General features: G+C 40.2%; 1 protein-coding gene across 2 annotated transcripts; it reads left to right on the top strand.

Annotated features, from left to right (window-relative positions):
• Nucleotides 1–8,329: 8,329 nt before the first annotated feature.
• On the top strand, nt 8,330–65,962 carry PPP4R2 (protein phosphatase 4 regulatory subunit 2). 2 transcript variants are annotated; one of them, XM_045530766.1, is made up of 9 exons: nt 8,330–8,606; nt 9,574–9,655; nt 47,086–47,256; nt 57,068–57,161; nt 58,799–58,836; nt 59,862–59,936; nt 60,185–60,328; nt 61,536–61,825; nt 62,080–65,962. In XM_045530766.1, exons 1-9 carry the CDS (start codon nt 8,573–8,575, stop codon nt 62,403–62,405), a joined length of 1,254 nt encoding a protein of 417 aa, XP_045386722.1. In that variant the 5' UTR covers nt 8,330–8,572; the 3' UTR covers nt 62,406–65,962. The 2 variants fall into 2 exon arrangements, with proteins under 2 accessions (XP_045386722.1, XP_045386723.1); XM_045530767.1 differs by lacking the exons at nt 8,330–8,606; nt 9,574–9,655 and adding an exon at nt 39,172–39,336.
• Nucleotides 65,963–118,271: the final 52,309 nt, after the last annotated feature.

Genomic DNA, 118,271 nt, shown 5'->3' with positions numbered 1-118,271 from the left:
TTCATAATATAGAAAAATTGGATAGTTCTTTGTCATGCATTGAGGACTAGTTAAATAATAATATGTCACCTATATTCCAAACTGTTAAGCAAAATAAGATTAAAATTAGTATCTATAAAATAAGATGGCACGTTGGGCATAGTGGCATGTACATAGTCTCAGCTACCCAGGAGGCTGAGGTGGGAGAATTGCTTAAATCCAGGAGTTTGAGGTTGTAGTGTACTACGATCGTGCCTGTGCATAGCCGCTGTACTCCAGCCTGGGCAACGTAGTGGGACCCCGTCACAAAATAAAAAAAAAAAAGGAAATATCCCAAGATATATTGTTAAAAAAAAACTCAAAATGCAGAAGATTACATTACCATTTATATAAAGAAGAAGAAAGAGAAATTTAAGCCAAGAATAACCACTTTAATATATATTTATGTGACAAATAATTATTTATTGAGCACCTATGGTGTATAGACACTGTTCAAAGCACTTGGAAAAAAACTCAGTGAACAAAACATAGTTTCCTTTCCTCGAGGTGCTTAAGTTCTAGTAATGCAGGACATACCATAAACATAGTTTAAAAAGTAAACTACCTAAAATGCTAGGAGATGAAAAGGGCTATGAGCAAAAGCCATGGAGCAGGGCGAGGGGTCAAGAAGTCCAGGTGAGGGTGGCCAGAGTAGGCCACCCTAAGACCATGTGCTGCAGAAGGTGAGGAGTCACGTGGCTGTGCAGTGGCAGGAGATGACATTGGGGAGAGGGAAGTGGCAGATTACGCCCACGGGGCCCCGCATGGACCACTGTAAGGACTGTGGCTTCTACCCTGAGTCAAACAGGGAGCAAGTGCAGAGTTGTGAGCAGAGGCCTGATGTGATCTCTCTTGGTAAAGGGACCCTGGCTGCTGTGTTGAGAATAAAAGGTTGGAAAGCAAGGATAGGAGGCATGCGCGCTGTTGGAGGCCATTGCAATAATGCAGGCGACACATGTAAACACCTAATAAATGGCTGGAAAGACTCACAGCAAGCTCCTTGTACTCCATCCAGCTGTGGTGGGTACTGGGTCAGGGAGACAGTCAGAGTTTTGCTTGCCCTATGTTGTTTGAGTTGCTTTATGAAACATTATTCATCAGTTATTTGAGCAATTAAAAATTACCTTTCTTATTGTTATCATATAAATACTAATAATTTTAACCCTCCTTTCCAGAAGAATTCAGTCTTTTTTAAAAAATTGTCTTTATTTGGAGATTACCAGAAGAATTCAGTCTTAAACCAGTCAGGTGTGGCCAAGAAAAGTAGGAATCTACAAGGAGGTGAGGGAAGGTAGCCTGGTGCAGGGTGTCAGAGCCCAAGAGAGGTGAAAAGGGCAACTGTTAAGGGACCTTGAGGTAGTGACAGGAGATACAATAAATAAATATATCGAGGATAGTGGCAGCCAGAGTCTTTCCTATTGGAGAAGAGAGTTACATGTATGGAAAGGGGGAAAACTAGAATGAATCTTCCATTGTTGGATTAGAATTAGAATCTGTGAACTCATAGTTTTCAATACTGTGTATATAGATAGATACAGAAATAAATGTATGTGTATGCACGAGTATATATCACTTCATGTATATATCTTCCAACTCTGTCTGCTGACAGGACCCAACTGCAGTGAACATCTTAGCACCCTCATCTTGATTCCCAGAAAGCATTCTCCACTAAAAAGAATCAGAACTTCTTAGAGAAATGACTGATTCCTGGAACAGCTTTTTATAAAATTAATTTTTTACATTGACATAAAAATTATATATATAGTATTTATGGTTACAACAGGATGTTTTGAAATATGTACATATTGTGGAATGTCTAAATCAAGCTAAATAACATATGTATTACTCCACATATGTATTTATGGTGAGAGATCTTAAAACCTACTGTCTTAGGCTGGGCATCGTGGCTCACGCCTGTAATCCTGGCACTTTCAGAGGTTGAGGCAGGAAGATCACTTGAGGCCAGGAGTTTGAGATCAGCCTGAGCAAGAGCGAGACCCCTGTCTCTACTAAAAATAGAAAAACTAGCCGGGCATTGTCATGGTGCATGCCTATAGTCCCAGCTGCTCAGGAGACTGAGTCAGGAGGGTCACTTGAGTCCAGGAGTTTGAGGTTGCTGTGAGCTAGACTGGTGAGACTCTGTCTCAAATAAATAAATGAGACTCTGTCTCAAATACAGCGAAAGCCAGACTCTGTCTCAAATACATAAATGAGGTTGAGCATGGTGACACATGCCTGTAGTCCCAGCTACGTGGGAGGCTGAGGTGGGAGGATGGCTTGAGTCTAGAACTTTGAGGTTGTACTGTGCTACGATCATGCCTGTGAATAGCCATTGTACTCCAGCCTGCACAACATAATGAGACCCCCCCCCCAAAAAAAAAGAGTGAGGCTGAGGAATATTTGAGAGGCAATGTGACAAGAGAGGCACAGACTGGAGTGATGTGGCCACAAATCAAAGAATTCCAACAGCCACCAGAAGCTGGAGATGGCAAAGCACGGATTCTCCCCTAGAGCGCTCAGAAGGACTGTGGCCCTATTAGCACCTTGACCTCAGACTTCTGGCCTCCACAACTGTGAGAGAACAAATTCCTGCTGTTTTAAACCTCCCAGTTGGTAGTAATTTGTTACTACAGCAACCACAGGAAACGAGTACAATTACAAAGGGGAACAGAAAGCAATTTTATAGTGGAGAAATCTAGTTAATCTAGAAATCTAAGTACTACTTCAACCACGTGATGGTTGACATCCCTTAGTCATGGGACAAATTGAAATGGTGTGCCATCCAATAGGACGGAATAAGAAGAACACGACATCCTTTTATGACATTCCTGCCAAAGATGCATAGCCTGAATCTAATCATGAGGAAACATACACAGATCCAAACTCAGGAACAGCCTACAATTGTCATCTTCAACAGGATCAAGGCAATGAAAGTCAAGGAAGGACTGAGGAAGTCTCTCAGCTTGAGGGAGACTAAAAAGATACACCAAGTGCATGTGACTGGATCTTTTTCCTGTAAAGAACAGTATTAAGTCAATTGGTGCAACTTAAATGGGGTCCGAGGATCAGACGGAGGTAAACATCAATGCTAATTTCCTGGTCTTGATGACCGTATCATGGTTATGCAGGAGGACATCTTTGTTGTAGGAATTACCTCCTAAAGTTTTCAGGGGTTTGGAGGTATCTGTTCAGCAATTTACTTTCAAATAGTTCAGGGAAAAATTTTCTTTGTACCGTGCCTGGAACCTTCTTGTGAGTTTGAAATTATTTCAAAAGAGAAAGAAGGCCAGGTGTGGTGCTTACACCTGTAATCCCGGCACTTTGGGAGGCTGAGGCAGGAGGATTGCTTAAGCCCAGGAGTCCAAGGCAGCAGTGAGCTACGATCATACCATGCAATCACACTCTAGCCTGGGCAACAGAGTGAGACCCCATTTCTAAGAAAAAAAAATGAGGGAAAGAAAACAAAACTACAAAGATTATTTTTATGATTCTTAACCCGAGTAAATAAGAACAATACCTAACATTGATTAAATCATGTCACTGGCTTAATTCTCTCAGCAAACCAATGAGTGAAGAGGAGGGAAAGAAAAAAAACCCCACTATTAACTCCAATTTACAAATAAGAAAAGTGAAGCATTTTGATATTAATCTTTTACCTGAGTTCATACAGGTAGGAACTGAGAAGCCAGGAATCAAACCAGATCAGTCTGATTTTAGACCTTTTTCTCTTAACCAGTACAAAAATCCAATTTTGTCATACTCAATTATTGAATATTGTGTGTGTGTGTGTGTATGTCTGTATGTACAGTCATGTGCTGCATAACAACGGTTCAGTTAACAACGGACCGCACATACAACGGTGGTCCCATAAGATTGTAATGCTGTATTTTGACTGTACCTTTTCCAAGTTTAGATATATTTTGACACACAAATACCACTGTGTTCCAACTGCCTGCAGTATTTCCGACAGTCACATGTTGTATAGGTTTGCAGCCTAGGAGCAATAGGCTACGCCATACAGACAAGGTGTGGGGTACCATTTGGCTTGTGTCAGTACACTCCATGATGTTCACACAGCGACAAAGTTGCCTAATAACACATGACTTAGAACTTATCCCTGTCCTTAAGCAATACATGACTATATACGTATTAGTTTACTCAGGGTTCTCCAGAGAAACAGAACCAATAGAATGGTGTGTGTGTGTGTGTGTGTGTGTGTGTGTGTGTGTAGAGAGAGAGAGAGAGAGAGACAGAGAGAGAGAGAGGTGTGCAGAGCTGAAAAAGAAGATGGCTGTTGAGTTTGGCGACAGTCCTGGATCCCATGGAATACCCTACTCTCCTCATAAATTCCCATTTTCTGTCACACAACTTGAACCTAACTTCTATTACTGCAGTCAGACAAGCAAGACGCCCACCTAGGCAGCCCCACTCTGCCAGTCCCCTCCTCTTACATCACTCTTCCTGTTTTTTTCTCTGAGACAAGGTCTCACTGTGTCGCCCAGGCTGGAGTGCAGTGGCATCATCAGAGCCCACTGCAACCTTGAACTCCTGGGTTCAGGGAATCCTCCCACCTCAGCTTCCCAAGGTACTGGGATTACAGGTGTGAGCCACCATGCCCAGCCCAGCCTTCTGACACTGCTGTTTAACCTAACATGGCCACTGGCAGCTATATGCCTGTTGTGGCACCAGACAAAACAATTCAGGGTCTTCTTTGCACAGACCCTTTGTTACTCTTATTTCCACTAAAAAAGAGTTAGCATTCCAAAGTCCCTGGAAAAAAGTGAACCCTGATGGTTTATGAAACTACCCTCATACTTGTTTAGAAAATTATATTCAGTTTAATTTGTCCATCTACTTCAGCTTCATTTGGTACCCATTATGATACACAAATAAGGACTTAAAGGCATGAATAAAAGGCCACGAGAGTGAAAGAACTTTTGAGGCTTTATATAGTGGCATTTTAACCGGGATGGTTCCCTGTTTTCAAGCTCATGTAGACTGGGTGTTGGTTTTTCTAAATTTTTCCTCAATATCCTCTTCTTGTTCCTTCCCACAGACCCATCTCAGAAAGGTCACCAAACTCAAGTAATTCTCCCTGGGGTTAAACAAAGATCCCTTATATTTTCTCTGACATGGTCCTGGCCAATTTCTCTTTCCCACTTCTCTTTCTGTCTCCATCTTCCACCACCTGCTCTGCGTCTTCTCCAAGTTCAGGCCCTTTCCCTTTTGTACACACCAGAGCAATGGGCCTTCACCTTGCCAGGCTTCCTTCATGGTCATGTTTATTTAAGGTCTGTCTTCTCCACTAGACCATGAGCTCCATGGAGGAAAGAGAGACTATGCACTATTTTCTCCCCAGCACCTAGGAGGCTCTCACAGACTGTTTACCTTGTTAATACCGTTGCCTTTGCCTGGGGGGCTCTTCTCTGTCAGTGCAAATCTTTTCCAGTTTTTAAGTGAAGCCCCTTCTAAAAAGCAACTTTCATCTCTGCCTGGAACGGACTGCGCAGGGCTCTGAACACCTGAGTTATGTCCTGGCCTTGTACCCTGCCTGAGGGTCTATGCTTACTCTTCCCTCTCCTGGTATTTTGCAACCTTCTTGAGGACAAGAAAGCGTTTGGGGTTCTGAAACCAGTTTGGGTTTGAATCATGGGACAGCCACCTGTCTGTGTAGTTACGTGATTTTGTGCAAGTTATTTCACCTCTTTATATTTCAGTTTTCTCTCTTGTTCAGTGGAGATAATAATATTACCTATATCATAGGATTTTTGTGAGGATTAAATTAGATATTTTTATAAAGCGCTTAGAAGAATGCTAGACACATAGAAAGTACTTAGTAAAGATTAGCTGTTACTATTAAATTTCTTATTTGTTGCATTAGTTATCTATTGCTGTGTAATAAATTATCCTGAAATTTAGAGGTTTAGAACAATTATAAATATTTGTCATCTGTCATAGTTTCTGTGGATCAAGGGTTGGGGAGTGGCTTAGGTGGGCTGTTGTACCCTGGGATCTACCCTAAGGTTGTGATCCAGATGTCAGTTGGGGCTACAGTCATCTGAAGGAATGCCTGAGGCTGGAGAATCCACTTCCATAGCCTCCAGTTGGGGTTACAGTCATCTGAAGGAATGCCTGAGGCTGGAGAATCCACTTCCTTAGCCTCAGTTCTTCTCTCTGTAGGCCTGTTCACAAGACTGTCTAATGTTCTCATGAGATGGCAACTGGCTTCTCCATTTGAGGCCCCACTGATCAATGCAAGAGTCCAAGGCAGAAGCCCCAGTGCCTTCACACAGACAGCTCTGATCCAGTGTGGGAGGAGATTGAATCTCAGTGTGTGAGGGTCATTAGAAGCAGTTGTGGAGGCCGGTTGCCACGTTTGTATTCTGCTTTCTTCCAAGGCAATTAGCATGAGTAGGAGGCTCTAGTGATAGCAGACACTGGGATACACACTGGCTAGGGAAGAATTCCAAGGAAGAAGAAAGAAATGAATGAAAGGAAGTAATTCTTCAGCCTCATCTCTTGTCTCTTCTCCCCTTGCAGTCTCAACTTCCAAACAGTGGATAACATCTGTGATAAGAGACCAAGTGCACACAGCAAACACAGCCTAAGGGAATCGTGGAAAGTATCCCAGAGGAAGTGATGTTTAAGCTGAGGCCTGAGTTAGGAGAGGAAGGTAGCCACGTGAATTGGCGCGGAGATTTCAAACAGAAAAACCACAGGTGCACAAGCCTTGACATAAAACCCAGGTGTGAAGGCCATAAGAAATTCAGTCTGACAAGCTGAGAGTGATCAAAGAGACAAAGCAAAGTGTTAGAAATTAGGGTTGTGTGTTCTCTAATAGAAAGTTCCAACAGAACTTATTGGGCCGAAGGAATTTTCTTTATCTGTGTTGTACAATACAGAAGCCACTAGCCACATGTGGCTATTGAGCACTTGGAAATGTGGCTGGTGTGACTGAAGAACTGGATTTTATTAAAGAAGTCAGGAACTGAATTTTAAATTTTATTTAATTTTTTCTTTCTTTTTTTTTTTTCTTTCTTGAGACAGAGTCTTGCTCTGTTGCCTGGGCTAGAGTGCCATGGCGTCAGCCTAGCTCACAGCAACCTCAAACTCCTGGGCTCAAGTGATCCTCCTGCCTCAGCCTCCAGAGCAGCTGGGACTACAGGTGCTCACCACCAGGCCCCACTACTTTTTTGTTTCTATTTTTAGTTGCCTGGTTAATTTTTTCTATTTTTAGTAGAGATGAGGTCTGTCTCTTGCTCAGTCTGGTCTAGAACTCCTGATCTCAAGCGATCCTCCAGCCTCGGCCGCTCAGATTGCTAGGATTACAGTAAATTTTATTTAATTTTAGTTAATTTAAATTTCAGTATCTACACATGGTGAGTGGGAACTGTATTGTACAGCACAGCTCTTACAGAAAGAGATTTTTCTTTTAAAAGCTCACAGACAAGTGTTTAAAAATGTCCACATACTGACTGGGGGCCAGATGGGGTTCTGGTGTTGTCTTGCCAGACTTGCTTTCTATGCCCCAGCTTTCTCATTTGCAAAATGTCAGGGCTGAAGATGACTTTTGAGATTCCCGCCCTTTCCTACTTCCTGGGCGCTTATGTAATTATGATCACGATGGTAATAAAAACAGCAGCCACTTTAATTGAGTGTTTATGAGTTCCAGGCACTGTGCTGAACGGTTCACATTTCGCCATTTCACTCAGTCCTCCTGGCTGTTTTACAATCCCCATTTTATAAATAAGAAAACTGAGGTTCCGTGAGTTTAGGTGACTAGTCCAGGGTCACACAGGGAGTAAGTAGTTGAGTTGGGATTCGAATCCTACTGATTCCCCAAATCGAGCTCTTTACTACTTTGCCATATGCATTGCTTCTCTTCCTGGGTGGGCCAATGACCAATGCTGGGTTCAGGCGTGGCCGTATTTATTCTCTTTGCGATTACACTGATTTATGCATACTCCGAACGCGATGTGTACACAGTCAATTCTCACAACTATATTGGTACTAGTGCCCTCACTGTACACACGGGTAAAATGAGGCTCAGAGAGGCGAAGTAAATAGCTCAAGGTCACACAGCGAGCAAATGGCAGAGATCCAGAGCCAAGCAGTCTGACAGCAGCCCTCCGCCTCGGCCATTCTGTCTTCCGCTCCGCGAAGGTGGGTGTGGGGGCCGCGTCCGAGAGAGGCGCCGAGGCGGCCGCCCACGCCCCCGTCGCTCCGGGCCCGGCCGCACGCCTCCGCCGCGCACGCGCTCTCGGGCTCCGGGCCGGGGCGCGCGGCGGGCGCGAGGACGGCGGCGGGGAGCGTGCGCGCGGTGACGTGCCGGGCGCCATGTTGGAGGGCTGGTGGTAGCGGCTCGGGGAGGTGCTCGCTCTCTCGGTCTCGCTCTCTCGCTCGCTTCCCCCGGCTCCCTTCGTTCCCCCCCCGTCGCCTGCGTGCCGGAGTGTGTGCGAGGGAGGGGGAGGGCGTCGGGGGGGTGGGGGGAGGCGTTCCGGTCCCCGGGAGACCCGCGGAGGGAGGCGGAGGCTGCGAGGGACTCCGGGAAGCCATGGACGTCGAGAGGCTGCAGGAGGCGCTGAAAGGTGGGGGTGGCTGCCCCCTCTCCCTTCCTCCTCGCCTTCCGCGGCCCTCTCTCCCCACCTCGCAGGGCTGGTGGTCCCGAGAGCCGGGGCCGAGCGGCGGGGGGGCGCTTCCCCGGCTCCCATCCCCCTCTCGCCTCCCCAGGGGCGGGGAGCCCTGTGGGCAGCTCCCTCCCGCCCCGCTCCGGGCTTTGTGTCGGCCGCGGCGTTGGGCTGGGGGAGGGGAGCCGGGGAGGCTCTCGCGGGGGCCCCGACTCTCTCCCCCCCTTCGGGCGCAAGTCTTGGGCCCGCAGCCCCCTCCCTCCCAGGCGGGCTCGGTTCTTCTGCAGGCCCCCCGCACGCTAGGCGTCGGGGTGAGAAAAAAAGTAAAAGGGTGGAGGGGTGTGGCAGAGCAACTTTTGAGTTGTCTTAGGAAGCCCTCTAAGTCATTCTGCACGCGCCCCAGTTCTAAGGTGGTTCCCTTCACGGTTCTTGATTGCTTTCCTTCCAAGCAACAGGCTTGAGAACAGTGGCTCTCAAACTTAGAATAGCGTGATTTCAGTGTTCTGAGAATTATTCTTTTGACAGAGTCATTTGGGGGACGGCTGCTTGGGTTAGCTGGTGTTTCTTAAAAAGACAGATTCATGGACTTCTCTTAGATGAACAATTTGTGGGAGTCAGGGCCGGGGGATTTTTATTTTTACTGGATTCCCAGATGAATCTGTTGCTAGCGTTCCCATCGACCACACTTTGAGAAGCACTGCGTTAAGGATGGTTTGTGGAGAAGTTGAGTGCCCCCTTTAGGAGGATTCTTGTTATCTGTAACGAGGGTGACATGTTGGAAGTAGAACTTGGAGGGTCTAGGTGGGTATTTGGTTGAGAGGCTGATTTTTAAAAATTGTTTTTTAATACGGGGAAGGACTGGGAGGAAAGTTTGTTTTTAGAGGGCATTTGAGAAATACTGATAACGTTTCTTTCTTCCTTTATCTAGATTTTGAGAAGAGGGGGAAAAAGGAAGTTTGTCCTGTCCTGGATCAGTTTCTTTGTCATGTAGCCAAGACTGGAGAAACGATGTGAGTTGAAAACATGCATTTAGTGTTATTAGGAAAGGGAAAAAAGTCTGTTTTGGGAGAATTAAATAATGCATCTGCCTAATTGTAGAAGTCCTGGTCATTTAAAGAATGTACTAAGAGTATATACTTTCTTGTATACTCTATGCATGCTCTGTAATTAATTAAACTTGTTTATGTTAAAGTTTCCTTTATATCTGTGCTTTGACACACTTAGAGAACTTACTAGTCTTAAAGAGCCAGGGAAAGGAAGGATGACCCTTTTTGGCCATAACAAATTGGCTTATTCCCAGAATTTTGTGGCTTTGATTCTGTTTCAGAGTCTTGGTGGTGGTATTTTCTCATATTGTCCTGTATCCAGCCTTTTGTTGTCATATTTTTATATGTGGGTATTTGAAGTGTCACTTCTGTTTATTGTCTTGAGGACCCAGGGTGATCATCTGACAAATTCCAGATGCTACAGTTTTGACTGTCCTGTAAACTTTCTAGGATAGCTAACTTGTTTCATATGCCCAGCATTTTATTAGGCTTGTTTCCAAATGTTCTGAATATGAAATTTATGCTGTAAGGTTAGTGTAAGTTTTTTTAAGGGAACATTCCAGTTCATTGTTGTTTTGAATTTTAGGAGTTGTTTTCACACTCTTAATTTGTAGAGGATGGTGCATCTCTGATTACTTTGTAGTGTTTTCTTTGGGTGGGGATTGGGGAGCAGGAAGAGGAAAGGTTTCTTTGTGTGCAATGTTAATAAATGGGTTCTCTGCCTAGTAGAAGAGTGTAACCTTCTCTAAATGATGTATAATTTCTTGGACTTTCTTAGCAAGTGTTCATTTCTGTTAAGATTTGCTTATGGTTGTAGTCTAACAACTAGCCTGATTTTAGAAAGAAAAGGACGGCTGCTGCCCCAATGCTTGAGTTAATGGTCACCTAGACAAGCTGAACCTCCTTAGTGTCAACTTACCATGACTGTGATGTGTTCAATCTTATATTTCTATTTATTACATTTGAAAAATGGACCTCTCAAGGGGGGAAGTCATTTTTACTTCTGAATTATAGTCTCTTATACAACATCTTGATTTAAAAAGTTGATGCAGAACAGTTAATTTGTATTTATATAGACAAGCCTAAAAATGACTAGATGCCTTCTTTCAAAAATAAATTAGTCCGTAAAACATAAATGCTTAGATTGCCACTGTTCCTCTTGAATTGATTGTTGGTCCAAATGTATCCCTCTCTACAACGAAAAGCATTTTACTTTTCAGAAGTTTTTTGATATACAAGATTATATCAAACTATTTGGAGATAAATACTTAAAACCTCTTATTCGGTTTATCAGGTCTGTACACACTGGCTTCCTTTTTTGATAAAATACATTGCCTGTAAATGTATAAATAGTTGGAAAGTTTTTAAAAGATAGCTCTTTAATATCCTGTCTTACTGGAACACCAGGTGGCTGGGGAAATTATCTGATTTTTTTTGGACAGGTTTTTGTCCTGATAGAGGATTTAAAGTCCCCCACCTCCACTCTGTATTAGGTGTTTGTGTATTTACTAAGAGTATTTTGTATTGAAGTGATTGGTGTTCTCAGATTCTTTATTCTTATGTTTAAAGGAGTTATGAAAAATTTTTTTTATTTTATTTAAACAGTTGGTGTTTATACATTTAGCTTTAGCCTTTGATTTCTTTTTATCAACATAGACATACTTGAACTTTTTTTTTTTGGGGGGGGGGGGCGGCGGGAAGCGTCCTGCTTTGTTGCCCTGGCTAGAGTTCCAGGGCATCAGCCTAGCTCACAGCAACCTCAAACTCTTGGGCTCAAGTGATCCTCCTGCCTCAGCCTCCTGAGTAGCTGGGACTACAGGCGTGAGCCACCACGCCCGGCTAATTTTTTCTATTTTTAGTTGCCTTGCTAATTTTTCTATTTTTAGTAGAAACCAGTTCTCGCTCTTGCTGAAGCTGGTCTCAAACTCTGGACCTTCAGTGATCCTCTGGCCTCCCAGAGTGTTAGGATTACAGGCATGAGCCACCACGCCTGGCCTACATGCCTTAATTTTTGATACTGACATTTGTAGTTTGTGTTATCCGTTTATGGCTAAACCTAGTTTTGTCTAGTTTGTAAGATTGTAACAGGAGAATGAAAATGTAAAGAATAGCAATTCAGATCTCTGATGTTTTAGGGTGGATGGGTTGCTTAAAATAAAAATTACATAGTTTCGACCATTTTTGTTTTCACTGATACGTCCTAGCAAGAAAGCATTAACAAAAGAAGTGTGTGAAACTTCATGGATGAAAATAGTGATAGTTGAGGCTATTTATTTTTCTTGTCAGAAAACAATTGATTTGACACTTGCGTTTTTAGCTTTAGAGAAGTTTTAGAATTTTAAGTGTAGACTTTTACTGAAGAGAGGGTGTAGGAAAATGAAAGAGCTTTGGAATGGTTTTCCTTCCTAGTCTGTTAAAATTACCTGTAAACATCTGACGTAGGAAGTTAGGAAAGATGCCAAGACATGGTGTATTAAATGGTTAGGAAGAGGGATACTGTGTATGTATATAACTAATCTTTGAATTGTTTCTAGCCACTTCAGTAAATTGTTTTTAATCTTTAAACGATTACTTTCACCTTAAAATGGGACATTTTCTAGAGCAATACTTTTCTGAAGTTCCTAACATAATGCTAAATATATAGTGTGGGTTGAATAAACAGGAACAGGTGATGGGTTTCAGTCATGAATTTAAACGTTTGATGGGTTTTAGTCATGGATTTAAGCATGTCTGATGGGTTCGAGTTGCATTTATTATCCTTTTGATGGTCAGATTGTCTCTCATTTGGGCAGTGCCTTTTGACAGGACTCTAGGAGTCTTTTTTTTTTTTTTTTTTGAGACAGTTTCACTCTGTTGCCCAGGGTAGAGTGCAGTGGCTTCATGATAGCTCACTGCAACCTCAGATTCCTGGGCTGAAGCTATTCTTCTGCCTCAGCCTCCCAAGTAGCTGGGACTATAGGCCCGTGCCACCACACCCATCTAATTTTTCTGTTTTTTGTAGAGACAAGGTCTGGCTCTTGCTCAGACTGGTCTTGAACTCCTGGCCTCAAGTGCTAGGATTGCATGCGTAAGCCACCACACCCAGCCAACCCTAGGAGTCTTTGATAGCATCCTTGTTCTCTGGTATGAATATGGTAAGCTGATTTCCTGCCCCGGACTTGGAATCGGCCATTTCTCAAGAAGACCTGCCGCCTTTTAGTAGGAAATGGTGTTTATAGTCTACAATCCAGGTTCTAGAGATGCTTATTATTAATGAGCTAGATAAAATACTTGCAATTCAGAATCAGGACTATAGGTTTTTTTTTTTTTAACATTTTATTTTGTGTTCTCTCCAATTTGCCCTAAACCTGAGTTCTTCATAACAAAGGAGATCCTGCAAGCAAAAATCCTACTAAGCTTCCCTCAGTGGATTTATGCAACCTGGCTTTCCATTGTCTTAATCCTGAGTCACAAAAACCTAAGAACCAGAGGGTAAAAATTCTTCTTAGAAGTGGAAGAGAGAGAGGAAACTAAACTTGAAAGGACAAAATTCTCTCTAGAGAACTGGTTAGAGGAGGGGGAAGGAAAGAACATGCACATATTAATAAATCTTGTTGTGTCTGCAACAACCTCCAAGAGTGTTGTAAAGATTAAGTGAATTGAAGTATAGTACAGATATATAAAAGAACTTCCACATATGTATGGTCCTTTTCCCTGATTCTTACTCCCAGTCATTCATTGACCAAACATTTATTGAAAGCCTATTTTGGATGCTACAGGAGATATAAAGTGAATAAAGGATAATCCTTTAAGCGAAAAGTTAGAAATCAAGCCTGGAGACAGAAAGGCCAGTTTAAAGACAGCAAGTGTTCAAACAGACTTGGAAAGGACCTCAGGGCTATAGGGTTTTTATTAACTTCTTTCACACCAAAAATTCTGGTTCTCAAGGACACAGGATGATAGAGTTAGAATATTCCATAATTAGTTGCTGACCATATGTAACGTTGCACATCAATCAGAAAGTTGAAGAATGATAATACTAGTATCACTGCCACCAGTATAATTACTAAGAATATTAATTTTTTGTACAGATACTCTCCCAGTCTCTAGCCCCCATTTAATAAAAGTTGTATCTACATTATTTGAGCATATTGCTATTATATAATTGTCCCTTTTAACGGTAGTTTAGTTTTAGTTTTATAGTAGCTATATATCTAATGCTTACCACCAGTTCTCATGTCATTGTTTCTAGTCTGTTAGGTTGTCTGAAGCTCATTGTCTAGATTATTGAGGCAGAGCTCCTGGGACCAGTATTTACTGAGTTCTTACATGTATGTCTTGTATGTTGTCTGTGTCCTTTACTCTTGAAGGTCAGTTTGACTGGAAATAAAATCTTTGGTTCACATTTTCTATCCTTATGTATCTTAAGTATGTTAATCCTATTGTTTACTCCCAATTAAAGTGTTAACTGTTAAAATCTGATAATTTTTTTTAACCTTATAAACCACCCACTCTTTTTGCCTAGCTTCTTAAAAGATTTTTTTCTTTTAAGTGCAGTGACTTTTGTAAACTATGCCCCTCCTTTTTTTAATCATAAGTAGTGGAATCAAGGATTTGTGATTATTTCTTCTTTTTTTTTTTTTGATGGAGGCTTGCTCTGTTACCCAGGCTGGAGTGCAGTGGCATGATCATAGCTAACTGTAACCTTGAACTCCTGGGCCCAAGTGATCCTCCTGCCTCAGCTTCCGGAGAGCTGGGACTATGGGCATGTAACACCATGCTCATTTTTTTATTTTTTGTGGAAATGAGGTCTTGCTATGTTCCCCTGACTGATCTTGAACTCCTGGCCTCTCGTGATCCCCCTGTTGTCGCCTCCCAAAGTGCTGGGATTACAAGCGTGAGCCATCTTGCCTGGCAACTTTTCTAGATTTTAAAAATCAATATTGGGCATTTGGGGTCAGTATACTCAGGTATATGGTGTGTTCTTTCAGTAAGTATTTTCAAATTTTTCAAAAAATTTAAGAAAATTTGTAGGAAATTGATTCTTCAATTCTCTTGGTTTCCTTTTTTTAGGGACTCCTTGTATTTTTATATTATATCTTCTTTGCATATCTTCAACACTTGTCATTTTATCTGAAATTCTTTTTTTATTACTTTTTTTAAAGCAGCATTGTTGAGGTATAATTGACATGAAATATACCACATTTATTACAAATGTACAGTTTGCTAAGTTTTGATGTTTTGACACCTACACTGATGAAACCATCACCACAATCAAGATTGTGAACTTATTCATTATTCCCAGAAGTTACCTCATGCCCTTTTGTGATCTTCCCTTCTATGTGTGCTCCCCTCCCTCCAAACAACTTTTTGTCACTATAGGTTAGTTTGCGTGTTCTGGGATTTTATATAAATGGAATTATACATTATTCTTTGGGGTTTTTTTTCAACATGATTATTTTGAGATTGACACATGTTGTGGATATCAGCAATTCATTCCTTTTTATTTCTGAGTAGTATTCATTGTATGGCTATGCCACAATTTTTTATACATTTTCCTTTTGATGGGCATTTGGGTTATTTCCAGTTTTTATATTATAAATGTAAAGCTGCTAGCTGCTGTGAACATTTGTGTACAAGTCTTTGTTATGGACATAACATTTTTTTCTCCTTGGGTGAATACCTAGGAGTAGAATGGCTGGATCCTATGGTAGGTGTATGTTGAACTTTTTATATATTCTGGATACAAGTCCTTTATCTGACACGATTTGCAAATACTTGCTACCAGTTTGTGGCTTGTACTTTCATTCTCTTAACTGTGTCTTTCAAAGAGAAAATTTTAATTTAATTCCATTTAAGTTTTTTAAAAATTTCCTTCCTTGAAAGACACTTCTTGCATTATCTGTTGTGTTCATTTGTTCTTGTATACTTTCTAGTTTGGTTTTTATTTTGGAAGTAGGTTTTTATTTTTTATTTCTCATTTTTTCCTGAATTCTATCACTTCATTTTCTGAGTTTCTCTAATTTTGACTTATGTTGTCTTCTATCATTTTTCTTAATGCCTTTTAGCTCATTTTTAAACAGCATGATGTAGTTTTGGTATGTTTTTGAATGGGTCTTTCTGGCTCATTTTTGTTGTCTGTAGGGATGTTATTCTGATCCTTATTTTCTTTTTCTTGTAATAACTTTGTGTTGAATTTGACTGTAATATTTTGCTGTTTGTCGTTTTTATGTGAAATTAGTTTTCTCCAACTTTCAGGAGGAGGCATGGTTCAGAGTAGCTTTTCTTTGCTTCTCCCCTCCCCTCCCCTCCCCTCCGCTCCCCTGTCCTGTCCTTCTCTTTGAGATAGGCTCTCACTTTGTCACCCAGACTGGAGTGCAGTGGCATGCTGATAGCTCCCTGCAACCTTGAACTCCTGGGCCCAAGCAGTCCTCCCACCTTGGCCTCCCAAAGTGCTGGGCCTGGCCCAGAGTAGCTTTTCTAACTACACAGAATTCTCTCATTGTTTCTGTGAAGTGTTTAAGAACATGGCAGCCTGTGTTCTGAAATTCCAGGTTCTATTTTCCACTCCTTTTATGTGGATTTTGTCTTTCCTTCATCTCTATTGTCTATTTCTCCTTCTCGTGCAGTGGATAAAACCCATCTCAGTTTCAGCTGCTGGTCTGAAATTGGTCTGCCATGATTTCCAGTGAATACCTTTTGGCTATTTTGTGATTCTCCTATTCCTAGGCCCTTGAGGTGCACCTGACTTCTGTTTTCTCTTGCACAGGTCCCAGGTATGTACAGGTTATGTGATTGTCAGTTTTTCCTCACCCACTTTTTGGGGTTTGTGGGACTACCTTGTCATCTAGTTTTGTTGTAAATGATGTCCATCGGTTTTTGGTTTTCCTCTCTAGTTGTTCTGTCTGACATAGGGTTTTAGAGACATGAAAAACTATAGCACTGCTGCCATCCTGTCAGAATTCCACTTTTTAGGAAAGCGTTTAATCCCTGTTAAGTCAGTTCCCTCATTTATAAAATGGCGTAATAATAGTACCTCAAAGTGTAGGCAGGTGATACATAGAAAACTCAGCACAGTGCTTGGTGCACAGAGTGTTCAATAAATAATAGTTACTATGTTGTTAGTAATGCATATTTTGATTCTGCTTTTTTCTCCCTGCATTTTCAAGTTCCTTATGTTCAGATATTTTGACATATCAGTAAGAAAATAAAAGGTTACTTAAAAGTAGTTATCAACAGCTAAGACTTGCATTATTATAAACAAAATCTCCTTAAGCCCATGAGGCTGACAGATACTTCTGTGGGTTTCCTAATTACCACTATGTTGACTTTTCCCCCTTAATCTTGTGAGAAATAAGATGTGAAATCATTGGTTTGATGTATTAGCAATATTTTTCTAAGTCACTTTACAATCTGTGAATACTAAAATATGTAATGTTAATTATCTGTGTGCCACCTAAGTTCCTCTCATGTACTGTCATCGCAGTGGTACACTGCTACACAGTGGTACACAAGATTTTCAGGAAATATTAAATGGATGCCCTTTTGTTTCTAAATATTCCAATAAGTGCAATGATTAAGCTGTGAACATGAAGAAAATTATATTAATAGTTACACTTTTTTTCACCACATCATACTATAAATGGTGATGGGTTATGTACACTACATAAAATCTACTGAATGAGATTTTAGGCACACCAATTTTGTTTTCTGACTGGAGTTAAGTTTTCTAATCTTCATTCTCTTGGGTGCCCAAGTGAGTTCATGTTTTCCATGTTCAGTCCAGATTTTTACTAGTTGTTGGCTAGTTCCCTAATTTCTTGTGAGTTAGTATGCGGTGAAGATGTAATGTCATATATTGGAAGGACCATAGCTTGAGTTCTGAATTTTCTTGGCCACTTTTATGTGTGACTTTGGGCAAATTATTTGTGAGCTTATTTCCTCACTTGAAAATGGGGTTTATACCTTACAGTTGCTTCAACTGTTGTGAGGACTTGCATACATGAAGTATATAGCTATAGCTATTAAAATTTGAGGGAGAGTAAAAATTAGAATTATCTGTATGCTGGGGATAAATAGAATGAATTTGGCTCGAGAAATAAGTCTGAGGTACTTAATCTTGTGGAAAGAGCTCTGGGGTTGGCAGTCAGGAGAGCACTAAACAGACCTGGGTTTGAATTCCCATCTCCACCTCCCAGTTAGTATGTGACAAAGGCTCAGTTCTCTGTGCCTTAATTTCCTGGTGTGGAAAAGAGGGGAAATAAAGTAAATCTACTTCAAGGGATGTTGTAGGGATTAAATGAGTTTATACATATGAAGTCCTTATAGTGACTGGCACATAGTCAGCGGTCCCCAAATGGGAGCTACTATAACTAATTATTCTACTTTCAGTTTTTTAAGTTGCTTAAGTTACTGTCAGCTATGGTTTCCTTAGATACTAAAAGAGGGGCTTATAATATGTGATTTCCAAGGTTCCTTCCAGCTTGAAAAGCTTACAGGAATCTCTTGTGTTGCAGCATGAATTGTCTGGGGGTTGGGGGGTGGTATTGTAGCAGTAGTGACTAGGGATAGAGAGTGGGACATGGTGATAATGGTGATTAGTGTTGATAATGAGAGATTTTTAACTGTTGAATATGTTACATAGGTGAATGGTTTGGAGACAGTAAAATTGAGAATCAGTTGTCTATACAAGATGTGAAAGAACAGTCAGAGTTACCATTAAGCTCCTTAGGGTCACAAAGAGTTTCCCAAAATGCCCATCTTAAATGTTACCTATATTTATAGGTGGTTTTTATCTGTAGCTCGAGATCTGATTTGTGCCCAGCAACGAACATATGGGTTCATAATGCTTATGGACCATTACCGGAAGCCAAAAGCTTTATGTTGCTTCAGAACATGCCATTAGTAAAAACATGAGGAATTTATAGTCCACAAATTACTGTACTTTCCCTCTGTTTTGTGGCCTTACAGATCTTTTACCTTTCTGATGTGGAAGTTTATTATTGGAGTGAGGGATCGTGTGTGTGCACACCATCATGCCTACCTATCTACCTAAATTAAGTTTCAGGATCAATAATTTTATTTTATTTTTTTATTTAGGATCAAGAATTTTAATTAATGACTAAAATATGAGCATAGACAATTGAAGAGGAGAATGTTAGCTGTTACATATGTCTGAAAAATATCATACTTGAGAAATGTATTTTAGATCTTCATTTTGCTAGGCCCTCAGATGTATTAATTGCTTGTCTTTTTCTGTTTCCACTGACAGCAGTCCTGTTCATATAATCAGGCTGCTTGGGTTTGACATTGCTTATAACTAATTATTCTGCTTTCAATTTTTAAGTTACTTAAGTTGCTTATATTATGTATGTATGGAGTCTAGTAACCAACTCTGCACACTTCATCCCTGTCAGATACCTTGGGTATCCTGCTACCTGAATATGAAATATTTTTGGGAACTCACACCATCGACTATAAAGTGAATAATAGGTAATTTAGGTCTCAAATTAGTAATGATGCAATAGTAATAGTGCCCTTAATAGTTTAAAAATGTGGCATATGTGTGGTAATGCAAGTACAGCTTTTTTGGTATCACTATCACTTTCAGTTTGTGAAAAATAAAAAGTTTTATTGAGAGGCTCTGGTAGCGTGAAGAACCATTTGGAGCTGTACGTGTCTGTGTATCTCTCTTGCCTCTGTGCTTATAATCTGTTTGATCCTAGCTTAGAAGGCAGTGCTGGTTAAAACTCTACTTTGATTGTGATCTACTGGAGTGACTGTAATGGAGCAAATAATCTATGTCCTCTTTTCCTCAGCTCCCCAGCTTAAAATGTGGGTGACAGCACTTACTGCTTGAGGTTTTTGTGAAGTATAGGCATTGAACATATCTTACATTCCTTAATTTGTTTATACATTGTGATAAACAAATTAGTAGTAGTGAAAACATTTATTTAATAACCAGTTTTGGTACCTAAGAGTTTCACAGCTTACTGAAATGAAATCTTAAGAATGAAAACATGTTGACTGGTCACAGTGATTTCTGTTCAGGTCTTATACTTTTCTATGTCTCATCAGACTTCTTTATACTCATGACCGACTGAGCTAGCCATTCGTTTTGTTTGCCAAAACTTTGCTTCAGCTACTTTTTTTTTCTTTCCTATAACCAGATCTGACTTAGGCTCTGTTGGACATGCAGTGCATTGCACTTCTCTTCCCATCTCCTTATGATTTGTCTAGGCTCCCTGCAGGAGCTGTGACCTTTCAAGTATTTTTCACCCTTTTATTATTTTATTTCTTACATATTATATTATTTCTTGTTTTATGTCGTTCTTTTCAGTATTCCTACCTAAGTAGAGCTGTTGATTTTAAAATGGTGAACCCGAAATGGTGATTTGTCTTTAATGGATTAGGGTTTTCACACAGGAACTTCTGCTTTGGGTGGTTATTCCTTTTTCTTCCTAAAAGGCAACCATTTGGCCAGGAATGGTGGCTCACACCTGTAATCCTAGCATTCTGAGAGGTCGAGGCAGAAGGATGGCTTGAGCTCAAGAGCTTGAGACCAGCCTGAGCAAGAGTGAGACGTTGTCTCTACTAAAAATAGAAAAAAATTATCTGGGCAACTAAAAATGGTGGTGTGCGCCTATAGTCCTAGCTACTCAGGAGGCTGAGACAGGAGGTTGCTGTGAGCTAGGCTGACGCTATGGCACTCTAGCCCAGGCAGCAGAGCCAGAATCTGTCTCAACAACAATAACAAAATCTACCCCTGCCTCCCCAAGACAACTAGTTAATGAACATTTATTTTGTGCCACACATCATCAAATGTTTCATATGCAAACCCTAATTTAGAATTTGCAGTAGGTATCTCTGAAGTAGGTATCTCTCCTTTTTAAAAATGAGGCTACCATGGTTTACAAAGCTTAAATAATTTGTCCAAGGTTTGCAGCTGATGAGTGGTGGAATTTGGATTTATCCTCAGGCATTCTGATTTCAAATCCTCTCATAATGTGTATTTTATGTACTGTTTGTCCCTTGTCTAGTTGTCTTGTCACATTTTCCTTTACTGTAGTAGTCTGAGAATCCTTTCAAAACCACCACTAGAATTTGAAGCTGTTCTTTGGGTAGGAGCCTATTATCACTGCTATTTCTGTAATTTCTGAGATTTTCCAGTTGCTTACCTAAGCCTGACCTCATGTACCTGTCCAGCCTTCCTTCCTTTGTGGTGCACCATAATATGACCTAAGCACTGATGCCATATAGTTTGGGGGAGGGGGTGTGACAATTATGGAGAGGTTGGGTGTGGTGATTTGTGACTTAAGGAAAACTATATTAGGCGATATTTATCGGAAGGTCAATAAGATAGGTGACTGATGTACCCATAACATTTTAATTTTGACTGTTTTCCAGTGACCTCAAAGGCTAAAAAATTTTAGTAATTATAATTTTGTAGAGGCATATATTTGAAGCATACAGGTGTTGAGACTGATGCATATATTTTAGTTTGAAGTGTGTCAGTGCTTTTCTCTTTAATATATGTATTTTGGATTTGGTATTCTTAGTAAAAAGTCTTATCCTTACAGCAATACTGGGAGGTAGGTGGTAATATTCCCATTTAAAGGTGATGAAACTGAAGAAAGTATTTGAAGTTTGAGGGATATAAGAGGTCTTACAAGTGCTGCCATTGCAGTTTTTGTACTATTGTGTATCTCTGGGAGGGAGAGTAAGGTAGCTTTTTGTCAAGTAACAGCAGAGTACAGTCATCCCTTGGTATCGTGGAGGATTGGTTTCAGGACTTACCTTGAATATCAAAATCTGTGGACGTTCAAGTCCCTGATATAAAATGACATCATCTTTGCATATAACCTATGCACATCTTCCTGTATACTTGAAATCATCTCTAGATTACCTGTAATAACTAATACAATGTAAATGCTGTGTAAATTGTTGTTATACTATATCATTTTGGGAATAATGACAAGAACAAGTCTATACATCTTTAGTACAGATGCTTTTTTGTTTTCCCAAATGTTTTCAATCAGATTAGTTGGATCCATGATGTGGAACCTACAGAGACAGAGGGCTGACTGTATTTCTGTTCAAAATTGTACACACCTTAGGTTGAAGTCATATACTATAAAAAAAATTAAAAATTAAATAATCAAAATTGTGCACACTGAAGGGAATTTAATAGTTTTGGAGATTGTTTTATTCTGGTTTTACATTAGGAATATTGTCCATGATGACTTTATGGGTGACTTGAGGTGGTAACCATTTTTGCTTCAAAGTAGTTCTTTAACTAGTGACTGGCCCACCTTTTCTAGGGCCTTTTCACACTGGAGTGTTTCTGCACGGAGCAGTCTTAAACGCAGGTAGATTGTGAGCTTGTTTTTTCTTTTCCCCGCTGAATACTGTTGGTGAATTTGGGATTTTCCTGTTCATGGGGTCATTGCAAGACAAGTAGTATCTATCTCTCTTCCTCCTGTATAGATATTGATACTTCTCTAGTCTTGCCCCACTTGTTCATGATACCTTGTTACCTTGTCATCCAGTTTTCTAGTAAATATTGTCTGTGGTCTTTGGTTTTGCTATTCTGGTTGCCCTAGGGTATGGCTGAAATCAATGCCACAGACCGGATGTGGCTACTTTAAAAAATTATTTTCTGACAAAATAGATGGACACGTGGTAAATTTTCAGAATTAGTTTTAAAACTTCTGTTGTTTCATAGTTTTAAGGATCTTTACTATGGAGAAAATCATATGCATGCTTTTTCTATTTACATGTCCATTTTGATTGAGGAGTTTGGTGAGGATAACTGCATTTTGAGTGTAATGGATCTCATGAATTAGGTAGTTATTGTGCCCATAATGTGAAAAAACTCATGTAAAAAGATTACTGAAATTAATACTACTTTAAATCTCGTTTAAAATTTTATTAATATCAAAATGCTCACAAGCAAAAAGAGAAATCAAACTATATTGCTACCTGATTCTTGTATATTCTTAACAGAATTTTTCTTTGCATGTGTGTATATGTTAATCCTTTTAAAAACACATGACATCGTATTTCTATAGTTAGCTTTTTGTTACTTGATGTATTTAGATATATTTTCTTATCAAAACAGAAGAATTTATCTCTTTTTATGGGCTGTATAGTATTCCATTGTTTAGGGTGCTCCTTAATTTAACCTGTCCTCTTTTGATGGTCCTTTGGGCTGTTTACAGTACTAACAATTCAGACAGTGCTTAAGCTAGCATACTTACTTATTTTGGGACAGATGCAGGAATGGGATTTATGGGTTGATGATGATGTACATTACTATGTTTGACAGATATTGCCAGCTGGGCTTCCAAAGAAAACTTTCTCAGTGTATGCTTCTACCAGCAGTATATGAAAGTTTCCTCTATAACCTTGGTGTCAGCACCAAGCATTATCGGGCTTTTAAGTCTGAAACTTGTGACAGGTGAAAAATGCCTTTTCAAAAAAGTTTTTTTTTCTTTGCACTCTCCACTCCCCACCCAGCCCCTGTGTGATGAAAAGTGCTTTATTTAAGTTGCTTTATTTTATTTTGTGCCAGCATCTTTCCATTTTTATTGCCATTTGTAATTTTCTATCTTCCTCGTTTATTAAACTATGTTCCTTTTTCAGATTTTGTTGCTAGATTTTTTTTTCATTGCCTACATCCTTCATTTCATTGAGGTTTGAAAATGGTAATTCTTAAAAGAAGAACTTTCATCAGCTTTTTGGTTATTATGAAGTTCAATTTGAACAGTGTTTTAATCAGTTCACTAAATTCTACTTAGGCATATTCTTCCCCTGTTTTCTCTTTTTTTTGTCAGCTTAGTTTATTTTTTTAAATTGACAAATGTATACATCGTAGAATGTCTAAATTGAGTTAATTAACGTGTATTACCTCACATTTTTTTTTTTTATGATGAGAATACTTTAAAGTTCCTCAGCAGTTTTCAGAAATGTAATACATTGTTACTAACTATAGTCATCACGTTGTACAATAGATCTGTTTAACTTATTTCTCCTAAATTTTGTATCTTTTGACCAACATTTCCCCAACCCTTAGATTTTTACTGGTAGAAATAATAAAAGCCTGAAAAAGTTACTTCTAAATGAATTATTCTTTTGTTGTGTTAGGAGTAATTTGAGTTTAAGATAGTTTCGAGCAACAAGTTACTTCAAAAGAATGGTCATGACTATATGACAAAGGATAGTATTTGTAATGATTGGTGGATTGAAACATTTCTGGCATATATCTGTTTTTTCCAGTCATATTCCAAAGACAAATAGTCATATTTGTCAGTAAAATAGCTTTTACATACAAAATATGAGCAGTGTATGTAATTGTTTTTATGACTATTTGAAATTACGTACTTGTAAGTTTTTTTCCTCAAAATACTGTCCTGGCCTGTTTGTTTGTAAATAGGCCAGAGTAAGACAGGATGGAGGGAGAAAATCTGAATTCTGCACTTAGGTTGACTAAATACTGAGAGCACTCTGAGATCTCAGAAATGTCATAAAATCCTACTCTCAGACAGAAGGTATGAACTGAAAACATTGCCTACAAAAACTGACACATTTTAAAATTGCTCTCTATAATTGACTTAAAATAAGCTTGCTCTCTACAATGTTAAAATTAGTTTTAAATAAATACTCTAAATGTAAGTAAAATATTCGATCTATGGTGTCTATTTAAACTAATAAAATTTGACAATGAATTAGAAATAAAATTAATTGAAGATGTGAAATTATTGAGATGTGGAATTTTTTTTTTCAAACTTTCATTTAATTCTATAATGTTCACTTTTCAGTACTTTATAGCAGTGGTTCTCAGCTGGGGTGACAGTATCTGGAGACTTTTTGTGTGTGTTCAGGTATGTTTAGGTAAACAAATACTTGTCATTATGTTAATTGCCTGCAGTATGCAGTATAGTAACATGCTGTACAGGTTTGTAGCCTAGGAGCAATAGGCTATACCATCTAGTCTAGGTGTATAGTAGGCTGTACCATCTGGATTTGTGTTAGTAAGTGTGATGATCAGTGATGAAATTGCCTAATGATGCATTTCTCAGAAGGTAGCCCTGTCCTTAAGCGACACATGACTACAGAAGAAAAACAATTTAAAACCTTGTCTTCATCTACCAAGAGGCTATTCTTTCTAACTTTATTTCTTTTTAATTTTTAATTTTTTTTATTTCAGCATATTACATGGGTCCATGTTTAAGTCACGTATATGCCCATGCCCTACGTGAGTCAGAGCTTCAAGCATGTCCATCCCCCAGACGGTGCGCACTGCACCCATTAGCTGTGTATATATCCATCCCCTCCTTCCCCCTCCCATCTGCTCGATAGCCAATGAATGTTTACTATATGTGCACTTAAGTGTTGATCAGTTAAAACCAATATGATGGTGAGTACATGTGGTGCTTGTTTTTCCATTCTTGGGATACTTCACTTAGTAGAATGGATTCCAGCTCTATCCAGGATAATACAAGAGGTGCTATCTCATCATTGTTTTTTGTGGCTGAGTTTTCAGTCCTACCAGCAGTGTACAAGTGTTCTTATCTCTCCACATCCACGCCAACATTTTTTGTTTTGGGACTTTTTGATAAAGGCCATTCTCACTGGAGATAAGTGATATCTCATTGTGGTTTTGATTTGCATTTCCCTGATGATTAGAAATGTTGAACATTTTTTCATATGTCTGTTAGCCATTAGCCAACTTCTTTTGAAAAGTTTCCGTTCATGTCCTTTGCCCACTTTTTGATAGGGTGGTTTGATTTTTTTCTTGCTGATTTTCTTGAGTTTTATATAGATTCCAGTTATCAGTCCTTTATCGGATGTGTAACAAGCAAATATTTTCTCCCATTCCGTAGGGAGAATGTCTATTTGCTCTGGCGATAGTTTTCCTTGGCTGTGCAGAGATTTTTAATTTGATCAGGTCCCCTTTATTTTTGTTGTTGCTATGATTGTCTTTGGGCTCTTCTTCATAAATTCTTTGCCTAGGCCAGTGTCTGTAAGAGTCTTTCCTACATTCTCTTCTAGAATTCTTTGGTTTCACACCTTAGGTTTAAGTTTGTTATCCATCATGAGTTGATTTTTGTGAGAGGTGAAAGGAGTGAATCTTGTTTCACTCTTCTACATGTGGATATCCAGTTTTCCCAGTACCATTTATTGAATAAGGATTCTTTTCCCCAGTGTATGTTTTTGTCTGCTTTGTCAAAGATTAGATGGCTCTATGAGGATGGTTTTATATCTGGGTTCTCAGTTCTGTTCCATTGGTCTGTGTTTGTGTTATGGTTCCAGTACCATTCTGTTTTACTTACTATAGCCTTGTAGTATAGCTTGAAGTCTGGTAAATTGATTTGTTCTTTTTGCTTAAGATTGCTTTTGCTATACGGGGTCTTCTCTGGTTCCACACAAAGTGTAGAATTATTTTTTCTAGATCTGTGAAAAATGATGTTGGTATTTTAATACGGATTGCATTGAATCTGTAGATCACTTTGGATAGTATAGACATTTCAACAGTGTTGATTCTGCAAGCCCATAAGCATGGTATGGTTTTCCCATCTGTTTATGTCCTCTGCTGTTTCCTTCCTCAGTGTTTCGTAGTTCTCCCTTTGGAGGTCTTTTACCTCCTCAGTTAAATACAGTCCTAGGTATTTTATTTTCTTTGTTGCTATTGTGAAGGGTATTGAGTCTTTGATTTGGTTCTCAGTTTGACTGTTGTTGGCATGTAGGAATGCTACTGATTTCTGTACATTGATTTTGTAACCTGAGACTTTGCTGAATTTGTTTATCAATTCCAGTAGTCTCATGGCAGAATCTTTGGGGTTTTCTAGATACAAGATCATGTCATCAGCACAGAGAGATAGTTTGACCTCTTCTGCTCCCATTTGAATGCTCTTGATTTCCTTCTCTTGTCTGATTGCTCTGGCTAGGACTTCCAGCACTATGTTGAATAGAAGCAGTGATAGAGGGCAACCTTGTCTGGTTCCAGTTCTAAGTGGGAATGCTTTCAAGTTTTCCCCATTCAGTATGATGTTGGCTGTGGGTTTGTCATATATAGCTTGTGTCATTTTTAGGTAAGTCTCATCTGTGCCTATTTTGTTAAGCATTCTTATCATAAAAGGGTGTTGAATTTTGTTGAATGCTATTGAGAGGATCATCTCTAACTTTAGAAAATAATAGAAAATATGATTGACATCTGACTCTTTAATCAATTAGTTAATTGTTTTTTTTTGAGATGGGCTCTCCTGTCAACCAGGCTGGAGTACAGTGGCTTGATCATAGCTCATTGCAGCCTTGAACTTCTGGGCTCTGGCAATGATGCTCTTGCCTCAGCCTCCTGAGTAGCTGGAACTATAGGCTCATACCACCACGCCCAGCTAATTTTCTGTTTTTAGTAGAGAAGGGGTCTCAAACTCCTGAGCTCAAGCGATCCTCCTGTGTTGGCCTCCCAGAGTGCTAGGATTACAGGTGTGAGCCACTGTGCCAGGCTGTAATTTCATTATCTTGAAGCAGTTAACCTTTTTAATACTTTTAAAAGGTAAAAAGTTTACATTAAAAACAAAAAAAATCTTTGTAAGTATAATTGGCTGAAATGAACAACATTTTTCAGACTAGAAACTTAAATTTTCATAGGAAAATCAACTTTTAGGTCTGATTCAGGAACATTTGTATTTTTTGAAGACACTTATTTTGGAAAAAGATAAAATTCACCAAATTATAACCAAGGGATAAAGTTCTAATAAAGAAGGAAAATAGCAGTAAAGTTACTTTATTGGTAGTGATCTGTCTTAGGGAGATAGTCCATGTGTATAACACCATAGAGGACTTTTTACATTCTGGAGGGTTACATGCAAAAAACTAAAACCTAAATTCTCTGAATACCTTGGCTGGACCTTTAAGTGTTGGGTAGACTGGATATTTAAATAGTTCGTTTGGGAACATCCACTCAGACTTGATTTAATTTACTTAATGTAATAGCATTTTAAATATTAAAATATAAGAAATAAACTTTTATGATTTCAAAGTCCAAAAGATTTTTTTTTTTTCCTATGGCTCAGATTTCTGCTTGAAGTTAGAGTATTCAAGATTTCAACCCAAAAGAATATTTGGCTTTCTGAAAACATCAGATTTTAAACTTTTTTTTTTTTTTTGCTCAAAAGCACCACGGCTGATTTTGATTCACTTAAGCCCAAAAGAAAATGAGAAAAGAAGGGAAAGTAAGATTTATTGGAAGGATAATGATGTAGCACTTCAGAATCAAGGATTGAGATAAACCACTAAGCCAAGGATATTAGGATGGGGCACCTCAGATGCCTCAGCAGCAGTAGAAGTTGTTAGACTCATCCTTTAGGTTCTTGCAAAGGGCTGAGTTCCAGTCTGGTTTGCTGTACATTTCATATTTCTCGGGGAGAATCTGATTGGCCTACTCCAGCATTAATCTACTTTTTTCAGGTAGGCAGGTAGCATGGGGAGAGAAACAGGTAGTAGCCATGAGGCCATTTTTTGTATATTAGGTCCCTTTCTAGGAAAGTGGGAACCATGAGCTGGGGAGCTAACTCAGTGGTTTATGCTGTAACCAGCATGTATGCATATATGTAATAGTATCCCCAATTCATTATACAGGTAAAATGTATTAAAATTGTTGTCTTAAAACTATTGTGAAGATCATAACCGCCACTGAAGTGTCAGGGAGAAATTGCCTCCTGACCATTAAAGATCCAGATAAATTTAGCACTAAACCCCTATTCTTTTATGAGACATTCATTTCCTTACCAAGATCTTCAAATTGCTGAATGCTTATATTTCTTGAGGCTGTAGCTTCTGCCAAAATAAGATCAAAGTGTTTTTGTGACACAAATGGTTCCCTCCCCAAGAAAGTTCCTGTGCATGATCATTAGCATCATAGAACCTGATCTTCTAAGGAAAAAAGACAACTTATCAGTATGGTCTGGGGCAAAATATAATAGAGTTGCTTTAAAGAACTTATAAACAAAGTGCTTTAGGAGTAGTAAAGTGAGCGGTTGATTTCTGTCAAGGTAGGTGTATTAGCGATGGCTTCATAGTTCTAGGAGGTATTTCAGCTTAGTCTAGGCAGAGGGAACAGTGAGCAGAGGAATTGAGGGAAAAGTGCAGGGCTATGGAGGTAGATTTAGGATAGATGAGAGTGTCTTGCTAATACATAGGATTTTGGATTTAGAAAGACGTTAGAAGTTAATGAAGGCTTTTGAGCAGGGGAAAGATAAATCGGAGCTTTGCCCTGGGGAAATTAAGTCTAATTCAGAGAAGTTAGGGAAATCACTCAGGAAGTTATTAAGGTATTTAAAGCTAGAGGAAATGAGAATTTGCAATAGGGCAGTGTTAGTAGGAGTGGCTGTGAAGACTCACAGACAACAGTGGGTCATGGTTCCATAGACATTATCAAGTCTTCATCCCCCGCCCCCCCCCCCCCACGTGGTTCACTCATCCGAAATTCTTTATTCTTAGTTCTCATCCTGCTTGAGTTTTTCTGTATACATTTCTTAAATGGTTTCCCTAACTGCAGTTTTGCTTGCCCTTTCTTGTCTAATCTTTGCTATTAACAGTAGCCATGCTGCAAATGTAAATATCATGTTATTCCCATGATTAAAATCTTTATGTACCCTCTCCATTGCTCAGGTTAAAACTTAAGGTCCTTATGAAATGTAAAGAGTATATATAATTGTAGCTTTACATAATTTGCTATTGCTTCCTTTGCTCCCTGTGTTTTTCTGCTCTGCTATTCAATCCTCTGGTAGATGACGCTGCCTCACTTAGCTCAGTGACTTTGTTATGTATTGTAACCTTTCCCTGGAACAAAAACCTTCCTTTTCCTTTGTGCTCATTTTTAAAGATCTATGCTAAGGGTCATCTCTTATGAAAAACTTTCCTTGACCCTGAGTTAGGTGTGACTTAGCTCACTTCTATCATCATATATAAATTTTGCTGTGCTATTTTTTGTTTAGGTTGTGAGCTCCCTGAAGGCAGCTAGACTCTTTTTCATATCTTTTCTTACCACAAAGTAGGAGATGTGTATTTGGATTAACTTTGTTTTTGGGTCCTAATTAGGTGTTACAATGCAGTTAAGAGTATGGATTCTGGGCAGGACACAGTGGTCCACACCTGTAATCCTAGCACTCTGGGGAGGCCAAGGCAGGAGGATTGCTTGAGCTCAGGAGTTTGAGACCAGCCTGAGGAAGAGTGAGATCTGTCTCTACCAAAAATAAAAAAAATTAGCTGGGCGTGGTGGTGTGCACCTGTAGGTGGTCCCAGCTACTTGGGAGGCTGAGGCAGGAGGATCACTTGAGCCTGGGAGTTTGAGATTGCGGTGAGCTATGATGACACCACTGTACTCAACCTGGGTCGATAGTGAGACCCTGTCTCAAAAAAAAAAGGATTCTGAAAGCCAAAATGCCTGTGTTGAAATCCTAGCTCTCCCACTTACTAGCTGTGCAATTATGAGCAAGTTATTTAGCTTGTTTCTGAGTTGCCTTATTGATAACAAGATGGGGGTAGAATAGTACTGCCTAACTTAGGGCAGGATCGTGAGGAGTGGATTAATATATCCAAAGTGCTTAGAACAGTGCCTGACATTTGTGGTTATGTATTTGCTCTTATTATGCATTGTATTTCAAATATGAATTTATTCCATTAATTGATAAAAGTTACGCAATTCCCAAATTTCTTGGAAAGTGGCATTTTTCTACCTGATTTCTTTTTTCTTCTACTCTAAGTGGATTGTGAATATTATTCCCACAAAGTAGGCTTCAGGATATTCATTTATTCAGCACCAAGTAATTAAACATCTGTTATTTGCCAGGCACTATTCTTAGTACTTGTGATAAATAAATTAGTGAACAAATTTGTGGGCAGACAGTAAATTAATAAATTCTCTATTGTCTTACTAGATTATAAGGGCAGTGCACAACTAAGAAAAAGAGTAAGGAGAACAAGAGTTATGGGTAGAAAGGTAGTTACAATTTTAAATAAGGTGGTCAGGGGAAATCTTGGAAGGTAAAATTTGGTTAAGACTCAGGAAGTAAAAGGAGTTAGCCATGCAGCATATAGAAGAGCATTCAGGTAGAGGAATCTTGCAGTGCAAAAACCCTTTTAAGTAGGAGTGTGTCCAGCCTTTTAACAGCTGACAAGGAGGCCAGCCTGGCTGGAGTGGACTGACCCTTTGCGGGAATGAGGGACATAGCAATGTGGACTACTGTAAGGACTTTGGCTTTTGCTTTGTGTGAAATCTGGAGCCATTGCAATTTTGAGCAGAGAAGGGACATCAGACTGAAGTGTTAAAAGAATTGTTCAGTGAATGGCTGTGCTGAAAATACGTTTTTGGTAAAGTAAGCTAGAAGCAGGGGTTATTAAAATCAGGTTAAGAGATGATCGTGGTTTGAATTAAGTGGTAACAGGAGATGGTTAAGACTTAGTCACATTCTTTTTTTTTTTTTTTTTTTTTTGAGACAGAGTGTCACTTTGTTGCCCGGGCTAGAGTGAGTGCCGTGGCATCAGCCTAGCTCACAGCAACCTCAGACTCCTGGGCTTAAGCGATCCTACTGCCTCAGCCTCCCTAGTAGCTGGGACTACAGGCATGAGCCACCATGCCCGGCTAATTTTTTTGTATATATATTTTTTAGTTGGCCAGATAATTTCTTTCTATTTTTAGTAGAGACGGGGTCTCACTCTTGCTCAGGCTGGTCTCGAACTCCTGACCTCGAGCGATCCACCCGCCTCGGCCTCCCAGAGCTAGGATTACAGGCGTGAGCCACCGCGCCCGGCCACACATTTCTTTATATATATTTTGAAGGTACAACTGACAGGATTTCCTGATAGGATGTCATGTGGGAGAGAAAGGAGTCAGCAACTCAAGAGTTGCATAAGCAACTGGAAGGGTGGGATTTCATCATACCCGAGAGGGGGAAAGGCTGCGGGAGGAGCAAGTTGTGGGAAAGATCAGGACTTCAGTTTTGACATGCTGATTATTAATTATCCAAGTGATTCGATGGATGAGTCTGGGGATCAGGAGAGAGATAACTGGCTTATATGGAGTATTAAAAACGTCCAGACTGGATGAGATCACTAAGAGTAGATAGAGAAGAGATAGGCTGAACTGCTGAGTGTTCCAGTATTAAGCAGTTTGGAAAACCAGAAAAGGAAAATGAACAGGAAACACCAGTGAGAGAAAGGAAAACCCAGTAATTAAGGAGAAGGGATCAGCTGTGTGAAATACTCTTGATAGACCAGTTAAGATGAGGTGTGAGAATTGACCATTGGATTTAGCAACATGGAGGTCATTGGTGATCTTGATGAGAGCACATTAGGTTTAGTGGTGGCACTGAAAGCTTGACTGAAGTGGCTTTGAGAGATCACAGGAGGGAGACAACTCTTTCAAGGAATTCTATTGCAAAGGACAGCAAATAAATGATGTGGGAAGTGGAGGGTAAGTGGAGTAAAGAAAAGTTTTCCGAGATGGGAGAAATATCAGCATATTTGTATTTGTATGCTGGTGGGAATGATCTATTAGCAAATATATAGTTAATGTAGGTGTAATTGATAAGAGAAAAGGAAGAGTTTTTCAAGTGTTGCTCTTGAGTAGGTGATTGAATGGAGAATGTGGTATGTAAATAGATGAGAGCATGGATAGTTCATCTGTAATAGCAGATGGAAATTCAGTGTGTGTACATAGACATGATAGTAGGTAACTGTGATGGAACTCAATTAATTCTCTCCCTATTCAGTTTTATAAGTGAAACAGGAAATGAGTATGTAAGAGAGAGGAAGAAATGAAGGGTCAAGGAGAGAGAGAGATAGTAAGAAATAGTTACCTGGAAGAGTCTGAGTGTTGACTAGACTATGGAAGTGTAATATTGTCAACATTACAGCAGCTGTAATAGTGTATTGGTTGTGTATTTTTCTCTAATCTTATTTTCATTTTCATGCGTATAGGTACAGATTTGGTGGGGATTGCATTTAACCAGTGAAGCTGATTTTTTTTTTTTTTTTTAAGTACAGTTGAGACAGAGAGGGGCTAGAGAATCAACTATATGCTAGGGAGTGATTATAATTATTATTACAATTTAAACCAGATAATGAAGGGAGAGAGGGGTATGTATCAAAGGCATAAGGGACAGTAAAAAGGTGGGTAGAATCAATGGATTGGAAATGGAGTGGAGTCAGAGAATTTTTGGAATAAGCATAATATATTAATAAGTAAATGTCTTCTAGCTCTTCAAGAACTGTAAAGGTATAACTAGCTAAGGTTTGACAACACTAAGTAATATATAGGCTTTTTTCCTATTCTCTAATACTTTCCTGTTGAAATATTTCCCTTTTTAATTTTAATTTTTAAAGGAAATAGGCAATTTTAGGAATGGGTGGAGAAGCAATATTGGGTAGAGAATTTTCTCCTCTGTCTAATAAAAAGGAATAAAGTGCCTCTAGAGATATTTCTAGGACAGAGAGACTGCCTCAGGTTGTTATCTGTCATGTGACAGTACAGTATAAGCCCTAGCATCTTGTTGTGGTCTAACAGAAGTCTCTCTCTCTTCTAGTCCTTACTAATGCCATGTCAGGGCACTGCTGTCATCCCCAAAGCTCTCTGCATATTTCCACTATGTTACTCAAGATATTCCCCCCGTCTTGAGTTTGAGAAAAAATAACCATTGAGTGCTTACTAGATGTCAGCCACTTTGCTAAGCATTCTGCTTACACTGGTATTAATCTTCATAGCAATAGAAGTATGCTGTTATCCCCAGTTCACAGATGGGAGAAACAGAGAGGCTAGAATTATCTGCTTTAGGCTATACAAATCAAAAAGTGGCTAAACTAAGATTTGAACCGCCCCCCCCCAGCCATGCTTTTAAACTCCAGAATACCACTTGACTCTTTTCAAGTAGATTTCTTATCATTTCATTTTTATTTTTATCAAAATTACACGCACATGGTTTAGTGCATTAATCATTAATACAGCAAAGGTCACAAAAAGTCTCCTGCTGTGTGCTTTTCTTTATTTCCTACTACTACAACCACTTTAAAATCATTTAGTTCCTTTTGAGGTTTACCTTCCTGTTTGTAAGGTAAGTCTTATAATGTTGTTACTTTTTCCCCTTGTTTTTCTTTGGAATTTCTGATTTCTTACTAATGAAAGTGAAGATTTAGTTTATCTGCTCCTTCTCCATACATACATACGTACATACTTCCTGCTTCCATGCCCATTTTCTGCAGTTATATTTCAGTTATATTGACATTTTGGTCAGATTGGCATTCGATTTATACACTGCCTCTGTGAGTGCTATTTTTTCATTTAATTTTCTTTTTTGTTTTTACTTTTATTTTTTGTAGAGACGGGGTCCCGGCTATATTGACCAGGCTGGTCTCCAACTCCTCGCCTCAAGTGATCCTCCTATCTTGGCCTCCCAGAGTGCTGAGATTACAGGCATGAGGCACTGCACTCGGCCTTCTTTTAACTTTCTACATACTTATGACTAATTCAACCCCAAATTTTAGTTGTTTAACATCAGTTTCATGTTTTAAAAAATCTCTTGTGGAGCCTTCTTAGTTGCTCCCCTCTGGTTGCTCTCTAGACCTACCTTAATCCTAACATTTTATGATGAAGATGGAAATCCTACCATGTTATGATGAAGGGTCTCCCTTCATCATATTCTGAAATTCACTTTTTTGTGTTGGATCCTCAGCTTTCTAAATACCGTGTCATGCTCTTTGTGGTTTAAGTCATTGTTGTGGTGAAATGAGAGAAGGCACAATAGCAATTACTTTTTTTTGTAATTTCAGTGTTTGAAATGTGTTTATTCTACCCACTTAGTTAATAGATAGTTTGGGTGTATATAGGTCGAAAATAATAGTCTTTTAGAAATTTGGCTGGGCATGCTGGCTCACGCCTGTAATCCTAGCACTCTGGGAGGCCAAATCCAGAGGATGACTTGAGCTCAGGAGTTTGAGGTTGCAGTGAGCTTTGATGACGTGACTGCGCTCTAGCTGGTGTGACAGAGTGAGACCCCACCTCAAAAAAAAAAAAGAAATTTGAAGGAATTTTTCCATTGCTTTCTTATGACAGTTGTTAAGGCTTTGTGACCTGTTTAATATCCCTGCAATTTTGTAGAATCTTCTCTTTGATTCCAGAATTACGCAGTTTTGCTGCTACAGGTGCTTTGCTGTGGGTCTATTTGTTAACCCTTGTGTTGGCCACTCTCAACAATTCTTGCAAGCTTTCTCAATTTGAAAACTAGTATCCTTTAATTTTGGGAATTATTTATTTGTTGGTTGATTGGTTGAGACAAAATATGCATAACATATTTACTTCCCCCCTTATTTTCCGCCTCATAAATTGTGCACTTTTTTAAAAAGAGTGTTAAATGGTGCCATCATTGAATGAGTTTTTTTGTGCGGAATTTTCCAGATGTTGAGAAAACTCCCTGATTGTAATTACTCATGATTCTTCTCAATTAATTGGGCATATTTTCTCCAATTTCTTCATCTTCAAAAATCCTAGCTTTGTTTGATAACTGAGTATTTCTTTTTGAATAACTTTTTGGAGAGATGGAACTGCAGCAAGCTATAGTTTGTTTTTAAAAACATTTCCAACACTGCTGGGCATTGGTCTGGGCAAAGATTTTTTGGTAAGACCTCAAAAGCACAGGCAACAGAAGCAAAAATAGATAAATGGGGTTACATCAACCTAAAAAGCTTCTGCACAGCAGTCAATCAACAGAGTGAAGAGACAGCCTACAGAAGGAGGAAAATATTTACAAACTATTTATCCAAGAAGGGTTTAATAACCAGAGTATATGAGACTTAATTCAATAGCAAAAAAAAAAAAAGGGAAATCTGATTAAATAACAAGCAAGTGATCTGAACAGGTTTTTCTCAAGACATACAAATAGCCAGCAGGCATATGAAAAGATGCTTAGCATTATCAGGGAAATGCAAATCAAAACCACAATGCAGTATCATCTCACCGCAGTTAAATGACTATTATCAAAAAGACAAGAAATAGCAAGTGATGGCAAGGATGCAGGAAAAGGGGAACACTAATATAATGCTGGTGGGAATATAAATTAGTACAGCCACTATGGAAAACAATATACAGGTTCCTTATAAAACTATAACTGTATCTACCATATGAACCAGCATTCACTGCTGGGCATATATGCAAAAGAAAGGAAATCGGTACAAGCATTGCCCAGATTATAGACAACCCGATTTACAGCATTCCATATTTACGAATGAATGGGCTTCCAAGCCTTCCTATAAGGATAATTCATAATTAAATAATTAAATTAATAATTTGGGAACTAGTTTCTTCCACACATGTAAACAAACCCGCATGGCGTAAGCGGTTCATTGGGGCAGGTTCTTTATGCAAGCAGCTAGTCTCATAGATGGATAGAGAAATGGCCGATAGAAACTGAAGAACATAAAGAATCAGAGGATCCAGAGCCAAGAAAGTCTGTGACAAAAGAATTAGCTGAAGCCTTTGGTCTCATTGAAGCAGGGTTTGCTAAACTTGAGGAGCAAGATCCTAACATTGAGCGGTTTGCAAAGGTTTACGGTGGAGTTATTGAGATCATCAGCTGCTACAAGGCCATTAATGATGAAAAAAAGAGAAAGCCTGTGCAAACAACCCTAGATAGCTTTTTCAAGAAACCGACTTCAGTGGTAAACTTCACTCCTCCAGCAACAGAATCAAATCCTGATTCTCCAGCGCCCGCTCTCCTCTCCCCATCTCCATCATCATCTTCCGATTAATGATAGCCTACCTTCTTGCCTCAAAAATGCCCCTTCTAGTAAGCAAGACATTGATGCAACATTAGGTGAGTGTAGACCTTTAATATTGATTTTTTTTTTTTTTTTGAGACAGAGTCTCGCTTTGTTGCCCTGGCTAGAGTGAGTGCCGTGGCGTCAGCCTGACTCACAGCAACCTCAGACTCCTGGGCTTAAACGATCCTCCTGCCTCAGCCTCCCGAGTAGCTGGGACTACAGGCATGCGCCACTGTGCCCAGCTAATTTTTTCTATATATGTTTTTAGTTGGCCAGAGAATTTCTTTCTATTTTTAGTATAGACGGGGTCTTGCTCGTGCTTAGGCTGGTCTTGAACTCCTGACCTTGAGCGATCCACCCGCCTCGGCTGAGTGCTAGGATTAGAGGTGTGAGCCACCGTGCTCGGCCCTTAATATTGATTTTTGAAATTTCTCCTATCTCCTATTATCTAAACTTTTTGTATGACTCTATTTTTGTTCTGTTTGTTTGAGTTAAACGAAAGCACAGTTTCTGTAACTTACTATTACAGTACAAGGTATTATTATTACAGTATTGTACTGTATGTTATCACGTGAGCCATTATGTAATTATGATAGTTATTATTATTACCGTATATGCGCTGTTCATCAGAGATCCAGATTACATACAAATTGGACCTAAAGACATTCTCAGGAACATAATCTCGTCTATAACCTGTTGATACCTGCACTCCCGTGTTTACTGCAACACTATTCACAATAGCCAAGGTATGGAATCAACTTAAGTGTCCACCAGTGGATGAATGAAAAAAATGTATATATACACAGTAGATTACTATTCAGACATCAAAAGATTGATAATGTGCTTTGCAGTAACGTGGATGGAACTGGAGATCATTGTGTTAAATAAGCCAGGCACAGAAAGACAAACATCACATGTTCTCACCCATATGTGGGAGCTTAAAAAAAAAAGTTGATCTTATTTAGGTAGAGAGTAGAATGATGCTTATCAGAGTCTGGGAAGGGTTGGAGGATCAGGGATGGAGAGAGATTGGTTAATGGGTACAAAAATAGAAGGAGTGAGTTCTAGTATTCAATAGCATAGCAGGGTGACTGCGGTTAATAATTTATTGTATATTTCAAAATAACTAGAAAAGATTTGAAATGTTTCCAAGACAAAGAAATGGTAACTGAGGGATAGATATCCTAAATACCCTGATTTGATCATTACACACTGTATGCATGTATCAAAATATCACATGTACCTCATAAATATGTATAATTACTAAGTATCAATAAAAAAATTTCCAGTGTATCTTTTTAGTTTTGTCATACGTAGATGGAGATTCCCAGGAATGATTATCCATGTAATAATGTTGATGTGTTCCTTTTCCATGTATTAAGACAATCCTTGAACCAAAGTACAAATTGTTCTTGCAGTAGGTACTTTGCTTTTAATGATTATTTTTTCTTCTCTTGGGAGTATGTGATATAGAAAAATGCTTTCCAAATAATTATATATACCTATTTGATTGGTAATTTTAGAGTAGCACATAACTCTGGGGTATATTTCAAAATACAATTTAAAAAGTCAGTATGTAAAACTACACAAAATAGATAACAGAATATTAAAAGCCAGTGTTGTAGACACTGTTAATACTTTGGGTCTCACCTTCAAACTCACGATTCTGTACGATAAAACCTTTGTATTAAAGTGTATGGTGTTCTCTCACCACTTGTGGCTGTGTGCCAACTCATTTTTATATTTCAGTAACAGAAATTTCAAGCCTTAATCAAGCCTCCCTTCTCTTCCCTTCCTGACAGGGTCTAGCTTTGTCATCTGGGCTAGAGTGCAGTGTTGTGACCATAGCTTTCTACAACCTTAAACTCCTGGGCTCAAGTGATCCTCCTGCTTCAGCCTCCTAAGTAGCTAAGACTACAGAAATGCACCATCATGCCCAGCTAATTTTTCTATCTTTAGTAAAGATAGGATTTTGCTCTTGCCCAGGCTGGTCTCAAACTCCTGGCCTCAGGCAGTCCTCCTGCCTCAGCCTCCTAAAGTGTTAGGATTATAGGCATGAGCCACCTCTCCTGGCCCCTCCATCTTTCTTTTTTTTTTTTTTTTGAGACAGAGTCTCGCTCTGTTGCCCAGGCTAGAGTGAGTGCCGTGGCGTCAGCCTAGCTCACAGCAACCTCAAACTCCTGGGTTTAAGCGATCCTACTGCCTCAGCCTCCCGAGTAGCTGGGACTACAGGCATGCGCCACCATGCCCGGCTAATTTTTTTCTATATATATTTTTAGTTGGCCAGATAATTCCTATTTTTTTTAGTAGAAACGGGGTCTCACTATTGCTCAGGCTAGTCTCAAACTCCTGACCTCGAGCGATCCACCCGCCTCAGCCTCCCAGAGTGCTAGGATTACAGGCGTGAGCCACCACGCCCGGCCTCATCTTTGTTAATGCATAGAACACCACATCCAAGAAAAAAATTTTGGTTAGATCTCCACAGCACATTATCCTGTACTACTGGAAGAGATTCATGAAATAGATTTTAATGCCAATGAGTATTTATTTATTTTTTAATTGAATAATCTACATTTTAGAATTTTTCTTCCCCCCCCCTTTTTTTTAAATCTATCCACCTGCTATTTTATCCCTCAAATTTGTGTGACTTTGATCTTGCAATTCTGATTTTCCCAACTCTGTTATTTTTCAGGAACCAGTGTACTTCTCAACAAAAGGGATTGTGTATTGCAGTGATTCTCAAGCAGGGGCAATTCGTCCCTCCCCCCCAGTTCATTTGGCAAAATCTGGAGACATTTTTGGTTGTTACCAATTGGAGTGGTGGGGTGCTTCTGGCACCAAGTCCAGAGAGGGTAAGGATGTTGCACATATCCTACAGTACACAGAACAGGTCATCGAAACTCAGAACTCTCTGACCCAAAATATTAATAGTGCTGAGTTTGAGAAACTCATTTATTGTTGATATTAAGCTCCTTCTCTTTGTTCTACTTAAGTCCAATACCTTTACACTTCCTTTTTTTATTCTGACCCTGTTATGGTCCAGCATAAAGTTCGAACTTTGTCCTGAGGCCTTTCCTTGATGGGCTCTAAACCTACATTGTGATCTTTTTCAAGGTTCTATCATACCATCACTTAAATCCCTGCAATTAATAGTTTATGATGTCTTATTTTCTACTTGTTTAAAATCTGTATATCTTGTTTTCCAAACTTAATTCTGTTAGTCAAGGATAGTCTTATATTTCTTTAGGACCTTTCAACTGCTGTTGACCTTGATGTTATGGGCTGATTCGGTAGAATGAAATAAAGGGTTTAAGGGCCTACCTAGGCTCTGGCAAATGTGGTATTGAAGGGATAGACTGTCCTTGTTGATATCAAAGTAGAACTGATATCAACTTGATTGTGGAGTAAGTGGTAACAGCAGTGGCAAAAGTGGTGAGAGAAGAGTGACTTCCCAGTAGCAGGGAAGAAAGTAGATCTGTTAGGCTAGTGCTAGCTAAAAAGCGCAGTCCTTTGTGTTGGCTGTCTTCAGCCTGGGCCGCACTGTTAGAGGAGATGAATCTTTGGTTCAGCTGCGTATGTGGAAGGGAAGGGTCTATGTTGGTATAGTAATAGATTTTTTTGGTATATTAATAGATTTTAGAAATCTAGAAGTAATGACTCAAAGGCTCAGAATTAAGTCAGATTAATCAGAACACACTCACAGTTTGTTGGACTTTTTGTTTTAACTGGTAGGGAGAGGTGGGGTGAGTGGATAGAAATTTGAATCTCTAGGCATGTTACAATCCTTATCATGAATATATAAGTTGCCAAGAAAGAAACCCAAGTTTATGCTGAACTATTATCTGAAAGTTTGTGTTACCTTCTGAAGCTTCCTTTCCATCCGATTGGATCTTTTTATGTGTACAACCATCATTAGATAGCACTCTAAGTTCAGTGGCAAATACTTTCTTTTTAGGATTTGTGTCAGAATTTTACTGTTGTGGAGCAGGTACCATGCCAGCTTCAGATGAGCCTCTGAGCAAGAAAGCATGTAACACTTCAGAGATAATTTCAAAATAGGAAAAATTAGAAATATCTTAGTGTCACTTCAACATTTATGTCAACAATACTTACTAACTTTGAAGCAGTCAGTACAAAATGAGAATCCAAAAGTTTATATTAATACTTGTGTCACATAGTAATTTATTTTTTCCATGATAACGTAAGAGAGCAAAGACAAATAATTTTAAAAGGGTGGGGATGGGATGTAGGCAGTGGTTCTTAACTGGGGACAATTTTTGTCTCCCAGGGAACATTTATCAATGTTTCGAGACATTTATCGTTGTCACAACTGGGAGTGGATGGGTGTGCTACTGGTTTCTAGTGGGTTGAAGCCAGGGATGCTGCTTAACATCCTATGATATACAGGACATGCCTCCCATGACAAAGAATTATCTGGCTTAAAATGTCAGTAGTGCTGAAGTTGAGAAACCCCAGGATGAAGGATTGTAAAGGAGCTATTAACACAGGGAAGAAATGCCTTGTGGCCAGTAAACATAGGTTAAATAGTCAGTTTTACTAGCAATGAAGGAAATGCAAATTACTTCTATCAAATTGACAGAATTTTTGAAAGATTATAGTACTCGAATGAAATAGGTATTTTTGTATACTACTGATGACACTATAAATAAAGTAAGTGGTATTTTGTGTCTGGGGAGTTACTGAAGGTCTAATCCAAAGTTTTGATAGGTATGCTTCATACTTTCGACTGAGTGTTTTTAATTGTAATGAGCTAGAAGTGACCTAAATTTTTAAAAAATGGTGGTTATTAAATTATGTCATAAATGTGTGATGCAGTTAAAAATCTTGGTTTCAGAGACTATCGCATGAAAATATCTGCAGTGAATTAAGGTAAGGTGGGGGATAAAGGGACAGTAAACTAGGATGTCAAATAAGTGGAATAGAATATAGATTGGTGAAAAATATACTTTAGTGATGATTGCTGACTGCAGATCATGGCTAATTTTCATGTTTTAATTATATATATGCATTTTTTCAGTTTCACCTGGTTCTTAGCATGTGTATAATTTTTTGTATTCTCATTTTTCACGACTATTGATATCAGAAAAGGAAAAAATGTTATTTCTTATGTTTCACCTCGTTCTTAATGTGTGTATAATTTTCTGTATTCTCACTTTTCATAATGACTGTACTGTTGATATAATCAGAAAAGGAAAAAACCATGTTATTTCTTCTATTTTTAAACTCTAGTAAAATTTTGGAGTAGTCCTAATATTTCTGAGACTATTTACTGACTAGTGAATAGTCTGTCTTTTACCAGATACCAGTTTTCACGTATGTGTGGGTCTGCTTCTGGGCTCTCTTTTATGTTCCACTGATGTATATTAATGTTCCATTAATCAATAAAATATAGTATGATATGGTATGCTAATGCAAAAAGAACCCTCACTTGTTTGGGGTCCCACTTATAGAGGTTTTCTGAGCTAGTAATTAGTATTTTATAATTCTTAAAAATGTCATGATTTTTGTAAGCAATACACATGTTCTTATTTTTGTTATTTTTTACTTATTTAATTTAATATCCAGATTAAATTTACCTGTTTTGTTTGCCTTAGTCTTTTAATTAAGTCTTCCGATTCAAATATCTGCTTTTTGAAGACTGTTATGTAAACCTGTCACCTTTTATGAGTGATCAGCTCCATTTTTATTCGTTCTTCTCATATTCCCCTTTGATGTTTACAAATGGTGCATGCAGTATTTGATGTACCGTTGGAGTAGGTGGTGGTGGTGGTGGTGGTGGTTGTGGTGGCAGTAGTAATAGTAGTAGTAGTAGTCGTAGTCGTAGTAGTAGTAGCAGGGCTCTCCTGTGCTTTCTTATGTTAGCTTCCCCACAATTTTGTGTGGAATGCCATTAGGCTGAATAGAGTGATCTTAATAGAATTTGGAGTGGTAAGAGGCAACAAGTTACGGTAGTGGTCACTGGCCATTAAATTGTTGTAACACCAGTTGGGAAAAGAAAAGATGAATTTTCTGTCCTTTAGCCTCTGAAAAGTACCTTTAGCCTTTAGAGAATTGTGAGGGAAACATGTTTTAATATTGACTTAAGAATTCCTATGGTGAGAAAAGAATAGGTCAGTGTGGAGTTTAGTAGGAGGGTACGTTTATTAGAGATATGAGCTGTAATGACTTCCCAAAGGAGAAAACTGCAAAAAGGGAAAAAGGAAAGCGAAGAAATGGAAGTAAAGAGAGATGAGCCTACTTAAAAAAATTAATGGGTAATGGAATTTCAGCAAATTCTTGAGTTAATTTCAGCAAATATTTAAATTCTGAATATGCATTTTATTTCAAGAAGTTGATTCTGAAGGTGAAAATGTGTTTCGTGAGCATGTTTAGAATTTCATTTTGATTTTGAAAACTAAGGGTTTTTTAAAAATTGTTCTTTTGTAGTTGCTCTTCATCCAATGAATGCATTCCTAAGGATATTATTTTTGTTGCCAAATTTTTAGTTGATTTGCTCATGGCCTGTTTTTGTGCCTGTATTATATAACTTTTGTTTTCTGTTTTTGTTTTCATCAGATAGTTGTATTCCAACAAAAAGCTGTATCTTTCACATTTTATGGAGGTTTTTTTTTCCCATCTGTATATGGTATAGTTTCACTTGAATTGCATCTCTTGGATCTAATTTAAAATAACTCTGTTTGATACATCTGAAAGTTAAAATACCATGTGTGGGCAATTCATGTTCAGTTTATAGGACTTAATTCCTGTTTCATGAATAAGTGTTATAGAGTCTTTGAAGCACTCCATAATTTCCCTTACCTGGAGTCCTTCACTTCATTTCTGACTATTCCCATTAATGCCCTTTTTTGGGATCTCATGGATGTCATGTCAAGTGGTTAATGGAAAGATGGGGTTAAAAAAAATAAAAAACCTGTGCATATGGAAATCTGAACTCATAAAACATTCTGAATAGTGGGTGATTATTAAAACTACAAATAAAGAAATGAAAAATATAAGACTTATTTCAGTATAACCTTCCCTGGTGTGCTTAAATATTAATTAAGTGTATGTAGGGAGTCTCATAAAATTGAAAGCTAAATTTTAGGAACTATAGGCAATTGTATATTAATCATAAATTAATATTGGCATATCAAAAATTATAATGTGTGCTGCTTTTGTTTGTTAAACCTCAAATTGCCCTCTCCAAAATAGACTAGGGAAAGTAGGGAAAAATTAAACATGCAGATAGCTTTTAGTAATCATCTTCACCAGTTTTAAAAATAATAGTGATAAATTTATACACCATCTACTTCACTCATGTAATAGAATGGAATTGTTGGGTCACATGTCAATTCTACATTTAACTTTCTGAAGAACTGCCCAAGTGTTTTCCAAAGCATCTATACCATTTTACCTTCCCACAAGCAGTGTATGAGATTTCCAGTATCCCCACATCTTGGTTTTTAATCCATCTTTTTTTTTTTTTTTTTTTTTTTTTTAGACAGAGTCTCGCTCTGTTGCCTGGGCTAGAGTGCCATGGCGTTAGCCTAGCTCACAGCAGCCTCAAACTCCTGGGCTCAAACAGTCCAACTGCCTCAGCCTGCCGAGTAGCTGGGACTACAGGCATGTGCCACCATGCCCAGTTAATTTTTCTATATATATTTTTAGCTGTCCGTATAATTTCTTTCTATTTTTAGTAGAGACGGGGTCTCGCTCTTGCTCAGGCTGGTCTTGAACTCCTGAGCTCAAACGATCCTCCCGCCTCGGCCTCCCAGAGTTCTAGGATTACAGGTATGAGCCGCCTCCCCGGCCCTGTCTTTTTGATTATAGCCACCCTGGTAGGTGTGAAATTGGTATCTCATTAAATTTTTTATTTGTATTTCCCTAATAGATAATAATGCGGAACAGCATCTTTTCATGTATTTATTGGTCATTTGTATAACTTCTTTGGAGATATGCCTATTTAAATTTTGTGCCCATTTTTAAAAAAACATTTTGTTGTAAAATACAAATAACATAAACTTTACCATTTTAAGTGTACAATTCATTGGCATTAAGTACATTCACAGTGTTGTACAACCATTAGTACCATCCCTCCTCAAAACTTTTTGTTACCCAAACTGAAACTGTACATATTAAACAATAACTCCCATACCTCCATCTCCTCACCCCCTGACAGCTACCATTCTTCTGTCTCTGAACTTGACTATTCTAGATACTTCATATAAGTGGAATCATACAATATTTATTCTTTTGTGTCTGGCTTATTACAGTTTGCACACTGTCTTCAAGGTTAATCCATGTGGTAGCATGTCAGAATTTCCATCCTTTTAAGGGCTGAATAATATTCCATTTTATGTAATATATCACATTTTATTCCTCAATCTGTTGATGGACAGTTGGGGTTATTGTTACCATTTGGCTATTGTGAATAATATTGCTATGAACATTGGTGTTCAAGTGTCTGATTGAGTTCCTCCTTTGAATTCTTTTGGGGATCTATCCAGAAATGGGATTGCTGGATCATATCGTAATTTTAGTGGTTTTTTTGTTTTTTTGTTTGATTTTGAGGAACGATGCTGTTTTCAACAGTGGCAAGAGTCCCACCAGCAGTGCACAAGGTTTCAGTTTCTCTACTTACTTGCCAGCCCCAATACTTGTTATTATTTTGGTTTTTGGATAACAACCAACTTTTATCTCATTGTGGTTTTGATTTCCATTTTCCTAAGATTAGTGATATGAGTATCTTCTCATGTGCTTGTTGGACATTTGTGTATTTTCTTTGGAGAAATGTGTCTTCAAGTACTTTGCCCATCTTTTATTTGGGTTGTCTTTTTTGGTTGAGTTGTAAGAGTTCTTTATATATTTTGAATATTAACCCCTTATCAGACATAAGAATTTCCAAGTATTTTCTCCCATTTCGTGGGTTGCCTTTTCACTCTGTTGATAGTGTTGTTTGATGCACAAAATTTTCAAGTTTTGTGTAGTCCAGTTTATGTCTTTTGTTGCTTGTGTTTTTGGTGTCACACAGTATCTCAACACTGATTGCTTTCAAAATGTCTTGGGAATGAATGTATCGGGAGCCTTCCAAGCTCAGGATGAAGAATAAAAATTTTCCAACTTTTAGTTTTTTGCTTGGAAGTTCACATTTCATCATTGGTAACAAATATTTTCATCAGTTTCTCTTAAAATGATAGGCTCACTTTATTCATTTTCAGGAAAATGTCTACCACATTCTCCCAGTCTGTTAGCATTCTTTGTGTGGCAGTCCTTTCACGTAAAAATGGTGTTCCATGAAAAGTGGCAGCTAGTTTAGCTGGCAGCAATATTCAAGTGTTCCTTGAGATTCCCATACCACTTTGATATGCAGTATAAGTTCTTATGTGTGTATTTCTCATTTTGCTACAGACTATTAAAAGATGTGTATTCAAGGATTGGGATTTAATGAAATATATAATTTTTCTTTATTACATTTTAAGTGAAACCTTTTTTTTTTTTTTTTTTTTTTTTACTGTGAGAAGGTGGTGGTGAAGAAGGCGATGACCACTACTGCTAGCAGTACAGTTTGGTGCTGTTGCCTTGATTCTTGCTTGGTAAATTGCCATCAGTTTTACCCACCATTGCTTTTGTACCTTTCAATGCAAACGTCAACACAATGAAAATTCAGTTTATTCTATGACAATAGCTTTGACCTATTAAACCACAATTTGAAAACTGCTGGCCTAATTTAGGGTTGCTGGATGGGATGGAAGGGTAATTACAGATTAGCATTCCCTTTATTTTGTGTAATTTTAAGTAGTCCACCTGTGTAAGAGATTGATCTGCTGGTACTGTCTACCTGAGGAAACGGTTGGCTTTTCTGATTCTTGCATCTCCTGGAGGAGTTTAGGCCATTCAGGCAGATAAAATTATAAAATTTCCTCTTATATTAGTGGTAAAATGTGAGGGAAGCGGGATAGAAAGGTGTTTATATTAATTTAATAAATGAAGAGATATGAAAATTACATAAGGAAATCATGTATTTTCACTGTGCAAGTACTGGTTGGGTAGAACCTACGATGTGTACCTCTTAAATGACAAAAGAACCTGAAAATACTCACTAAAAGAGAAAGAAAAGGGAGAAATTAAAGTTTATTCTGTTATTTAGCAGATGAAAGACAAGAAACTTTATTAGTCCATGTAAGCATTATAGTTTGGATGTTAAGAGGTTAAGGTGTGGATTCATTCTGATTTGTCTTAAATGGAACACTAACAAACACCTCCTTGGTTAGGTTTGTTATAAGGGTGAAAAAGAAATACTATTTTAAACATGCTAAGAATGGGACCTAGCACATCATAGGCTTTCAGCCAGCGGTGGTTCATTTTAAAGGTTTTAATCAGAGATTTGGGTTTTGTTTAGGTCGGGGAAGTTGGATGGAATCAGCTTGGAGCTTGTGAGACTGATCAGGCATGATGATGCATGCTCCTGAACAAAGACCTTCTCACTACTGATTATTCACATCTTAATTTTGTGTCGTGGTATATTCTGTATTTGTGCTCTGTGTTCAAGAATTGTAAAGCTACATGGCATTATATATATTTTTTTAATTTTTTGTTTATAGGATTCAGTGGTCCCAATTTAAAGGCTATTTTATTTTCAAACTGGAGAAAGTGATGGATGATTTCAGAACTTCAGCTCCTGAACCAAGAGGTCCTCCCAACCCTAATGTTGAATATATTCCCTTTGATGAAATGAAGGAAAGAATACTGAAAATTGTCACTGGATTTAATGGGTATGCATTTAATACTATTTTAAAGATTTAATTTGTAGCAAAACTTTATAGATTTTCTTAAGTTTTAATGTGTCTGGTTTGAGAATTGATTATACATTAAAATAAGTTCTGTGTTTCTTGTGACATATAATACTTAATGATTTTTAGCTTACAAAGATTTAAAATATTTACAGGCCCGCCCCCAAGAAACTAGAACTACCTTTATGGCTCTCAGCGACATTCAGATTTTAACTGGGCATAACAGTGGAAACATTCATTTATCAGGAAATATTTAAACTTTTTTTCTTGTTTTATATTTGGTATATCTTTATACTTTGTATAGAACCTGTGTATCATTAAGAGAAGTTACATTTCTTTTAAAATGAAAAATAGCAATTTATAAAAGTATTCTTATTAGTAAGCTCTTATTTAGAAATTGTTTTGGAGTCCCCACTCCTCCACCCACCCAACAAGTAACCATTTTTTAGCCTTTTGTAAAACATTAAAAACATCAGAAGGGCTCTCTGTACTAAGATAAAACTGATCTTTAAAAAGAAGTTGCTGTGTCTCATATTCTGTCATTTAAAATTATTTCTTTTTAGGATTTTGTATTTTTAGGGTTTCTTTTAAATTGAAGGGAAGAAGTGTTTGTGAAGTTGACTTGTTCAGTATTTAGTTGGCATTAACAGTTTGGAGTGTGGAATGACAATACCAAATATAATGAATTGTGGATATGCTAACCAATGAATTCATATTTACAGGTAGATTTTATTTGAGGGGCTTTCAGTTGTATTTTTAGGTAGCATAAATGATCTGATTTTTACCTTCAGGTATTTCATTACATGAGACTTAAAACAAGATAGTGTAATCCAGTTAAACCCTTTGTTATTAATATATTCTGTTTTTAAGTTTAGGAATTCTGCTTAAAATATCAAACCCTTATGCTTTTTGGCTTTGATACTGAAATGCTTTTTGTGGGGGAGAAACTATAGCTTTTTGTCTTTGAGGATCCGTTAATTATAGTTACTTCTGGAGATCTGGAGTGGAAAGAAGAGTTATTTTCTTTGTACTGTTGAAGTTTATTTAACTACATGCATATATTTCCTTATTAACTAAAATAATTTTTTAAAAAGCACTTATGCAGACAAAGACACATGCTGTGTTTTAGAAGTATGTTCTATAAGATTTACTATTGAATTGAATGAATGTGTTCAAGATAAGACTAGTACTTTTGGGGATATTTATAAATAGTACATATATAAATAGTACTTAAGACATTATAGTGACTCATCTTTTATTTCAATAAATTTATGGCTACTATTCAAAAATAAAAGTTAAGGTGAAACAGGTCAAATTATACCACTGTGATTTTAAGCTAATTTACTTGTGATTTTGAATTAGTAATAAAGAATACCATTTTCAATTCTTTCAAATTAAGTTGGGCTAGATACAGATATAGGTAATCTATATTAATAGGTTATTAAATCTAAATGGTTATAATTTCTTAATCTATAAAACAGTTCACCTATTTCAGAAAATGATTTGAACAGTGATCAGATGCCTAAGTATACTTCAGTATAATTGTTTTTAAAACACTTTCCATTTTTGAACTGTATGGGTTTTTTTGTTTGTTTTGAGACAGAGTCTCACTCTGTCACCCTGGGGTAATGGCATCATCATAGCTCACTGCAACCTCAAAGTCCTGGGCTCAAGGGATCCTCTTGCCTCAGACTCCTGAGTACCTGGGACTTACACAGGGGCATGCCACTACTCCTGGCTAATTTTTCTATTTTTAGTATAAGGGGAGAGGGTCTCGCTCTTGCTCAGGATGGTGTTGAACTCCTGGCCTCAAGGGATCCTCTCACCTTGTCCTCCCAAAGTGTTAAGATTACAGGCGTGAGTCACCATGCATAGCTTGCATTTTGAACTTACATTTTTAAAATTTTGATTTTTCAGAATGGCAGTTTTTGATTTTTCAGAATGGTGTTTTCTCTCTAATCAGGCAGAATCTAAGTCTTAATCAGATACTTTAAGATTTTTCAGTTTTTAATTTATCCTTTTTTGTCTGATTTATAATATATTGGTATGTTGAAACATGTCTATAACCTTTTTCAATTTTATTTTTGTGTTTTGAATATGTGTAAATTAGTTTTAAAAATATTTACTAAGAAATAGCATTTTGTTCACTGTCAACTAATTTGAGAGTTTGTCCTTTATAATATACTCTTCCTCCCATTTATAATAGGTCATCTTTAAATTTTACAAAAGTGATATATATTCATGCTTTTAAAAAGGTCCCCAAATGTCATAGAAGTACACAAAGAAAAGAATGAAAGTAGAATCATGTATGCTAGTTGTATTTCTCTTTTTAGAAGGGCTTTAACATCTTCTCTATGTCAGTACATTTAAAGCTACATCTTTTGTGTATGTATTTGAAATGGCTGCATTGTTTTCTGTTATGTGAACAGGCTGTAATTGCCCCTGTCTTCATTGGTGGTGGGCATTTATCTTTTCGCTATTATGAGCAATGCTTGTAGTGAGCATCCTTGTACATATCTTCTTTTGTTGATGAATGTCAAGTATTAAATGTATGTATAGATTGTTGCTTTTTTAAAATATAGAAATGTACTAGGAAAAAACATAGGCACACTTAAAATTTTTCTAGTTATCAGTACTGCAAAATTGACCGCACAGAATGTGTTCATTTATTTTTATTCTTCCTTGTGTATTAAGTGCACATACTGTAATTCTTCAATATTTGTGTGTATGTATGTATTTATGTTTCTTTGACTGCAAGTGAAATGGCACTTTTTTTTTTTTTTTTTTTTTTTTTTTGAGACAGTCTCGCTCTGTTGCTGGGGCTAGCGTTCTGTGGCATCAGCCTAGCTCACAGCAACCCCAAACCCCTGGGCTCAAGTGAACCTCCCTCCTCAGCCTTATTGAGGGTTACGATTATAGGCATGAGCCACCACACCTGGCCAGGAACATCTTTTTATGTGCTTATACCCTTTATGTGAATTGCCCTTTCATATCTTTTTGTTTGTTTGTTTTCTTATCTTTTGGTGGTTTTCTTATTGGGAAGTTTTTGGGGTTTTTTTTGCCTTTAATTTGTAAAGGCTCTATATTAGATGCTTCTTAGTATTTTGCCATAAAAGATTATCCATTTTCTAAAATTATTTTAGTATATTGTCAAAATACAAGTTTTCCCTCCTTGAAGTGAAAATTGTTCATTCACTTGTTTGCTTGATTTCCTGAACTCTGTAAGCTTCTGGAGAGCCTGGGGATGTCTTTTCCAAACAAGGCCTAGAAGAGTAAGTGCTGTAACACCATAGATTCTCAAACATGTATGGTGTAAATGGGTGGATGGATGAATTAATTAAAGGAATAAAAGCACATTTAGATCTGTATTTAATGGGTCATGGAAGAATTACATAGTTGAATGCTTAAGTTCTTTTAAATTTTTTTAGTCGTTTTCTTGTCCTTTTAAAATTACTTTTGAACTTTAAAATTTTATAGGAGAAGATGGATTTTAGCTGCTCTCCAGAACTGAAGTTACAGTTTCTTAGGTGAGAAACACCAAAAATTAAATTAACGGAAACTAAAAATTTGAATAAAATGGCCGATTAAAAGATATTTGTTGCCATCTTATGCCCTCTGCTTGGGATTAAAATGGAAAAGAGTATATGGGCATACTCAGACCAGAGCCATTTATGGAAATCCTCTTCCTGTCATAGACACCATGAATATAATTTAGAAATTGTTAAGTAGGTTCATTACTATGATGATATACAAAGAAGAATTTTGAGAGGTAGAGAGGATGTAAGTTACATTCCTGGTAGTTTAAGAAGATACCATTTTGTGTCCTCTCAATTATTTATAGTGGAAAAAGAATCAATATAAAAGTGAATTAATCACATAAGTCTTGCCCCTCCCTTGTCAATGCTGTTAGTGATCTAAGACCTCTCTAAAACATCTTTAAAACAGGCAGTAAGTCTCACTCACTGTGAGTAGTAAACTAAATAGCATTGCTATGTATTTATGAGAGGGTTGGGAAAAAGTGGACAGCCGTTTGATACCTAAGAATCTTTACATCGTGTGTAAGGCAGATACAGTCAGTCACAGTGAAGTACTGCTTATCATCTTCTGGCATGGTAGTTTTTCTGTCTTTTGAATTTCTTCTCTGGTGTTATGGTGTTATTTTAATGTACATGATCAACCAGATTTTGCTTGGTTTTGAAAAGTTTCATCTGATTGTCTTACCTGTGTGCACACATGCATCTCTTACAAATTTCTACACCCGAGAGGGTGCCACTTTATACTTTTTTTAAAAGTTATATATGAGACTTTTATACTCTAAAATCTGGATTGGAGATACAAAACATATCCCTTTTTCGGGTTGTATTGTTTACTTTACAGTTGGTTGTAGGTTATTCAGGGACTGAGGGAATGAATGGGTCCTTAGCCTTTTGTTGCTTTGTTCTCTGACTTCCTTAACCCATTTTTTATTGCTTGCAGGATTTTCTGCTCCTCAGGTGGCTGTGAAAAATGGGTTTTTGTTTTTGTTAATTATTCATGTCAATATTTGTTGAGCATATTGAATCTATTAGTTAATGTACGTGCTTTCATTTTCTTTTACTTTCTTTCTCTTAGAATATTTAGTTGAGAGTTGGCATTATTTAATAGCCATCCCTCTTTATTTCCCCACCTTGCCTTGTGGCAAGTGTTAGTGTGGTTTGATGTGATGCTCTCTCTAATAAAATTCTTAAAATTGAAAAATGGGAACTAAAAGGAAGCTAATTTTTTCTTGGTAGTTATATTTGATGCAAGTGAAATGATACTGCAGACTACTATAGGCATGCTAAGAGATGATCTAAAAGCTTTAACAATTGCTGTAGATTAATTTTGAGTTGGGGAATAAACACAGACATTTGTTTATTACTGTGTTGTACATTAGGTACAATATTGGGTTTCTTTACTGTTGAAAGGCTAATTCTTCATTTTCTTTATTTTTTATACTTCACATTTTACAAATTTTTAATAAGAATTTCTGGCATTTGGGATATAAAATATATGAATATGTATGTGTATATTTATATAAATGTTAAAGCCTTAGTACAGAAAGAGCATATTGCTACAAGTAAAGATACCACAGGATTCCAGTGGTATTTCTGACTTGGTAAAACTTTTAAGAGTAAACAAAATTATGAACTTACTTGTTAGCCTTTGATAGCTAAGAGATTTAAGTTACTTCTACTTAAATAGTTCAAATCAGACTAAGTATTTCTGTTAACTAAGGTACAGCCAATGTGACCATTTATAGTCAGAAAAGACATGGTAAAATCCATATCTTCGTGCATAAAACAAAAGCAAATGGCTATTTTGACATTTTTCTTAACAGAATGTCCAATTTTATGTCATCTCTTCAGCTTTTATTCTAATAGCCTCTGTGTTATATATTATGTTCCTTTCTTTTTCATGAGGAAAATTGCTTATTTAATACCAAGGTAAGGTAGTTAATTCTAAGATAAAGTCTGAATGAAATGTGCATTTTTTTGAGTGCCTTCTTTCCAACTGATATATATTCAGATTATTTTGTGTCTTAATGATCAAACATTTAATCAAATTAAGATACATTTAAGACAAACTACAATCAGAGCTTCAAATATAGGAAATTGTTTCTTTAGGGTTTAGCCTTACTGCTTAAAATTTCTTTTTTTAAAAAAAGCATTGAATTGCTACTTTATGCTTAGATGTCTTTCTCTGATGTTCAGCAGCTTTCCTGGTATTTGAATTTACATAGCTTTTAGGTATACAAGTCTTGGGCTTTTTTTTTTTTTTTGAATAGTAAATGGGAATACATCATTTTCAAATTAAGAAATAACAATGTGAAATGTGTGATCCTCTTTAATTAGAGTCAGTTCTTTTCTTGGAATTAAAAGGAATATTTTAAAAGACAGAGTTACACTTTTAGTTTTGTTGGTCTTTGGACCATTCGTGCCTTTGTACATTCTCTATTAGATAGTAGATGGAATCAGGATAATGATGGGAACTAAGGTTTATTGAACACTTTCTAAAATACATAAGGCACCATTAGGTAATTTAATGTATATTATACATTATGTTATATTTAGTCCTCATGATAATCATGTAAGAAGTGCATTGATTTTCCAGGCAAGAGCATGGAGACTTAGATAATTCAACATGGGCAAAGTCTCCTAGTGGGCTAGCAAGTTTAAAACAAACAAACAAAAAACTATTCTACTTTATAATTTGTCCAATAAAAGGTCAACAGCTTTCTGTAGCATTTCTGAGTAATACCATCTGATAGTATCTGTTACTTTTGGATCGTGTGTGTGTGTGTGTGTGTGTGTGTGTGTGTGTGTGTGTGTGTAAAAGTTTTATTGTATTTGGTAGACATAATTAAAAATTTGAAATGCTAGCTAGTTGTGTCATATTTTTTCAGTTCCTTACATAATTCTAGTTTTATATTTTACAGTGTGAGCAAATAAGATATCATTGCTGAGTAAACTGAGTACATTTTATTCTAAGTAATCCAAAGTATTTTTCTACAAAGTTATCTAAAGTTTACAGTATACTTTTGCCAGTGAACATCTCCCCATTCTCCTCCAAATTTAAGGATTCTGGTTCAGACTTTTCATTGAGAACAAGTGACATTCATGCTTAACACTCCTCCCTCTGTTTTTACTTTTCTTCTTAGCATGTTTGTCTTAAGAAAAGCCTTAATATTTTGGGGAGTTAGAATAAACTGTTTTGTGTGCTATATATCTAATGGAAAAGTATCAACAAACTTTTCATATGGCCGCACTAATGCATTCATTTTAGATTGGATTATTCTTATGCCTGCTTTAGAGACTTCACTTGTGTTCTCAGGTTTGTGCTTACTTGCTTGGCATACAGTTTATTCTATCTTCATAGCACTATGTACACAATTTTATTAGCATTTATAATTATAATAATGTGTCTGTCTGCTGTGTTGTTGAGCAAGCATGGTATTTATTTATGGAATAGATTAACAGTCCAAAAGTTCAAACTGTATGTAAAAAGACCTGTTGTTAAAGTTACATTCATATTTCCAGTGGATGCTTTTATTTATAAGAAATGTTTGGTTGTATTTTAGCCTATTCACACGAGGAAGGGGTGTTGTGTGACATTTTAGTGCCATCTGTCGGATACTTGGTAAAATGACTATAAAAGCTTTGAAAGTGTCTAAGAATGTAAACTCATTTTATCATAGGCTGTTATTGTTGGCATTGCTATATAAGCACATACACCCGTCTCCACCCCGTAGCAGTATTACTGTTCACCAACACATACAATATTAATAATTGGCTACAGTTTTACTTACATTTCTACAGAAAATTAGCCACATTTCTAAAGAAAATTAGCCAAAACATTTAGTGTAAATGTTAAACAGGAAGTTTAAAAATATTTGTTAAAACTAATTTTAATTTATGAGAAAATATTAGGTTTTGGTGTGGGAAAGAATTTTAGTTTGAAGGGAAGGCATAACTAGACAATATCTAATTATTTTTCAGTTAAGTACTATTTGAATACCCAAATGTGCTATTTTGTATATTTTCAATAACATATATAAACTCTTTAATTGCAGTATCACTGTGAGATAATTAATGAAGAAATAGCTTAGTTGTGATGTGTGTTTAAGGTTTGAAGAGCCATGAACTAGAAGAGGAGCTAAGGTGCAGGTATACCACTAATATTCTGAGATCCATGATGACACTGGATTTCAAATATGTATGTATGCAAATTATATAATGAGTATAGTATATGTGAAGAACTCCTGCCTTTAAGAAGCTTTCAGTCAAGGATGAGAAAAGACAATCAAGAAACATATTGTTTGTTATATATGCAGCTTGGGAAAATGCGTAAAAACTTTTTTTTTTTTTGGAGACAGTCTCTACTGCCCTGAGTAGAGTGACATGGCGTCAGCCAAGCTCACAGCAATCTCATACTCCTGAGCTCAAGCAATTCTCCTGCCACAGTCTCCCGAGTAGCTGGAACTACAGGCACACCATGACACCTGGCTGATTTTTCTATTTTTAGTAGAGACAGGGTCTCTTTCTTGCTCAGGCTGGTCTCGAACTTCTGAGCTCAAGCAATCTTCCCACCTCAGCCTTCCAGGGTTGCTAGGATTATGGACGTGAGCCACCGCGCCCGGCCTTAAACATTTTTTTACATGGAGTTAGAGTTTTATATATTAGCTATAGATTTCCAATTATGTGTTATCTTTATGGGAATGAACTAAAAGATGGTGTGAGCTTACTGTTTCATGATTAGTAATGCTGTTGGTATGCTCTGTACTTCTCTTTTCCATTTAAAATGATTCTTAGTTTTGACAGTGTGCTTTGATCTGAGTAGATTTTCAAAAGCAAGAATGAGTATTCTTTCTCAGGAACCCAAAGGAATTTCCTGTAGCAGTCATGATGAACATCAAAGAAGTTCTGTATTTCCAGTTGCTTCTGAATATTTGTGGTAGCAGGCAAACATTTCATCTTTTATTTTGTTCCCTGTCTTTTGGCAAAACAAAGTTTTCTCACTTTTAGGTTTGAATGCTAATTGAGAAAAGATTAATGCTTGGACTTTCAAATATCTAAAGTATTTGTTTTCATATGAATAACATTTACTTTTAGTGTTTCCAAAATGCGTTGTAAATCTTACGCTGACTTTTATAAGAACATAAGTAAGAATAGTGTTGATGGTAAGAATATGAGAACCAAGTGTAGTTTATCCAATTAGAAGATAAACAACTATGATTTTGTAAAGTATATGTGGTATAGCGGACAGGACATGGGATTTGAAGTTAGAGAAACTGGGTTTGAGTCCTGGCACTATTACTCACTAGCTGCTTTACCTGGTGGGGTGGGGGAGAATATTGTGTTGAATTGCCTTTAAAAAATAAATGTTGTGAATGTTAATTATTAATTTGAGGCTTTGTAATTCTCATTAAGGAGAATAAATAGATTTGTATGGCAAACATTGAAGTCAGAAGATTTATGTTTGTACTTTTTAGCTGCATTTGTCATACATATGTTGCTCATTAACTTTGCTGTTCAGTTTGTAATTCTGCTGAATGCTAATAGTTATGTGAACTGAAAACTTTTTCTGTATTTATAAAATGATTTTAGTTCCATCTTATGTCAGTTTTGTATTTGCTTTGATCAAGTGAAAATTGAAGTATGGTGAGAGTACTTGTAAAAGTTAGCCATAGGTTCTTATAAAAATATTGAGTATTTTTGTGTATATTTTAAGTTTGATTGAACACATTGGTTGTATATAAAATTTTAATAATGGAGCAGAACCTTATTTAAGATACTTTTTCATTGGAATCATTTATCTTGGTCTATCTCATAACAAAATTATTTGTAGTTTGAACACTTTAAAAGAAATTTTTGTGTACAGGGGAATGTTTGAGGAAAAGTTTCTATATTTAAATAAACTCTAACTTGATTATCATTTGTGTTGCCTGTCAGGTAAGCTTAAAATTGAATTATCAGGATTTAGAAGATTAATTTTTGTCTCAATCAGTTTTGAAATTTTCTTTTAATTTTGGGTGTTCTTTTTTTATTGCTTTTTCAAGCAAGAAAGAGAGAGGTTTTTTGTTAAGTAAAAAGACAAGTATACTTATTGTCCTGTCTGTTTTTAAATGACTCGTCCATTCATTTCCCTATTACAGCATTTTTTTTGTAGCTTAACACGTGGGTAACTAGATAAAACTTTAACTAGCAAAGAAATAATGTTCCTAATTCTCTTGATAATTAATGACCTCAAACTATAAAATTATATTCTTTTGCAGTATCCCTTTTACTATTCAGCGACTATGTGAATTGCTAACAGATCCAAGGAGAAACTATACAGGAACAGACAAATTTCTCAGAGGAGTAGAAAAGGTATTTTTATTACTGGAATTATATTAAAAGTAGTACAATGGATTTCATAAAAGAACATTAAATAAGATCTGTTTCAGGCACCTTTTCTTGAAATAGATTTTCCAGCCTACTTTGAGTTTTTCCTGAGTTGTTTTCCAAGCTCTATGTTTCAGAGAGAGATTTAATAGAAGGTGGCAGAGGAGGGCTTGTGTGGTGAAGGTTTAAACTTGGGGAAACCAGTTTATTACTTCTTGGGAAATTCATTGTGTACATGAACATATTAAAGGCTCTAAGAAGTTTTACAGTTGACATTTTAACTTTCTGATAGAATGTTTTGCAAACTTATTTACCCATGGAATTCATTTTCTTAATTCTGGAGTGCAGAGGTAGACACCTTTGGAAATTTACTAGTGCAAACCTTTTAAATTAGGTATTGAGTAGAAAAATTCAGTACAGATTTAGGGATAAACATTGGGGGGGTTGTTTTGTGTTTTTTGTGGGGGGTGGATGAGGAGTGTCAGTAATAAGGGAGAAGAAGGGCATCATTCTGGACAAAGAAAACAACATGATGAATCAAGGTGTTGAAGGGAATGAAAAGTAAGAAATTGACTTGTCTTTCTGGAGTGAAAAGCAAGTGAATGAGCCACAGGAGAACCAAGTCTTAATAATTCTCAGTTGGTGATTGATCCTAAAACATACATTTTAAGGTTCTCATTCTAATTAAAAGCTTTACCTTGGGAACAGGGATTCAAAACCATTACTTAGTCATTTAGTTCTTAGAGCCTTATGGGATTGATATGTTTTGTTGATCCTTGGTGCCCTCAGTTGAATAAGATTGCCAAAGGCCAGGAAGCTGAGATGATTCATCAGTATTTATTTTTCAGCTCCGAGGCTTTTAATAGTTACATTTTGGAGCTCTTTGGATACGGAGGCAATATGTCACAGTAGTCATACCAAGAGCCCTGCCTTCAGATCAGGGCTTCAGTGCTTCCTAGTTATGTGACTGTGGGCCAGTTACTTAACGTAAGCCTAAGTTTCCTCCTTTCTAAAATGTGGAAAATAATAGGACTGTGAGTGGAATTAAATGCAAAGCACTCATACTGGCTTATAGTAAACTTTCAGTGAATATTGCCTATTTTTGAAGTAATTATTGCCAGGATGATTATAAGTATATTGCAAAAAAGGTTTGAGTCTCTTTCCTTGGGATATATGATGCAACACAGGCAGCTCTGGATTGGGTATTGCTTTATAAGGAAAATCATTACACTTGGCCCAAATACTTCAATCTCTAAACATCTTTGGGTGATTCCATCTAAAATAAGAGAGCATGGTTCCATTCTATTACATATAGTATGTGATGTCAGGGCTCTAGAGTAACTAGATTAGGATAAAAAAACAAAGACTAGTAAAAGAAAAATTGGTAGGGTATTTTATTTTGGCCCTTTGTTGTTATTGTTTTAGTTTTTGTTTTACCAGTTGTCGTTTTTAACTATTTTCCTTTATTAGCAAAAGTAAATGGAAACAACACACTAGGGGAATTCTGAGAAATTAAAAACAAATGATTAGATTTTATCTCATAGTACTTTTTTAAAAACAAGACAAAACTTTCCTTTGTATTACTTTTCCTTATAGTTAATCACCAATATTTGTTGTTGCAGAATGTGATGGTTGTTAGCTGTGTTTATCCTTCTTCAGAGTAAGTATAGAGATTTTTTCTTTTTCTAGTATATTATTATTGTATTCTATTTGCTATGTTACTTAAACATTATTCTTAAATAGATTGCATTTATTTTACATGTAATTGTGATTACATTTATAAATGCGTGTGAACTTGCCATCCAGTCCCCAAAGTGGAATATTACTAATAACATTACCTATGTTTTTCCAGAAGAGAGATTTGGATTAAAGAGATTGGTACTATGCTGTAATTCTAATATTGTTGGATTTATGTACTGCCATGGCACTCAGAGCCAGGAGATGCCATCCTAGATGCCTTTCTGGGGCATATGTCCTATGTTTGGAGTAGCTGCTTGATGGCATTCCTCTTCATGATGGAAAAGTATCTCCAGTTGTTAAGATTCATATATGGCAAAGTTAAGAACTCAGTTTAGGGCATTGTTTCTCAGTCTTGGCACTATTGACATTTTGGACCAGATAATTCTTTCTTCTGGGTAGATGTCCTGCGAAATTATATGAGGTTCAGTAGTGTCCCTGGCCTCTACTCACTGATGCCAGTAGTGTTACACTCCTCCAAATACCTGTAGACATTGCCAAATGTCCCCTAAGGGTGCGAAGGGCAGGGAGAGAGGGTTGCCCTCTGTTGAGAACCGTTGGTTTAAGGTTAAGCTGCCTCTGCTTTCCTAAGAAGGTAACAACAGTGAATTTGTTTCTAGAACTTTCTCAAGATATATCTGTATTGGTAAATGAGACACTGAAATAATCCCAAAATATGTTTCTTGACATATTATGTTGTAGAGAAACTATTTTTAAAAAGAATTACTTCCCTTTGTGAACTATTTGTTTTGCTAATGAATGTGAGGTATTTTGGAAGAAATTGTAAAACAGTACAAAGTTAAGTAATGTTGACTGAAGATTTTTTTTATAATTATAGTGTATGTTTATGTTAATTCTAATAGTCTTTGTTTGAATCTTTTAGACCCATGATTCTTAAACAGAATTAAAGAACTAAACCACCCACAAATGTATTTTCTTTTCTTATAGGAAAAATAATTCCAATAGTTTAAATCGAATGAATGGTGTTATGTTTCCTGGAAATTCACCAAGCTATACTGAGAGGTGAGGTTATTGATTCTTAATATCCAAAGAGTTTGCATTTTCCTGATTTTGAGTAGCAGACTCAGTGTGCTTTTGGAAAATTGGGCATTTTATGGATGATATAGTGTATACCACACAAAATTAGTTAATGTAAAAGGCATCTGAAAACAAATACAGCAAATACTTATGTGACATGTTCATATAAATATACTATGGGAGGGGTAACTTGTTACAAAAATGGAAAATGATGTTCGTTTATCTTATTATAGGTCTAATATAAATGGGCCTGGAACACCCAGGCCACTTAATCGACCAAAGGTTTCTTTGTCAGCCCCCATGACAACAAATGGTTTGCCTGAGAGCACAGACAACAAAGAGTCAAACTTACAGCCAAATGAAGAGAAAAATCACAGGTTTGTATATGTTTTACATTCAAAAACAAAAAAGTTTTTATTGAAAGTTAACATTAATGGTTTTCAACATTCATTACTTAGTGTTTATAATATACTATTCTGAGGGATAGAACAAGGTTTTAATTTGGTTTGTAGGAGCTGTGGCTTCTGTTTGCAGCTTTAGCTGAAGATGAACATAGAACAGACTTTAAAACTGCTAATTCAGGAAGATTGTTTAAAAATAGGGTCTAAAGAAAGTAACGTAGTTATGGCATTTTTTAATTTTGAAAGTTACTTAGAGAAGATCTTTATAAATAAGTTGAAGTTGTGTGACTAGTTTCTCATTGTAGATCCAAAAAGGAAACCTTTTATTTATATCTTATTCCAAATTTTCTCTTAAAAAATTTTTTTTTACGTTGCCTTTTATTTTCTTTGCTATCAGAATGTACTCATAGAAATATGAGTTTACCATCTGGTTTTGGTTTGCTTAAAAGCATAATTTGCCAATAGACTTCAGTTGGTACCTTCATAGACCTTGAGTTTTACATAGAACAAGCCAGGGTACTGATGTCTTATCTGGGTACATGCAGAGAGAATGACGTTTACACCAAGATAAGTGTCAGGCAGGTTAATTTGCCTCCAAACCTGGATCAGTTGCTGGAGATGGAGTCAGAAATCCTCCCTGTCTTTACTCCTCAAGGATGGTTAACTAAGTAGAAAATGACTTTGTAAAAAGTCATTGACAGCCTCAGAGAGAAATTCCTTAATTCTTGTCTGGTTTGGTTTATTCCACAAGTTCTGTATTCTAAATGTTCATTTAATTTTGTACCATGACTTTGCTTTTGGTTTTGCTTTTTTTGGTTTTTAATTATACAAATAATGTATAAAATGTTAAAATAATACTAAGGTATATTCCACCTTCTTTCAAGTCTTTCTCCCTTTCCCCATCTTATTCCAAATTGTTTTAAAAGAGTGTATTTATATGAAAGACTTACAGTTTTATTATGGGAGGATATTTAAGTTAACTGGAGAATAGCACAGAAAGATCATGTAATTTGCTGACTAGGTCCTAATGAGAAGCAGTTTAGTTTGTCTTAAAATTATTCTCTTGTATTTTTCTTTGATCAGATGTTATAATTTAACTTTGACACTAAGTGTTAGATCTTAAAAATGAAAATGTAGAAGATGAGGAAATGTTATTAATGACACTTTAAAAAAACATTTGCAGTGACTCTCCGATGTCTGAATCAGAAGTTTCCTCAGTGAGCCCTACAAAAAATAAACATCCAGATGAAGACGCTGTGGAAGCTGAGGGGCATGAGGTAAAAAGACTCAGGTTTGACAAAGAAGGTGAAGTCAGAGAAACGGCCAGTCAAACAACTGCCAGTGAAATTTCTTCAGTTATGGTAGAAGAAACAGAAGCATCATCTTCATCTCAGGATAAAGACAGAGAAAGTAGTTGTACCAGGCAGCACTGTACAGAAGACGATGAAGAAGAGGATGAAGAGGAAGAAGAAGGTATTTAGAGACCATCAGTAAAAGGGTGGAGTAAGGAGATCCTCAAATTCTTGTACTTCATTTTTTTCATGAAAGAATTTAACATAATGGAACTCCTTATAATGCTGATGTTGGGCTTTTCTCCCACCTGTGTGTAGTTGCTGCAGAATTTCAGGGGATATAATTTGAACTATAGAATATCAGAATTCATGAAACTTAACTGTGGAAGTATTTTGAAAATAAAATTTAACTACAACACATTTGCTTATTTTTAGAGTCTTTTATGACATCAAGAGAAATGATCCCAGAAAGAAAAAGTCAAGAAAAAGAATCTGATGATGCCTTAACTGTGAATGAAGAGACTTCTGAGGAAAATAATCAAATGGAGGAATGTGATGTGTCTCAAGCTGAGAAAGATTTACAACATTCTGAAGGTAGTGAAAACACAGGCCCTGTAAGTAGTAGTTCTTCTGACTGCCAGGAAGCAGAAGAATTAATAGGATCCAATTCCAGTAAAACTGGAGAGATTCTCTCAGAATCATCCATCGAAAATGATGATGAAGCCACAGAAGTCACAGATGAACCAATGGAACAAGACTAACTATTTAGAAACATTTAGATGCAGTATTTTACATACAGTTCTGGTTTTAACACTGTATAAAACTTTTATGTAAAAGTGGACCTTTAGTTTTACAAGAGAAGCAGGTTGTAAAATAAAGAGTTGTACATGTAAGAACTGTGAATATCAGCTCCTCTGGGTCCTGCTTACCGCTGACATTTTTTTTGGTTTGGTCAAATCAGTGGTTTGTGTATAGATTTTTTTTTTTTTTTAGAATTAAAGTTTTTAAACTGGAAAGTAATAATTATAATTTTGAAAATTTTTTGAGATTATCACATTTAGTTTATACATATGCAAGAAAGCTTTTTGTCTTGTCTCTTTCTGACAGCTCTAGCAGTTTTCATATTTTGGTCATAGTTTCAACATTTTAACATGTGAATTATAGGGTTTCATGCTGGTTTCCAGATTTTATTGTTTGACTATGTACAATGGAACTTTAAGTCATATATACATATATATAATATTCTAAGGGGGGAAATGTTATATTTTTCTGTTTCTATAAGAGAAGAATACAGTGGATACTTTTTCTATTGGTAATGATTGAGTTCACCTCTTTCAGAAGACATTTTCTTTCTCTTCTGAGTAATTCGAATAAAATCTGGCCCTTATGAAACCCTGGAAATCTTAAGTCTGTTGAAATACCAGGTTAAACACATTCCAAGAGATCTGTTCAAACTGAAATTCTTTTGTATACTTCTGAGGTGCCTGAGAAAAAAAGACTTCATTATTTATGAGAAAATGTGCTTTATCTTGGAAATTGTGTTCAAACATTAGCTTACTGTTTTGTAGAATGAATACTTACGAAGCTGACATGAGACCATCTCAGAAGAACCAGGCAGGTTCCTTGACCTTTTGCTTGCTTTTCTGAACATTGTGAATATTACACATTTCTTTCTAAATTATTCTAGAGTATGCAAATGTCAATGGTATGAAACACCACTGTACTGGAAGAATTAATATATTACTTTAGTCATGTACCTGAGCTAAATGACTGAAGCTTTAGGGGTGCATAGAAACCACCATAATTTGTATAACATTTTGAAGTGAATTAAATATTTTTGAACATGCTTCTTCGACAGCCAGTGTTATATTTTTCAGATCAACACAAAGCACAATGATTACTCTAAACTCAATATTTTCAAATTCACATATTTAAAGTCATGCAAGCTGCAACTTCCCTGTCAAAATTACTGGCTGCCAAATTTATACCTGTTTCTTCAGCTGTACCTTTTGATATTTAGAATTTTTAAATTTCTGTAAAGTAGATTTTGTAGAATGTAATGTGTTCGCTGCCTTTGTGAAGCGGTATATAATTGTATAATTTCTGTGTGTAAACTGAATGCTTGGGCTTTCAATACAGTATTCATATAAAGCAATAAATATTAATGTTATGAAATATTCGAGTACATTTTTATCAAAATATAAAAGAATCCCTTTTTTAGTTTCAGATACCTGGAGTCCACAGATGAACTTATAAAACTGATGCGAACAATTTCTGACACTGTATCATACGTTTTTGGGTGATTTGGGGGGCAACCATAAGTTTTGCATTTTGACTACTTAAATTGCAAAGGCTAAAAACACCTAAATGATTCGGCTCCTTTTATGTTTGTAGGGTAATGTACTACTGACTGACTGACTGTCAGGTTAACAGCAGCTAGGTGATATATTTATGAATGAATATGTCTAATAGTTGGAATAAAAACTAAATATTGGTTTACTATACCCAAGAGGGGAGAAAAATCACACATTGTAAATTAAAAAATTTTTTTTTGCAACAAAAATGTTAAAATGAAGCAGATTTTAAATGTGACGTTCATTTATAGTGTCCTATTACTTTATTTTGTTGAGGAATATTTTGACAATGAGAACAGATTTTAAACATTTTAAGTTTAGAAATTCTGAAATTTTCTTTAGAATATTTATGAAATTACTGTCAATAAACCTATTCTTTAAGATCCTGTGACCTTTTGATATTTTTTATTTTAATTGTGCCATAGACCATTTGTAAACAACTCAATTTTTGTTGGTTATAAGTTGACGATTTAGCATCATGACTTTTAAGGTCTGTGGTTTTATTTGTAAGCTTGCAATTGCTATTTTTGCAAGGGCAAATGTATTTCTTTATTAAATAAAGTACAATAATGGTGAATGTACCAAAATGACATCACTTAACTCTATGAGAGATCTACATTTTAATCTATAGTTTAATAGTTTTAATATTTATTAGATATTCATGTTGATCATAGATCAAACTTGTTGCTGTTTATACAGATAATTGTAGAATGCTCATGGAATATCTTCTTTAGCATAGGTGGAATACTTCTGTAGTTAAATTGGGAAACCTTGTTCAGCTGGCTTTAGATATTAATGGCCATTTGGAAGTAAATTTCCACAAATAATACATAGGTGCACTTAACAAGGACTTTGCTTAAATAAAAATGTCTGTTCTAATAGTAACTGATTTATCTGTGAACTTTTAAAAGGCTAATTAATGTTAGGCATATTTTCTTAACACATATCAAGCAAAGTCCTATTAAAAGATCTTCTTTTAAGAATCAAGACCTCAGTGATTAAAGATATTTTGTTTTTGACCTTGAGCAGATCGTTTACCTGTTACTCTAGACTGTGAGCCAACATGTAGAAAGAATTGGAAGATGCTGATGAGGAAATTGAGAATACATATGTAATATTTTTTTAGCACTTTTCCCTTTTAAAAAATGAAAACATTATCGCAAATTTTTGAAAAATATATATCTTTTCAGTCTGAAAATGTAGCAGACCAGAAATAAGTAGTGAAAATGTCACGTTTTAAATGTTGATTATTAGATCAATTTATTCTGCTTAGGGTTTATTGTAACTACACCTTTCAAAAGTGTTTCCGGAGCAGTGGAATTGCTGGTCAGTGAGCCGTAACCCTCTGGCTTGGAAAGGTGTCTCAGAAGTCCTGGGCCAGAAGGTGTGGCCTGTTAAAAGCATAGAGGTTTAGAGTATTGTGTTTTGCTGGTGTAGATAGGCATGTATGTATGCATTTTTGCATTTGTAAAATCAGCAATTTTTCAAATAATGTAAATGTAATATACTAGTTTACTTATAAAGGTACTTGGGCAGAATCTAAAGCTGCTACAATGTTTGATTATGAAAAATGTAACTTGTGGTAAGGATGAAAATGCAACTTGTAGAACCAAAGGAAATAAAAATTTGGGTTAGTGTTTCAAATTGTCTTCTGAACAGGACTTTCTTAAATACATTGGTTTTGATAAAATGAAGGTCAGTTCTCTTGAGATTTGTGCTAATCATAAAATGGATGAATGCAAAAACACCTTGTAATTTCATATGGAATTATTAAAATTAGGTTTACTGGGTTATTGGCCTAATAAGAATGCTAGTATGTATTGGTTAGAATACATCTACTATTTCACAATTAAAAAATAATCAGTACACTTTCTTCAGAATTTTCTTTTATTTCCACTTGGAGCCTAGATTACTTTGCCAAATAAATGTATTATTTTCATAATGCAATAAAATACAAATTAGAAGATCTTCATGTGTGGAATTACTTTATTTACCATAATAGTTCACCCTGGCCCCTCCCTGCCTACCTCAGATAGTTGAGGCTCCACAGGCGTCTCATGATCTACGGGAAGGAAGCAGTGCATGGCTTTGTTACAGCTGTTTCGTAAGTGGCAATGCGGAGTGACGACAGGGAGGCTGCATCTAAGTTGAGTGGACAGTTGTGGTTGTTTGGCAGGCACTTCAAGAGTGATCTCTGACAGAAATCTGAAGTCTGGACTTAAGTAAAAATTTCTCCATTGGCATAATTTGGCACTAGTCTACATGCACAGATCTACAATGCTGGTGTTGGAATCATTTTAGAAATCCCACTTTCAGACAACTGCGTGGTAAGAAGTATAGAATTACCCAAAGTGGAGAGGAGGATTGTGTTTTCAAATCTGGATTCTCATTTCTTTATGCACATTGTTGTACAGTAGGTATAGCAGAGAGTAACGTCTGTGGCTCTGAACTCGGAGGAGATGGAGTACTTACTAGTCAGCATGTTTCTAAACTTAGTTGAATAGTTTGACTTTCAGCTTCTCATTCATGTTTGAGCTCTGTGACTTTTCCCCACTAAATTTGATTTACTAAATTGTATAGCTGATGGAGAGTTTGGGGATAATAATAGGAAGACTGATTCTCCCACTGACTGGGAATAAGATGCATGATCTCTGGCTACTTCTCTATCTAAAATGAAGAGTATACTACTTTCTAGCAGCTTGGGGACAGTGTTTTTAGTTTAAAATTTAGCCATGGAGTTTGTGGTCTTTGGGTTTACTTGTAAAGTTTCAGGGTTTTTCTTCCCGAAGGTAATCTTTTAAACTAAAAGTAATGAATATACAAAAATGCTGGCAATTCCCTGTATACTACGAGTCTGTAAACTCCACTGTTTTGATCATCTTTATAACCTCGCAGGCTAGCCTCATGCCTGGTAAGTGGTAACAAAATTGAAAGCAAGTGGGCTGGGTGGATAGTGACTACACAATCCACTTTGGATTGCTAAGTTTGCCCTCTTCGAGGGTGCAGAGTTCAACCTTGAAGCTTTTGTTTGCTGCTAGGTTTATGGAGTTGGAAGTAGTACATGCTGTTGGATGTCCTTGACTGGCAATCAGGCAGTTGGACTGTGTATCACCAGGAAATGAGCAGATTCTTTATTGGGATGAGACCAGCTACCTCTGACCTACACAGAAAGCACAACATACCCTCACCTGATAGAAGATAGGTGCTTCCACAAGTGGGAAGTCGTGTCATTAAACCACTGAAGTCCTGCTTCAGACATAATATAATGGGACTTGATATTAGGTCAATGATGACTTGCATCAAGAAATTTTTTGCAGTTGAGTAGGCTTGTGGGGCTTTTAATAGTGCTTATTATGTTGTGAATTTGGAGATAAATATGGGTTTAGTATTTTGTCTTCATTTTGTATATTTTTTTCTTTGCATTGCGTGCAGTGCTATAGAATGGAAGGGTAAGCTTAATGGTGACCAACAATTCCCACGTGCATTTAGGAATGCATGCACTTTCCCACTTTAAACCTGGGTGGGTAGCTAAAACTAAGTCACTTGTTTGGAATTCAGAATACAGTTTCTCTTATTAATTATTTAAAATGTGGCTGTCAGGCCACATCTTATTCAAGAAGTTGTTTAGTCCCTAAAGTAAGTGTAGTATAGTCTAAGTTAAGTGTAGCAGTTGTAACGTTTCTATTGGAAAAATGGGGACCAGTTTGTGGGTTTGTCAAAAAAATGCCTCTTCGAGTTCTGGCAGTGCAAGTGAGGACGGCAGGTGGAGGTGTGTCAGGGAGGATACAATAGCTTGCCAGATAAGTCAGTTATTTTAAAAGTCAGTGATTTAACATAAACTACTAAATATGGCTCAATATTTGGTGATGAGGAATGCAGTAGAATTTGCAGTCTTGTCATTATGTTTTGTTTTTGTATTGAATATTAGAAGTGTATTAAGGTATAGGAGGTGGGGATAAATTTTCAGTATATTTTATAAGTTTCATCTAAAAAATAATAGAACACAGGAAAAATTCCAGGTGTTTGAATATTTAGTTTTAATTTCGCGATAATGCATTTATGGTTATGCAATTTCATTTATGCCAACAAATGGAGGTATGAAGAGGTACACACAACATACAGATGCAGAAAAGTATCTGTCTCGTGTTAGGTGGCAACTTTGATGAGTTGCTGTCTAGTGGGGGGGGCTAAAAGAGCAGACTCAGTCCGATTTTAATCTTTGAGGAATTCAGTCATCTTTGAAGAACAATAAGCAATGCAAGATTTTAAAGGTGGCATGTGACTTGAAGAGATGCACAGGAGAGCCATGTTAGTGCAGTTGTGGCTCTCTGGGAAGGCTTCTCGGGTGAGGCAGGGCTCAGCTTGGCCTTAGGAGAGCAGGACAGGGAGGTAGCCTGGTGTAAGGGGCAGAGAAGAGAGGCAGGGGAGTTGTAATGAGATGGGTTAAGTCACAGCTTCACCATCCCCAGCTGAGGCATCTGTGCTAAGTTACAGTATTCTTTGAGCTTTAGTTTTTCCATTTATAAAAATATGTATAATATCTACCTGGTAGGATTGTTGGGAGCATTAAGTAACTATGGATATAAAGCTAGATCTAGTCCAGAGTCTGATGTTTTAAGGGAGGAAGGCAAAATGCCCCTTGTCCCTGGGCAAGAAAACAGGTTTTATTGGAATCAAAGTCCAGGTTTCAATCTTGCTCAGTACGTACCAGGATAATAACAGGAAGCACTAATTGGACACTTCCTTTATCCTTAGCACATGCCTTGTGTTACCTGGTTTAAGCTTTCTATCAACTCTGTGAGGTGCTTAATATTATGCCCATTTTATGGATATTTGAGGTAAAGAAAGGCAACTTGCCCTGGCCCCTTCAAAAGTGGAAGGTCATCATGAGAGTCCTGGGCTCTGACTCCTGAGTCCGTCATGCTTAGGTGCTGGCTAGTCTGGGAAGGCTTGCAGAATTAGGGTGTGGTGGCACCGAGGAGGTGGACAGCAGAGACAAAGCCATCCCAGGTATCAAGATTCTCAGCACCACATCGACTTGCCCATGTTCAGAACATCCAAATGCTCCTCGCCATGCACGGCACAGCACCCCAGCTCTTGGTTTCACACTCCACGTGCTTCAGCATCTGGCTTCACCTGATCTTTCTAAATGGTTTACCCAGGTTTTTCCAGCTAGACGTTTTGGATAATCTTTTTAAATTAGGTAATTTACACCTGGTGAAGATTCAAATAGAACAAAATGGCATATACCAGACTGTTTCGGTCCCACTACCCTTGCTCCCGGCTCCCAGGGTTATACCCCTCTCCCTCACCCAACAGGCAAGCGCTCTTACCAGCGGGCAGAATGCTCAAGAGCAAGGATCTTGGAGCCAGATTCCCTGGGTTTGAATCCCAGCTCTGCCGTTTGCTGGCTGTGTGATCTCCGTACATCTGTAAGATAGGAGGGTGAGGTGCCTGTCTCATAGGGCTGTTAGGATTAGCCGTTAGAAAAGTGTCAGCTAGTAAGCCCTACATACAGAGGGGTTCAAAAAACAGCATTTTACAGAAATGTCGTGTGTCTTTCCAGAGAAAATGGTATATACCCTTGCAAGCACGATGTGGTCGTCACTCCCTCTCTACGATTCCCCTTTCCATAGTGAACGCACTCTGCACATGTTAGGTCTATCTTGCTGTTCCCCGGTCCTCGGTTCCCAGCGTCAACAGTGAGTACTAGTATAGAGTTGAGCCAATGACAGAGTGATCACAAATACAAAGCAATCCCGCACAAACAGTTTATTACAGAAAACTAAGGAACTATACAAAGTGAAAGTAAAGAAAGAAGCTACTCAAAGTGAAAATATGTTCCAGAGAGAGAAACGGGTCAGTCTCTACAAGTGGAGAAAAACATTGAGGACTCCCATGTGGTTTCCTTTTATTGGCCTGGTCTGGGCCAGGGCCTACAGGAGGTGCAGGATGTTACCAACAATTATCAGGAGTTCTGCATTTTCCTGCAGTCCCTTCGCCTGATTGGTTCCCGGCTTCTCCAAACCTAAGAACCACCCTCTTGCCCAACACCCACCACCTGCAGATTTGGTCCCTGCCTAATACACCCATTGAGATGCGCTTGGTCTTTTTTTCCTTCCCTATTTAATATATTACTGCGATACTTCCAGATGAGTACCTAGAAAGCTACTCCAGTCATTTTAATATCTGCGACGTCTTTCAGTGTATAGATGAACCATCATTTATTTAACCAGTCCCCCTTTAAGTGACCTCATGGTATTTTGTCTTGCCATTATTTGCTCGGTTCAAGCAGTTTGAGACTGAGACTTAAAATCAGTTCCCTCCCAGGGGAAAGAACAAGCCATTAAACTAGTCTTTAAAGAATTATTGTATTAAGTAATGTGTGAAATAGGCCTCCTTGCCCCTAGGGATGGACGGTGGCGGGGAGGATGGGGCATTATCTGGTAGGCAAACCACATGCTGTATTCCAGGTCATCTAAGATGGTCAGGTACACTATATTTTATGTAAAGTAAGAAAATAAGCCACCCACTGGCACAGGACATGTGTCTTAGTGTTATTCCTGCACAATGCATGCACCAGTCACAACCATCTCTCCTGACGTGACATTTTTTATTTCTTCTCAGGAATTTTGCAATTTCTCCATTGTTTGCATTGCTTTGGCTTGTGATGGGTGATCCTGCAATAAAACAAAATATAGCTTCATGTATTTATGAGTATTTTCCTTTCTTAGGCTCTGCAAAACTCTTAGTTGTTTAGCAACAAAATATGGAATTTCAGTCATTTCCACAATGACAAATACCAATGTCAAATTTACTCCTTGCTGCTCTGTTTCCTTGACTTTTGGAAGGACAGGATAACTTTCTGTCTCAGTGTGAAATCCTTCTAAAGCTGCAGTCCCCATCCCTGGGCCATGGCCCGGTACCCGTTTGTGGCTTGTTAGGAACTGGGCCACGAATCACCGCCTGAGCTCTGCCTCCCCACCCCCATCTATGGAAAAATGGTTTTCCATGACACCAGTCTCTCCTGCCAAAAAGGCTGGGGACCGCTGTTCTAAAGACCTTTTCAGTGGCGATTAATTTCAACATGTGTGGTACCTCAGCAAGGCACATCCTTCAACTGGAGTGACAACAGTGCGAATGCGCAGCAAGGACCAGCTTTGCACGTGCTGCTGCAATGGCAACGGCCACAGGGACTGAGAGATGCATCCAGATTTCCAAGATGATAAAACCGGCGTCCTGGAGTCAAACATCTCGGAAAGAGCCATCAACCAGTCCAGGCAGTGATCTGTTCATTTGTTCATCCATAAATATTTATTAAGGAATTGCTTATGAGTCTGGCCCTGCGGATAGAGCAGTTAATAAAGACAAACAAGTAACAATATATGTAAGATGGTGATAAGGGCTTTGAACCTAAATAAAATAGGAGAGAAGGAAGGAGCATGGAGGAGGATAGCTCAATTTCAAATTGAGTGTCTCTGAAATGACATTTTATGTTGAGTGTGGTGGCTGTCCCCTGCAGAGGGCTCAGTTCCCTCCAAGGCAGCAACCGTCAGTCTCTGAGAACGCACTTGCATCTTGAATGGAGTCTCTCTGATTCTTTCATCTCTCTTTCTCATACTCACGCACTTTCTTTTTCTTTTTTGTTTAGAGATGGGGGCTCACTCTGTCACCGAGGCTAGAGTGAAGTGTCATCGTAGCTCACTGCAACCTTGAACTGCTGGCCTCAGGTGATCCTCCCACCCCCTCCTCCCAAAATGCTGGGATTACAGGTGTGAGCCGCTGCGCCCAGCCTCATGCACTTTCAATTAATAACTAGATTTGGCTTCTTAATAATGCAAACTTAATTGTTTTCCATTTCACCAAAGCAGATATTCAGAGATACATTTTTTTAAATATGTAGAAATACACACATTTATGAGCATGCCGTCACGTTCTCTACTTACCCCCAACCCTCACGCCCACCCAGGTGTTCATATGAGCCTGGAGCATTGCTCAGTGTTTGCTAAATGAACAAGTGAAATCATTCTTTCTTTTAAGAAAAAAATGAGACTGCTTTAAATGGTTAAAATGTCAAGATGGCATAAAGCTCTCCTTACCAGCCTTGTTCCTTCCCCCCAAACCCTCTATAAGTAACCATTTTTATTTGTGTCTTGCTTTTTCTTTCATTGTTTCCTGTTGTAATTACAAGCAAATTGAAATATATAGTCTTAGAGCTTGGCAAGTGCCTGTAGTCCCAGCTACTCTGGAAGCTGAGGCAGGAGGATTGCTTGAGCCCAGGAATTCCAGACTGTAGTGTGCAGTGGTCGTGCCTGTGAATAACCACTGCACTCCAGCCAGGGCAACTTCTTAAAAAAAAAAACAACAATAAAAAATGAAGTTTTATTTCCCTTTCTTACACAAAAGTAGCAGTAGCAAGCTAAATGCACTGTTGGACACCTTGCTTTGTTCACTTAATGTATCCTGCTGCTTACTTCACACTCACGTAGAGATCGTGCTCATCTTTCTTTTCTGAATTCCATAGAGTGGACGTATACTCACTTGTTTTCAATCTTTGGCGTCTACAGTAATGCTTCAGTGAGTAACCTTGTAAATATGTCATTTGATGTGTGCACAGCAGTGTCTGCAGGATGGATTCCCAAAAGTGAGGTCCTGTCCAAAGGTAACTGCTTCAGTCATTCGGGTAGTTCCCGTCAAATTCCCCGTCATAGGGTTATGCCATTCCATCCTCTGCCGGCGGTGTGCAGGCGTGTCTGCTTCCTGCAGGCTCACCAACAATGTGGTCCTTTCACAGGTGTAAGCAATACTGGTATTTTTGTGTGACCCCTCAGTTCATGTCCTTTGCCCATTTTCCAACTGGGTTGTTGGTCTTTTTCTTTAGAAATTCTAGAAAAAATTAGAATTTTCTTTTTCTTTTTAGAAGAGGGGCTCCCTTTGTTGCCCAGGCTAGAGTGCAGTGGCATCATCATATCTCACAGCAACCTCAAACTGCTGGGCTCAAGTGATCCTCCTGCCTCAGCTTCCCGAGTAGCTGGGACTATAGGCACACACCTGGCTAATTTTTTTACTTTTTGTACAGATGGGGTCTTGCTAGGTTTCTCAGTCTGATCTCGAACTTCTGGCCTCAAGGGATCTTCCTGCCTCAGTCTCCCAAAGTTCTGAGATTATAGGCGTGAGCCACTGAAACCTGCCTAGAATTTTCTTTAGAAATTTCTTTTATATATTATGGAAATTAACCTTTATGCTGTGATATGATTTACAATCATGCTTTTCTTCTAGTTGGTCTTTTTCTTTTGGTCTCTGCATGACAAAAAATCATAAGCAAAAAATTGTTTTTATATATTTGAATTCATGAGTTTTTTCTTTCAATGGTTTTGGATGTTAGATTATTTTTAGAATGGCTTTCCCCATTTTAAGTTATATGATTTCATTGCTTACATTTAATATTCGGTCTACTTAGAGTGCTTTTTATTCTGCTGTGTGGTATGAGGTTTGGATCCAAGTTTGTCTTTAGGGCCCAACACAGTTTATTAAAAACCTCATCTTTATCACACTAATTTGATATGCTGCCTTCATCACACAGTAAAGTCCTGGGTGCATTAGATGTATTTCTGGACTTTCTAAAACAGTCTTGGAGGGCTGCCACCAATAATCGAAACACCTAGAATTTCTCCAGTGGAGAATAACCTACAATGCCACCGACAAGAGATTTAAAGTCTGTTTTCTCTTGGAGGTTACATTTGTGTTCTTTCTTTAAATGGGATGATTTCTTGTGAGAGGTGCAGAATCTTTTTTCAGGAAGGGAGGGAAAGACTCAAACTTCCTGGCCGTGTGATCTACTCCCATGTGTCCTTCCTGAGACGTCTCCCTCCCCACCCCTGCACCCCCTGCTTCTCATGCAGGAGTGGGGCTGTCAGGTCCAGCCTGGTTCTGTTGATTCATCCTGATCTGGAACAGAAACAGTGGGGTTAGTTCGATCTTGTAATGTACATCTTCATTTATGACAGTTCATAAAAGTATGTGACAAGATTTAATACCACTAACATGTGTCCCATGGTTATTTGTATGAACAAATCTGGAAAAAAAAAAAAAAAAACCAAAAAAAAAAAAAACCAAAAAAAAAACTTTTCCACGCTGTGTCTCCAAAGGCCACAGGCTCTGTCGTGCTGTGGTTGACATGTCCCAGCGTAAACCCAGCATCATTCCTCATTCCCACCACTGCTGTGGGGCCAACCTATGCTGAAGTTTTCACTGAAAACTTCGAGAAACTAAGAACGATGTGGGGAATTTTTCACATCACTGAACTGATGCGATGTCTAGGCCAGATCATTGTTCCAAGATTGCCTGTGCTCCTCTGCCAGTATTAAAATCCCCTTTCTCTTAAGAAATGATGGGGGCAGGAGATGGGAGTTGGTCGTGGTGTGTTAGTGTCTTTAACTGGTAAAATAAAACGTTGAAAAGGGCCCCTGGATAAACGATTGATTGATACCCCAAAGCCACGGTTAGTCACTTTCTCCTTGCCCACCTTTACCATAAAGGCTCGTAGGGGCAGCGGTGTGACAGAGCTCTGGCTGGGGAAGCAAAGGCAGAAGTCCCCAGGGTGCGTTTTTCTTGCTGGGAGGAAATTCTGTGTTCTCTGCCTCTTTGCCCTTTGCCCTTTCCTCCCCTGTCCTGACCTCTTCTTTCCCCATGAGACTGAGACCCAGGCAGGTCTTGAAGTAAAGATATTGATGTCAACAAAGTCTAACATCTCAATCCCTCTGGTAGCAATGTCTGAAGCAAATGGTGATGATCGAGGTGTATTGATTGTTTTCATAAGTTTATTTGAATTAAAAGCTATTGAAAGCTTTCCTGGCATCTCTTGAGGAATTTCAAAAGCGCTCTACTTCATAATCCTTAGCAATAGACATTTCTTTTAAAATTGACACTAAAGACTGGCATTTCTTAAGTCGTATAGCCTGTACAGCCTGAGTATGTGAAATAAATGGTCATTAATGTAGCCTTTATGGTATTTATCATGCATCAGGTCATTTAGATTTAGTTTCCTAATCCTCACACCCCCAGAAGTAGGTACTGTTATCTCCACTGTAGAGATAAAAAAGATGGTGGCTCAGAGAGGTAGATTAATCTCTCCAATGACACACAGCTAGTTAATTGTTAAACAGGATTCTCTGATGTCAAAGTCTCCATTTCCCCCTTTGCCTCAACCCTATGTAAGGGTAACTTTTAACGTTTATGTGCACATTTAAAGCCTTTTCCTATTCCCCTCTCCCACTTCTTCCAAATCCATTAAACTATCCCATTTACAGTATCACTGAAGGCTAACAGTTCCCTTTGAGGGCGTCACTGTCTAAGACATTGATGGAGATCAGTGCCTCTCTTTATTATAAGAGAGCCTAAGTCCTCTTCACCCCCTTCTATGACATTATTAGTCTTATTTGGAGGCTCTATTATAGAATAAATTTTTCTGAAGGCTGTCATTACAGGAGTTTCAGATTTCTTCACTTTTTGCTTATAGCTGTCGATCTATACACTTTTATTCAACTCTGATAAAATAACCTAGAACAAACTATATCTGAGTAAATGCACTTTTGTAAAGTTCCTACTAACTGGAAGAAGTTCTACAGCTTATTATTATTATTAATTATTAATGTTGTACCAGTATTTCGTTTTCCCAGCCTGCTCCCCGAAGGGTGTCTTGCCACTGAGAGGTAGATTTCGGAATGAAGAAAGAGATTACTGATAAAATCGAAGTTTTGCACCGTCCCCACCGTCTGCCTTCCTTGGGAGCAGAAACACGGCCTCGGGGTGCCCTCTTGTGGTCATCTGTTTAGTTGCAAGACAATGGTGGAGTTTTTCTTTAAAAGGAAAAAAAAAAAAAAAAAAGAGAGGGAAGGAAAAAAGGTCCTGCATATGTTTTTAGTCAGCAACACGTTTTGAGATGTGACAGTCCTGTCAAAACAATATAATTCAACAAACTTCAAAGTAACCACAACAGAAGATATGTAGACACATTTTGGAGCGCTGTCACAGAGCCTTACGATGCAACGTGCCAAAAACATTTTGAAGGACAAACAGTAAGACCTGGAAGGGAAGCAGGGTAAGTCCCACTCAGGTGTGTGAGAATTAAAGCAGGCGCCCAGGAGAAAGCCAGCTGAGAAGCAGAGGCAGAACGGAATCTCAATCCCGTGGGGCTGGAAGCTGAGATTGCTGCCTGTGTGAAGAATGCAAGTTCTGCGAGGCTTTCATTTATTCAGCTACATAGGCGTGAGCAGGACAGCGTCCCTGTCTTCGTGGAGCTTCCATTTTAGAGGGGGGAAACAGAAGTAAACACATAAAGAATTGAATAAACAAGATACTTTCAGCAAGCAAAAAGTACTATGGGGAAATCGAAAGACAGAAATTGGGAGCAGTGGGAGAGGGAGAGAAAAAGTCTCAATGAATGCAGTGCTTAAATTCCGCATACGTTTTAAAAAATTTCTTATTTTTTAAGTTTAATTTTTTAACCAATTGATGCAGAGTCTTGCTATGTTGCCCGGGTTGGTCTCAAACTCCTGGACTCAAGCAATCCTCCCACCTCAGCCTCCAGAGTAGCTGGGATTACAGGTGCATGCCGCCGTGCCTGCCTATTTTTAGGTTTTATGGATACATAATGTTTTTATATATTTATGGGGTACTACGTGATATTTTGATACACGCGTACAATGTGTAATGATCAAAGCTGGCTAGTGCAATATCCATCACCTTGAACGTTCATCTTTTGTGTTGGGAACTTCCCAAATCTTCTAGCTATTTTGAGACATATAATACATTAGTGTTAATCATCCCATTGTGCTACCGAACACTAGATCTTATTCCTTCTAACTGTATATTTGTATCCATTACCAACTTCTCTTCATCCTCCACTCCCTTCCTTTCTCAGCCTCTGATGACCGTGTTCCTACTCTCTGCTTCCAGGAGATCTACTTTTTAAGCTCCCACATATGAAAGGGAACATGTGATATTTGTCTTCCTGTGCCTGGGTTATCTCACTTAATATAACATCCCCCCCCGTTCCATCCATGTTGCTGCAAATGACAAGATTTCATTATTTTTTATGGCTGAATAATATTCCACTGTGTAAAATTCTGGATGCATTTTGCAGCTGGACCCGACACGATTTGTCAACAGATTGGGTATGGACTGTGAGAGAAAAATGAGGCCAAGTGACTGCAAGATTTTTCTTTCTTTTTTTTTTTAAATATTTTTTTCTATATATTTTTAGTTGTCCAGATAATTTCTTTCTATATTTAGTAGAGACGGGTGGGGGGGGGGTCTCTCTCTTGCTCAGGCTGGTCTTGAACTCCTGACCTCGAGCGATCCTCCCGCCTCGGCCTCCCAGAGTGCTAGGATTACAGGCGTGAGCCACCACGCCCGGCCAACTGCAAGATTTTTGACTTGAGCAATTGCCATCCATTGAGATGGGGAACGCTCCACGTGGGGGTACCTTTGGGAGTTGGGTCTTGAAAATGGCACTTGCAGTGCCCGCTGGACATGCAACTGAGACGTTGAACAGCGAGGGCACACGTGGTACAGCTGATACAAGTCCTCTCCCCGCCTCCCTCTTACCTGCTGGCTTGCTACAGGTGTGTGCCCCGTGCTTCAGGGGCCCCGGTGAAGCAGAGGAACGAAGAGAGTAATATTCTAAACCTGTAGGCACAAGATTGGGTCAGGGGACAAGAGAGGAGCTTGGAACATGCAGAACCCCTGACCACTGGGTCAGACGGGAGCTGGGAGGAGAGGCTGGGTCTGCTGGTCTGGGCAGGGGGCCCCGAGCAGAGGCAACTCTCATATTCCCAGGGAGGGAGAAGGGGGCCAGGGAAACCTTCTGAATGACTGGATTTTCAACTCAGAGAGATGGAGTCAGGCCCAGAAACCATGGAGGAAATATGAATGCGACGAGGTTAAGTCTTCTCTCAGGTGGCATGAGGGGTTTCAGGCTTGGAATATGAATTTCCAATCAAAAAAGATAAATTTTACACACTGGATTGTGAGTCTGTATAATTAAAAAAATTTTTTTTCATTTTATTTGTATGCTCTTAGTGATTCCTAGAAAAGAGCCTGTATAATTCTTAAGCTTTAACAATTTGCAGAGCCCAGGGAGTGAGTGCTTCTCTGGCCTCCCCTAGCCTGGCCCTGCTGAGGAGCCCTGGGAGGCGGCACAGACCACACATGGCAGAGCTGTTCCCCCAAGGGGCACAATTGGGGCACACACCAGCAGGGACAAAGGGCTGCTTCCAAGGGGGGGTAATTACCCAGCGCTTCTGACCTGCCTGGTGGGTGGCAGAGCAGCAGGTGGCAGCGGGAGGAGGCCCCAGGTAAAGAAATGCAGGTGCCGGCTGTGGGGGGTGGCAGCTGCCCCCTTACCCTCTCTCCCCTCCTTCCTGAAGTAGGAGCTGAGGTCCCTTGTGGGACATTTGGTGAAGGGCAAAAGGAGAATATTTAAGATTTAGGTTTTTTGTCAAGTCATGGTTGAAAGTCACGGCCAACGCACGTCTGCTTTTGGAAACTGCAAGCACCGGACCCACAATTATAACTTAAAGGCCTGCAGGATCCTGAAAGTTATTCTTTCAAAGGTTTGTACCAGGAGCACTATTCATCCACCTTTTTTTTTTTTTTTTTCAGAAAATAGACAAAACATGAGTTCATAATAGTTACTTTGGGGAACCATTCTCTGAGTGAAATGGACACATCATAGGATATTATCATAAAACAAAAATAGCTTATGAGAACACAATTTTCAACGTGCCAGGGAACTGTTCGGTGAGGAATACAAAAGCAGGAAGTGAATTACTCAACTGAGCAAGTTTTCCTTGTTACTTGGGGCTACTATTCCAATTCTACTCTACAAAATATTAAAGGAATAGGCTTACAATTTGAAATAATTAAAATTGAAAATGCTCTTATACCCACAGGCTTATAATTACGTAAGAATTCCTGGAATTTGGAGAATACTTTGTCTTAATCATACTTGACTAGCCTTTTATTTATATTTCCTTCTTGGTCAAGGAAATATATGTTTGCCCTTCTGAAAGGGTTCTAGTCAGTTCCAGTTATTAATTACTTTTAGTTATTAATGAATTTTCACTGTGGTATATTATTTTTGGGGTCCCGTATTTTATGACATCAAGACTGGATGACAGAGAAGCCATAGCATAGGCTTCTGCACTTGAACTCATGCTTTTGAACGGGATGTTCAATAACCAGGTGGGAGCCCCGGCTATGGCCACACCTGTCACTGAGTCTCTTAGAATCCCTTTGTTTTCCAGCCGCAGGGGAATTTCAGTATTTCTATTAGCAAGGAAGCTGGGCACCCATTTTCTCTCTCCAAGTGAAATCATATTCCCTTGTGTGACATCCCTGCTGCCCTCCCCACCCTCCCCTCCCTGTCACCCCGCCTGTCCCTCCAGGCACCCCTGCTTCCTACCACAAGCTACTTCCTGTTCTTCCCGCGCCCACCAGCCTTTGCAAGTGGGCTGCTAGAAAAGTGAGAGTTAAACCCGAGAAACTCGGTCACTGTGTGGGGCAGAGCTGGCGAGCAGGTGGCCCTGGACACGGGGACACGCGTTGACAAGGGTTCTGAGGCTGCGTCCGTTCCGCAGAGCAGGGGGCAGCCTGACACCTGCCGTCGCCGGGACGATTCTCCGTGTGTGCTTGGTCACCGGGCTCACTCCGGCCCTTGTAGTTTCTGGGCTTCGTTTGCCCTTTTGCAAAAAAATCAATAAAGGCCATCTTTCTTTCTTTCTTTTTTTTTTTTTCTGTTCTTTTAACCATCGTGGTCAAAAGGGGCACACACACAAATACATAATCGTCTTTTAGCATCTGTCACCCTGAGTTGTCCTTCCCACTGGTCCAGACGGTTCTCAAGGGCCAGGCGGCTGCCTGCTCCCTGCTGCCCAGAGCGTCCCCGCCGCGTGTGCACGAGCGAGAAGGGCTGGCCCTGGTGGCACTCGAGCTGTGCCTCCCAACCCCGGAGCACGCCCTCTGAAAGTGCCACCCTGTCCTCCCTCGGGAACAGGGGGATCTCCCTGCAAAACAAAACATTTACAGAGGTAAATCCTTCCTGCCCACCTGGGGCTTGAGCAGGCCAGGGGGCAGCTGATGACAATAGCCCATTAAAGAGCTTCATGGAAAACACCGCACGGCTTTAGGACAGGTCCCTTCCGGGGCTGGGCTCGCAGTCTGAAGAACAGGTAGGCAGAGGCCGCTTCCTGCCTGGCTTGGCAGGAGGGGGCTGCCGACTGCCCCGGGGCTGCTGTCTCTGGCAGGGCACAGGGAGCAGGCCCCCACCCCACCCTTCCAAAACAACCTGCTTTCCTTCCACTCCGCTTTCCCCAAAGGCCCAAGGCTGCTGGGGCCGGCTGTGCAGCTGCTAACAGAAAGGCTCTTTGTCGCTCCTCTCCAAGGACACTCAGGAGGAAAAAGCACCTTCCCTTGGGAGCCATGTTCCCTGTTCACCACTGGCTGTCTTCCGAGCACCTACTGGGTGCCGGCCCTGCGCAGGTGAGGTGTGCGTGGCAGGTACAGTTTGTTTCCAGGAGAGGCTGAAAAGCCCAGGCTGCTGGGCTGTGCAAACTTGGTCAAATTCCTTACTCTTCCAAGCCTTAGTTTTCTGATCTGTAAGATGGGTAGAGCAATGGAACCTACTGTTGAAAAGATTAAATGCCACGAGGCATGAATAGCACCTGGCAAAGCACCTGCTACATAATAGGTCTCAATATCTATTGTTGTCATTAGATGATCAGTTAAACAGGAATCCTAATTGTGCCTACAGCACGGTGTTGCTCTGATGCTTCAAACCCTGGTCTTTATGAGGGGCTCACATCCATGCCCGGGAGGTGGGCTTAGCTATTACGGAACTGGAGGCAGCTGAATCAGATGTTTTCTCAAGGTCTCTGTTTCCCAATCTGTGAAATGGGCATGACCATAATTTTGCCCCTTGGTCTGTTGTGGGGATTGAAATAGGCAAAGCGTATTATTGCAACAGCTCATCCTGCACCAAGGTCTGGTGGACTTTATGATTCCAGCCTGGGAGTTTGTCATTGTTCCCGAATTTCGAACAGCTCAGCCTGATAAACCGGCAATCTCACAGGACATGATGTTGGAGCACAGGAAAGGTACTTTAAGGAAATCGGCTGGCTGGGGTTGGGGGCCCAGCCCGGCACCGACGTGCTGGGTTACTACGTGGGGTCACACGTGTCCCTGGGTGTTGGTTACCAGCTGTGTGGTGGGCATCAGGCTGGAGCAGCGGTTTTTATACAGGGCCTGCCAGACTCACTGGGAAGCCTTTACTATACATGCCAGGCCCCAGACCGGGGCTTCTGAGGCTCTGGCTGGAGGTCCTGGGAATTTGTATTTTATTTTTTTAGAGGCAGGGTCTTGCTCTGTCACCCAGGCTGGAGTGCGGTGGTGAGATTGTAGCTCACTGCAGCCTCGAACTCCTGGCCTCAAGCGAACCTCCTACCTTAGCCTCCCAAAGTGCTGGGACTACAGGCATGAGCCACCTCACTCTACTGGTAATTTGTATTTTAAATAAGGGTTCCAGTGATTGTGATGCCTACGAAAGCCAGGAACCATGGGACCAGGGCGCAGTCTCTAGGGTCCTGTTCACCTTTCCCATCCAGCAGTTCAGGGAGATCTTGTGAACGCGTTGCACTAGGACTCGAGTGCTTGGCATGTCCCTGTGAGGTGGGCATGGGGAAGGGCGGTTATTTCTGCCCTTCAGGTGCAGGCGAGGAGACCGAGAAAGCCAGGCCCACCTGACCCTGCTGGGACCGGAGTCCCATGACCTCTGGGCGGTCTCCTGGCTGAAAGTCCGAGTGGCAGGTGCTGCCCAAGGCTGGGCCGGCAGGAAGCTCTTGGGAGGGCAGATGGCAGAGAGCTTTGCATCCTCCCAAGACTGTCCCTGCCATGTGGAGGAACCGAAGTTCCTGGAAAGCTGATTCTCATTTGTTAGTTCTCTTTCTTTCTAATGACTTCACTAAACAAAAATAAAAACCAACGTCCTGTTTGAGAAATGTAACTTAAGAGTTTCCATTATGAAGCACCAAAAAATACTAACAGTGGATGCATGGGTTATGGGTATTACTTTCTGAATATGGAACATTATAATTTTGCATTTAGCCAGTTTAAATTATTTTAAAAAATAAGCTTGGGTATAAATACATTAAAACATATATATTGATATCTATTTATCAATCCTGTGCTTTAGAGTCAGACAGACCTAGGATTAAGCCTTCACTTTGCCATTAACTAGCTGAGTGACCTTGGGCAAGTTACTTAACTCTCCTGTGTCTTAGTTCTCATAAATTTAAAATAGAGAACAATAAAATGTACTTCAGAGGATCAAAGGGGCAGATTGTGTTTTCCGGTGATGGCTGAGGCGCTGTCTCCCATTCCACATGTTCTTCATACACTGTCACCTTGACAGTCCTGCCGTCAAGAGATGGGGACTGTGTCCCCTCTCTTGCAATCTGGCCGGGTTGTGGTGTGGCAGAAATGATGCTGAGTGACCTCTGAAGCTGGCTCATACAAAGGCCATGTACTTGTCCCTTGTTCTCCTGGGATGCTCACTCCTGGATTCAGCCGCCATGTTGTGAGGAAGCCCACACCAGCACACGTCAAGGGACCACATGAAGGAGCGGCCACATGCAGTGTTTCAGCCAATGTCCCTTCTGTGGTCCCAGCTGACGGCCAGGATCCACCATTGTACCAGTGAGTGAAGACACTCTCAGGTGATCCCGGTCCCTACCCCTCAGGTACCCCAGCCTTCGAGTCTCCTGGCTGAGGCCCCAGATACTGTGGAACAGAGAAAAGGAGTCCCTACTCTGCCGGACAAGAATTCCCAACCCATAGAATCTGTGAGTGTAAGAAAATGGTCGTGTTTTTTTGTTTGCCATTAAATGGGGGGTCATTTACTGCATAGTGATAGTACCTAGGATGATTACTATGAGAAGTAAGTAAGACAATGCATGTAATGTGCTTAATCGTCACATCCACCATTGGAGTGGGAGATTCTGAGACAGACAAGCAGACAAGAATGTAATAGGCACATAGAAAGTTTCAACAACGTCGTCAATAAGCTTGATTTAAGGGGCATTTGTAGAACACGGCACTCAACAGTTAGGGAAGACACGTCCTTGTCAATACTCGGGAAACATATAAAACTGGACCATTACTAAGCCATAAGCAAGTCTTAATAAACCTAAAATTATTGATAACGTAGCTCATTCCATCATTCAACAAATGGTTATTGAGGGCTTGCCGTGGTCCAGGCACCACTAAAGGCACCCAGAGACAGCAGCGAACCAAAGAGATCAAGGTCTCAACCTCCTGTCATCTTGATTCTCAAGGGAGACAGACAATAAGCAAAAAATATGGTAAATACCTAATATATTAGGTGGCGATTACCATTATGGAGACAATGAATAGAGCAGGGTAGAGAAGACAGGAAGTACTGGGTTGGGCTGTAATCTGATATAAGGTGTCAGAGGGTGACATTTGAGCAGAGATCTGAAGGAGTGAAGCTTGCAGACATCTGGGGGAAACCCAGAAAAATCCAGATAGCCCAGGAGGAGGACACAGCATGTGCAAAGGGCCTGAGGTGGGTGCATGATACATGTGTAAGAGCAAGGAGGCCCGTGTGGCTGGAGTGGAGGGACCTGGAGGGCAGGGGGAGGGCAGAGCAAATTATGTCAAAGCCATGCAGTGAAATTAGAAATTAATAATTAAAAAACCTAAAATGCCCTCACATGTTTGGAAATGTAAAACTATTTCTAAGTAACCCGGGTCAATGAAGAAATCATCATGGGAATTTAAGTGCTCAGCACACTGCAATAACCAGTGCGTCACAGAGCAAATCCCTCATCAGCTGAGACAAGCGGGTGGGGCCCCTGCGGGTCACATAGGAGCCCAGTCCTAGGCATTTTGAGGCCTAAGGGGCAGGTAAATACGGTTGCTACGTAAAATACAGGATGTCCAGCTAAATTTGAATTTCAAGTAAACATGAATAACTTTATAGTATAAGTATGTCCCATGTACTATTTGGGATATATCTAGGCTAAGGACTGTCCATTGTTTATCTGAAATTTGAATTTAACTCAGCATCGCGTGAGTGTGTGTGTCTGAGAGAGAGAGAGAGGGACGTGTCACCCCAGCAGGGCACTGCACGGGCTGGGGAAGGACCCCAGGATGGGCCTGAGCTGCATCTGCCCCGGGCAGCCCCAGGGGTCTGCGGAGAGTGGGCGATTCCTGCAAGACCCTTTCCCTCTTTCTGCTTCCCCAGGGCCCCGTTTCTCGCCCTCTCGGAGGTGCGTCTGGGCAGCAGAGGGCCCCACCGTCCCCGTGTCGGAGGGACAGGCCTGCCAGGCACGTGCGACGCCGGGACCGGCCCCGGGTGCGACTCAGCCCCCTGCGCAGACCCTCGCGCCTCGCGGGCCCCCGGGCTCAGCCCCGCGTGCTCCTTGCTGCGCCCGGTCGCCGCCAGGCCAGGCTTTGAGCCCGGAGCGTGGGGACCTTCGGGACTCCACGGGCAGCTGGTGGGGCAGGAACTGCATCTACCGGGGCCCACCTTTTATTTTGGAAGACGAATGGGCGGGGACCCACCTGGCATGACCTCAGATAAGTCGCTAACTGTTCTGACTTCGGGTTCCTCGTCTGCACGGTGCAGAGAGCGGGGCCTCCCGGCGACAGACTGCGCGGGTCCACATGGCAGGGCCTGGCCCTCCACTTCCTGCAGGGTTGGCTGTGAGGACCGTGGAGGGACAGCCGGCTTTGGCCGGGGACAGGTGGGGCTTGGCGCTGCCCTTGCAGCGCGCCCCGCACCGACCGGGAAAGGTCATTTTTAAAGGACAGTGGCGGGGTGCGACGCTCATGAAGATCGAGAACCCCAAACTCGTTTCGCCTCTGCCGCTGTTATTGAAGCCTCTTTGAGCCTCAGTTTCCTCATGTCGAGTAAAAAGTACTTCCTCAGGCGGTTAGGAGAACGCACCCTGGTGTGGTTGTGGGCACTGTCCTGGCTCAGCGGGAACTGGTGGTTGGGACCACTGTGACTACGGACATCTCCCCTGGGGTCCTTAGGGGGTCCTGCAGGACTTCAGGAAGGGCAGAGGCGGGGGGGGGGGTGGGGGGGGGGCGAAGCAAGCCGGTGGAGGGCCCCTTTCCTCTCCTCCCTTCCTTCTGGGTGTGGGCAGATGCAGGGGACAGCCGCACTGGGAGTTATTTTATTGGAGAAGTCCCCTGCAGAGAGTTCTAGAGAGTTCCAGAGGGGACTGGTGGGTAACTGTTCTGGTGGCCAGAATCGTCTTTTCAAGTCTTTCCCTATGTATTTATGGGGGATTTGATGTTTTCTGAAACATCTGAACCAGCTCTTTGTAGCAGAGTCACTCAGACTTCCACTCTCTTCCATGCAAATCCAGCCCTCCTTGTTTTTTCCCTTATTTTTTCGTGTTATTCTCCATCCTACAAAGTTGTAGATATGTGTAGGGGAGTGGTTCTCAGACCTGGCTGTGCCTCAGACTCAGCTGGAGGAATTTGTTTTAAAAATGCAGACTCCTGGGCTCCGGCCTCAGCTTCAGGTGGTGACCTGCTTGGGACTCTGCCTGCCGACATGCTCCTTGGGCCTGATTCTGGTGGGCCACCGAGTCCAGGAACGGTTTGCCCAATCTCACTTTTCTTTTCGTAACTTCTTCCTTTGCTTACAGTGGAGTAATTGTCCCTGAGACCATAGAACTGGCGGTATCAGTGTCACCTGGGAACTTACTGGAAGTGCAAATTCCCAGGCCCTGCCACAGACCTATTGAATCAGACACTCTGGGCTGGGGCCCAGAAACCTGTGTTTAGCAAGCCCTGCAGGTGATCCTGACATCCGTGCTGATAGACTGAATATTAGATTTAGTTCTTTAAGTCAACTGGATTCTGATTTGTGGTGTGGTTCTAAACCCATTTATTTCCCCCAGTTGTTAGGAAACAGTTCCTAACTAAACGGTTCTTCACTTTCCCACATTTTGAAAGCACTTATTGAGCACCCATTGCATGCCAGGCTGGCCTAGGTATAGGGGCTATAAAGACACTTCTCTGCCTTACACAGCTGGGAGCCCAGGGGCGAGTGAGACTCATACACGGTACTGAGGTACGCCAGGCACTGCGTCCTAATGAGAGCTGGCACGGAGCTCCGTGGGAAACCAAAGGTGGGAGGGAGGGAAGGCTTCACGGAGGAGCATCTGGGATCCGCCTGGCACAGGACGGATGCGCACGCAAGGACTGCATCCTCTCCTTAACCCGACTCTTGGTGCCCAGGTGTAGAAAGAAAATGCCAGCTCCCCTCATCTCCCTTCTGGCCCCCTGGAAGCAGCGAGTGTTGACGACTTGGGGTGGTGTGTCCTGTTCTGGTTGGTACAGATAGACCCCAAACCCAGCCGCCCGCTTACAGCGTGTCCAGCGCAGAACTCTCCAGCTTTTTGTTTTTCTCTCTCAACCATGTACACGGCCATCCCTCCGGGGCCGTGCTCAAGGCTGACACTCGTTCTTATCCCCCTCCGTGGCGTCGAATATCGTGATTCAGTCAACTGTCCTCCCACGGGTGGACTTCATCCTTGTGTCTAGGCTTTGGCCATTTGTGATAAACGGGGTGTAATTTTGGCAGGTAGGAGCCGGGTGACGTTGGAGGGAGCCTAGCTGCTGCTCAGAAGAGGGCAAGAAGGAAAGTTGGGGACTTTTCAAAGTTAGTAACAGAAAATCCACTTTTATCAAGAAAGAGGGGAAGACACTGGTTTCTGGCAGGAAACCGACAACCAAAAAAAATTGTTGAAAGGAGTGAACTTGATGGGGTCTCTCCAGCGATCTGATTTTGGGCAGCGCCACCCCCCCCCCCCGATATTCAAATGATCTGGGACCCGTCTTTGGGGCCCAGGGAAACAGCCCGTTGCCGCCACCTGTCTCTGGCCTGGCGGCACCCAGCCCCAGCTTTCTGCCCCCAGCCTTGACTTCCCTTCATTCCCAGCCCCTGTGGATTTCCAGGGAAATCACCTCCACGCATTTCCATTAATTTGCGCCAGAGTCATCAAAGGCGGTTGTGTAAGAAATGTTGGCAGCCCCAGGACGCTCTGGGAGCTTCAGATCCGGTCTTTTTCGCAACAGGAAGCCCTTTCTTGCTCAGCATAAACAAGCTCGAGCGCTGCCCGCGCCTCCCCATCCCCTGGAGGAACAAGTTGACTTTGAAATCCACAGCAAAGGGTTCGAGGTGTGGTCTCCTTTTGGCAAAAGTCTTAATTCCCATTATTTTAAGAGTCTGAACCCATTACCCTCCCCGCTCCCGTGTACGACTCAATAAAAGTCACGTGTGAGCGGGGATTATCTCTCATTCAGACAGAATGAAAGGCCGTTTGTGTGTCCTCAATTCCCGCTGTCCGGGAGCGGCCCCTGGGGGAAGAAGCGGCGCGGTGGGTACTGGTGTTGCAGTTCCCACAATGGCCACCAGAGGGAGCGCGACGCCTTGGGAACCGCCTGCGGCCTCCGCATTCTGGAAGGGGGCGGCCGGTTGGCTCGCAACCCCCCGTGTGATGGAGAAGCTGTCGCCTCCGCAAGCGCGGCTAATGAGACAAATTGAGAGGTTTCTTCCTGGGAATTTGAGAATTTAAGGAAAGAGACGTCCAATAATGCAGACATTAAGTTCTGTAAATAACACCGCAGGTCGGCTCACGAGTGTGGACCTAGTCTGCTGTAATTGACATTCAAGGCTCTAAGCGGACGGTGGACACACACAGGCTTGTTTCCCGCCTTAATGAGTAAGTCAGAACCTGCCTCGGAGGTCCTGTTAATTATTCAAAACTGATCTTTGAGCAGGGTTGTAAAGAAGTGACAATTAATATTTTGGTCCCTGGAACCTGTTTGATAATTATCTCCAACTGTCTACAGCAGCCATAAAGAGACCTGTGTGTACCTGTTCTGGGTGGAGTTACGGACGTGGGAGTCCGGGAAGAGCTGAAGGTGGCAACGGTGCCTGATGTAGCTGGGTCTCCTCAGGAAAGACTTTATTCCCTGTGAGCCCACACAGGGCACTGGCTGCACCTGGGACTCAAGTCAGGGCATCACAGGTGTCATCTCACATAATCTTTCTGACAATCAACAAATCGATCATACCCATTTTACAAATAAGGAACTGGATTAGAGTGGCTAAATATTTACCCAAGGCCCTATGATGGCAGAGCTGGAATTTGAACCCAGGTCTGCAGGGCTCCATTCGTTCATTCCCTTGTCCATCAGACATATGCAGTGCGTGCCCTTGGTTCCAGACAGCATGCCAGGTGACCGGGGTCCAAGGGAGACAAGATCCCTGCGCTCAGAGAGCTGTGGTCTAGGCAGGGATGGCAGACTGTCAACGAGAAGCATGAGAACCAAGATACTTTTGACGGGTGATCTAAAGAAAAGAAAGAAGGAGATTTGATAGACGGTATGGGGTCGCAGTGGGGAGAAAGACTTCTTAAAGTAGGATGTTTGGTGAAGGTGTCGGGGAGACGGGCACAGTGGAATGAGACCTGAGGGTGAGCAGTCTCCATCCATGGGCAGACGTGGGAAGAGCGTGGCAGGTGGAGGGCCCAGCCTGTGCCAAGGCCCTGAGATGGGGACAGGCTGGCTGAGGCGGGGTAAGAGAAAGGAGGCCAGGGGGGCTGGGGCACAGTGAGCGGGCCCGGTGAGATGCGCTGAACCTTGTAGGCTCTGTGACCCTCGCCACTGCACCACGGGCTCCCCTGAAAAGTCTGCACGTCAGAGTCCGGCTTTCCCGGACATATGCGCTGCTGTCGGATGCAAGATGAGCCCATGGCTGGATTCCAGCTCATTTCACCTTATTTTTTTTTTAAACATTTAATTCATCCTTGCTGGTCTCCATCATTCCCAAAGGAAGACCCAGCTGCCAATTCCCTCTTTATTCCAATCTCTCTCCGGGTTCCTCCATCTGCTTTGGACCAGGGTGGAAGCTGCCGTCTCCAGCCCTGCCAAATGAAGCCCTACGTCTTGTTTAGCCTCCCTGGCGCTCAGACGCCAGGCCTTCCGGTCAAGGGCGAGCCAGGCCTTTGGGACGACCACGTTGTTGAGGAAAAGAGAATTCAGCCAGGTCGAGGTTGGAGGAAAAATGCAGGTGACGCGTGCATGTGTGAGGACGGGGACCGGTGGCGTCCACAGGGGGAGGGTGGAGGGAGACACCCTCACTGTCCCTTAACAGAGGCTGGCAAACTAAAGTTTGGTCCTTTCATATAATGGAACCACAAGCAGTCATTAGAATAATGACATAGAGCCGTATTCATTGACCCGAAATGATGAGCAGTGCATATGGCTAAGAGGAAGAAGCAGTCCGGAAAAAAGACTGTCGGGTGTCGTTCTGCATTTGAAAGGACAGCAGCTCCTTGCTTGTGAGTACATGTGCAAGACAAGTGGCGAATGAAACACAGAAAAACGTGGCCAGTTATCACATCTGGGTGGTGGGATTTGGGCGGCCTTAAGAGATTTTATTTTCTTGCTTATAACCCTTCAGTGGTGCCCACTGTTCTAAGGATGAAGCTTTGCAGACCACACAAGACATGCTCATGAGGCCTTGTGTTGGATGACCCATTCCTGCCCTGCCAGCCTCAGCTTCATGTTCTCTCTCTCCCTCTCTCCCTCCCTCCTTCTTTCCCTCTTCTGCCATCTTGTTTTTTCCCAGCTAGCCTCAGCTTTGCAGCCTCAGGGCCTTTGCACAGGCTCCTGCCTGACCCCACCCGCTTTGCCTTTGCTGCCTTTGGTTCCCCTATCAGCTCAGTCTTCACTTCCTTAGAAAACCTGTCTGGACTCCCCCAAGCCAGGCTCCCCTGCCCCTGAACTTCTCTTCTGGAGCAGCCCCTTCAACTGAGCCGAAATGCCCAGTCATTCTCTCCTGCCAGGATATCAGTTCCAAGAAGGTGGGGATGACGCCCGGTACTTGCCAGTGTCCACTGTGTGTGCCACGAAGCACTTGCTTCAGAGCTTTGTTGAGTGAATGACACATCTACTTTTCTATGTGGTCTGCATTTTCATAACTAGCATTTATTCCTCCTTTAAGGAAAAAAATTATTTTTTTTGACAATGTATGATGATTGCAAGAATGTAAAATGACTCAGAGAATGTTAAATCACCCCTATTATGTCATTTTTTTGGGATCAGAACACAAAAGCCATTCTATTTGGGGAAAAAAAGAAAAGAAGTGAAGGCAAGACATTTCCATATCTATTTCTTTCTTGACAGCGGGGGTACGGTTGAATGTAGGCTCTGGAGTCAGACTGTCTAAAGCCAATCCCTGCCCAGCGGTGCTCTCCACCAGCTGTGTGACTTTGGGCAGATGGCTTTCCCTCTCTGAGTCTCAGGTCACATCTATTAAATGGAGATAGTAGTAATGCCTGCCTAGGACTGTTGTGAAGACTCAGTAAGATAATGCATGTAACGTGCTTAACACTGGGCCAGGGAGTGCATAAAAAGCGTTCAATAATAAATATTCATGCAACCGCCCGCCCGTCTCTCCCTGGCTAATACGGAGCCCAGAGTTGATCATTTAACAGCTCCATGAGAGCAGAGGCATTGTCTGTTTTGCTCCCTACCATAATCCCTGTCCTAGGATGGTGCCTAGTGTATAGTAAAAGTTCAACAAATATTTCTTGAATAAATTTGAAGACGTTGATGAGCCTCATAAAATGCTTGTCAACATTACTCATTTTTCTTAGGCTGCAGGATTGGGAAAGATCATGATCATTTCTTTTTTGCTCTTCATTTTAGAAGCAGCAGTCTTCAGAGGTCAGAATTGTGGAAGTAGAAACTGAAATTTTGGATTTCAGGTTTGGTGAGCAGTAATTGAGGATATGCATCGCGCCAGGTTGGTGGGCTGAATGAGGTGGTCCCCCCTGGCACGCTGAGAGATGCAGCCTCACTTGTCCAGAGCGTGGGTGGGGCTCTTCTTCTTGGCCTGTTGCTCAAGGCCAGGGGACCAACCTTTACTGCTGTGTCACTGCCAGATCCCTGGGAGTCCATCCGGGGATGGGCGAACTTCAAGATGCACCTGCTCATTCTCTTTGGCCTAATGAGTTAGATTCAAAATCTTCATGGAAGGTCTTTCTTAGTATCCTCTCTTTTGCTTCTGTTTGGAGACAATTCCAAAGGGAATCTATATCTAGAGAAATCTTCTATAGAAAACAGTAACAACTGGCGCATCGGTAAAGGGCTCCAACCAGCGTTATGAGTACATGCTCACTGGTCAGTATCCAGTTAGGCTCCTAAAGGGAGAGCTGCTTCTAAACTCTTTCCTGTTCATCAGGAAAACCTCACTGTCCCTTTTTCCTTTTTCTTTTTTTTTTGCTCAGGAATCCCTGTTGGCAATGTCCTTTTTTATATTCTAGGCAAAGGTAAGGCCACCTCTGTTAAATTTCCTAAATTATGCCCAATGGAAGTAGGGTTCTATAAAATGTTGTATTAAACCGATTAAGTAATTTTAAAAAGTAACATACATCTAACATTTATTAAATATGTATCAAGTGGTATAAGGCACTGTTGTATTTGCTGAATCTGTGCTAATTCCGCTGATTTCCATAATGTCTCTGTGAACTTCATCCGTTTTCATCTTCATCTAGCAATAAAGAAACTGAAGCACAGAGAGGGTGACTAACTTCCCTGTGGTCACACAGCCAGTGACTGAGTCAGCATATGAATGTAATGCTGGTCCCAGAGCTTGCATTTAACTGCTGTGTTCTGCCATCTCTTAAATAAGTTTGGAATTTGTGACAGCCTAGGTTAGACACACTTAAGCAGGGTTTTGTGTTGCAGGACTTCTCAGAGCCTTTAAAATGCTAATGTGTATTGTGAGCCTCCAAAGGTGGGTGGAAGAAACCTCATTTCTCAAGTTCACTTGACCATAGAACCCTTTTTCCCACTGCTTCCTATTATTATCTTCAGGAAATATATGTTCCATAGAACGTTGAAAAGGGAACCCTGTGTGTTAGGTTAGGTAATCTTGATGGTTCCATTGGAATTTGTTTTTAAAATCAATTCCTAATTGAAGAGTTTTGTCCCTGGAATTGAACGGAAGCTCTAAAACCCAGTCTAAAAATGAACATGACTTTGATTCTCTACCTAACTGCTTTTGTTAGTAAATTCGCTGGTTACTGAAAAAGGGACAGAGTTGGAACTCAGTGGAGGCCAGGGATATTTAGGAGATTTATTTCTGGCGTGGCCTTCGATTCTGCTCCTGTTTTATGGTGGGGAAACATTTGCTGGTCCGGTCTCAGCTGGTCTGGTGAACAGGCGCCCGCCCCACCCCGAGCTTCCTGACCGTCAGATGAAGACGGCTATGTCGGGGCTGCCAGGGCCAGCTCTCTGCTCTGTGCTCGGGGGTGTCCAGACACCTCGGGAGAAACAGCATCCTGACCACCACCTGGTGACCTTCGGGCCTGCGGGAGGACTTCACGCACACACACCCAAGCCCTGGAAGTCCTGATTGCAGTAAATCCCAAAATACTTTATATTCTTGTGAAATGTTTGGGTTGAGATTGGCTGAGTATTACTGAGGGGAAGACTTGTTTTGATTTCTGGGCAGTGGTTCTCAAACTTTAGCTCATCAGGAGTGGAGGGCGTGAGAAAACACAGGCCTGGGAATGTGAATTTCTAGCAAGTTCCCAGGCGGAGCTGCTGCTGCTGGTCCGGGATTGCACTTGGGGAATCACTGATGTGAGAGTTTCTTGATCAGAGTCACCTCGTTTGAACTCTCAGCTCTGCCATTAAAAAAAAAAAATCATTGAGCAGGAAGTTCACATATCATAAAATTAACCATTTTAAAGTGAACAATTCAGTGGCATTTAGTATATTCACAATGGTTTGTAACCACCACCTCTGTTCAGTTCTAGAACATTTCTATCATTCCAAAGTAAATGCCCTTTCCCCGTGAAGCAAATTCTCCCCATTCCCTCCCTCCCTCCCCCAGCCCCTGACAACTGCCTGTTGGAGTTCTGTCTCTATGCATTGACCTGTTCTGAATATTTTAGATAAATGGAATCATACGACATGACCTTTTGTGTTTGGATTTTTCATTTAGCATGAGGTTTTTGAGGTTCGCCCATGTTGTAGAATGAATCTGTACTTCTTCCTTTTTTATAACTTGAACAATATTCCATTGTGTATATACACATATAGAAATATATAGGCACCACAATTTATTCATTCACCTGTTGATGTCTGCCGTTGTTTTTAGCTGTGTGGAGTTGAACAAGTTACTTAGCCTCTTTCAGTCTCAGCTTTTTCTATGACCATAATAATAGTAGCTGCTCCCTTGCGGAACTGTGAAGATGAGTGAGAAACTGCACGTGAGCTGCCTGACATGACTTCAGGCCCATATTTAAAGCCTCAGGGAAGGGAAGCTACTATTATTAACACTCTGCATTAATTTCATGTTTCTTAGAAGTAGAGCCTGTGATAAGGATTTTCATGCAAGTGGTTTATCTGGGAGATAATCTTGAGAAACATCTTTAGGGGAGTTGGGAAGTGAGCTAGGGGAGGGAAGGAGCCCAGCGAGACTGTGTGATCGAGCCAGCCACCCCTGCGGGCACCTCTGAGAAGCCGTGTGAAACATGCACCCGAGTCTGCCCACCAAGGGGCCAGGAGGGGCCTGGGCCATTGGTACAGTGGCTGCCGCTAGTCATAGGCGGAAGACGGACCTGGGGGTAGGGCTGGGTGGTATCCGTTCTCCAGAGTTTGGGCCAGAACAAGGTGTGGTGGTCAGAGAAAGCCAGCAGGTGAAGAGAGGCCGGTGTGGCCACTGCAGCCGGGCCTGTGTGATGGCAGTGGGCAGGCGGAGAGGACGAGGGCTGCCTGCTGGCCACGTCTGCCAAACTCTCTGACCTGGGCAGTCTGTCCCAGCGCTCAGCACTCCTCTCTCCCCCCTTCCCAAGTCACCCAGGCCTGTCTGCATCTGCTCAGCCTCCCTGAGCAGAGAGACAGACGGTGCAAAGCTCGGTTTTACCTGCGATTCTCGCAGAGCCTGGCCCGGTGCCTTGAACAGTAGAGGCTCCCTCAGCTGACCCTGCTGTAGTTACCTCCCGATTAGCTGCTGAGGTAGATGAAAGCCCCCTCCATCAGACCCCCAGCTCGCCCAGGGCACAGCACCCCTGCACGTCCCCTCCACTGACTGAGCTACCACTGCCGAGTACCGTGAGCTCGTTCCCAAACCTGTTTATGCCAGTTGTGATGAAATTTAGAATAAATCAATTAAATTAAATGGACTAAATAATAAATGAACTAAATTGATCATCATGTCATCTAATTAGACACGAGTGCAAAAATAGCCATTTTTAAGAAAACTAAGATGAATGCTTTGGTAAGATAATTTGTTAAAAGAAATTTGCTGCTGAATTAGATATGGGCATGACAACTGTAAAACATTGAAAAGTTTTGGTGAAATTTAGAAGAATCATGCATTCAGATGGCTTTGAAGTGCCTTTAGGTTCTCTCTCCTTTGGTAGACACTGTTGACTGGGTGACCTAACACCTGTTTCCAACTTTTGTCCTCCTGGTCTGCCTGTATTACAGAGGCTGTGTGGAAAGCTCAGTGCATGAAGTCCCAGGTTTCTTTGGAGTTGGATATGTCTATGACCCAGTTCTGACTAAAGAATCAGTGGAATCTGATGGGGAGTGGGGTGGTTCTGAGAAAAACTTGCTTTCCTGATATAAGGGACAGATGTGCTTCACCTTCTTCCTGCCTTGAATGTAGATGTAATATCTGGAGACACAGCAATCATTTTGTGCTTATGAGGCTGCAAGCCAACATTGAAGGCTAGTAGAATGGAATGAAAAAGTTGCTTAGGTCTTTTATGGAATCATGGAGCCACAGCATCAATGCTGGAATGTCAACCTTTAGACTATTTGATATATATTAATAAGATGATTAAATGTCTGCATTGTTTAAGCCATTGTTAGTTGCAGCCTAAAGCATTCCTAATTAATATGATCTCTTCAAAGAACTTGAATCCAAAATTCATAAAGGGTGTATTACGTGTGTGGTTTGTGCCAGAAAGATGATGTGCCAACTCCAATTAGGGGACCTGTCCTCAAAGGCGTTGATCATTCATCAAAATGTTGGCTCGTGGTGGTCTATCTACAAGTTTTAAGTTAAAATAGAACATCATGTTCTGTAACCCCAGAATAACGTGAGAAAAGTTTCAGGCAAACCCACGATGGGAGACGTTCTATAGGATGCTGGCCAGGGCTCCTCAGGACTGTCCAGTTATGAAAAACAAGGAAAGCCTGGGAAACTCTTACAGTCCAGAGGGGACAGGGGAGACATGACAACTGAATGCAACGTGGTAGCCTGGAGAGGATCCCAGAACAGAAAAAGGACATTAATGAAAAAATTGGTGAAACTCAAATAAAGCCCGTAGTTTAGTTAATAGTGATGTAGCAATGGCAGTTTCAGTTTTGACAGATAATGACAATTTGAGATGTTAATGACAGGGGAAACTAGGTGGGGGGTATGAGGGAGCTCTCTGTCCTGTCGTTGAAACTTGTGTGTAAATCTAAAATCACTCTCAATTAAAAAGATGATTTTAAAAAATACTGTGTATGCATTTTCTGTTGTTTTTTTTTTCCTCTCTCATTTTGAAAGACTCTTGATTAACTCACTGACTACCAGCCGTTGGAATAAGACGTGAGGGCTTCTGTGGCACTTACTGGTGGGGCTTTGCAGTCATGGACCGAGAGGCGCTGGACAAGTGACAAGTTCTCTCTCTCTAGTCCACGGTGCACAGCCGTGCTACCATAGAGCTGCTCTTGGTTTAAAAAAATTATTTCATTTATGTATTTAACATTTAAATCAATATTATTTATTTTAAATGGAAATAATTTAACTTATAATTTAAGTATTTTTACTAATTTAATATTTTTAATTGTATTTCTCTGCTGTTGTATCACGCTGGGAGAGGAGATGAAGGAATGGGGTGGTGAGAGTGGAAGTCTGCCATCTTTGCCTGGCTGTGGCTGGTCCACTGGGGATGGCTCCTCTCCTCTTGGGTCAGTGTAGGCTTGGGGAGCTCGTTCTGCACAACTTCATTGTCCCCCGCCCCCCCCAGGTAGGGCTGGGCAAACGACCCAGGCCAGTCAGACACGCAGTGATTGGCTTAGGGCTCAGGTCAGGCTCAGGCCTTTGCTGGGGTTCCTGGGAACGATGCCCTCTTTTTTTGGCCAGAGATGCGCAGCTGCTAGATGTGTTCCTGGAGCCGGTGACATCTGTTCCATCGTCAGAGCAGACGCCTGCCTGGCAATGAACCCAGAGGAAAGCAAAACCCAGACTTAGAGATGAGCCTTCCTAACATCGTTTGAGCATCTGGGATCCAGCCATGTTCAAATCCCTGGACTTTTCCATGTAATGAGCCAATGAATTTCCATTTTCTCTTTTTAAAACCATGTTGGGTTGGAGTTCTATTTCTGTCACTCTCAACCACGGGAGTTTTGTTGAAGCAGCGGTCACTTTTGTTCCTCCGATGAGTCCGTCCTTCTCTGTCCTCCCACTGTCCTGAACATGGAACCACAGACTGCCTGCTCTTGCGCAAATTCCTGACTATTCTGGGTTAGCATCCTTGCTCTGCCCGTTTCTGGCAATGAGCACGTTATAACCCGGGTGAATTCCTTAATTTCTCAGAGCCTCAATTTCCTTGTTTGTAAAATGGGAAAAAAGACCCCCACCTAGAGGGGCTGTTGAGAGAATGAAATGAGATAACACATGTAAGGCATTAACACAGATCTATATGAAACATTCAAATTTTAGTTATTTTTTTAATCACTGTTACTATCAATAAGTGGAAAGGTTATTGCAGGCAGTAGTCCTATCTTTTTTCTCTTTGCACCGCCTGGCATATAGTTGGAGGTTGAAAACATTTAAGAAGTGTTAAGGTCCTCTGTGCTGTTTCTAGGAATAAAAAGTTGAGTAAGACACAATCTGTTCCTCCCAGTTCCTCAGGGCTCGAGGGAGCCATTGCCTGATTGCAGGCCAATCCAGGGCAAAGATAGACCAGACCTGAAATAACACGGGGCCAGTTCATTAATGCCCTACGTGTTTACTGAGCACCTACTATAGGCCAGGTGCCATGCTAGGAGGAAAGCCTTCTGATAAAAGAGGATGGGCCAAACGGCCTTTCTCACCTGGGTAGCTGCTACTTTTAAATTCAAACAAAAGCCAGGGGCATCAAAATTATCATTTAAAAATAATTATTTTTTATAATTATGCATGCTTTTATGAAAAAGTGTTAATGCAGACAAACATAATGCTTCTCTTGTCCCTACTTCTCGAACTTGCAAATGTTGATTTCCTTTTGCTTTATTCTTTATAAAACAAAATCACTTAAGCCAAATTTAAGCCATTTCAAATTTGCAGATGTGCAAAATGTTTATGAGAAACATTTGACCTGATTTGTTTTACTAATTAACAAACAGCCCTCCCCTGAATGGTATGTTTCACCCGACAGCACATTTTTAATCAAGGCATAAATTGTAGCAAACCAAGGTTTCTGAGAAAACCATAAAAAGTCACCTCAACTGGAAGGATGGAACGCGTCACAACCATAACCCAGCGGGAACCTGCATGAGGAAAGTGGGGAGTTAATTTGTGGCGGGGAATGAATAGTCCCCGATGAAACAACAACTTCCTGCCCTGTCTGGAAACGCGACAAATGGCCACGAGGAGATTGCAGGGAGGCACAATTGTCAGGCAAGGGCTGGAGGGATTCAATGGCATAAAGAGCAATTAAAGGAGAAATAATTTGGAGAAAAAAGACATCAAAGACACTCATTTCCATGTGAGCCACAGCGCTTGGGCCAAGTAGCCTGCCTGCCTCACTCAAGGCCCAGAAGGTGCGAGTGCCAGGGTCCTAGGGAGAGAATTTGCCTTCACCGCCCGGGAATTGAAATGCCAAAGAGGTGTGAGCTCTGCCGGCTGCAGGGCTGAGCCCTGATGGCCAACAGTGTACAGTGACATGCACAGGTGAGGCTCGAGGGGCCTTGCAGATGTAGAGAGGAGAGGCTGTGCCAGGAATCCAACTCCCCTGGGCATTTAGGGAGAAAGAGGCCGTGTCTGGATTTAGAGCCATTTATATTTCAGGGCATTGCTGTGTTTCATTTCTAACTTTAAAAAGTTAGCCTTTGGTAGTTTCAGTTTATGCAGGTAGTTGAGAATATCCTTCTAGAGCTCAAAGTGGTTAAGATTCTGCAGTAAAGCGGGAGCTTAGTTTTTGGTCTCTCTCCCTCCTTGCTCCTCTCCCTCTCCCTGCCTCGCTTTCCCCTCCCTCCTTCCTTCCTCCCTTCCTTCCCTTCCTTTCTTTCTTTTTTATTTTTTTGAGACAGAGTCTCACTCTGTTGCCCGGGCTAGAGTGCCGTGGCGTCAGCCTAGCTCACAGCAACCTCAAACTCCTGGGCTCAAGCAATCCTACTGCCTCAGCCTCCCAAGTACCTGGGACTACAGGCATGCGCCACCATGCTCAGCTAATTTTTTCTGTATATATTTTTAGTTGTCCATATAATTTCTTTCTATTTTCAGTAGAGATGGGGTCTTGCTGTTGCTCAGGCTGGTCTGGAACTCCTGACCTCCAGCAATCCACCCGCTTCGGCCTCCCAGAGTGCTAGGATTACAGAGGTGAGCCACCGCGCCTGGCCTGGCCTCGGACTTCTGAGCTCAAGTGATCCTCCTGCCTTGGCCTCCCAGAGTGCTAGGGTTACAGGTGTGAGCCTCTGTGTCCAGCCTCCTCCTTTCTTTGGGTAGGCCTCTAGTAGAATCTTAAATCTAAATGACAGCTAAATTTTTATGAAGTAGATTTTTAAAAATCTTCATACATTTCTGTTAATAAAAATTCAATCATTATAGAAATATATAACCTGAAACACAAATGTCTCTCATGATCACATGAGTAATGGCTCTCTGTGGGTAATGACTTTCTGTGGTAGGGTGGATAGTCTTTCAAATTTCCACAAACTAACGTGTAGAAATGGGACTGTTCATACATCTTGACTTTGCTCCCTCTTGGTGGACATTTGTGTTTGAGACACCCAGGATCTTTGAATACCCTTGTATTTTGACAATTTGCCACATACTTATCTGCTTTGCTTGCTTAATAATCTGCCATGCAGACTTTTCCATTCTGGGACTGTGCTGTCCCATTTACATGGATGTATCACTATTTTTGCACCCATTCCTCACTGATGCACTGGAGTAGAGTGTATAAATTTGGAAACTCACTCTCTTTCTCTTTGTCTCTCTCTCTCTCTCTCTCTCCATACACACACATATCCTAAAAAAGTTGGAGTTGATAGCACTTCTCCATAGGGTTAAGGAAGAGAGAAATCAGATTTTGTGTGTATGTGTGTATATGTGTGTGTATGCACACACACATACACGCATTTAGGATCTGTGCAGCTGTGCATGTATTCAATGGCACTAGAATCTCTCTGTCCTTGCATTACTTATATATGACTGTAGATGATGCATGGGTTATGCGAAAGCCATGCTGGTGAAGATGGCGAAGACCCTGCCCTTCCTGGAAAGACTTGATAAATAAGAAAGAGGCTGTAGGCTGCAGGTCCATGCTTTGAGCTGCGTAGGAGCTCGATGTGCAGAGAATAAAGTGAGACCCCTGCTTGGATGAGAGAAACAGAGTAGCTGCAAGACCCTGACACTGAACAGAAAAGTAGGTAACAGAGGACGTTAATAAATGATGTTTTAACCAAGGCAACATTTTAAGAACTTGGGATATAGGAAGAAGGGTGTTAGGAAAGAAAGTATGGTCATTACAAAGTATGTTGAGAGGAAAGTTGGATAGAGATAGACGATAGATAAAAAATAGTCCAGAAGTCAAAATAATCAGGTTTGATACCTCTTGCCTAGTAGTTTTGGGGTAAAATTAACAAGCACATAGCACTCTTATGATAAATTCTTTGTCCTTTTCCCGTGACAGACATTCTTAATCTATCACAGCATCTTTTTTTCTCTTTCAACCTAGAGACAGCTTCACACATCTTCTTTCTTCATTGTTTTAGGCCAAGTCAAAGTAGTCAGAGTTGACTGGTGGGGTGAACTGTTTGCCATCCCTGTCTGTAGAAACCTGCTCTGTGTGAAGGGCTGGATGTCTGGGTGGATGGGGCTTAGCAATGGCCTTGCCATTGAGGAATTCTGCTATTTCCAAACCTTTGTCTTCCCAGGGGGAAAAAAACTCAAAACAAAACATCATGGAATGGTGGAATAAGCGAGGAGTTTGGCATTATCCAGAGTAGAAGTGAAGCCACTTGTTAATTTGGGAACTTTGGGTAAATTACTTAATTTATGTTGGACTTGATTTTCTCATTTGTAAAGTAGGAATAAGAATACCCCACAAGACCACAAGAGACATTAAAAAGTGAATGGCACACTATTTGAAACGATGTAAGTGCTAGATAAATGTTATTTCCTTTACCATCCTCTTGTTTTTATTCCTTCCTAATACATTTCTTAGACATTAGGTTAATTTCATCACAGTGGTGTCTACACACCTTCAGTGGCCAGCTCGTGCTGGTTTCTTTCTCCCCTCGTCCTGCCCCACTTTAGCCATTTGATCTGATTGGCAGAACCATCTCTCTCTTCTGACCAGAGTCATTGTCCAAAGTATTGGTCTCTGACCCAGTGGGCCAATCACAAAAGCCCATTCCCTGGCTGCTGTGATTGGTCCGTGAATGAACATGACACCCAAACTGGTCCAATCAGAGTCCTTTCCTGAACTCACCTTAATTAGAGCTGGGAAGGAAAAGTCCCTGTTTTCTCTGGCCAGGGATTTAGCGGGGAGATCCTGGGAGCTGCCGCCTGTCATGCCTCTGTGACCTCTGGCATGTGACAGGCAGGTCTGTGGGAAGAGAGACTAAAGAGACATCCAGAGAGACGCAGAGACAAGAGTAGGGTGGGAAGCCTAGAGAGTTCCAGTTGGTGGCTTTAGCCATTCCTGGGCCCATACCCACGGCTGCTCACCCTGCGGTTTGGGAATGTGAGTCAGTATATCGCCCCTTTTGTCAGAGGTGCTTTGAGTCAAGGCTCGTGTCATTTGTGACCAAGAAAATGCTGACTAACAGAGTGACTAAGCATCCAGTGTTTGTCTATTTAAAACGAGATTCCCTGGCTTAATGCAACTGTGGAGGCAGAGCTGGGCCACGGATTTGATCCTGAAGCCAGGGCCCTGCCTGATGCTTTTGTCCACTCTTGAGAACCACACCTGTACCAGCTCAGGGCAGGACGGGAGGGCAGGGAGGGCACTGCACCAGCGTGAAGAGGAAGAGGCCTTAGCAGCTCTCTCTCTTCCTTTCATGTTAGATTCTTTTTAAGGGACTACCTACTAAGAGAAAATATTCTTGATGTATTTTTATTGGGAGTGTGTAAGTTATAAGCAACAAATTCAATTTACTACAAAGAGAGGATTTATTGTGCAGATACAGAGAAAGGAACTGGGCCTCTGAGGCTCTGAGGCAGCTGCTAATAATAATGAGAATAATACTACTTATCTAGAGCCAGGCTCAAGCAGTAGCCCCTGCTCATTTCCTGCAGAGTATGGGAATAATGGCCTTGTATGGCTGGTTCTTCAAATATTTCTGGAGATGCTGAAATTCCAGATTTTTAATCTCTGGCTCCATTAAAATAAAACCACTTTGTGGGCCAAGTAAAAGATATACACGCTCCAGACTGTGGGTGGGAGAGTTTGTGATCATTCGTAAGAGCAATAGTCAGCCTTTATAGGATTTGTGAGTGATCCAAAATTTCTAATCTTCTTCATGGCTTTGCCACTTAAAAGGAATCCCCAGCCAAAAGCACAAACAATGTAAAAAAATTAGATAAATTGAACTTCATTAAAACTAAAAAAATTTTGCTGCATGTTCTCACTTACAAGTGGGAACTAAATAATATGTACATGTGGGCATAGAGTATGCAGTGAGAGCGGAGAGGAGGAGGGATGGGAGGGTGGATGATGAGAAATCACTTAATGGTTACAATGTACTTTATTTGGGGGATGGATACACTAAAAACCCAGACTTTACCACTATGCAATATATCCATGTAACAAAATTGCACTTGTACTCTTAAATTTATACAGAAAAATAAAAAAATACAAAATGTTCTGTTCAAAGGACACCAGCAAGAAAGTGAAAAGACAGTCATAGAATGGAAGAAAATATTTGCAAATCATGTATCTGATAGGGGACTAGTCTATAGAATATATGAAGAAATCTTACAGCTCAACAGTAAAAAGACAAATAACCCAGTTTAAAAATGTGCAAAAGACTGAACAGATGTTTCTCTTAAGAGGTTACATAAATGGCCAATAATCACACAAAAAACATGTTTAACAAGTCCAAACCATAATAAGCGACCACTTCATACCCATTAGGATGGCTATAACGAAAAAGACAAAATGTCAGTGAGGATGCGGAGAAATTAGAACATTCATACGCTGCTCTTGGAAATGTAAAATGGTGCAGACTCATTGGAAAACTGTCAGTTCTTCAAAAAGTTAAACCTAGAGTTCCCTGTAACCCAGCCATTCCGTTCCTAGGTGTACACCTAAGAGAACTGAAAACATGTGCACAGAGAAGCTTGCACACAGTTTTCATAGCGGCATTATTCATAACAGCGAAAACGTTGAAACAAAGCAAATGTCCATCAGCTGATGAGCAGATAAACAAAATGTGGTATATCTATACATTGGAATATGATTTAGCCCTCAAAAGGAATGCAGTAGTGGTACATGCTACAACACGGATATACCTTAAAAACATCATGCGAAGTGAAAGAAGCCAGACACAGAAGGCCACATGGTGCATACTTCCATTTATGTGAAACATCCTGAATCGGCAACTCGCTAGAGACAGAAAGTAGACCACTCACTCCCAGGCGTTGGGGGAGGAGGACGTGGGGACAGCCAGTGTCATCGTCTGTGCCTTTATCCACTTCTGAGCCTGTGTCCTGGAGAAGTTCCTCACAAAAGGGAACCATTTCTAATCGGGCTGACGACGTCCACCGTGGCCTCTCAGCTCCCCGCGTCCCATCAGTCCTGGGCTATGATGACTCCACTTTCTTTGATTAATGGCCTTCGGGAAGGCTTGTATTCCCGCTGGATTTTGACAAATTGTGGGATGAACTGAGGCCACAAAACCTGTTTTCTCTTGTGGCTTCAGTGAGGTTTGAACCCGGGTCTTCAGAGATGAAAAATTACTTCTTTAACCCACTCCATCAGGGGGCTTCCCTTAATCTAATTCCTGCGCGGCGTGATGCGAGATGGCTGCACAGCCACCGTGGCCATGGCCCATTCATCAAGACGCCGAGGACGGAGGGGACAGCTGCCCCGCCTGTGCTGAAAAGCCTCCGTGGGCTCAGCTGCGGCGTGTCATAAGGCCATGTGATCAATGGAGGCAGGGCCGTAAACCATTCCTGTGAAACCTTGAAAGGAACGGGACATTTACAATAGTGAAATGGGATGTCGGGTATCAAAGGATCAGTCACTGTAGCTGTTAAAATCAAGATTTAGGGATTTATGATGCTCTTTGGTTATGTCCCCCCATCTGCTGAGGAATGAAATTTATCATATGGCCTTTCCTATTGTTAAAACTCACAGGTCAAATGTAAATCTTGTCTTCTTCCACCAGGGGAATGATAAAGCAAGGAGCTTCTTTATTCAAGCAAAGAATCAAAGAATTATTAATAGGTAGCATTTATGGGGCAATTGTTACGCTTCAGGCATTGTTCTGATGCTTTACACATAGAGTCACTAAGTCTGCACCTTAGGACATAAGTGCTATTATTATCCCCATTTTACAGATGAGGACACTGAGGCACAGAGACGTTAAGTGACTTATCCAAGGTCACACAGGAAATGGATGGTAAAGCCAGGGTACAAACTGAGCCTACTCTTAAACCACCCTGCTGTACTGACCCTGAGTGATGTGTTGGGTTACTCCCATGTAAAAAGGTTTCTGTACTTCAGGAATTTTGGAGCTTTTAATATGTTAATAAACATCAAAAATCTCTAATATCTGGATATAGGATATGGTATTTTTCAAATTAATTGCCCAAAGCCAGGAAGTTTGTAATTTTGCAGAAGAGCTGACCCCAAACCCATACAGTCTGGTTTTAGGGTCCAGATATTTATTATTAGCTATTCTGTCACACTAACTCTCAATGTGGTCTGCTTTCCCCCACCTGTTCTTCTCTAAAGTGATTCTAAAAAACGGGAACTGTGGATTCTAAAATCCATTTTAGAAGCCGATCCATGGTCCTGGCATAAGTAGACACTACCTGTTGGTCTTAGCAGAGGACATCTGTTGTTTGTGTCTGGCTAGTGGCTATTAGTTTTTCTTTTTATCGTACTCCAGTTTTCCTTTGGGGTCCTATGCTGTCCCGTTGCATACAGTCAAGGTGTCCTGCCGTCTCTTGCTAAGGGGTGAGGACGGGATCTGAGCTAACCCAAGCAGACACTCCCCTGGGAATCTGAATTTTTTGTACTTGAGCCAAAAGACTCAAGTACAGATCTGGGGTGGCCTTGGCTGGGGCGGCTGGGGTGACAGGCTCGGTTCTGCACTTCTCTTACCCTCCAGCAGGCTAATCCCTGCACGTTTCCATGGCAATGGCAGAGGCAGAGGCAAAAAGTGAGACAGCTCTGATACACAAGCCCATTTCACAAAAAATGAAATTCCAGTTTTTTTCCTCTTCTAAAAATACTTATTTTGAGATTATTATAGATGTACCTGAAGTTGTAAGAAATACAGCAAGATCCTATGCACCCTACCCAATTTACTCAATGATGATAGCTTGCAAAGCTATGGTACAATATCACAACCAAGATAATAACATTGATACGATGCACCAATCTCATTCAGATTTTCCCAGATGTACTAATTTGTGTGTCTGTGTGTGTTTTTAGTTTTATACTCTTGTCATTTCAAGACTGCTATATAAATGGAATAGTACAGTATGTAACTTTTTGGGGTTGACTTTTTTCACAGCATAATTCTCTTCATGTTCATCCAAGTTGTTGAGGGTATCGGCACTTTGTTTCTTTTTATTGTTGAGTATTATTCCACGGTGTGGATGTACTGCAGTTTGTTTAATCATTCACTGATTGAAAAATATCTAGGTGATTTCCAGTTTTTGGCTGTTACAATAAAACTGCTCTGAACAGCTGTTTTTGTGTGAAAATGTGTACACAACAAAAAACTTGCAATGGCTACAAATAGATTGCAATTTTGCTGGAATAAATGAATGCCTAAGAGTATAATTGTTGGGTCTTCTGGTAGTTGCCTGTTTAATTTTATAAAAAACTTCCAGATTCAGAGTGACTGTACCATTTCACAATCCCACCAGCAATGCATGAATGATCTAGTTTCTGTACATCCTTGCCAGCATTTGGCTTCCATTATTCTTAGTATTTTTAAATTTTTTTAATCCAGCCCAAAATGTCAAGGTTATCATTATTTTATCTTAGCCATTCTGATAGATGTGCAGTAATATATCATTATAGTTTTAATTTGCATTTTCCTAATGGCTGATAAAGTTGAAAATATCTTAATGTCTTCATATGTCCCTTGTACATTCTCTTTGATGAAATGTCTGTTCATGTTTTTGTCCATTTTTGAATCAAATTGTTTGCTTTTTCACTATTGAGTTTTGAGAATTGTTTATATGTGGCATACATTGTCAGATATATTGTCTCTAGTCTGTAGCTTGTCTATCCATCATCCTCTTAACAGGGTCTTTTGACAAGCAGGTGTTTTTAATTTTGATGATGTCTGATTTACTAATATTTCCTATTATGGATCATGCTTTTGGTGTTAAGTCTAAGAACTCTTTGACTATCCCTAGATCCCAGATATTTTCTTCTATGTTTGTTCTAAATGTTTTGTAGTATTATTAATACCTTTTACAGTTATGTCCATGATTCACTTTGAGTTGATTTTTGTAGAATGTGTAAGATTTAGGTCAAGGTTAATTTTAGCCAATGGATGTCCACTTGCTTCAGCCCCATTTGTTAGAAAGGCCGTCCTTCCTCTATTGGGTTTCTTTTGTACCTTCGCGAAAAATCAGTTGCGCATATTTGTGTGGGACTATTCCTGGGTTTGTTATTCTGTTCTATTGATCTATTATCTCTCCCTTCACCAATACCACATTGTCTTAACTACTGTAGCGCTATAGTAAGCCTTGATGTCAGGTAGAGTGACTCCCATTTCATTCTTTTTTTAAAGATTGTTTTAGCAGTTCTAGTGCTTGTGCCTGTCTATATAAATTTTAGAATAAGCTTGTCTGTGTTTACAGAGAACCTTGCTGGGATTTTGATAGGGATGGCATTAAACTTACGGATCAATCTGGGGGAGAACTGCTATTTTTAATATGTGGAGTCTGCCAATTCATGAACATGATATATATCTCCATGTATTTAATTCTTATTTGATTTTACTCAGAATTTTGTGTTTTTCAGCATATAGATCCTATATATGGTTTGTGACAATTCTACCTAGGCATTTCATTTTCTTTGGTGTGATTGTAAATGGTATTGTTTTTAATTTCAGTTGTCACATGTTCATTTTTTAATATAGTCATGCATCACTTAACAACAGGGACACATCCTGAGAAATGCATTGTTAGGCGATTTCGTCATTGTGTGAACATCGTAGAGTGTAATTACACAAACCTAGATGGTACAGCCTACTACACACCTAGGCCGTAAGGTATAGCCTGCTGCTCCTAGGCTACAAACCTGTACAGCATGTTACTATACTTACTACTGCAGGCAACTAACACAATGGTGAGTATTTGTCTATCTAAACATAGAAGTAAAATATGGTATTATAATCTATGTAACCACCCTTGTATATGCAGTTGTTGTAGACAGAAACATCATTATGCGGCAGGCACATCACTGTATATAGAAACACGATTAATTTTTTATTTTTGTGTGTTGATCTTGTTTCCTTCTACCTCGCTAAACTCACTTATTAGTCCTAGGAGTGGTTTTCTGTTGGCTTGTTTGTTTGTTTATGTAGACAGTAATATCATCTGCAAACAGGAACAGTTTTATTCCTTCCTTTATAATCTTTATGTCTTTTTATTTCCTTGCTTTATTGCTGTGGCTAGAACTTTCAGTACTAATGTTAAATAAGAATTGTGAAAGAACATCTTGCCTTGTTTCCAATATTAGGGGGAAATGCATTCAGACTTTCACCACTCAGTATGATGTTAGCTGTAGGTTTGGTTTTATTTTATTTATTTGGTTTTTGGGACAGTGTCTCACTCTGTCACCTGGGATAGAGTGCAATGGCATCATCCATCATAGTTCACTGCAACCTCAAACTCCTGGGCTCAAGTGATCCTCCTGCCTCAGCTTCTGCCTGAGTAGCTGGGACTACAAGCGTGTGCTACCAGGCCCAGGTAAGTTTTCCATCTTTTGTGTAGTCACAGTCTTGCTCGGTTGCTGATCTCGAACTCCTGATCTCAGATGGTTCTCCTGCCCCCACAGAGTGCTAGGATTCCAGGCGTGAGCCACTGTGCCCAGGCAGATGTCGGTTTTTGTAGATGCTCTCTATAAAGTTGAGGTAGTTCTCCTTTATTCCTCTCTTGCTGACAGTATCTATCATATATAACTGTTGGATTTTGTCAGATGCTTTTACTGCATCAATTGATATAATTATATGATTTTTCTCCTTTAGGCTGTTGATATGGTGGATTACATTGATTGATTTTCAAATGTTGAACCAGCCTTGCATACCTGGAAGAAATTCTACCTGGTTATGGTATATAATTCTTTTTATACATTGTTGGATTCTATTTGTATTATTTTGTCGAAGATTTTTGCATCTAGGTAGCATAGCATGAGAGATACTGGTTTGCTGTTGTCTTTCTTATTATGAGGTAACACTGGCCTCATAAAATGAGTTGAGAAGAATTTATTTCCCCTCTGTTTTCTGGAAGAAGAAATTGTGGAAAATTGATGTTAATTTTTCTTTAAATGTTTGGGGAAATTCTCCAGGGGAGCCCTCTGGCTCAGAGGATTTCTTTTATTGATAGCTTTTAATTACATATTCAATGTCTTTAGTGATTATAGGAATATTCAGGCTATCTATTTTAACTTGGTTAATTTTGGTAGTTTGTGGTTTGCAAGAAATTGGTCCATTTCTTCTAATTGTTAGATTTATGAGTGTAAAGTTGTTTGCAGTATTCCCTTGTTATCCTTCTTTTCATGGCTTCAGGATCTATAGTGATATCTCCTGTTTCATTCCTGATATTGATGATTTGTGTGCCCTCTCTTTTTATTTTTTGTCAGTCTTGCTAGATGTTTATTAATATTTTTTTTTAAGACAGAGTCTCACTCTTGTTGCCCTGGGTAGAATGCAGTAGTGTCATTGTAGCTCACTGCAACCTCCAACTCCTGGGCTCAAGAGATCCTCCTGCCTCAGCCTCCCAAGTGACTGGGACTACAGGTGTGCACCACCACATCCAGCTAATTTTTCTATTTTTGTAGAGATGGGGTCTTGCTCTTGCTCAGGCCAGTCATTTTATTGATATTTTTTTAAATAACCCATTTTAATTTTATTCATTTTCTCTATATTCTTCCAGTTTTCAATTTCATTAATTTCTGCAATTATTATTGTTATAAATTATTTCCTTCTTTATGCTTGATTTGGGTTACTTTTTCTTTTCTTTTCCTAGGTTTTTTTATTTAATAATGTAATTGTTGACTTGAGATCGTTCCTCTTTTCTAATGTAAGCACTTAGTGCTATAAATTTTCCTCTCGGCATTGCTTTAGCTGTGTCACACATGTTTCTTAATGTTCTCTTTTGATTTTTATTCAGTTTATGTATTTTAAAAATTTCCTTTGAGGCTTCCTCTTTGACCATTGGGTTCTTTAGAAGTGGGTTATTTAATTTCCAACTGTTTGAATGTTTTCTTTTTTCTTTCTGTTATTGATCTCTAGTTTGATTCCATTTTGGTTGGAAAACTTTATGATTTGATTTCTTTTAAATTTGTTAGGGTGTTCTTTATGATGCAGGATGTGGTTTATTGTGGTAAATATTCCCTGGGCACTTGAAGAGGGTGTGTATTCTTGGAACTGTCTGGGAAAGTTAAAAAAAAAGTCTGTGTATTCTGCTGTTCAGTGTTCTATAAATGCTAATTATTCCCTTTTGGATGATGGTATTGTTCAATTCTTCTACATTTTTTGCCTATTTTCTGTCCATTGGCTATCTGGGTTGCTGAGAGTAGGTCGTTGAAATCCTCAACAATAATTGCAAACGTGTCTATTTCCTTTTGGTTCTATCAGTTTTGTTTAATGTGTATCTTTGTCCATTTAGGCTGCTATGATAGAATATCTGCTACTGGGTAATTTTAAAGAGCAAAAATTTATTTTTCACAGTTGTGGAACCTGGGAAGTCCAAGACGAAGGTGCTGGCATCCGATAAAGCCTTCCTGCGGCATCCTAGCATGGTGTAAGGCAGAAGGGCAAGAGAGGGAACCCACTCCTATAAGCCTTTTTTTATAGTGGCATTCATCCATTCATGAGAGCAGGGACTTCATGACCTCAACACCTCCCCAAAGACCCCACCTCCCAACACTGTTGCACTGGGGATTAAGTGTCCAAGACATGAATTTTGGGGTGCACATTCAGACCATAGCAATGTGTTTTGAAGCTCTGTTTCTTGGTGCATGTACATATAAAATTACTGTGAATTCTTGGCGAATTGATTGTTTTATCATTATGTAATATCCTTCTTTGTCCTTTATAATTTTCTTTATTCTCAAGTCTTTTTTTTTTTTTTGAGACAGAGTCTCACTTTGTTGACCTGGCTAGAGTATAGTGGTGTCATCATAGCTTACTGCAACCTCAAACTCCTGGATTTAAGTGATTCTCCTGCCTCAGACTCCTGAGTAGCTAGGACTACAGGTGTGCACCACTGCACCTGGCTAATTTTTTCTAGTTTTTGTAGAAATAGGGTCTCACCTGTTGCTCAGGCTGGCCTCAAACTCCTGGCCTCAAGTGCTCCTCCTGCCTTGGCCTCCCAGGGTGCTAGGATTAGAGGCATGAGCCACCTCGCCCAGCCTCAAGTCTATTTTATTTGTAGAGTTTATACAGCCACTCTTGCTTTTCAAAATTATTCTTAATGTTAGCATAACCTATCCTTTTCCATTATTTTACAAACTTTGTCATTGTGTTTGAAGTGAGTTTCTTGTACACAGTGTATTGTTGGACCACGTATTTTTTTTTTTTTTTTTGAGACAGAGTCTCCCTCTGTTGCCTGGGCAAGAGTGAGTTCCGTGGCATCAACCTAGCTCACAGCAACCTCAAACTCCTGGGCTCAAGCAATCCTCATGCCTCAGCCTCCCAAGTAGCTGAGACTACAGGCATGCGCCACCATGCCCAGCTAATTTTTTTCTATATGTATTTTTAACTGTCCATATAATTTTTTTCTATTTTTAGTAGTGACGGGGTCTTGCTCTTGCTCAGGCTGGTCTCAAACTCCTGAGCTCAAAGGATATGCCCACCTCGGCCTCTGAGAGTGCTAGGATTACAGGCGTGAGCCATCACACCTGGCCCCTTAATGAAGTTCGAATCCTTCTTCTGTTATTATTCTCATTTTGTTTGGAAATTTATTTTAGCCATCTTTAAGGATAATTTTGCTCATGACAAATTCTTACAGTTTTCTTTCATCTGGAAGTGTCCGTTATTTCCCCTTCATTCTTTTTTTTTTTTAAATTTCAGAATATTAAGGTGGTACAAACGTTTTTGGTTACATAGATTACTTTTGTAATGCTTGAGTCATGGCTACAGGTGTGCCCATCACCCAAATAGTGTTCATTGTACCCATTACGTAGGTTTTTGCCCTTCCTCTCCTCTTCCCTCCCCCCTTCACTCTTGAATAATAGTTTTACCAGATTCAGAACTCATGATTGTCAATTATTTTCTTTTGTCACTTGAAAAAGGTGCCTCTTTCTTCTGACCTTCATGTTTTCAGATAAGAAATCTGTTGTTTAACTTGATGTTAGCCTACGAGTAATGCATTATTACTTATAAGTAATGCTTTAAAGTAATGCATAAAAGAGGTTGCTTTTAAGATTTTTATTTGTTGTTAGTTTTCAGGAGTTTAATTATGATGTATCATTTCAAGGCTTTCTTTAGAGATAGCCTATTAATATTTGGGAATCCCTCAGCTTCTTGAACCTGTAGGTTTTTGTCAAATTTGGGAAGGTATTTTGTCAAATTTCAGAAGTTTTCAGCCATTATTTCTTCAAATATTTTTTCAGCTCATGTTCTTTCTCCTTTTATGCAGGAACTACAAAGATGTAAGTGTTCATTTGTTATTGTCCCATAAGTCCTGAGGCCCTGTTCATTTTTTCAGTCAATTTCTCTCTTTTTTCAGGTTGAGTAAATACTATTGATCCGTCCTCAAGTTTCCTGATTCTCTGTTCTGTCATCTCCACTCTACTCTTGCGCCCATCCATTGAATTTTATTTCCGTTACTGTATTTTTCAGTTCTATAATTTTCATTTTTTAAAAAGATGTTTTATTTATTTGCTGAAGTTTTGTCTATTTCAATTTGTTCAAGGGGATTCATAACTACCTGTTGAAGCAACTGTATGACAGCTGCTTTAAAATCTTTGTCAGACAGTTCCACCATCTGCTTCATCTCAAAACTGGTGTCAGTTGATTGTTTTTTCTCATTCAAATTGAGATTTTCCTGGTTCTTGATCCTGTTAAATCTTCTTAATTTTACCAGGAAATCATCTCATTTAGGTTAGTGTGTTCTGGCCTATTGGAGGGCTTTGGTTCCAATGGCAATTTATTTAAGAGTTTTTTGAGTCCTTGCAATGTCATTCTGCTCTGCTTTGTTCTTCTGGCCCCCTTGAGTCCTGGCTGGACCCATCCTGGTGCTGCCCAGGGTGGGGGGTTGAGAATGGGAGTGGACGACAGGCACTTTCCTGTTCCTCCTGGTGTTGCTCGGTGGGAGGATTGCTGGACCTGCAGGACGGAGAGGATGGGGACTCTGGCCAGAGTGGGCCTTTCCTGTTTCTTTCTTTCTTTTTCTTTTTTCATCTTGGTCCATGCCTATGGGTGGTTCTGGGCTGTAGGCTCTCTGCTGCCCGGTCTGGGATATGTGGGAGATAAAATGGAAACCCAGAGAACTTGCTGTGGTTTTGTTCTTCAATTCCTTAGGTCCCCAGCCAGTCTGCTTCCTCACTCCACCTTTTGTGGTTGTCTGTTGAATTATTTCCAGGGTACTCAGTTGTATGTAGAGGGGAGGAGTGGAGAGGCTGCATCTGGCCACCTTGCTAGTTCCAAGCCCATTTTTAGCCTCTGCTTATGCCATCCTGCTGCTGTCCCATTGGCCAAAGCAAGCCATGCAGGTGAGCCTCGTGTCACGGGAGGAGCACATCAGGTGGGTGGGTACTGAGAAGTTCCACGACAAAGGGTGTGACAAGCGGGAGAGGTGACAAGTGTAAACTACCACAGTTGCCCTCATAAAGTCCTCTGTTCCTTCAGTTAGAGTCCATCTCCCACCTGTAAGCAAAGAAGCAGGTGGTACAGTTTCATATCCCACACGTGGACAAAAGATCATCAGTTTGTGGGCTATAAGTCTTGTGGGAGCTTGGACCAATCCCGCCTCCAAACCCCCATTGGTTACTAAAGCCCTCCTGTCTGGGGAAGCAATTCAGCAAAACGTGTTGGATTGAGTAGCGTCGGGGTGGGTTTTCTGTTTTCTCTTTTCAGATGCAGAGTCAGCATGATGTAGCTTGGGTTTACTTCACTGTAGGTCTCTTGCTGGGGTTCCCCAGGCCCAGGCTTCGAGCAGATACCCTATGTAGCTGTATGTCAATGACCTGGCAGTAATTGTGATCCAGATGTATGCTTTCATCTTCACTGTGTAATACATCTGAGTGAGTTGCCAGTAGCCCTTGGACTTCCTGTTGAGATGGCCACCACAGGCCCCAGCCCCAGTGCTGAAGAGTCTGGTAAGCAGGGCTGGTGCTGGTGGAGCTCCCTGTTTCTCTTAGGTCATTGGGACCCAGACCAGAGAACATTATGAGACTTCATTCTATTTGATCTCCCCAGTGCTCAAGACTTAGATTTCACAGTTCTCCAGTCAGCTACCTAGAAAGCAGAAGACAGAAGAGTTGGCGTGGTGGTGCATGCCTGTAGTCCCAGCTACTTGGGAGGCTGAGGAGGGAGAATTGCTTGAGCCCAGGAGTTTGAGTCTAGCCTGGGCAACATAATGAGACCCTGTCTCTTAAAAAAAAAAAAAAAAGGAAAAAAAAAAGACAGAAGCGAGAACTAAGGCACAGCTGCTAATACACAATGACCCCCTCAAAGAGGCTGTGTCTGTGGAAATGGAATGTACTGGAAGGAAATTTTGCCACGTTGTTTGGGCAGGGCCCTTGGAAGCACTGTGGGGGTTAGCTACTTATATTATTGTTTTATTCTCCACATGTTTAACTTTCACAGAAATAAGGATGATATTGTTATGAGTAGTAATAATATCAACCAACATTTATTTATTCATTCCTACAATAAATACTCAGATAAACTTATCATGGCCTCACAACCAACCTAAGAAATAGATGCTATGCCTATTCTCACTTTAAAGGTGGGGAAACTGAGGCCCAGAGATTTATGGAACTTGAGCACAGTCTCGTAGCTGGTGAAGAGTAGAATCTGACAAAACACTCTAGTTCTCTGCTGCTCCATATGGCCACAGTCTTTGGAGAAGAGGGTACAATACGCAACTAAATGCCTCAAAGAAGTAACTGCTCTCTTTGGCACTCGGAACACAGGCTGATCCTATGGTCGGCATTTTGTCTTCTCCAGTGGTTTAGCCTAATCAGAGTAGTCTCTGATTTATCTGCTACATCTGAATGCCAGCTCAGGGCTGCATATTAATTTCCCCGTGATTTTTGCTTTTGCCACATGCTCTCGGAGCACAGCCTGCCCCCCACAAGTCACTCTCAGCCACCTGTCCCTTCAGTCAGACCTACATTCTGTCCTAAAGTCATGGGGCAGCTGCACTGTCACTGTGGGGAGTGCTGGGGACATTCATTGAGAATCAACTATTTGCCTACTAAGAGGGATTTATCAAATTAACAAGAATAGTTATTTGCCCTTTGGGTCAAGTTGAGGATTTTGAGGGTTTGACTGCTGGACCATGTAACTAAGTCAAGCTAGGGAAGAGACTTCTTGGATTTCGGTTTGTTGCAGCAGGACCTTCTGACTGGCATGCCCAGAGGTGCCCGGAGGAGTCAGTTCTAAAGGCGGTGTTCAGAAGCACGTTGAAAGCAGTCTAAATTGTCCTTGAAAGTCGCTTAGGAAGGCACTGTTTTTGGGAACCAAGGTTCTGTCTCCCAGTGAGCCCAACACAGTTAACTTCTGAGTTGGAATTCACTGTGGTTTCTTCAGTTGAGCACCAGATGGGGTTTAGAGTTGGTTCAGAGCTTAGAGTGACAATGTGGACAGCTGAAGCACATTTCTAATCTCATGTCCTCTCCAAGACACATGCTCATCAAGTTGAGGGAGGGCAAAATCGTCTGTACTATTTGAACTATTTCCCTGTCCACCCCCCTCCTTATTTTTTTGGCCAGTGCATTTCTTTTTTTTTTTTTTGAGACAGAGTCTCACTTTGTCACCCTGGGTAGAGTGCAGTGGTGTCATCGTAGCTCACTGCAGCCTCAAACTCCTGTACTCAAGCAATCCTCCTGCCTCAGCCTCCCGAGTAGCTGGGACTACAGGCACGAGCACCACGATGCCTGGCTACTGTTTCTATTTTTAGTAGAGACCAGGTCTCACTTTTGCTCAGGCTGGTCATGAACTCCTGAGCTCAAACGATCCTCCCGCCTCGACCTCCCAGAGTGTTAGGATTACAGGCGTGAGCCACCACGCCCGGCCAGTATGTATATTTGAATTTGCAAAAGTCAAACTCACTATGGCACAGCTATTCTCTAGTGAGATTCCAAGAAGCCATGACTTTTCAAAGTTAGAATGCACTTTGGTGGCTGGTCTGGAAAACTCTGTCCTATAAGCCATGATGACAGCTGGAAATGATTAACTCTCACTAATGATTCAAATCAAGCCCTGGGCTAGATCATATGAGCAAAGAAGATCTCGGAGTTAAAATGTAACATTGTATTGGTGGCATAGATATTTATCTCTGGCAAGGCCTTTACAGGTCAACTCTCAGGACCATTTTTTTTTTTAAGCAAGAAAAAGTTGCGTTGTGTTCAAGCTGGGTTTTCCTGATATTTGCCTGTTACTCATAAAGGGGCCCCAAATGACCTGTTTAGAGGGGAGGGCTTGCAGTTTGAGGATATCATAGGCTTTTGGAAAGTGGAGAGGTTTATTTTATTCCAAAGAAAGTGGGTTATATACACAACGGCCTGCATATCTGACTACAGGCTGGCCTGTGCTGTAAGGGAGTCTCCTAATTAACTCAACACAAATAGCTCTCACCTGCCTTCAGGCTCCCACGGCCTTTGCCACCCCCGAAACCCATGACCCTGCACTTCTGCTCCCCAGGGAACGGCTTGAGAGCCGCTTTGCATTCAGACAGGAGGAGGGAACTGCCAGGAGCTGTCCTCGGATGCCCTCACCCACAGAGGGCCACCGCTCTGTCATTTTCCTCCTGACTTGTGCCCTTTTCTGCTTTAATGACCAAGGCTACCTTTTGGGCCAGCTATTTCCTAATGCTGCCTGTAACTGAGACTCAAATGGTAAAATACACATAACCGGCCATTTCACCAAGTCATCATTTATGAATATAGCTCGATTAATTTGTTTAGTCAGATGTAGAGGGGCAATAAAAAGTGATTGACTAAAAACAATTAAAACAGTAAAAGTAAATTGTTTGTGTCCATTAAAACCTGCTGAGGCCGTCAGTTGAAAATTGTGGGCCTCAAAGTGAAAATTAAAACTATTGATTTTCCCCCACATGTATGTGAATATCAGAGTTCTCATTTGTTTTGTTTTTGCTGGCTGAAAGCCCCTGAGGTCACAGTGAAGGTAGGCCTTCAATAAGGGCTTTTGGTGGAGTCAATAAAGATTTCGAAAGCCAAATATGATAAGAAATGGCCTCGATGTTTTAGGGGAGAATTATGTGTCTGACCGGTACCCGAGTTGCACTGCTGCATGCTAATACTTTGTAATTTATTGCATTTTGAGGGTGAAAATGGAAAATCAACTGCAGAATATATGATATTTATAGGGTTGAATTTTTAGGGCTTTGCCTTAATTTATGTGAGCGAGCTAGATATTTTTTTATTATTGTCATTTTATTTTTTTATGTGCTACACTAAATCTTGCATTCCACGAACTATTATTTTTTAGTGTTCAATTAAAATACCAACATAAAAAGAATTTTACATGGACAGATCTTGACTCACAATAAGAAAACTTGGGGGGAACCCTCTGGATCGGATGAGGAGGCCTTCAATCAAGAGGTAGAGTGGAATTAAACCCCACAAAGCTGTAAAAACAGCATGACATGTTTGGAGTTTCAAGCATTAGGCTATCTGTCATCGTATCAAGTTCAGCATGAGTTAATACTAAGTTTATGTCATTAATAAATCATATTTTGAGAATGCAAACTGTTATACTTGGTAATTAAGTGAATGATCAATAAACAAGTCTGACTTTCTTTCCATCTTTAAATAGAAATCAGGCCTGAGTTTTTGAAGAAGGATTTAAAAGTTATACACTTAGTCATTTGAACATGGCATTTAAAAAGCTATCACAATTGTGGCATTATCTGAATTTGAGTTATACACTGATTTAAAGGGAAAAGTGATTCTGAGGGGAGTTCAAACAAATAACACATTTTCCTCTCTTAGGGAGTTTTTGGTTCATTTTCTAACCCAGTGAGTTTTCAAAAGAGAATATATACTATTGTCAACCTAAATAACAAACAGAGAGAACCGAAAGAGTCTCTCTAAAAGAAAAGATGTTTATTTGGGAATAGAGCATTGCATTATGTGCATATTCAGGGAAGTAAAGGAAGACAAAGGTTTTTAAAGGACAAAAATAAGAATTACCTAATTGTTTGAAATAATTATCCTTGGCTACAAAGATCAATAACAAGGGTGATGCCAGGCTGAGATTGGACAGGCACTTCAGTTGCTCGGCTGATGTCCTTGCAGAAGGTATTTTTTGCATAAGGTTACAATGGTCTTTGTGCAAGGTTGTGGTTTTTGTAGAGTCTTTTTCATTACCAGGCATGTAAGTGTGAGAACCCTCTCTTCCTGGCCTTCTGTGGCTCTATTTATTTGTTAAGGTTTTCTTATTGTGAGCGACTCCATTTTGACTGACAGCCTTCACACTACTCAGCATGAGTTCTCACTGCGGCTTCAGAGTGCTTCTTAGATTGCTTCTTAGATCAGTGACTGTCACATGTAAGCGAGCTGTGGAATCGCTTGTGTTACCTACAGCTAGATTTCTAGGCCTCCAGATAGTCTGATGCAAGGACGGCAGGCAGGGGATCGGAATGTGCATTTTAAAAACGTGCTGCAGGTGGTTCTGTACGGGAAGCCATAGGACTCCACAAGGAGAAACACGCTGCCAGGCTTCAGGATGCTTAAATCTCTGGGGGTCACCAAGCCTTTTGAAAATCTGCTCTAAACAGTATAGTTCTTTTTTTTTTTTTTTTTTAAGTGGAGATGGGTAAGCAGTTTCACCTGGAAGAAGAATTATACAGAGAAACAACACAAGGGTTTTGATTCATTCCCATGAGGCCTCCTCGTGGGACCTTGAGTGTTCACTCAGCTGTGAGGTGAAGGTTTGGGGGTTACTTGGTGGCCGCTGGCTGGTGTCTGGATGTAAGTGATGCCAGGTAGGCAGGCTGCTACGTTGTCATCAGCCCTTCTTCTTACTATGCAGATGGCTTAGTTGGCCACGATTTTGAAATTATTTAGGAGAAGTAAATCCTCTGCGGTTTAAGCTGGTGAGTGGGGAATGGGGTGCACCTGGGAGGCACGTGTTTATCACCTGCACCCAACAAGCAGACCACGCCCTGTGAACCAACCCAGCTCTTTGCTACAAGCAAAGGGAATAAATGGGAATGTGGGGCCGGCCCCACGGAGTCACAGGGCCTCGTTGGACTAAGAACAGGAAGATTCAAGGTAAGCTTTTGCTGTAGGTCAACTACCAACTTTGTGGCGTTTAACGTAATCCTTTCTT

The sequence above is a fragment of the Lemur catta genome, chromosome 18 (genome assembly GCF_020740605.2).
Source record: "Lemur catta isolate mLemCat1 chromosome 18, mLemCat1.pri, whole genome shotgun sequence".
Taxonomy (NCBI): domain Eukaryota; kingdom Metazoa; phylum Chordata; class Mammalia; order Primates; family Lemuridae; genus Lemur; species Lemur catta.
This window is presented reverse-complemented; position numbering and strand designations above follow the sequence as displayed.

Bases quoted from the DNA above. Each gene is read 5' to 3' on its own strand.
- PPP4R2 (XM_045530766.1), top strand. From the start codon at position 8,573: ATGGACGTCGAGAGGCTGCAGGAGGCGCTGAAAG. The intron at 8,607-9,573 runs GTGGGGGTGGCT...TCCTTTATCTAG, and splicing joins GCTGCAGGAGGCGCTGAAAG to ATTTTGAGAAGAGGGGGAAA. The intron at 58,837-59,861 runs GTAAGTATAGAG...CTTTTCTTATAG, and splicing joins TGTGTTTATCCTTCTTCAGA to GAAAAATAATTCCAATAGTT.